Source organism: Jaculus jaculus, chromosome 4, assembly GCF_020740685.1.
Source record: "Jaculus jaculus isolate mJacJac1 chromosome 4, mJacJac1.mat.Y.cur, whole genome shotgun sequence".
Taxonomy (NCBI): domain Eukaryota; kingdom Metazoa; phylum Chordata; class Mammalia; order Rodentia; family Dipodidae; genus Jaculus; species Jaculus jaculus.
The window spans coordinates 117,589,355-117,733,091 of NC_059105.1; the positions used below are offsets into that span (position 1 = coordinate 117,589,355).

The following is a 143,737-nucleotide window of genomic DNA, read 5'->3' on the forward strand; positions in this document are numbered from 1 at the left end:
CAGCTCTGCCAACCACAGCGGAGGTGGCGGCGGTGGCGGCGCACCAGAAAGTGGCCAGACTCGGCTCCAGCCGCAGGAAAAGCCAGGTGCAGGAGCTTCCGCGCTCTCTGCAACTCAGGAAACGTGAAGGGAGAGCAGCAGTGAGCAACGGAGGAGCAGACCATGAGGTAGAAGAACATGTGGAACAGTGAGAGAACTAGAGCAGCTGCGGCTCCCTCCCCTCCCCCACCGCCTGAGCCAAGCTCCAACGAACAGAGTAGTGGTCCAGGGACCCAGCCATACCAACTTGAGCCAACAGCGGGACCCAAGGAGGAGCAGAGTTTGGCAGCAACATCAGCGGCTCCGGCACCGGTAACAGCGGCCCCAACAGCAGCAGATCCAGTAGTGGCAGCAGCGGCAGACCCAGCAGCAGCAGCTTCAGCAGCAACAGTGGCTCCAGAAGTGGCAGCTACAGCAGCAGCAGCAGCAGCAGTGGGCCCAGCAGCAGCAGCTTCACCTGCTGACAGACCCAGCAGAGGCAGCTTTAGCAGCAGCAGTTCCAGCACTGGGGGTGCTGATTTGCAGGGCCACAGTTGCCAGGTTAGGTTTGCCCCACAGGAAAAGCCAGTGCCCAGCTCCAGAATCAGAACAGCAGCCCGACGACCAGGCAGCAACTTGACTGAGACCAAAATCATCCAAGGTAACTGGGATTGCACCAGGGAAGGGTCTCACTTGGGCACAAGCTGACTGAAATCTTAACAGAGAGAAATCTTAACCTCTATGTTAATAGAGGATCTGGTTGTTATAATAGCTACTCTGGCATACATACTTGTGGCTGTTTTTGATTGAATGGGTACAGTGTTTAGTTAACTTTTAGAATCTACCTGTATTTTATTTCACTCAGCTTACTTGAGTACTCCCACAGCAGGGAAACTCAACCCCTAGGAGCACCTTTGTAGATACTCTGAGAGTCTTAAGAGCCACACCTAACACCTTAAGCGCCTACCCTGAAAATATATAACATCAAATCAATTGATACAGCTAAGAATACCCAGCTAGCTAGAAAATCCAAGCATTAACTTAATCCAAGATGCAAAAATATATACATTATAACACAAAAAACACTAAACAGCAAGGCGATATAAATACACCTAAGAGTATTAATGCATCAGAAATGACCTCCAGTGAGAACGAGTTAGAGGAAATGCCTGAGAAAGATTTCAAAAGAATGATTGTAAATATGTTCAAAGAAGTCAGAGAACAAATCAAAGGAGTCAAAGAGGAACTTAAAGAGGAAATCAAATGGGGAGGGAGGGAATTACCATGGGATATATTTTATAATCATGGAAAATGTTAATAAAAATTAAAAAAAAAGAGGAAATCAAAGGAATCAAAGAAGATGCAGGACACCAATTTAATGAAATAAAGAAGGCAATACAAGGCATAAACAAGGAAATAGAAATAATAAAGAAAAACCAGTCAGAATTACTAGCAATGAAGAACACAGTTAATGAAATAAAAAACTCTGTAGAAAATCTCACCAGTAGAATGGATAAAGGAGAGGACAGAATATCTAAGCTAGAAGACCAAGTGGCAGATCTAATACAGGCCAACAAAGAGAAAGACAAACTTATAGAAAAGTATGAGTGGGAATTTCAAGATATTTGGGACACTATGAAAAGATCAAATATAAGAATTCAGGGCATAGTAGAAGGAGAAGAATTCCACTCCAAAGGCATAGTAGGTGTCTTCAACAAATCATTGAAGAAAATTTCCCCCAAATTGGGAAAGAGGTGCCAATGCAGATACAGGAAGCCTTTAGAACCCCAGCCAAACAAAATCTGGAAAGAACCTCTCCTCGCCATATTATAATCAAACTTCCAAACACACACACCAAAGAAAAAATATTGAAAGCAGTTAGAGAGAAAAATCAAGTTACCTACCAAAGCAAGCCATCAGTATTACAGCAGATTATTCAACAAACTTAAAGCCTGAAGGGCTTGGAGTGATATATTCCAAGTTCTGAAAGATAACAACTGTCAACCAAGGTTACTTTATCCTGCAAAATTATCCATTCAAATAGATGGAGAAATAAGGACATTCCATGACAAAAGCAGGTTAAAGGAGTATTTGAAGACAAAACCAGCTCTACAGAAAATACTTGATAGAATCCTCCATGCTGAAGAAAAGGAAAAGCACACATATAAGGAACCTAGAAAAAACAAGCAATGCCGGGCGTGGTGGCTCACGCCTTTAATCCCAGCACTCGGTAGGCAGAGGTAGGAGGATCGCCAAGTTCGAGGCCACCCTGAGACTACATAGTGAATTCCAGGTCAGCCTGAGCCAGAGTAAGACCCTACCTCGAAAAACCAAAAAAAAAAAAAGAAAAAAGAAAAAACAAGCAATACTCAAATACTAGTTAACACAAGAGAGCACAGGTAGAACCAGAACCACAAAAAAAAAAAAAAAAATGGCAAACATAAATACACACCTTTCAATATCTCTTAATATCAACAGCCTCAATGCCCCAACAAAAAGACATAGGTTTGCAAACTGGGTTAAAAAGCAGGATCCTACAATTTGTTGTCTCCAAGAAACTCACCTTTCTACAAAGAATAGACATTATCTTAGGGTGAAAGGTTGGAAGATGGTGTTTCAAGCAAATGGGCCTATAAAACAAGCAGGGGTTGCTTTCCTAATATCTGACAAGGTAGACTTTAGTCCAACGTTAGTCAACAAAGATAAGGAAAGTCACTTTATATTGATTAAGGGCACACTCCAACAGGAGGACATTACAATCATAAACATATATGCACCTAACATGGGGGCTCCCAAATTCATCAAAACAAACACTATTAGAACTAAGGTCACAGATAACACCAAACACAGTGGTGGTAGGTAACTTTAACACCCCACTCTCACCAATTGACAGGTCATCCCGGGAAAAAATAAATAGAGAGGCATCTGGACTAAATGAGGTCATAGAAGGAATGGACCTAACAGATATATACAGGACATTTCATCCAAAGGCTGCAGAATATACATTCTTTTCAGCAGCACATGGAACATTCTCTAAAATAGACCATATATTAGGACACAAAGCAAATCTTAACAAATTCAGGAAAATTGAAATAATTCCTTGCATTCTATCTGACCACAGTAGAATTAAACTACAAATCAGTAGCAAGAAAGGCTATAGAGCATACACAAAATCATGGAAACTAAACAATACACTACTAAATGATGAATGGGTCAAGGAAGAAATCAAAAAGGAAATCAAAAAATTTATAGAGTCAAACGATAATGAGAACACAACATATCAAAATCTCTGGGACACAATGAAGGCAGTCCTAAGAGGTAAATTTATAGCCTTAAGTGCCTATATTAAGAAATTAGAAAGGTCTCAAGTAAACGACCTAATGCTTTGCCTTAAAGCCTTGGCAAAAGAAGAACAAGGCAAACCAAAAATCAGTAGGCAGGAAGAAATAATAAGGATTAGGGCAGAAATTAATGAAATAGAAAAAAAAATCCAAAGAATTAATGAAACAAAGAGTTGGTTCTTTGAAAGGATAAACAAGATTGATAAACCCTTAGCAAATCTGACCAAAAGAAGGAGAGAAGAGACACAAATTAATAAAATCAGAGATGAACAAGGTAACATCACAACAGATTCCAGAGAAATTCAAAAAATCATAGGGACATACTATAAAAGCATATACTCCACAAAGTATGAAAATCTGAAAGAAATGGATGATTTCCTTGATTTACATGACCTACCTAAATTAAATCAAAATGAGATTAATCACTTAAACAGACCTATAACAAACATGGAGATCCGAACAGTTATCAATAATCTCCCAACTAAAAAAAAGCCCAGGTCCAGACCTTTAAGGAAGAGCTAACACCATTGCTTCTTAAGCTTTTCCAGGAAATAGAAAAGGAAGGAATTCTACCAAACTCCTTCTATGAGGCCAGTATCACCCTGATACCCAAACCAGGCAAAGATAGAACAAAAAAAGAAAATTACAGACCAATCTCCCTCATGAACATAGATGCAAAAATTCTCAGCAAAATATTGGCAAACAGAATACAAGAGTATATCAAAAAGATCATTCACCCTGACCAAGTAGGCTTTATCCCAGAGATGCAGGGATGGTTCAATATACGCAAATCTATAAATGTAATACATTATATAAATGGGTTGAAGGACAAAAATCACTTGATCATCTCATTGGACGCAGAGAAAGCATTTGACAAAATCCAACATCCCTTCATGTTAAAAGTCCTACAGAGACTGGGAATAGAAGGAACATATCTCAATATAATAAAAGCTATTTATGACAAGCCTACAGCCAACATATTACTAAATGGGGAAAAACTGGAAGCTTTTCCACTAAAATCAGAAACAAGACAAGGGTGTCCACTGTCCCCACTTTTATTTAATATAGTTTTGGAAGTCTTAGCCATAGCAATAAGTCAAGAGACACACATAAAAGGGATACAAATTGGAAAGGAAGAAATCAAGTTATCATTATTTGCAGATGACATGATTCTATACATAAAGGACCCTAAAAACTCTACTAGCAAACTGTTAGAGCTGATCAAAACCTACAGCCATGTAGCAGGATACAAAATAAATACACAGAAATCAGTAGCCTTACTATATGCTAACAACAAACACACAGAGGATGAAATCAGAGAATCACTCCCATTCACATTGGCATAAAAAAATAAAATACCTTGGAATAAACCTAACCAAGGAAGTAAAGAGTCTCTACAATGAGAACTTTAAAACACTCAAGCGAGAAATTGCATAAGATGCTAGAAAGTGGAGAAACATCCCCTGTTCCTGGTTTGGAAGAATCAATATTGTGAAAATGGCAATCTTACCAAAAGCAATCTACACATTTAATGCAATCCCTATCAAAATTCCAAAATCATTCTTCATGGAAATAGAAAAAAACAATCCAAAAATTCATTTGGAATCACAAAAAACCTTGCCTATCTAAAATAATACTGAGCAACAAAAATAAGGCTGGTGGTATCACCATACCTGATTTTAACCTATACTACAGAGCCATAGTAACAGAAACAGCGTGGTACTGGCACAAAAACAGACATATAGATCAGTGGAACAGAATAGAGGACCCAGATGTAAGCCCAAGTAGCTATAGCCATCTGATATTCGATAAAAATGCCAAAAATACTCATTGGAGAAGAGACAGCTTCTTCAGCAAATGGTGTTGGGAAAACTGGATATATATCTGCAGAAGGATGAAAATAGATTCTTCTCTCTCTCCATGCACAAGAATTAAGTCCAAATGGATTAAAGACCTTAACATCAGACCTGAAACTCTGAAACTGCTAGAGGAAAAAGTAGGGGAAACCCTTCGACATATTGGTCTTGGCAAAGACTTTCTGAATACAACCTCAATTGCTCAGGTAATAAAACCACAGATTAATTAATCACTGGGACCCCATGAAATTAGAAAGATTTTGCTCTGCAAAGGACACAGTGAAAAAAGCAAAGAGGCAACCTACAGAATGGGAAAAAAATCTTTGCCAGCTATATATCTGATAGAGGATTAATATCTAGGATATACGAAGAACTCAAAAAGTTAAATAATATGGAATCAAACAAGCCAATCAAAAAATGGGCTATGGAGCTAAATAGAGCATTCTCAAAGGAAGAAATAGGAATGGCATATAAGCATCTAAAAAAATGTTCTACATCACTAGTCATCAGGGAAATGCAGGTTAAAGCAACATTGAGATTCCATCTCACTCCTGTCAGATTGGCCACCATCATGAAAACAAATGATCATGAATGTTGGTGGGGATGTGGAAAAAGAGGAACCCTTCTACACTGCTGGTGGGAATGCAATCTGGTCCAGCCATTGTGGAAATCAGTGTGGAGGTTTCTAAAACAGCTAAAGATTGATCTACCATATGACCCAGCTATAGCACTCCTAGGCATATATCCTAAGGACTCATCTCATTTCCTTAGAAGTACGTGCTCTACCATGTTTATTGCTGCTCAATTTATAATAGCTGGGAAATGGAACCAGCCTAGATGTCCCTCAACTGATGAGTGGATAATGAAGATGTGGCACATTTCTACAATAAATTAAAAATATATATTAAAATTTTTGGTTTATTTTTATTTATACTCAGCGGTAAAGAAAAATGAAGTTATGAAAGTTGCAGAAAAATGGATAGACCTGGAAAGGATTATACTAAGTGAGGTAACCCAGGCCCAGAAAGCCAAGCGCCACATGTTCTCTCTCATATGTGGATCCTAGCTACAGATGACTGGGCTTCTACGTGAGAATGAAAATTTAGTAGCAGAGGCCAGTAAGTTGAAAAGGAGACATAAAGGGAAGAGAAAGGAAGGGAGGAGGGTACTTAATAGGTTGATATTGTATATATGTAAGTACAATGATTGTGATGGAGAGGTAATATGTTGGAAAATGGAATTTCAAAGGGGAAAGTGGGGGGGGGAGAATGAACATAGGATTTTTTTAATAATAATGGAAAATGGTAATAAAAAAAAATTCCAAATCAGGCATGGTGGCACACACCTTTAATCCCAACACCAGGAAGACTGATGTAGGAGAATCTCCATGAGTTCAAAGCCAGACTGGGCTCTAGAGTGAGTTCCAGACCAGCATGGGCTTCAACCCCCACTCTTGCCAAATTCATTCTGACCATATTATTTATACAATATTCAGCACTAATGCAGAAAAAGCCTTACCTAATGTGCACAATTGGAGCAAACCACCTAGCTCTATCCTCATGCACAGAAGCCTTGACAGCAATAAAGACAGTCATAGTCTCAGCAAAACTGTGCTGGCTTGGAACTTATTCACTAAAAAACTGATTTTGGGGGGCTGAAGAAATAGCTTAGTGGTTAAGGTACTTGCCTGCAAAGCCTAACAACTTGAGTTAGATTCCCCAGCATCCACTTAAAACCAGATGCACAAAGTGGCCCATGTGTCTGGAATTTGTTTGTAGTGGCTGGAGGCTCTGGTGCAATTATTCTCTCCATCTGTTTCTCTTCTATCTCTCTCTGTTTGCAAATAAATAATTTTTTTAAAAAAAGCTGATATGGGGATGGGAGAATTGTTTAGTGGTTAAGGTGTTTGCCTACAAAGCCTAAAGACCTGAGTCCAATTCCCCAGTTCCCATGTAAAGCTGGATGCATAAAATGGCACATGCATCTGGAGTTCATTTGCAGTGGCTGGAGGCCCTGACGTGTCTATTCACACTTTCTCTCCTACCTACCTCTCTCTCTCTCTCTGTGTGCCTGAAAATAAATAAATAAATAAATAAATAAATAAATAAATAAATAAATAAATAAATAAATTTTGGGGCTGGAGAGATGGCTTAGTGATTAAGATGCTTGTCTGCAAAGCCAAAAGACTCAGATTCAATTCCCCAAGATCCACATAAGCCAGATGCACAAGGTGGCACATGTGTCTGGAGTTTGTTTGTAGTAGCAAGAGGCCCTGGTATACAAATTCTTGTTCTTCCCTCTCAATATTTTGTAAACAAATAATTGAAAAAAAAATGTAAAACCTGATTTTGCCAGGCATGTTGCTTCATGCCTTTAATCCCAGCACTCAAGAGACAAAGACAGGAGGATCACTGTGAGTTTGAGACCACCCTGAGATTATGCATTGAATTCCATGTCAGCCTGGGCTAGGAGACACTACCTTAAAAAACAAAACAAGGCTGGAGAGATGGCTTAGCGGGTAAGGCGCTTGCCTGAAAAGCCAAAGGATCCAGGTTTGATTCCCCAGAACCTACATAAGCCAGATGCACAAGGGGTGCACACATCTGGAGTTCTGTTGCAGTGGCTGGAGCCCTGGTGCACCCATTCTCTCTCTCTCCTCCTATTTCTGTGTGTCTCTCTCAAGTAAATAAATTAAAAATATATATTAAATTTTTTTGTTTATTTTTATTTATTTATTTGAGAGCCACAGACAGAGAGAGAAAGAGGCAGATAGAGAGAGAGCATGAGCACGCCAGGGCCTCCAGCCACTGCAGACGAACTCCAGATGTGTGCACCCCTTGTGCATCTGGCTAATGTGGGTCCTGGGGAAATAAGCCTCAAACCGGGGTCCTTAGGCTTCACAGGCAAGCACTTAACCACTAAGCCATCTCTCCAGTCCCAAAATTTATTTATTTATTTATTTTTTAAAAAGCTGATTTATCTTCATTAAAGAGAAAACCAAATCTAGACTTAGGTTTCCTTTAACAAAAAGGATGCCCAATAGCTTCTCAGATTTTGCCAAGTATAAAAAAGGAGGCACAAGGATGAGCCTAGTGAGTTCAAGTTCAGTCTGATCTAGACGGAGACCCTGTCTCAACAAAATGAACAACAACAGAAGGAGGCCTAAGGGGCTAAGTCTGGAACCAGTAGCACACACTTGAATCCCAACACTCAGGAGGCAGAGACAGGAAGATGAGAAGTTCAAAAACAGTCTCAGCTATATATAGTGAGTTCAAGACCAGCCTAGGCTATATGAGACACCCTTTCAAACAAAGCAAAACAAAAAATCAGGAAGCCTGAATGTGTTGTTTCCTCATTAGGAGGAACTTCCCCTGAGACCTTACTAATTGCCTGTAGGTTTTTATGGCCTCACTTCTTATATTACCTCATTGAAACATATGACTATACCAGTAATTCATCACAGGCAACTTGCTTGTGTGAAGAAAAAGACATAACTCTCAAAAGGACAACATTAGAGCTTGGCATGGTGGTACATGCCTTAATCCCAGCGCTTGAAAGGTAGAGGTAGGAGGAAAAAATATAGTTTTAGGGAAGAAGAAAGGAAATGTCAAAGCAGGTATGTTGTTTTGTTTGTGCAGGCCTGGTCACCTCAAGCCATCCCTACACCACTACTTCTTCTTCCTTCTTCTGGACATTCCTCTCTGGAATCAAGAACCATCCATCTCTGTGACATGACCTGTTGCTAAGCTCCATTCCCTTGGGAATCCTGGAGAAACTCTGGTCTAAGGAGCTCCAAGAAGGAAGCAGTTGTGCTACAGAGGGAAGGAGGAGAGGAAATAGATATACAACATGCTGCGACTTGTGGTGGAATCAGCCAAAATTAACCCGCCACTCAGCCCTCCACCCAAACCCTGCCTGACTGTCTCCTTCAGAGGTGAGAACCAGGCCCCAAAGGCAAAGAAGGGCCCCAAGGGTGAAAAAAATCAGATTTATGCACATCTTACTATGTATAGGTTCTCTGTGTGACATAGTGAGGAAGTACACATTGGTTGTTTCAAAACTTTATCATCTAGGTTTAAGAGTGTAGCTGAATGGTAAAGCACTTACATAACCTGTGAGGTGCCCTGAGTTTGCTCCTCAGCACAGTTAAACACCCAAGCATGGGGACAGAGAGATGGCTTAGCAGTTAAGGCACTTTCCTACAAAGCCAAAGGACCCCAGTTCGATTCTCCAGGACCCATGTAAGCCAGAAGCACATGGTGGTGCATGCGTCTGGAGTTCGTTTGCAGTGTGGCTGGAAGCCCTGGTGCACCATTCTCTCTCTTGCTCTCTCTCTCTTTCTCTCTCCCCCTCCCTCCTCCTTTCTCTCTGTCTCAAATAAATAACTAAAATATATTAAAAACCCAAACAAGCTTGGCATGGTGGTACATGCCTTTAATCCTGGCACTTGGGAAGCAGAGGTGAGAGGATTGCCATGAGTTCAAGTCCACTCTGAGACTCCCTAGTGAATTCCAGGTCAGTCTGGGCTAGAGTGAGACTCTACCTTGAAAAAAAATCAAAACAAAGCAAATCAAAAACTATCATTTTTATTGTTGTAATTTCCCCCAGGAAATGGTTAGTAGTAGGGAAGGAGGAATAAACACTTGTCCTTTTTACATTTCAAAAAAAAAATTTAATTAATTAATTAATTTATTTAAGAGGGAGAGAGAAGAGAATGGGTGCTCCAGGGCCTCTAGCCTCTGCAAATAAACTTCAGAAGCATGTACCACCTTGTTCATCTGGCTTATGTGGGCACTGAGAAATCGAACCTGGGTCCTTTAAAAAAAATACACACACACACACACACACACACACACACACACACACACACAGGGTCCAGGCATGGTGGCTCATGCCTTTAATTCCAGCACTTGGGAGGCAGAGGATTGCTGTGAGTTTGAGGCCAGCCTGGGACTACATAGTGAATTCCAGGTCAGCCTGGACTAGAGGAAAACCCTACTCTGAAAAACTTAAAAAAAAAAACAAAAACAAAAAAACCCCACTATTTATTTTATTTGCAAGAAGAGAGGCACACAGACAGAAGACAGAGCAAGATAGAGAATGGGTACACAAAGGCCTCTAACCGCCGCAAATGAACTCCAGATAAATGCACCACTTTGTGCATTTGGCTTTATGTGGGTACTGGGGAATTGAACCTGAGTCATTAGGCTTCGTAGGCAAGCACCTTAACCACTATGCCATCTCTCCAGCCTCCTCAGCCTTCTTCTACCAGCTAATGCTGTGCCATAAACTGAAGTTATAGAAAGTAGTGGTCCCCAGCTGGTGGCAATTTGGGAGGTGGAGACTGGCTGAAAGGGGTGTGTTGCTAGAGGTGGGCTTAGGAGTGTTAAAGCCCAGTTCCCTTCACCAGTAGATCAGCTCACTTTCTTGCCACTTCCTGCCAGCTGCTATGGCAAGAAATGTTGCCCAACCTCTTGTTCTGCCATCCTTTCCCTGCCATGATGAAGCTTCCCCTTCAGACTATAATCCAAAATAAAATTCTTTCCTTCCATCAAAAAAAGGAAGAAAGGACTAGATAGATAGCTTACCAGTTAAGTGCTTGCCTGTGAAGCCTAAGGACCCTGGTTCAAGGCTCAGTTCCCCAGGACCCACATTAGCCAGATGCACAAGGGGGCGCATGTGTCTGGAGTTGGTTTGCAGTGGCTGGAAGCTCTGGCGCGCCCATTCTCTCCCTCCCCCCCTCTCTCTCTGTCTCTTTCTCTCTCTCTCTCTCTCTTTCTTCCTCTTTCTCTGTCACTCTCAAATAAATAAGAATGAACAACAACAAAAAAATTAAAAAAAAAAAACTGAGTGTGGATACCCACTCTCTTTAAAAAAGAAAGAAGGAAGGAAGGAAAGAAAGAAAGAAAGAAAGAAAGAAAGAAAGAAAGAAAGAAAGAAAGAAAAAGTATGGTGCCACTTACCTATAATCCTAGCACTTGGAAGGCCAACAGAAGGGGGTCAGAAATTCTAGGCCAGCCAGCCTGCTTGATGTAGCGAAATCCTGTATCAAAGCAAACCAAACAAACCATGTATGGTGGCACATACCTTTAAGCCCAGCACTTGGGAAGTAGAGGTAGGAAGATTGCCATCAGTTTGAGGCTTCCCTGAGACTACATAGTGAATTCCAGGTTAGCCTGGGCTGGAGTGAAACCCTACCTCAAAAAAAAAAAAAAAAAAAAAAAAAAAGCGCTTGCCTGCAAAGCCTCAGGAGCTGGGTTCGATTTCCCAGTGCCTGTGTAAAGCCAGGTGCACAAGATGTATGCATTTGGAGTTCATTTGCAGTGGCTAGAGGCCCTGATGCACCCATTCTCCCTCTCTCTCCCTCTCCCTCCCTCTCCCTCTCTCTCTCTCTCTCTCTCTCTCTCTCTCCTCTCTTTCTCTCTGCCTCTTTTTCTCTCTCAAATAAGTAAAACATGTTTTTTTTAAAAAGATGCACACAAGTCACCAGCCCTTAGTACTAACCCTGCTATTACTGGCTTGATAATGTTAACTACATTTGAATGAGCGTTACCATTGACAAAGCCTTTTCATAAATTAAAAATGTTTGCTCTTCACAGCAATTCTATGAGGTAGAAGACTGGAGTTTATTAGCTTCATTTTAAGGGAAAAGACATCCCACAAGTTTGGGGAAGAGAAAGGAGTGAAAGGAGTTGTGAGAGGGATTAAGCGTGGTTAGACATCAAAGAGCTTAGAGCTATAAAAAGCAGGTAGTAGGGCTGGAGTGTGGCTCAGCAGTAGAGCTCTTGCCTAGAATGTTCCAGTCCCAGGGTTAGATCCCTGGCACTCTCTCACCCATGAGGGTTTACAAAGCCCTCAGAGCATAAGAAAATACTGTCTCTACCTCTCTTGACCCCACTCTAACCTAGACTTTGGAATACTTTCTGCCACCAATGCCAACCCCTTGTGTCTTTGCAGATATACAGAAGAGAACTCATGTGGCAGAAGGGAATGATCCCACATGGAACGAGGTAGACATTGCAGAGCAAGCCTGGCGTGAACATCCCCAGTAGCAAGGGTGCAGGCATGGGCTCCAGGCAAGGTGCTCAGAGGTCTAGGGAGCAGAAAAGCTGAGGCATCTTGCTATTGGATTAGCCTCTGATCTGACAAGGCTGAGAAAGCCACAGCTGCCTACAGCTATTCCTAGTTTTTCTCCCCTACCTTTGGGAATGGTTCACAATATGCCCATCCACTAACACACCCAGACCACCCTAACGTATTTAGAACCCTCTTCATTTTTACTGTCCTGCTCCCAAGTCCCCCAACTCTTAAAGTGCCCATGCAATTCACACACAGGATTGCTCACACTTTGGACAAGGTATAAAATGCCATCTCCTTAGGACATTAGACATGAGAGAAGCTCCTGAGTTTCAGACCATAGCCTAGACTTGCTCAAGTTTTCTAGAAAGGTAGGATGAGGAGTGAAGAGGAAAGATGTTGCTGGGCATGGTGTTACATGCTTCTTGTAATCCTAGCATTTGTTCTAAGCCAAGGATACCTGTGGGACCCTGTCTCAAAACACAATAAATAAAAATAAATCAATTTTAAAAATAAAATAAAGATGTTGACTTTTCCTTGCCCTTCTCTCCCTAAGACTCTAATCTGGCACCTCTGGAACCGCCCCTTGGAAAAGGACGCCTTCCTACAAGTCATCCTTGAGGATATGGGCTCAAAAAAGAAAGAAAGGTGAGGCATAGAGAGAAGGGAAGCCTAGCTCCCTGACCAAAGCAGCAGAACATGGTGCACGGGTCTCATGATTCACCCAGATTCATGACTAGAGCCAGGCACTAAAGAAAAAAATAAAAGAGGGGCAGGTCCCAAGTATGGGAGAGCAAGTTGACTTGGATACAAACTTGGGGTCTCAGCAACAGTTCTCACTTGTAGCCTCAGATCTTAAGTCTCTGTGAGTCCTGGTTTCCCATCATAGACCCATCCTATTCCTGGCCAAAACTAAAATGTCACTTGAGTGAAGCCATGGCACACCAGAAGCAGTTACTAGGATAGAGAATCTGATTGGCCCAGGTTTCATCAGATGTTCACCCTTGGTCCAGTGAACTACTACTTTTTCTTCTTCTTCTTCTTTTTTTTTTTTAGTTTTTTTTAGTTTATAGTTTATTTTTATTTATGTATGAGAGAGAGAGAGAGAATGGGCATGCCAGGGCCTCCAGCCACTGCAAATGAACTCCACATGAATGTGCCTCCTTGTATGTCTGGTTTATTTGGGTTCTGGGGAATTGTGCCTAGGTCCTTAGGCTTTTCAGGCAAGCACCTTAACCACTAAACCATCTCTCCAGCCCTTATTTTTATTATTATTGTTGTTGTTGTTGTTGTTTCAGATTGGTTTTTCCAGGCAGGGTCTCACTGTAGCCCAGGCTGACCTGGAATTCACTGTGTAGTCCCAGGCTGGCCTCCAACTCATGGAGATCCTCCTACCTCTTCCTCCAGAGTGCTGGGATTAAAAGCGTGCATCACCACACCCGGCTTAGTTTTTATTTTTATTAATTAGAGACTTTGTTGTATAGACAAATAATGTACTCGTCCCATTTCCCTCCTCCCGCCCCATTCCACAGAGGGCTCTCCTAGTTAAGGAATTTCCCATGGAATGGAGGGCCCTGCGCCCCCTGGTGGATGCTCTTCCTCCCTAGCCTCTTAGTCCTCTGCCCTAGCTGGGCTTTCTCATCTTTTTATCTGCTCCTGTTCACAGGTTCATTGGCTTGGCCACTGTACTGCTCAAGAAGTTGGTGAAAAAACCGAAAAAGGTGCTTTTAGTAAAGGACCTGGCCCTGCTCAACCATTCCATGATGCGCACAGACGTGAGTCGGGCCCCAGATGGCCCAGGCCAGGCAACTGCAAGATTGTGGGCTATGCATATAGCTGAGCCAGTGCCCCAGCAAGGGAGTGCTTCCAGCCCTGAAGGACCCCATCACACTGTTGTCATGCCTAGACTCCCCTGTCTTGCCATCCATCTCCTATCCACCCTTCAGTCTGCCTACTGAGAAGGATTAGTTGACCTTCCCCTTCAATCAGCTGCTGTAGAAGGCACTGGAATGCTACACTGGGTGTGGGCAAGCAGAAAGTAGGAACATTTTATAGTGGGGAAAGGAGAGGCTTCAGAGTGCCCTGATTGGAAGCTGCTACATTGGGGGAGCCAAAGGCAGGCCAACTGGAAGCCCACAGGACTGTCAATTTGGCACTCTCTGGTTGATCCTATCTTGGAAGTGGGGGACAAAATTACAAAAGTTAGGTCATCTGTCAGCTTGTTCTTTATCAAATCCTGGCCACTTGGAGCTAATGTTTTTATTTGACTTCGTGGGTTGTTATTAGAGCAAGCAGTCTGAGTCCCACAAGTCTGACTTAGTAAGCTCCTGGGCTGCTTTCTGTACATAAAGTATTGATGGTCTGGGCTGGTTGCTGCAGATCATGGGGAAGGTCTCATATATATATATAGTATTGATTTATTAGGAGAAAAAGAAAGAGATGGGGACAGAGTGGGTGTACCAGGGCTCTAGCCCCTGTAAACTCTAGACACATGTACCACCTTATATATCAGCTTTACATGATTACTGGGGACTTGGACCTGGGTCCTTTGGCTTTGCTGGCAAGCACCTTAACCATTAAGCAATCTCTCCAGCCAGGAAGGTCTGTTTTTTTTGTTTGTTTGGTTGGTTGGTTGGTTGGTGGTTGGTTGGTTTGGTTTGGTTTTGGGTTTTCGAGGTAGGGTCTCACTTTAGCCCAGGCTGACTTGGAATTCACTATCTAGTCTCAGGGTGGCCTCGAACTCATGGCGATCCTCCTACCGCTGCCTCCTGAGTGCTGGGGTTAAAGGCATGCGCCACCACGCCCGGCTGGGAAGGTTTGTATAGGTAGGTGGTGTAGCCATTGTCCATGTGCATATTCAGTCTCTTAGGAATTTGCTCTAGAGAGGAATGAGCCCCAGGCAAGGGTACAAAGAGCATAGATGGGGGCAGGTTTGGGGACAGCAGGCTGCCTGCACCACTGGCAAGTGGTGGGAGCAAAGGAAAAGGCAGGATTGCTGAGGTTGAGTGGGCAACCAGAGGTAAAGAGTCTCAAGGTCTGTACTACTGACCAGTTAGGGCACATAGGGGCTGTTCCAGGACAAGCCTCATAATGGGCTGGAGGTTAGTGGGTGGGATGTGTTTGGAGGCAGGAGTTTCCACAGGAGATAGGGAGACATTGAACTAGGAGGAGAGATGTTAGTGCCATGTCTCTGTATAGATCCAAAGTCACATTTTCCTGTCCTCACTAGCCTCTTGGGTCTTCTGTCATCACCATCACTATGTGGCTCCTTTATCCTCTAAATTCCCTCCATTGTAAGTCATTGCCTTCTCTTTACCAGTTTATTACTGCACCCACACCCAGACTGCACAGATGTCCATTTGTGGTGCACCATGGCTAGGCTCAGAACCCCCAGGAAGACTGGGCATGGAGCCCAACAGGCTTGGAAATGTCCAGGAACTATAACCTAGCCAAAGATTAAAGGTCTGGCTTACAGCTTCTGTCTTTTCTTTTCAGTGTACTGTCACCCTACAGGTGGCCTATATAAGCCGCCAAGACATCAAGAAGACAGGTGTGTCCTCCCTGGGGTTTCAGGCATAGTTGAATGGGCTCTTTGAGGTTCAACTCTTGAAACCTACTTAAGGATTATGACCAAGTTAAGGTCCCTGGGAAGCTATTTGGGTCTAGAGGCCATATCTCCAGACATCTGGCTAAGGCCATACATCTTTCCAATTACTCCATTAATCATCTCTGAACATAAGGGTCAGCTTCAAATGAGTCCATAAGAACATGAGGATGTCCATTTCCAAGAACCCCTATGTGTGAAGAGAGAGGTTCAAGAATCCATAGTTCCTGAGGGTGAGAAGGCCCCTCGGCATATTCAGAGAACAGCATATGCCCTCATCAGGGCTGTGTTTTAGTTAGTTTAGGCCATTGAGAGCAGAATGATGAAATGAAGAAAATGCCTGAAAGCCGCCTGAGCTTCAGCCTCTGAGTCCACCCTGGACTGTTTCCTCAGGCACTGAAGACTTCTTGGGCATCACTACAAAACAGGTTCCTCTGCAGAAGCTGGTCGTCCCCGAGCCCACCATGCCCAGGGCTCTGTCCTCTAAGCCTCAGCACTTTCAGGTGAGAAACCTGAAAGACCATGAGACCTGCCTGACACCCTTGCTCTGTCAACACAAGGTTATGGCACATGCATTAGATGTAGTGTTGAGGCCTCAGACCCTCACTGCATCCCTTGCTCCTCCAGTGCCACTTTGGGGAACTTCCACCACTCATGGCTAAAATTAGAGACAGCTCTTGTGAGGGCAGAAAGGGCTCACTGAGCTCCAGGAGGCCCTGTTAAATAGATAATGGGGACAGAGATAAGAAGGCACAGGCTCTGTCCTTCTAGACCCCTCAGAGTGTTGGCAAGCAAGCAAAAAATAAAGAAAGAAAGAAAGAAAGGAAGAAAAGGAAGGAAGAAAAAGAAAGAAAGAGAGAGAGACATATGCAAAGTCAAAGAAGTGACCATGTGGGAGAAACTGAGGACAAATGAGGGGCCCAGTGGGAAGGTTCATGGCTTCTGGATGAATTCAGGAAGTCCATTCATGCATTACCAACTTCCCTCTGACCCCTAGTATATGACCTAGCCCATTCCCTGATCCATCACTTGCCAGGAGGCAGGAGTTAGCCTCGATTGCACTTTTTCCTACACCCATTCAATGACCAAGTCCTGTCACTTGACTGTCCCCACATCTCCAGTGTCATGTACATTCCCTGCCCCAAGCCTCCACTGTCACTTCCCTGGGCCACATAGAGATAGCCTTCTCCTGAACCCCCTCAACAGCCTTCTCCTATTCTTTAGTCAAAACAGTCTTTCAAAGATGTCTGTCCATCATGCTACACACCTGCCTAAACAGGCCCAGCATCAGCCAGGGGTGATGCTGAACCCTTATAATACCAGCTGCTTGAGGGGTTGAGGCAAAAAGACTGGGAATTTAAGGCCAAAATGGACTACATAGGAAGACACTGATTAAAAAAAAATTGTAGGCTGGAGGGATGGTTTAATTGTCAAGGCATTTGCCTGCAAAGCCAAAGGATCCAGGTTCAATTCCCCAGGACCCACATTAGCCAGATGCACAAGGGGGAGTTCATTTGCATTGGCTAGAGTCCCTGGCGTGCCCATTCTCTCCCCTTTCTCTCTTTCTGTCTGTCAAATAAATAAATAAAAAATAAAATATGTTTTTAAAATTGCCACAAAACTCTGGGAGAAAGCTTGGGTCCTCACAGTGTCTGTCCAGGCTCTTCATAACCCAAGTCTGCTACTTTTTGTGATGCTGCTTCCTCCAGACTTCTCCTCAAGGGTTCTTTCTATCCACAGTACCTATAATGTTCCTTCTCAGAACAGTTCTGGCTGGTTTTTTTTTGTTTTGTTTTTTTTTTGTCTGTTTTTGAGACAGGGTCTCATGTATCCCAGAATGGCCTCAAACCTACTATGATCTTGAACTCCTGCCTCCCGGTACTGGAATGACATGCTTGTGCTCCACTACACCATGCCCATTTTATGTGGTGCTAGGAATCAAACCCAGAACCTCAAACCTGCTAGCCAAGCACTCAAGTGACCCACACATCCCCAGCCCAATTTTGAGAAAAGAGTTTCTATTGGAAACTCTCCACCATCAGACCTCTGCTGTGCTCCCTCTAGGTTCGGCTGAAGGTGTTTGAAGCTCGACAGCTCATGGGCAACAACATCAAGCCAGTGGTAAAGGTGACCATTGCAGGCCAGCACTACTGTACACGAATCAAGATGGGAAACAACCCTTTCTTCAATGAGGTGAATTGAACAGGACACATCTGGCAAGTGGGCCAGCCAGGAGCTAGGCATTTCCTGGAAGTAGCTGGCAAGACATCTGACTTAGGTGTCTCCAAGTGTTTGTTCTACAACATTTATTGAGCAGCTACTAAGGACCAGGCACTATGCTCAGTGCTGGGCATATATAATGGTAATTCTGAGCCCTGAGTTTGAGGAGCTAGTTGTCAGATGAGGCCACAACCTATGGACCTAAAAACAAGCATGGCAGGCAAGAGGTTAGGGAGCTCTGCTAGCAAGGCCACAAAATGCAGGCCCAGACCATGTACACCTTGGCACTGCTGGAGCCCCAGCTATAGCATTGTGTTTGATATATAGAGGTGCTGGTAAATACTTGTGAAATTAATTGGTCACTAGACAAAGTAAAGATGGAAGTTAGGTGGCATAAGTGAGAAATATAGCTGGAGCAGTGGAGAGCACTTAGAAAAGACTCCATCCAGAGAAAGATGTACAGAATAGAGAAAGATGATTCAGGAAAAAGGAATCATGTCTTCAAAAACCTGGAAGCAAGAAGCAGCTTTAGTTGTCGGCAGAACTTTAGATAAGGGTGTGGCTAAAAGGGAACCCATAGTATGGATTGAGATCCATCAATGCCGGCACTTAGGAGCCATGGAGACTTAGGTAGGAGAGTGACTCTCAGTGGGACTCTCAGTGATGATGGAAGTAACATTGTCACCCTACCCCAATTTCCTCTGCCCCAGATCTTCTTCCAGAATTTCTATGAAGTTCCTGCAAAGTTCTTCGAGGAGACCATTTCAATCCAGGTGAGGAGCCAAATTGGTTTCTGGCGAAAGGGATCCATTTTCTTGTCCCACCTCAATAATGGAAACCATTTTAGCTGTCTCCATCTTTGGAGCCAAGTCACTTCAGATTGTCTCTCTGACTTTAAGGTAGCATCTCCAACACTTTCTTCATCCCTTGGTTATCCAGATACTGTATTCATTCATTCATTCATCCATTCATTCATGTGTTGAGACTGCCATTTGGCAAGCCCTGAATGAAGTGCTGGCATACACAAAGCAGCCCCCTTCTTGTGTGCCCAGATTCTCAAGTCACCAAAGTCCCCCCAGAATAGAATACTTCACTCCCAAATCAGAGGGAACTGGTGACAAACAGTGAGCATGTGTAAGTGCCTACTATGTGTGCAACATGGGGCTAAGGAGAACAAGGAGTTGTCCCCTGAGAGCACTTACATGTTCTGGGCACAAGGCACAGAGGAGACAACCAGGACAGTATGTACCAGAGAGAGCTGATTGCAATGTCTTGCTTTGTGTTGACTTGGGACAAATAGGTTGTTCTTTCTGATCAATTTCCTCATCAATGAGATGTAAAAAAAAAAAAAAAAAAAATGAACTTTGTAGCCAGGCGTGGTGGCACACACCTTTAATCCCAGCACCCAGGAGGCAGAGGTAGGAGGATTGCCATGAGTTCGAGACCACCCTGAGACTCCATAGTGAATTCCAGGTCAGCCTGGGCTAGAGTGAGACCCTACCTTGAAAAAACAAAACAAAAAAATTTTGAACCTCACATGGTTCCTCTGAGAAGTATATGAGAAAAGTTATGTGTAAGCATTGGCCTTAGCAATCATTCAGTCAGCTGCGTACGGTGTTGCATACCCATAATTGCATCACTTGGGAGGTAGAGAAAGGAAGATGAGTTCAAGGTCATCATCAGCTATATAGTGAGTTCAAGCTCAGCCTGGGTTACAGAAGACCCTGTCTCAAAACAAAACAAACAAAAAAGGAAGCATTCAACACACCATGAAATAGAATATCAGACAGGCCATAGATATTGACTCCAGAGAGGATGGTAGGAATCATGCTTGTGAATAACAAGATATTTCTGGGAACTCTTGTAGGTGGTGAACTCCTCGCTGGCGAGAAACAAAGCAGAGATCGGGAGATTCCAAGTGAGTCCTGTATGAAGGAGGAGGCTGGTAAAACAGTTGTAAGACACATGCTGAGCTCCATGCTCCAGCCTAGGGGAACAGAATTGGATTTTCATACAGAAAGATCCACACTTGGAACTATTTACCATCCTGGGTTGGGGTATACAAGTTACTTTGGGCCTCTGCTTTCTCATCTGTAAAATGGGGATAATGATGTATTCAACCTGCAGAGATACAGGAATTGAAGTATGTAATGTTTAGGGAAATCCTGGATACCATGTTAAATGACCCAGACCATTAACTATGAACACCAGTCAAATCTCTGCTTCCAGAAATGGCAGCAGAGGACCCAAAAAGCCAACGTAAGTATTGGAGAACCCTGAGAGAAATTGTTGCCTTTAAGGACAGAGTGACAAATGCAATTTGGAAAGACACAGGCTAAGAGGTAAACAGAATTTACATAGACTTAAAGGGCTTAACCACTATTCTCCAGATCCAGAAAGATGAGAGAAAGGATGGTTGCTGGATTAAATCCATAATGCCTGATTATTTTTCAACCTTTTATTTGTTTGTTCGAAGTAGGATCTGGCTCTAGTCCAGGCTATCCTGGAATTCATTATGTAGTCTCAGGGTGGCCTCGAACTCACAGCAATCCTTCCTACCTCTGCTTCCCAAATGCTGGGTTTAAAGGCATGTGCCAACACTCCTGGCTACCTTTCCTTTCCTTTCCTTTCCTTTCCTTTCCTTTCCTTTCCTTTCCTTTCCTTTCCTTTCCTTTCCTTTCCTTTCCTTTCCTTTCCTTTCCTTTCCTTTCCTTTCCTTTCCTCTCCTCCTCTCCTCCTCTCTCCTCTCCTCCTCTCTCCTCTCCTCTCCTCTCCCCTCCCCTCCCTTCCCCTCCTCTCCCCTCCCCTCTTCTCCCTTCCCTTCCCTTCTCTCCTCTCCTCTAACTCTTTTCTTTCTCTGTCTCTCTCTTTTGAGGTAGGGTCTCGCTCTACTTCAGGCTGACCTGAAATTCACTATGTAGTCTCACTATGTGGTCTCAAACTTAGGACAATCCTCCTACCTCTGCCTCCCAAGTACTGGGATTAAATGTCATCATTTTTTCCTCTTACTATAGTGCTTTTATGTAGATAGTACCAGACACTGTGAGGTCATGGATATCCAGGCCATTTTGTGTCTGGAAGAGTACATTATAAGCAGTCCTACCCTTCCTTTGGCTCTTACATTCTTTCTGCCACCTCTTATGCAATGGACCCTGAGCCTTGGAAGGTGTGATAGAGATGTCTCAGTGCTGAGCACTCCTCTGTCACTCCTCAGCACTATGGTGCCTTCTGAGTCATTGTCATACAGAAAGAGAAGCTTCTCTAACAAAAAGTGAGAGTAGGCTGGAGAGATGGCTTAGTGGTTAAGGCATTTGCCTGCAAAGCCAAAGCATCCCAGTTCACTTCTCCAGGACCCACGTAAGCCAGATGCACAAGGGAGCGCATGCAGTGGCTGGAGGCCCTGGCACGCCTATTCTCTCCCTATTTCTTTCTCTCTCTCTGCCTCTTTCTATCTTTCAAATAAATAAATAAAATATATTTTTAAAAATTCAAGATAACTTTTTTTTTAAAGTGAGAGTAGCATTAATATATGGGTGTAAGTGTTAAGAAAAGTGCTTACTGGACAGTTTGGTGAGCATAATATATACATTTAGCCAGACCAGCAGGCATTATACCCCTAGGGTTCATGCTTTTCCCCATGATAGGTTTTCAGTATCAGGCATATAATTCCCTCCTGTGGAGCAGGCCTCCAGTCCAATTAGTGAGTGGTTGGTTTCCCCTATAACAGACATGCCACTCTTGCACCCATTGGCTCATTTGGCCTTGCTGGCCCATCTTAAGGCTTACAGTGTCCATGGTTTATCTCCACTGGTGACTTCTCTCTCTCCCATGGAGCTGCATGCAGCATAGTTGTTTTTTCTTTCCAGCTTTCTGTCAGCTGGTCTACAGGGAGGAGGTTTTCAGCTTAGCTCCAACAGGATTTCTCAGTGATTTTGCTGCCCAAGCATGTGGAGTCTTCAGAAATAGGGCCTTATCATCTATGCCTGGTGGGAAACCAAGAGCCTTGGCAATGACCTCTAATGTTTTGGGAGCATTAGGGACCTCTCTGGCCAACAACTCACTAGAAGGTATCTCATTCCTGGCACTAGAAATTTTCCAGTAACAATCTATGGCTTCTGTGTACTTGGCTCTTATATTCTTTCCACCACCTCTTCTGCAATGGTCCCTGAGCCGTGGAGGGCATGATAGAGATGTTTCAGTGTTGAACATACCACTGACCTTTCTTCTCAGCACTAGGTGAATTTTGAGTCATGCTAGTGGTTATCATTTGTAAAGAGAAGCTTCTCTAACCAAAAGTGAGAGTATTATTAATATATGAGCATAAATATAAGTATTTAGAGGGCAGTTGATGGACATAATATACTGATTTAGCCAGGTGACAGGAATAGCACCCCTCCCAGGGCTTGTGACTTCCCAAGCCATAGGCTTTTCATTAGATTTTTCAGTACTAGGCAAGAATTCCCTCCCATGGAGCAGGCCTTAATAACAGACATGCCACTATTTCACCAGTTGGCACATTTGGAGAGAAAAAAAGAGATGTGGACACACTAGGGCCTCCTGCCACTGCATCCATGTGCCACTTTGTGTATTTTTCTTTACATGAATGCTGGGAAATCAAGTCCAGGCCATTAGGCTTTTTAAGAAAGTACCTTTAGCCAGGTGTAATGGTGCACACCTTTAATCCCAGCACTGGGGAGATAGAGGTAGGAGGATTGCCATGAGTTCAAGTCTTCCCTGAGATTATATGGTGAGTTTCAGGTCAGCCTGGGCTACAGCAAAACCATAACTCAAAAAAAATAAAATAAAATAAAATAAAAAAAGAAAGTGTCTTTAACCACTGAGCCATATTCCTAGCCACTCCTCTTTCTCCCTTTCTTTCTCTCTTTCTCTCTTCTTTCTTTCTTTCTTTCTTTCTTTCTTTCTTTCTTTCTTTCTTTCTTTCTTTCTTTCTTTCTTTCTCTCTCTCTCTCTCTCTCTCTCTCTCTCTCTCTCTCTCTCTCTCTCTCTCTGTCTTCCTTTTTTTGGTTTTGTTTTGGTTTTTCAAGGTAGGGTCTCACTCTAGACCAGGCTGACCTGGAATTCACTATGTAGTCTGAGGCTGGCTGGCCTCAATCTGACAAGGATCCTCCTATCTCTGCCTCCCAGGTGCTGGGATTAAAGGTGTGTACCACCATACCTGGCTCTCTCTTTTTTTGGGGGGGAGAGAGAGTGATAGGATGGACTCATCAGGACTTCTTGCCACGTAAATCCACTCCAGATGCATGTGCTACTTTGTGCATGTGGCTTCCCATGTGTACTGGGCCAGCAGGCTTTGCATGCAAGTGTTTCTAACCGCTGAGCAATCTCCCCAGCCCTATATAGCTTTTTTCATTTAGCATAACTATTATGAACTTCATCCATGATACAGAATGTATCAGTAGCTCATCCTTCTAAAAAAATATTTTTGGGCCAGAGAGATGGCTTAGTGGTTAAAACCCATGACTACAAAGCCTACGGACCCAGGTTCTATTCCCCACATAAGCCAGATACAGGTGGTGCCACATGCATCTGAAGTTTGTTTGCAGTGGCTAGAGGCCCTGATATATGCTCTCTCTCGCTCTCTCTCTCTCTCTCTCTCTCTCTCTCTCTCGCTCTGTGTAATAATAGATAAATAAAAGTTTGTGTTGGAGTGATGGGTTAGAGGTTAAGGTGCTTGCTTACAAAGCCAAAGGACCCAGTTTGATTCTCCAGGACCCACATAAGCCAGATGTACAAGGTAGTGCATGTGTCTGGAGTCCGTTTGCAGTGGCTAAGGGCCCTGACATGCCCACTCTCTCTCTTTTAAATTTTTTTAATTGGCATGCCATTTTTTCTATATTTTATTTTTATTTATTAATTTGAGAGAGAGAGAGAATAGGCACTCCAGAGCCTCTAGTCATTGCAAATGAACCCCAGATGCATGTGCCCCCTTTTGCATCTGGCTTACTGTGGTCCTGGGGAGTTGAACCTGGGTCCTTTGGCTTTGCAGGCAAACGCCTTAACTGCTAAGCCATCTCTCCAGCCCAGTTTTTGTTTTTTAAGATAGGGTCTTACACTAGCCCAGGATGACCTGGAATTCACTCTGTATTCTCAGGGTGACCTCAAATTTCTGGCAATCTTCCTACCTCTACCTCCCGAGTGTTGGAATTAAAGGCATGTGCCACCATGCCTGGCTCATTCTCTCTCTTTATGTGCCTCTCTCACAATCAAACAAACAAATAAATAAAAACATTTTTAATAATCTGTTCAGAGTGGTCTCATCCTGAGACCACATAGTGAATTGCAAATCATCCTGGGCTAGAGTGAGACTCTACCTTGAAAAAAATAAAGAAAATTTTAAAAAATATTTATGTTTATCTGAGACAGAGAAAGAGGGAGAGAGAAAGTGAGAGAATGGGTGCAACAGGGCCTCCAGCCACTGCAAACAAACTCCAGGCACATGTGCCATCTTGTGCATCTGGCTTACGTGGATCCTGGGCAATTGAACCTGGGTCCTTTGGCTTCACAGACAGGCATCTTAACCACTAAGCCATCTCTCCAGCTCCAAAAAGAAATTTTTAAAAAATTTATTTGCAAGCGGGGGTGGGGGAGAAAGAGAGAGCGAGAAGATAAGAGAGAAGGAATGAGCATGCCAGGGCCGCTTGCCACTGCAACAAACTCCAGATGTATGTGCCGCCTGTGGGTACTAGGGAATTGAACCTGGTTGCAAGCAGCATGCTCCGTTAACTACTAAGCCATCTCTTAAGCCCTGGTTCATTCCTTTCAATTGCTGAGTAATACTCCATTGAATAGAATAGCAGTTTGTTTAACCACTTATCAGACAATGGACATTTAGATAGTTTCCAGTTTGGGGCTATTACAGTAAACTTCTGTAAACATTTCTGAACTAATCCGAGTATGGGTTCAATCCCCAGCACTAGGGAGAGGAAAGGAAAATTACATCCTAGGCTGAGCATGGTAGCACACGCCTTTAATCCCAGCACTTGGGAGGCAGAGGTAGGAGGCCCGCCATGAGTTTGAGGCCACCCTGAGACTACATAGTAAATTCTAGTCAGTCTGAGCTAGAGCAAGAGCCTACTTTGAAAAATCAAAAAAAAAAAAATCACTCTAGTGGAGTTTAACTTGTTTTGTTGTGTATGTGTGTAGGGTATGAGTGGTGTGGTGTACCATGTGTGTAGTATCTATATGTGCAGATGTGTGTACCCTATGCCTGTGCAGGCAGAAGTCAAAGGAGAATGGCTGGTGTCCTCCCCTTTTCATTCATCTGCCTGTTTCCTTGAGATGGAGTCTCTCACTCAACCCAGGGCTGCCATATACCCTGACTGTTCAGTCAGTGAGCCCCAGTGATTCTCCAGTCTCTAGCTCCTCCCACAACCCTGTCATAGGACTGGAGTTACAGCCATTTGTTGTTGTTGTTGCTGCTGTTTTTCAAGGTAGGGTCTCACTCTGGTCCAGGCTGATGTGGAATTCACTATGTATTCTCAGGGTGGCCTTGAACTCATGGCAATCCTCCTACCTCTGCCTCCCAGGTGCTGGGATTAAAGGCGTGTGCCACCATGCCTGGCTAGTTACAGAAAATTTTGGCCATGCCCAGTTGTTCATGCAGGAACTGGGGAATTCAACTTGGATAGTCTCAGGCACTCATGCTTACAAGGGCTCTGAACTGCTGAACCTCTCCCCAGCCCAAGTTTTTCTTTTATAAAAGGTGCCTCTCTCTGTGTGTGTGTGTGCTGCTAGGGATCTTGCACATACTAGGCAAGGGCTGTACCTCTGAGGCCCTGTTGCTTTGGGCCTGTGGCAGCATATTGCAGGGAAGCAAATAGCTCATTCATGGACAAGAGGTAAAGGAGAGGAGGAAGGGATGGGTTACCAAAATCCTCTTTGAAGGCAAGGTGTCTAAAGACCTCTCACTAGGCCAAACCATTGATTCATGGGCCCGTGGGGAAACATTTAAACTCCAAGGTCATAACTAATCTTCATTCTACTCCTCTTTTCAGACAGACATTGGGTTTATCTACCATTCTCCAGGTAGGTAACAGTCATTACAAATATGCGTGTCTCTTGAGAAAAACAGACCAGGGGTTAAAATATCTCAGAATATGAGTTACTTTATGTACTTGACATTTACTGTACTTTATAGGACTTTTTTGTTTGTTTGTTTTTCGAGGTGTCATTGTAGCCTAGGCTGACCTGGAATTCACTATGTAGTCTCAAGGTGGCCTCAAACTCACAATCATCCTCTTTACTCTGCCCCCCAAGTGCTGGGGTTAAAGGTATGTTCTACCATGTTTGGCCCTTATTTGTTAATTTTTTGGGACAGGGTCTCACATAGCTCAGACTGGCCTTAAACTTCTATCTACCTGAAGCTGGCTTTGAATTCTTTTTTTTTAATTTAAATTTATTTTATTTTATTTTTTATCTTTTCACAATTTTTATTAACATTTTCCATGATTATAAAAAATATGCCGGGCGTGGTGGCGCACGCCTTTAATCCCAGCACTTGGGAGGCAGAGGCAGGAGGATCGCTGTGAGTTCGAGGCCACCCTGAGACACCATAGTGAATTCCAGGTCAGCCTGGGCTAGGCTGAGACCCTACCTCGAAAAAAAGCAAAAAAAAAAAAAAAAAAAAAAAAAAAAAAAAATCCCATGGTCATGCCCTCCCCTCCCCCACATTTTTTCCCTTTGAAATTCCTTTCTGGCTTTGAATTCTTAATCATTCTGCCTTCAATTCCCGAGTGTTAGGCTTATAGGCATGTACCACCATACCTGGAAAGCTTTTGTAATTGTCAATAAATAATCACATATATTTATGGGATTCAGTCTGATATTTCAGTACATGTACACAATGTGAAATGATTACTTCAGGTTAGTTGCCACATCCACAGCCTCAAACATTCATCATTTCTTTGCATCAGGAACATTCGATATCCTTTCTCTCTCCTAAGTATTTTGTTAGACAATATTGTCAACCATCGTTACTTTGCTGGGCTGTAGGACAGGAGAGATTTTACTCTTTCTATCCAGCTGCACGCCATACTCAATAATAATCCTTGCTCCAACTCCCCTTCTTCCCTCCCATCCCAGCCTCTAGTAACCACTGGGAGACTGAAGTGTAAGTAGAGGACTCTACCCTGACACATATACTAGTTTGAGACTGGATCTGAGGATGGAGAACTACTTGCCTATCTGCCTCGCTCCAGGCCAGGCCAGTTACCACAGCATGCTGCTAACGTGGAAAGGGGCATCCCTCTTTCCCAGAGCAATAGCTGGTACCCTCGAGAATGCCTAGTATGAGGGTCTCCTATTCACCTCTGCCATAGATGGTTACCAAGATGTATACTTCCTGTCCCTTCTCACTTTGAAATGAAGACTAATTTTATGAGAAAGTGATGAAGACTGGTCTCCCATGACTCTTCTTCTTCTCCAGGTCACACTCTCCTAAGGACTTGGTTGGGCCTCTGCCAGCCAGATAAACCCAGCAATGGTGTGAGAGGCTACCTGAAAGTCACCATCTGTGCCCTCAGTGTGGGAGACCAGGCCCTGGTGAGGCTGTCCCCCAACCCAGCCCCAGTAATATTTCTTTTCTTTCTTCCTTCCTTCCTTCCTTCCTTCCTTCCTTCCTTCCTTCCTTCCTTCCTTCCTTCCTTCCTTCTTCTTTCTTTCTTCCTTTCTTTATTTCTTCTTTCTTTCTCTCTTTGTTCCTTTCTTTCTTTTTCTTGTTTATTTCTCAAGGTAGGGTCTCGCCCTAGCTCAGGCTGACCTGGAATTCATATGTAGTCTCAGGGTGACCTCAAACTCACTGTGATCCTCCTTCCTCTGCCTCCCGAGTGCTGAGATTAAAGGTGTGCGCCACCACACGTGGCCCTAGTAATATGTCTTATCCTGCCTGCTTCTTTGGGCACCCTTGAGCCCTCAAAGTGGCCATTGGCCTGCATACCCTCCTTTGTCCAGTACATCATAGAGGGCTGCCCACTCTCCCTGTGTCGAGTGGGAGGCTGGAGAGACTGGGTAGGTGGATTTGGCTGGGTCCCCCTCTCCCCTGACCCTGCTCTCTGGTCTCTCAGGTAGATCAAAAGCTGCTCTATGGGGCTGACACTGATATCCAGATCTTAAAGTCAACAGCAGTCCCCGTCACCATGGCTTATTTACAGTTCTTCATCTACTGTGCAGAAGACCTTCATTTCAGTTGAGTCAGGGGGCAAAGGAGGGAACAATCTTAAAGCTCCCTGCCCAGGGCCCCTAAGTGCTTATAGATTTCCCCCTTATCTCTTCATTATTCTGATTTCTTTTGAAACTGACATAAGATTTGGACAGGGTAACACTGAAATTCACCAAGACTTCTTCTATGAAGTTCCCATGAATACCTTTTCAGATAGGTGCCATGTCCTTGATCTGGCTTGGATCTGATGTCCAGGCACAGACTCAAGTTTCTCTAAGACCATCCCATGTACACACACACTCGCACATACCAGTGCCCTGAGGTGTATCTGAAGACAGTTTTACCCAGGGGACACCAGCTAACTTATGGGTAAGGGTTGTTCACCTCCTCATTTTCTCTTCATGATTCAAAAAAAAGAGTAAAAAGAAAAAAAGATGCTGCTGTCTCAGAGTGTTAACATCTTGTCCTAGGGCAACATCAGCCAGTGAATCCTGCGTTGGAAGTGGAACTAATTGGGGAAAAGGTAAATTCACAAAGGGTCTGAGACCTAGGTAAAGTGACATATCAGAAGAGAGGGAATGAAGAGCAGCCCCCAGAGATGGTACCCATCCCATTTGCTACTGGAAAATGTGACCCATTGACCCAGAGTTCTGTGGAAATGAGGGCATGTCCTGCCACACACAGAAAGACAAGAATCTAAACAAGCCGAGCGTGGTGGCGCACACCTTTAATCCCAACACTCAGGAGGCAGAGGTAGGAGGATCGTCAGGAATTCGAGGCCACCCTGAGAATACATAGTGAATTCCAGGTCAGCCTGGATTAGGGTGAAACCCTACCTTGAAAAAACAAAAAAATAAAAATAAAATAAAAGTGTATGCTGGAGCTAGAGAGATGGCTTAATGGTTAAGGTGCTTGCCTGCAAAGCCAAAGGACCAGGGTTCAATTTTCCAGTACCCATGTAAAGCTAGGTGCACAAGGTAGCACATGCATCTGGACTTCATTTGCAATGGCTATAGGCCCTGATCTGGAGTTCCTTTTCAATGGCTATAGGCCCTGGTGTGCCCATTCTCTCTCTTTCTCTCTCTCTCTCCTTTTCTCTTTCCTCTCAAATAAATAAATAATTTTTTTAAATGGTGTTGGAGAGATGGCTTTGCAGTTAAGATGCTTGCTTGCAAAGTCTAAGGACCCAGGTTCAATTTCCCCAGAACCCAGATGCACATGGTGGCACATGAGTCTGGAGGTCATTTGCAGAGCTAGAGGCTCTGGCATGCCCATTCTTTCTCTCTCCCTCCTTCCCTCTCTCTCTCTTTCTCTCTCTCTCTCTCTCTCAAATAAATAAGCAACAAACAAACATTTGAAGGGATCAAGGCGTAGCTCCGTGATCAGGGGTACAGTGCTTGCCTAGCAAGCATGGGTTCAATCGTAAGTACTGAAAAAAAAAATGATAGAGGCAAGCACTTTGAGGTAAGTAGCCAAGAGACCAAAGTTACCTTGGATAAGAAATTATTGTCCAAGAACAACTTCAGGCCAGGAACTAGGGACTGGCCTGATCATCTGAGTGCTTCAGAAAGTGTCCATGTGTGGGCTAAATAGTGGATAGGCAAATCCACTGGCAGAAGGAGGGGATAGGCTGTTAATGACTCAGTTTTGGGATCTTCTCAGCTCAGGACACAAGTACAGAACCAAACCGAAAACCCAATATGGAACCAGATCCTGACCTTCCAGATCCAGGTATGGCTGCTCCATCACACTGCCCTTTCCCAGCATGTGGAACTGAAGTTTTGGTGTTAGGAATGGATGGAGGTTGGGGCCGCGATGCCCATCCAGGGAATCTCTTCCTGGTAGCTTGAGGAAGCACAGGATAAAACCTAACTTTCTCTATCCAGTAGTAAGCAGTGAGGGGATCATGCAGATGAACTCTAGAATTTAAATATAGGGCTGGGGAGATAGCTCAGACAAAAAAAAATGGTGAACAGCATTCCTGAGGGTGGCACCCAAAGTTATCATCTGGCCCCCACATGTATACACACATGTGCATACACATCTGCACCCACACAAACACAAATACACACAAAAAAAGAAAATTTAAATGTGGGGCTGGAGTGATGGCTCAGCAGTTAAAGTGCTTGCTTGCAAAGCCTGCCAGCTCAGGTTCAATTCCCCAGCACCGTGTAAAGCCAGACACACAAAATGGCACAAGTGTTTGGCATTTGTCTACAGTGGCAGAGGCTCTGGTGCATCCATACTCTTCCTCTCCCCCTGAAAATAAATAAATAAATAAATAATTTTTAAAGGGCAGGAGAGATGGCTTAGCAATTAAGGCAGTCACCTGCAAAGCATAAGGATCCAGGTTTGGTTCCCCAATACCCACAAAAGCCAGATGCAAAAGGTGGTGCATGCATCTGGAGTGTATTTGCAGTGGCTAGAGGCCCAGGCATGCCCATTCTTTCTCTCTCTGTCTATCTCTTTCTTTCTCTATCTCTCTCTCTCATAAATAAATAGTTTTAAAAATTGTTTTTTTAGAGAGAGAGAGAATGGACATGCCAGGGCCTCAGCCACTATAATGGCACTCTAGATGCTTGTGTCACATAGTGGACATGTGTGACCTTGCGCTTGCCTCACTTTTGTGTACCTGGCTTATGTAGGATCTGGAAATTTGAACATGGGTCCTTAGGCTTCACAGGCAAGCACCTTAACCGCTAAGCCATCTCTCCAGTCCCCCCCTTGTTTTTTTTGAGGTAGGGTCTCACTCTAGCTCAGGCTGACCTAGAATTCACTATGTAGTTTCAGGGTGACCTCGGACTTGGACTCATGGTGATCCTACTACCTCTGCCTCCTGAATGCTGGGATTAAAGGCATGCACCACCAGGCCTGGCTCCAAAATATTGTTTGGAAAAGAAAATTGCCAGGTGTGGAGGCACATGTCTTTAATCCTAGCACCCAGAAGGCAGAGGTAGAAGGATCACCGTGAGTTCAAGACCACCCTGAGACTACCTGAATTCCAGGTCAGCATGGGCTAGAGTGAGACCCTACCTTGAACCCCCCCCCAATAAAAGGTTAGAGAGAAGGCTTAGTGGTTAAGGCACTTGCCTGCAAAGCCCAAGGACTCAGGTTTGATTCCCAAGAACCCATGTAAGCCAGATGCACATGGTGACGCATGCATTTGGAGTTCATTTGTAGTGGCTAGAGGCCCTGGTGTGCCCATTCTTTACCTCTTCTTTTCTCATAAAAAGAAAAAGATTCATTAAAACACACACACACACAAAGAACAAACAGAATGGTCCATGTGGCCCAGGCCTTTAATGCCAGAATTCTGAGGTTGAAGCAAGAGGATTATGAGTTTGAGGCCAGCCTGGACTATAGTAAGACATGTGGTGGTTTGATTCAGGTGTTCCCTATAAACTTAGGTGTTCTGAATGCTAGGTTCCCAGCTGATGGGGTATTGTTGGGGGCGGGCTTATGGGTATTATAGCCAGCTTCCCCTTGCCAGTGTTTGGCATACTTTTCTGTTGCTATTGTCCACCATATGTTGGCCAGGGGGTGATGTCCACTCTCTGCTCATGCCATCATTTTCCCTTGCCATCACAGAGATTCTCCTAGAGTTTGTAAGCCAAAATCCTTTTTTTTTTTTTTTTTTTTTGTTCCCAAGAGCTGCTCTTGGTTGGGTGATTTCTGCCAGCAACATGAACCTGACTGTAATAATAATGTTGGTGCCAAGAGTGGGTGTCATTTTACTGCTAGACACCTGACTGTGTGGCTTTGGCCTTTTGGAGCTGATTTTCAAGAGGATGTAAGATTTGAAACCTTGGCTTGAGAGATGACTTGCAGTGCTGTAAGTACAGCTTGATGGACTATTCTGATCAGAGTTGCAAGACCTGAATGCAGTAAGAACTATGGACTATGAGGCTTGGTTTATGAGAGTGAGAAAGAGCTTTGCTTGGACTGGGCTAGAAGCAGTTTGCATGAGAGGCTTGCTGTTATGCCTGTGTCCTGAGAAGTTGTACAGGGTTGCAGCGTGTAGAAATGGACTGGTGTGAGCAGAGGGATATGGCACAGAAAAAAATGAAATATTTGGGCCTAAGCTGCTGCCCATTCACCTGCAATTGTTTGAGAGATTGCAACCATTGAGATTGGGCCAGCTGACCTGCACTGGGGCAACAGGAAGAATGTGGACTCTTTTGAAGGAGCCTGAATACTGAAGGAATGTCCTGTTCTTCAAAGTCTGCTTTATTCTCCCCTGGATTAACAAATTGGCACCCCCACCTGGTATTATGGAATATAAGAAATTCAGGAAAGAGAGGATCATTGAGTTTGCAATGTGGTCTTATGTTTTGGAAATGGCCATGGGCAGTGTGAAGCAAGTTTTCTGGATGCCTGTATGGAGCAGTAAGGATGAACCATGGGTTGCAGTGGGGACCCAGTGGAGATGGCGGGACCACCAGATGGCTGCCAATGAGAGCTGCTGGCCCTGGATGAAGTTTTCCAGGACTGTGAGTAGCCTAGCTAGAGGGGCAGAATTGGAACTTCAGAGACTTGTTGCTGGTTAGAATTACTGGACTTAGAGACTTGTCACTGGCTACAGTTGTCAATCTGGGTGCTACAGAGTTTGATGTTTGCCCTAGTTGTTTTAAATCTTGTGTTGGTTGAATATTTCTTTGCTATGCCCAATGCCATATTTTTCAGAATGAATGTTTATTATGTGCCATTATGGCTTTGGGGGGATTATTTTGGTATTATGGCTAGTTAAAAGCCCTTGGATTATGGGGATGTTTGAACATCATTAGGATTGATAAAAAATGTGGGGACTTTGAAAGTTGGACTGGATGCATTACATTTTGCATCATGGGTGATTAACAGTTTATGGGGGCCAGGGGCATAATGTGGTGGTTTGATTCCACATAAACTTAGGTGTTTCCAGCTGATGGAGATTTGGGATTAACACCTCTAGAAGCAGTGTATTGTTGGGGGCAAGCTTATGGGCATTATAGCCAGTTTCTCCTTGCCAGTATTTGGCATACTCTCCTGTTCCTGTTGTCCATCTGATGTTGGCTAGGAGGTGGTGTTCTCCCTCCTCTCATGCCATCATTTTCCCCTGCCATCACAGAGCTTCCCTGTTGAGCTGCTCTTGGTTGGGTGATTTCTACCAGCAATGCAAACCTGACTGTAACAATCACTAAAGGAAAAACAAAAATCAAATTAGTTTAAATACTTATTCTAGGGCTGGAGAGATGACTTAGTGGTTAAGGCACTTGCCTGTGAAGCCTAAGGACCCAGGTTCAATTTCCCAACACCCACATAAGCCAGATGCACAAGGTGGCACATGTGTCTGGAATTCGTTTGCAGTGGCTAGAGGCCCTGACATGCTCATTCTCTCTTTATCTGCCTCTCTTTCTCTCTATCTCTGTCTCAAAATAAAATGAATAAATAAAAACTTATCTAAATTGTATTATAGATTTCTTACCTTTGCTTGTACTAGGGACTGAGGTGAACACTCTACCTCTGCTGGGATTAAAGGTGTGTGACCCCATACCCAGATTCTTTTTAAATATTTTTTATTTATTTTCAAGGAGAGAGAGAAAGAGAATGGTGTGCCAGGACCTCTAACCACTGTAAATGAACTTCAGGTGCATACACCACTCTGTGATCTGGATTTACATAAGTAGTTGGGAATCAAACCCAGGGCAACAGGCTTTGTAAGCAAGCATCTTAACTGCTGAGCCATTTCTCCAGCCCCAACAGCATTCTTTTTTTCAATAGTTTTTATTTATTTAATTTATTTATTTTAGTTATTAGAAAGAGGCAGATCAATAGAGAGAGAGAGAGAATGGGTGCACCAGGGGCCTCCAGTTGCTACAGTCGAACTCCAGAGGCATGCACCACCTTGTGTGCGTCTATCTGGCTTATGTGGGTCTTGGGGAATTGAATCTGAGTCATTTGGCTTTGTAGGCAAGCACCTTAACCACTAAACCATCTCTTCAGCCTCCAACAGCATTCTTACATCCTTTGTGAAGCCTTAATGATCTTTTGACTAAATACCAGGTGATTCAGGTGTCCCCCATAAACTTAGGTGTTCTGAATGCTAGGTTTCCAGCTGATGGATATTTGGGAATTAATGCCTCCTGGAGGGAGTGTATTGTTGGGGGTGGGCTTATGGGCGTTATAGCCAGTTTCCCCATGGCAGTGTTTGGCGCACTCTCCTGTTGCTATGGTCCACCTTATGTTGGCCAGGGGTGATGTCCACCCTCTGCTCATGCCATTGTTTTTCCTTGCTATCGTGGAGCTTCCCCTCAAGCCTGTAAGCCAAAATAAACCTCTTTTTCCCAGAAGCTGCTCTTGGTTGGGTGATTTCTACCAGCAATGCAAACTGGACTGGAACACCAGGTTTCAAATTAGTTGTATGTAAAATAAGCACAAGCTCTTCTGTAGCAAGGTGTGATGGTGCACACCTTTATGCCCAGCACTCAGGAGGCAGAGGTAGGAGAACCACTGTGAGTTCAAGGCCAGCCTGGAACTACAGAGTGAGTTCCAGGTCAGCCTGGGCTAGAGTGAAACCCTACCTCAATGCCCTCCCTGTGTGTGTGTGTGGGGGGGGGAGCGGGAGAATAAACCACTCTGGGCTGGAGGCATGGCTCAGCAGTTAAAGCCATTTTCTTGCAAGGCCTGGTGGCCTGGGTTTAATACTCCAGTATTCACATTAGGCCAGATGCACAAGGTGGCACAAATGTCTGGAGTTTGTTGGCAGTGGCAGGAGGTCCTGGAGCACCCATTCTATTTCATTCTCAAATCAATAAATAAAATACTTTTTAAGAAAATAAACAATTCTGAGAGAAAACTTTGATGTATATTTGCCCAACCAAAGAATGTAGCTTTCTTATACCTTATGTAATATACTCCCTTTCTTTTTCTTCTGAACTCCCTCTTTGCTTCTAAAAGCTTCCCCATTCAATCTCCAGACTCCTGGTGAGTCATTATTTTCAACCAGTCCTTAAACTCCCCAGTGTTTTGTTTTTTTTTTTTTCTGTTTGTTTGTCTTAGTTTTATTTATTTATTTGAGAGAGTCAGAGAGCGGGGAGGGGAACAGACAAGCAGACTGAGAGAATGGGTGTGCCAGGGCCTCCAGCCATTGTGAACCAACTCCAGATGCATGTGCCACCTTGTGCATCTGGCTTACGTGGGTCCTGAGGACTTGAACACCAGGCTTCAAATTAGTTGTATGTAAAATAAGCACATCTTTAAGAACCTGGGTTCTTTGGCTTTGAAAGCAAACACCTTAACTATTCTAGCTTTTCGTTGATGTTGTTGTTATTGTTGTTTTTAAAATATTTTATTTATTTATTCATTTATTTATTTGAGAGAGGAAGAGGCAGATAGAGAGAATGGGTGTCCCAGGGCCTCCAGCCACTGCAAACTGGGGAATCAAACCTGGGTCCTTAGGCGAAGCAGGCAAGAGCCTTACCCACTAAATCATCTCTCCAGCCCCTTGTTGTTGTTGGTTTGTGTTTGGTTTTTCAAGGTAAAGTTTCATTCTAGCCCAGGCTGGCCTGGAATTCACAGTGTAGTCTCAGGATGACCTCAAACTCATGATGATCCTCCTACCTCTGCCTCCCAAGTGCTGGGATTTAGTGGCATGCACCACTAAACCAAACTGTTTTTTCTTATTCTAAGGAGTGAGAGGGGAGGAAAGAGAGAGAAAGAGAGAACTGGCATGCCAGGGCCTCAGCCACTGCAATGGAATTCTAGATGCTTACACCACCTAGTGGGCATGTGCAACCTTGCACTTGCCTCGCCTTTGTGGGTCTGGCTTTTGTGGGATCTGGAGAGTCTCACATGGGTCCTTAGGCTTTGCAGGTTAGTGGCTTAACCACTAAGCCATCTCTCCAGCCTTGTTTTTTGAGACAAGGTTTTACTATGTAGCCAAGGCTGTCCTTGAATTCATGATCTCCCTGCTTCAGCCTCCCAAGAGTAGAGATTATATGTGTGTACTACCATACCTGGATTATAGATTTTTTTTTTTTGAGGTAGGGCTTCACTCTAGTCCAGGCTGACCTGGAACTCACTATGTAGTCTCAGGGTGGCCTTGAACTCATGGCAATGCTCCTACCTCTGCCTCCCAAGTGCTGGGATTAAAGGTGTGCGACACCAGACCTGGTTGGATTATAGATTCTTATCTTCACCTTTCCCTAGCTGTGTTGAGGCTCATGACCCATGTCCTCATGTGCTGTGTGGATGCTCATAGCCTTAGCAAGGTTTCCTTGCTTTCATAATCTTTCAAGTTGAGAACCAACTCTCTCTTTCCTAAGTGGGATCTTCCAAACTGTTGTGAAGTTGACTAAAACATCCCCAGGAACTCACTGATTTCCCCTAGAGCATAGTCTCTAGGCTGGAGCCACTATAATGTGGGCCCAGCTGTCAGCAGCCTTTTGAAATGAAAATGCAGGTGTGTGTGCACACAGATGGTGGCATCTAGAGCCAGCTGTGGTGGTGAGCAGAGCTACAACACTGCTGTTGGTGGCCAGGTGGAGAATCCCAGAACAGAAGTCAAGACAGCACACTTGAATCAAGATGAAATGAGATGGTAGAAGAGAATTCTTAACAGGATGCATAAAAAGATGTATTTGACCACAATTTTGGATTTGGAGGGCTTGGAAGGCCTGGATGTCTTATGGTGCCCATCTCTCTCCTTCAAATGTCTTTCCTTAATCTAGGCAATTTCCTCCTTTCTTATTAGCCAGGAGCTCACCTGAAAGATCCCTTCCTCACTTTCCTTGGTCTCCAGCACTGGGGAAGGGGAGAATGGATGGGGAGGATTATGAACTGGGAGATTCATAGTCATGCCCCAAGAACTGTGATGAGGCAAGAAGTCCTAACTAAGGGGATTTGTGGCCTCGTGTACATCTCAATGACACCTGTATTTTAAAAATATTTTATCTTTATTTATTTATTTGAGAGAGAGAGAATGGGTGTGCCAGGGCCTCTAGCCATTGCAAATGAATTCCAGATGCATGTGCCACCATGTGCATCTGTCTTACGTGTGTCCTGGGGGATCAAACCTGGGTCCTTAGGCTTTCCAGGCATGTGCCTTAACTGCTGAGTCATCTCTCTAGCCCAACACTTGTATTTCTTTTAATTTTTTAAAAAATTATTTATTTGAGAGCGACAGACAGAGAGAGAAAGAGGCAAAGAGAGAGAGAGAATGGGTAGGCCATGGCTTCCAGCCAGTACAAATGAACTCCAGATGTGTGCACCCCCTTGTGCACCCAGCTAACATGGGTCCTGGGGAATCAAGCCTCAAACCAGGGTCCTTAGTCTTCACAGGCAAGAGCTTAACCACTGAGCCATCTCGCTAGCCCCCAACACTTATATTTTGCACATGGATTTCCTTCTTTATTTTCCCTTTAATAATTTGAGGGAGCCATATGGCAGAGTGCAGATAAGGCTCAGAATTTTGGGTTCCAGGGCTGGTGAGATGACTCAGTTGGTAGAGTACTTGCCTAGTATGCATAAAGTCCCAGGTTCAATATCCCAGCACCACATAGAACCAGATATGGTGGCATATGCCTGTAATCCCAGCACTTAGAAAGTTTTTGCAAAGTCCCTGCAAGAACCAACCATGACAGTATATCCTGTTGCTCTTTCTACCTTCCCTTGCAGTTGCCCTGCCTTTCCAGCTACATCAAGTTCAGAGTCTTGAACTGGTGAGCCAGTGGGCTAGAGGTGGAGGTGTGCACTGGGGCGGAGGAATTAAAGCTGGGCTAGAGGCTCAGCCTAGCTCAGCCTGAAGTGTGTTTCTCAGCTCCAGACCTGACTGCAGGGATGAGATTGGAACTGTCAGCCTGTGCCTCAACCAGATCTCATCCACTGGTGAAGAAATCGAAGGCAAGCGAAGTCTGTGACCCCTACCTTGTCTCTTTTCTCACCTGGTCACTGACCATCTCTCTTTCTCTTTCCAGGGATATACTCAGGCTTCCTGCCCTGCTTTGGGCCCAGCTTCCTGACTCTGCATGGGGGTAAAAAGGCCCCTTTCAGGATCCAAGAAGAAAGCACTGTAAATTTATGTCACCTTTCTGGGACAGTGGTGTGAAAATGAACTGTCTGGGAAGCACGCAGGGAGGACTCAGGCCCGGCTTCTTGTCTGCCAGTAGAAGTGAACATATGTATATAAATAGCCATGCATGCATGGGATGTGAGCCCTGGCACCAGAAAAGGACAAATGGGGTGCTCTAGATAGTCACTGAGGAAGGGGTACTAAGATGAGACCTCGGTAAGATTTTGTCACAGATGGAAAGACACAGCAGGGTTGAGGAGATGAATCCGTGGTTAAACCCTACCAGCCTGGGTTCAGTTCTCTAGCCACTCACATAAAGCTGGATGGGCATCATTTTCAGGATGGATGGGCAAGAGATCCTGGCACATGTGCACGCGCACACACACACACACACACACACACACACACTGAGTAAATATTTTTTTTTTTAATTTTTTGAGGTTGGGTCTCACTCTAGCTCAGGTTGACCTGGAATTCACTCTGTAGTCTCAGGGTGGCAAATAAATATTTTAAAAAATATTTTCACAAAAAGAAAAAAACAGCATAGGGTATATTGGAAAAGCACAGGGTTTGTTCAAGATTGGTGATAAGAAATGGAAACCCAACTTAAACTGGCTTAGTCTAGAAGGTATTGAAAACTGGGCATGGTAGCATACAACTTTAATCCCAGCACTCAGGAAGCAGAGGTAGGAGGATCACTGTGAGTTTAAAGCCAGCCTGGGACTAGAGAGTGAATTCCAGGTCAGCCTGAGCTAAAGTGAGACCCTTCCTGAAACAGAAAAAAAGAAGGTAATGAGAGCTGAGTGTGGCAGCGCAGTTTGGGAGGCTGAGGCAGGATGAGACTGTGAGTTTGAGGCCAGCCTAGGCTACATAGTAATTCCTTGGCTAAAAACACAAACAAAAGAAGGTAGAGCTGGATGGTGGCACACGCCTTTAATCCCAGCACTGGGGAGGCAGAGGTAGGAGGATCACTGTGAGTTGGAGGCCACCCTGAGACTACACAGTGAATTTCAGGTCAGCCTGGGCTAGAGTGAGACCCTACCTTGAAAAACAAAAAACTAAAAACGAAAAAAAAAGAAAGAAAGAAAAGAAAAAAGATGAAAAGAGCCGTGTGTGGTGGCGCATGCCTTTAATCCTAGCACTCAGGAGGCAGAGGTAGGATCGCCGTGAGTTTGAGCCACCCTGAGACTACATAGTTAATTCCAGGTCAGCCTGGACCAGCATGAGACCCTACCTTGAAAAAAAAAAAGATGAAAAGAAGGTGGCAGGACAGTGAGGCTTGGAGGGAGTCTGAGTGAGAAGTGGACCAGGCCCACCTGTAGAAATCTCACTCCCTCTCAGCCTATCACTTGTCCCTGGGCCTCTGTCTCCTCTGCTCCTGCTACAATCTACTCAGGCAGCTCCACCTAGGAACCTGCGCCAGGAAAGCACTCTATTTGGCTTTCTTTGGGCTTGGGTGCTGTCTTTGGGTTAATGGCTGCTGACAGGGAGGAAGGGCGTGCCCTGGTAGATCGGGCTGAGACCACTCCTTGGATGATCACAGTCCCCTAGTATTTGTATGGTACAAGAGCCTTCATGTTGGGGGCAGGTGGCATGCATGATCAGAATTAGTGGGTGGGAAGGGTGCAGAAGAGGAGGAGCCAGAGCCTAGGAGTGTCTGTGTGACCTGAGATTCTTAGCTGCAGTGGTGTTGCAGCCATTGCCAGGCTCTGAGCAACCTTACCTTTGCTGTAGGGTTCCCAGGAGACTTTCTTGGTCTTTTTTTGTTTGTTTTTATTTGAGAGCAACAGACAGAGAGAGAAAGAGGCAGATAGATAGATAGATAGATAGAGAATGGGTGCACCAGGGCCTCCAGCCACTGCAAATAACTCCAGATGCATGTTCCACCTTGTGCATCTGGCTTACCTGGGTCCTGGGGAATCCATGTCTCAAACTCAGGTCCTTATGCTTCACAGGCAAGTGCTTAATGGCTAAGTCGTCTCTCCAGCCCTTTTTTGGTCTTTTTCTCTCACCTCTCTTTCTTTGCGGCTCTAGTGTATTCTCGATGCTGTTAAGGATGGTTTAGCTTATCGAGGCCGAGTCTTCTTGGAGCTAATCACCAAAATCAAATCCTATCAGGACACTATGATAAAGGACCTCTCCCATGAAGTGATCAAAATAGAGGTAACCACAGGAAACAGGTAATGAGAAAAAACAGTGTCTGCCCACACCCAGCCCCAATCTATCAAGGGACCCACTTTATGAAGAATTTTTAAGAGGCCCTGGCCAGTAGCAAGTTGTTGGGTATGTAAGAATGTTCAGCTAACCCACCTGAGCACTTCCCAAGTCCTTGCTGGCATCTTCATGCTGGGCCAAATCTCCAGTGATCAGCAACCCAGTAAAGACAGGACTTCATCTTAAGAAGAAAGGTTTGTTCATTCCCTAGTTTTTCAGGGCTTTCTAAAAGAATCTAAGGGATGAAGGCCTGTGAAGCAAGAGATGGGATAGGGCAGTATGAACAATGGACTGGAAGGCAAGTAAATTAGGATGAGTCAAAGAAATGGAGGAGCCTGTCATGGTGGCATATACCTTTAATCCCAGCACTCTGGAGACAGGGGTAAGAGGATTGCTGTGAGTTTGAGGCCAGCCTGAGACTACAGAGTGAATTCTGGGCCAACCTGGGCTAGAGTGAGACCCTACCTCAAAAAAAGAAAGAAAGAAAAGAAATGGGGATACAGTCTCTATGAAGGAGTGGATGCAGGTTCCTGAGACTCCTTGAAAACATGACATAATAAGAGAGTCTGTCTTCCTTAAGCTCATACCCATCTTTTGCCCTGAGGGACAAGGTAGTCAGGGGTGGCAGTCACCAAAGTGGGCTCCTTAAAGGAGAAGCAGGGATAGGGGTGGGGCTAGTGAGACCATCTCTGGAGTGTGTTTGTGAGAAATTTACATATCCCACCTCCCACAGGCTGTTCATAACATGGATGAAACTGTGGTCCTGAAAGATATGGCCCAGGGAGAGAAGGAGGAACAAAGGGAGACGAGGGTTGAGGATGACGCCTAACACAACAGGGTCAGACAGAGAGAAAAGAAGTGTTCAGAGATCCTAGATGAGCTAGGGAGGGAGAGAGGAAGCGAGAGGTTTAGAGAGACAGATACCAACAGCTGCGGGTCAGGATAGGTGCTGGGCTGCCACAGGAAGAGGAAGAACTTAGAGACAGTGTGAGGAGGCTTCTAAGAAACTCAGTTGAAAAGTAGAAAATGAGATTAAGTGGTAGCTAAATAAGGACTCATATGGGAGAAAGGGGGCTGGTATGTTTTGGGGGCATGTGTATGCAGGTGGGTACACATGTGTGACCATCAGAGGTTGATGTCAGGGATCGTCTTGATCACGCTCCTCTTTATTCTACTGAGGCAGGGTCTCTCACTTGAGCTCACAATTCACTGATTAAGCTAGTCTAGTTCAAAACTTGCCCTGGGGATTCCCTGTCATCTCCCTCTTCCTGGGATTACAGGCAGCCACCATGCCCACCTGGCAGTTTTATGAGTACTGGAGATCAAAACTCTATGGAGCTCCAAAAGGGCTGTGTTTTAAAATATTTAATTTAATTTATTTATTTGAGAGAGAAATAGGGAGAGAGAGAGAGAGAGAGAGAGAGAGAGAGAGAGAGAGAGAGAATGGGAGTGCTAGAGCCTCCAGCCACACTGCAAATAAACTCCAGACACATGTGCCCCCTTGTGTATCTGGCTTGCATGGGTCCTGGGAAATCAAACCTGGGTCCTTTGGCTTTGCAGGCAAGTGCCTTAACTGCTAAGCCATCTCTCCAGTGAGCTAGTGAGCTAGTGAGCAGATAGGAAATGCAAAAATATGGCAGAGGGCCCAGCAGTTTGGCTCATGGCAGTAATTCCATCATTCAGGAGGCCAAGGCAGAACTATTGCTCTAGTTTGAGGCTAGCCTGGCCTAAATAGTGAGATCTTAGCTCCTAAAATGAAGGAAGGAAAGGAGGTGAGGGTTTAGCACCAGAAATAAGAGGGCCTGATGTGGTGGACAGAGGGCCCGGGAGAGTGGGAATAGACATAATTGGCAGACATTGAGCAGCTGATGCAGGAAGTAGAAAGGTACAGCAGCCTTTCTGGGAAGAGGAAGGAGTCGTAAAAAGGTCCATGAAGGCTGGAGAATTGGCTCAGCAGTTAGAGCACTAGCCTGCAAAGCCAGGGGTCCCAGGCCCGATTCACAGGACCCACGTAAGCCAGATGTACAAGATGGCATGTGCTTCTGGAGTTCGTTTGCAGTGGAAGGCCCTGGTGAGCCCATTCTCTCTCTCTCTCTTAAATAGATAAAATAAATAAAAAAGATCCATGAAGATCAAGTGTGTGTGTGTGTGTGTGATCAACTGCGCACCCTGCCCACACTATCTCTTATGAGAAGGCGCTTTAAACAGAAAGGAAGAGGCAGCTCTATTTGGAGCAGGGAAGGAGTAGCCAACTCCACCATGCTTAACCAACGGGCAGATGCTCCCCTCGAGAGAGGGAAGGACCCAGGGATAGTGAAGTGGGCCAGGTGATGGAGGTCCTGGGGAGGAGTGTCCCTTCATCAGCCAGGGCAACAGGCCCCTGTGACTGAGCACAGCTGGCACTGGCAAGAAATAGGGTACCATGTCCTCATCAACCTTCCTGTCGGGATAGCCTTATTTATCCCTTGACTTAAGTACCAGGGATGTGCTGGTTTATTGTTTTAGAAACAGCAGAACCGCCAAAAGTACGGGCTGTGCGTCATCTTCCTCTCCTGTACCATGATGCCCAACTTTAAGGACCTGATCCAATTCGAGGTCAGCATGGGCCACTATGGAAACAAGATGGACCTGAATTACAAGCCTCTCGTCTCAACTACACAGTACAGCCCAGTGATATATGACGGTAATAGAATATTCAAACAAAGCAGAGCAGCCACTGTGGGCCACTCTTTCAAGGGAACGTTAATGGACATTACCTACTTTTTAAATTTATTTTTATTTATTTATTTATTGGGTTTTTGAGGTAGGGTTTCACTCTAGCCCAGGCTGACCCAGAATTTACTATGTAGTCTCAGGGTGGCCTCGAACTTTCATTTAAAAAAAATTTTTTATTAGCATTTTCCATGATTATAAAAAAATATCCCATGGTAATTCCCTCCCCCCCTACTTTCCCCTTTGAAATTCCATTCTCCATCATATTACCTCCCCATCTCATTACATATATACAATATCAACCTATTAAGTACCCTCCTCCCTTCCTTTCTCTTCCCTTTATGAACTTTCATTATTTTATTTTATTTATTTATTTATTTATTTTTGAGGTAGGGTCTCACTCTAGCTCAGGCTGACCTGGAATTCACTATGTAGTCTCAGGATGGCCTTGAACTCACTGTGATCCTCCTACCTCTGCCTCCCAAGTGCTGGGATTAAAGGCATGTGCCACCACACTTGGCCCGGCTTGTTTTATTTTTAAAATATTTTTTATGGGGGCTGGAGAGATGGCTTAGCGGTTAAGGTGCATGCCTGTGAAACTTAAGGACCCAGGTTCGATTCTCCAGGTCCCATGTAAGCCAGGTGCACATGGTGGCACACGCATGTGGAGTTCGTTTGCAGTGGCTGGAGGCCCTAGTATACCTCTTATCCCCCTTTCTCTGTCCCTAATAAATAAACCTTTAAAATATTTTTATTAGCCAGGTGTGGTGGCACACTCCTTTAATCCCAGCACTCAGGAGGCAGAGGTAGGAGGATTGCCTTGAGTTTAAGGCCACCCTGAGACTACATAGTGAATTCCAGGTCAGCCTGAGCTAGAGTGAGACCCTACCTCAAATCATGGGAAAAAAAAAAAGAGGGGGAGCTGAAGAGATGGCTTAGTGGTTAAGTGCTTGCCTGTGAAGCCTAAGAACCCTGGTTCAAGACTTGACACCCCAGGACCCAGGTAAACCAGATGCACAAGGTGTTGCATGCATCTGGAGTTCATTTGCAGTGGCTGGAGGCCCTGGCGTGCCCATTCTGTCTCTCTACCTACCTCTTTCTCTGTCTGTTGCTCTCAAAAAACAAAAAACAAGCAAATAAACAAAAAACTGTGTGTGTTCATGTGTGCAAATGCAGGCCTGTGGGAGGAGGTCGGAAGACAGCATTTTCTGAGTGTCAGTCCTCACTTTCCTCCTTGTTTGAGGCACAATCTTTCACACTCACTGAGTTCACTGTAGATCATCTTTGTGCTTGACAGAGTAGCTGGTCCACAAGCTTCCAGGAAATTCTGTCTGCAGTCTCATCTTGCCTTCAGCTTTCTGGGATTACAGAAACCCTCCACAGCCTCTGCCTTTTACACGGGTGCTGAGGATATGAAATGGGTATTTGGGCTTGAGTGGCAAGTGTCTTATCCACTGAGCCATCTCCCTAGCCCCATAGAAAGGCAGATTCTGGACCCCACTTCAGACCTATAAAATCAGAAAATCTGTGAGTAGAGCCTTCCTTCCATGCTGGGTTTTGACCTGCAGGTGATGGGGGTCCTGTTAAAATATGAGGCCCATAAACACAGAGCAATGCTCTCTCCCTCTCGTTCCCATGAGCTTCACCATCTCATCACCCTCTCTCTACCTGTTCTTTTGAAGACAAGCTTTGTTGAGTTATAATTCATATAACATGCAATTTGCCCACTTGAAGCATTCAATCCCATGGATTTTAGGATTTTCAGAGTTGTGCAACCATCATTACAATCCATTTTAGAATATTGTCCTCACTCCAAGTAATCACTCTCCCCTCCCTAGCCCCAGACAACCACTAATCTCCTTTCTCTCTTTACAGATTTTTCTAGTCTCATTTAATATACATGGACTTATACATGGCCCATTGTGACTGGCTTCCTCCATTTAATATAATATTCTGCTTGTTTTTATGTTATTAAATAGGTATGCAAGGGCTGGAGAGATGGTTTAGTGGTTAAGCGCTTGCCTGTGAAGCCTAAGGACCCCGGTTCAAGGCTCGGTTCCCCAGGTCCCACGATAGCCAGATGCACAAGGGGGAGCACGTGTCTGGAGTTCGTTTGCAGTGGCTGGAAGCCCTGGCGCGCCCATTCTCTCTCTCCTCCTCTATCTGTCTTTCTCTCTGTGTCTGTCGCTCTCAAATACATAAATAAAAAAAAATTTAAATAGGTATGCAAAGCAATATAAAATATATGTGCAGTTTAATTTTTAAAATTTTTATTTTATTTATTTGAGAAAGAGAAAGAGAGAAGGAAGAGAGAGAGAGAAAATGGGTGCACCAGGGCCTTCTGCTGCTACAAACAAACTCCAGAAACTCAAGATATATGTGCCACTTGTGCATCTGGCTTACGTAGGTCCTGGGGAATCAAACCTGGGTCATTTGGCTTTGCAGGCAGGCGCCTTAACTGCTAAGCCATCTCTCCAGCCCATCACCCAGCTAAAATACAGAAAGTTGTCAGTGCCTTAAAAAGTCTCTTCACAAGCCCAGCATGGTGGCCCATGCCTTTAATCCCAGCACTTGTGAGGTGGAGGTAGGAGAATCACCATGAGTTCAAGGCCACCCTGAGACTACATAGTTAATTCCAGGTCAGCCTGGGCCAGAGTTAAAGCCTACCTCAAAAAAACAAACAAACAAACAAAAAAGTCTCTTCACCAAAGAAATCATAATGATCCTGTCTCTTGGGTTCTACAACCTTAGATTTTCTTTTCTGCTTGTATTGTGAACCTGAAACAACAGTTTTTCCACCATATGTAAGCAGACTGTTTCAGTGTGTGCTCATCTGCCTTACATCTTTTACTCAACTTTACATTTGTATATGAGTCTATGTGTAGCTACAGTTCATTTCTGTATACATTCCACTGTGTAATTAGACCACAAATTATGTAGTGTATATGGGCATTTTGGCTGCATCTTTTTTGTTAGTATAATAACTTTGTTGTAAACATTCTTGTACATGTCTCCTGGTCACAAGCACAAGGCTTCCTCTAAATTATATACCTTGGAGTGGAACAGAATCTCAAAGCAAAAGTGATTATACTAAATTACACTCTCATCAGCATGGTATGAGAATTCTTATTATGCTATGTTCTCACCGTACTTGATGTTAAACCCAGCCTTTTAATTTTTGTCAATCTAGTGGAGGTGGAACAGTATTTCACATGATTTTAATTTTTTTTCCTCATTGTGGATGAGGACTACTTATCTGTATATAGACATTGTTTTTTCTTTCTGTAAAAAACTTACTCATCTTAAAAAATAAACTTACTCATCTTTTTCTCCATTATCCTCTTTGGCAGTATCTTTCATATTGATTTGTGTACTGAATCGCTTGCCAGATCTGTGTATCATGATCTCATCACCCAGCTTAAAATATAGAAGAGTGGCATTCACATCTTTTTTTAGTTCCAGTTTTTTGCCTTTCTTTCCTTTTGTTTTTTTATATGGAATTGTTGATTTTTAAAAAAAATTTTATTTTACTTGAGAGAGAAAGAGGTAGATAGAGAATGGGCATGCCAGGGTCTTCAGCCCCTGCAAATGAACTTCAGATGCATGCACCACCATGTGTATCTGGCTTACATGGACACTGGGGAATTAAACTTGGGTCCTTTGGCTTTGCAGGTTAGCACCTTAACCACTAAGCCACCCCAATAACATTCTTTTTTATGTTGGACACAAGTCCTTTCTAAAATATATTTTGCGAGTATTTTTTTAGTGTGTAGCTTGACTTTCAGTTTTCAAAAGTGTCTTGTTTTGTGAGACAAGGTCTCACTGTGTAGCCCACATTGGCCTTGAACATGTTCCATAGAGAGGCTAGCCTCAAACTCTCAATCCTTTTGCCTCATTCTCTGAGTGATGGGATTCCAAGCACAAACCATCACACTTGGCTCAAACACTGTCTTTGAAGGATCATTTCTTTCTTTGTTTGTTTGGTTGGTTTGGTTTGGTATCTTTAGGGGGTAGTGTGGCTTGAATTTAAGATCTTCATGCCTGCCATAGCCAAGGGCTGAAATTATAGATGTGTGCCACCATGCCAGTAGAAGTTTCTAACTTTAGGGCAGGAGAGATGGCTTAGTAGTTAAGGCATTTGCCTGCGAAGCCTAAGGACCCAGATTCTATTCCCTAGTACCCATGTAAGCCAGATGCACAAAGTGGCACATGTGTCTGAAGTCCATTTGCAGTGACTGGAGGCCCTGGCATGCCCATTCTCTCTCTTCTCTCTCTCTCTGCCTCCCTCTCTCTCCTTCTCTCTCTCAAATAAATAAATAAAATATAAGAAGTTTCTAATTTTGATGAAGTTCAATGTGTAGATTGTCTTTTTTTTTTTTTAAGGTAGGGTCTCACTCTAGCCCAGGCTGACCTGGAATTCACTATGTAGTCTCAGGGTGGTCTTGAACTCATGGTGATCCTCCTACCCCTGCCTCCTGAGTGCTGGGATTAAAGGTGTGCACCACCACACCCAGACTATCTTTTCTTTTATTAGTATATTATGTGGTCTGAGGAATATTTGTCTTAGATTGTAACCCAAGATCCTGAAGACACTCTACTGTTTCATGCTACAAACTTTGTAGTTTCAGCTCCTTTGTTTAGGTCGATGATCTAGTTGACTTAATTATTTTTCTCCCATGATTTTTTTCTTTTTAAAAACTATTTATTGACAACTTCCATAAGTATAGACAATATACTATGATCATAACCCCCTCTTCCCACCCTCCTTTCCCCCTCTGAATCCCTTCTCCACTGAATCTTTTCTTTCCAACTAGTTTTTCTTCTATTTTGATGCTATCATTTTTTTCCCCTCGTATTTTGCAGGTCTTGTGTAGATAATGTCAGCCACTGTGAGGTCATGAATATGAAAACCACTTTGTGTCTGGATGGCTCTTACATTCTTTCCACCACCTCTTCCATAATGGAACCTGAGCCTTGGAGGGTGGGATAGAGATGTCTCAGTGCTGCACACTCTACTGGAGTTGACTTAATTTTGAATATGATGTGAGGAAGGGATTAAGAATATTTTCTTATATTGTTATCCAATTCAACACTAGTTGCTGAAAAACACTTTATTTCCACATTTGACTTACTTTGGCACCTGTGATGGTTTGATTCAGGTGTGCCCCCATAAACTCATGTGTTCTGAATGCTGGTGACAATTTGGAAATTTGGGCCTCCTGGAGGCAGTGTAGTGTTGGGGGCAGGCTTATGGGTGTCATAGCCACACTGGAGCAACAGTGAACTCCACTGAGGTGATATCTCTGGAGTCTCCATGCTCAGGAAGTCAGTCCTCACCCTGAGGCAGAGAGAGGAGCATTCACAGGGGTAATCCATATAGTGAGCCCCACTGGAGGACTGCTCTGTGGTCTCACACCCCTGGACAGGGATAGGGATCTTCTAGAAGCAGCCACAGGGAAGTTGTCATTCAGGGTGGAATGAGACTTCTCTGTGTTGCTTTAGGGTCCTGATGCTCTGTAAGTAAGTCCTCATCCCGAGACTGAGGAAGGAGCACCCAAGGAATAATTTTGAAACAGTAATCTCCATCAAAGTGGCTGCTTTGGGGGACCCACATTCCTAAAAGTAACCCTTCTCTATGCTCTGTAGATGACCCACCCCCAATAAATTCATTGGTTCACCGAACTGGTATTGGTATAATCATACTTTGGTCTGCCATCTGAGCCCTATTTGGGGTGAAGACATGTTTGCTTTTCCCCAGGGTAAAAGTTTCCAACAATACATAGTTTACTTTAAAAAGTTTTTTGTTTATTTAATTTATTTATTTAGTTGAGAGCAACAGAGAGGGGGTAGAGAGAGAGAGAATGGGCATGCCAGGGCTTCCAGCCACTGCAAATGAACTCCAGATGCATGCTCCCTCTTATGCATCTGGCTAACATGGGTCCTGGGGAATCGAGCCTCAAACGGGGGTCCTTAGGCTTCACAGGCAAACGCTTAACTGCTAAGCCATCTCTCCAGCCCTAGTTTACTTTTATTTATTGACAACTTCCATAATTGTAAACAATAGCCCGTGGTAATTCCCTCCCTCACCCTACTTTTCCCTTTGAAACTCCACTCTCCATCACATTCCCTCCCCCTCTCAATCAGTCTCTCTTTTATTTTGATGTCATCATCTTTTCCTCCTGTTATGATGGTCTTGTGTAGGTAGTGTCAGGCACTGCTAGGTAATGGATATCCAGGCCATTTTGTGTCTGGAAGAATGCATTGTGAAATAGTCCTACCCTTCCTTTGGCTCTTACATTCTTTCTGCCAACTCTTCCACAATGGACCATGAGCCTTGGAAGGTGTGATAGATATTTCAGTGCTGAACACTCCTCTGTCACTTCTCAGCACCATGGTGCTTTCTGAGTCATCCCAATGTCACTGCCTTCTGAAAAGAGAAGCTTCTCTTCTGGGAATAAAGGTGTGTGCCACCACACCTTGTGAGTTTACTTTTATTTTTTTTAATTTGTTTTGTTTTTTGATGTAGGGTCTCACTCTAGCTCAGGCTGACCTGGAATTCACTATGTTGTCTCAGGGTGTTCTCGAACTCATGGTGATCCTCCTACCTCTGCCTCCCAAGTACTGGGATTAAAGTCATGCACCACCATGCCCAGCCATTTTTTGTTTTTCTTTTTTCTTTTTCTTTTTTTTTTGGTTTTTTGAGGTAGGGTCTCACTCTGGCTCAGGCTGACCTGGAATTCACTATGGAGTCTCAGGGTGGCCTCGAACTCACGGCGATCCTCCTACCTCTGCCTCCCGAGTGCTGGGATTAAAGGCGTGCGCCACCACACCCGGCTTGTTTTTTGTTTCTCAAGGTAGGGTCTCACTCTAGCTCATGGTGATCCTCCTACCTCTGCTTCTGGGTGTTGGGATTGAAAGGCGTGCGCCCCCACACCTTGCATGCTGCTCCTGGTTTTCTTTTCTAAAAAAAAAAAAAAAATTTCACTGGACATAGTGGCTCATGTCTTTAATCCCAGCACTCAGCAGAGGTAGGAGGATCACTGTGAGTTAAAGGCCATCCTGGGACTACACTGAGTTCAACTCAGCCTAAGACCTCAAAAAAAAAAAAAAATTACTAAAGATACAGAAAGAGTATGGGCATACCAGGACCTCTTGCCACTGCAAACGGAATACACATGCACCACCTGTGCATCTGGCTTTACGTGGGTGCTGGGATCTGAACTCAAATCACCAGGCTTGCGTGGAAAGCACTTTTCTGAGCCATCTCTCCAGCTCCTCTTCTAAACATTTTATAGGTTTGTTTAGTTCTGACATTTAGCTCTGTGATTCAACTTGAATTAACTGGCATGTGGATACTTGATTGTTGAAGCACCATTTGTTAAAACCCTCTTTTTTTTTCCTGTGTGAACGTTCATAAATTATATGCTACAATACTTACTGTGCCCCAGTGTTTTCTTTCCTACTGCAGGGGCCCCATTGATGCATTTAATGATTCTCTGTGGCTTTCTGTATCTGTCATTTTCTCCCTGATCCATTTTCATCTGTTTATATTTCCTTTGGTAACTTTTCTTACCCCTATGCTCATTTTTATGTCCCTCACTGAATTGCCTGGAGGTCCCAAAAGCTCCCTGAGACTTCTTAGGTTACCTTTCCGCTAGTGGTTTTGTTTTCTCTTCAACCTGTTCTGTAGTTCGGTAGGCTTACATTCCTCCTCGGTCCTGCATTCCTTGGGAAGTGGGTTTTTGCTGGCACTCTCCACTGTTAGCTTCCATCAAGCTGTGCTTCCTGCTGTGGGTCTCAGAATCCACTTCCCCTAGGTGACTTCTGCTGCCTGCACTCCTCCGCGCTTCCGTGGAGACCCAGAGTAGTTGCTTTTGGCAATCCTTATGTGTAATTTGAGTCTGCAGATTATATATGTCTTCTTGTTTGCTGGAAATGGAGTTATTTTCCTTCTTCTTGTTGCTTTTGTAAACCCTCCAAGAAAGACGAGGAAACTTGCCATTTTGTATCCCATGCTCCCGCTGCGAGCCCAGCCATCACCTCTGCTTACTGCTTATCATTCTGCCTGTTCTCTCAGTATCAGAGTCAGAAACGGCATCTTCTAATAATTCTGACTGCTATCTTCCAACAACTCTGCAAAATTCTAAGATGGTTTTGCTTTCTGAAACTCACTCTATCCTATGCAGACCTTCATATTCTGTTCTCCATCTTTTATTTATTATTATTGAAACTTCATTTCTTAACAGTCCTCAGTAAAACAGTGATGATTCCAATGTAGGTGATACTGGCTCAGCCCAAGTACATGTCAAAGAATATGGAACGCTTCACGAATTTGCATGTCATCCTTGCACAGGAACCATGCTAATCTTCTCTGTATTGTTTGAATTTTAGTGTATGTGTTGCCAAAGCAAGTACTGCCCTCCATATTTTTAAATCTCTCATCCATATTTCTCATCTTGTGATCTCTCTGCTACAGTTGGAATCTTCTAGAGCTCAGAAGGGCTTTTAGGTAACCACCCTATTTCATATGGTTTCTTCCTTCCCTACTTTATTCTTCTCCATGGCATTTTTCACCATTCCACACACTGTATTATACATATTGATTTTGTCTTTGTCATGTTACAAATGATAACTTATACTTATGTTGTAAATAAGTATCAACTTAAGTTCAAAGCCAAATCATGGTCCTTAGGACTAAGAAACAGCTGGGTGAATTCCCAGCTCATCAGGACCCTCACTGTTCCTTCCTTCCTTCTTTCTTTCTTTTCTTCCTTCCTTCCTTCCTTCTTCCCTCCCTCCCTCCCGCTTTCTTTCTTTCCTTCTTTCTTTCCTTCTTTCTTTCTTTCTTTCTTTCTTTCTTTCTTCCTTCCTTCCTTCCTTCCTTCCTTCCTTCCTTCCTTTCTTTCTTTCTTTCTTTCTTTCTTTCTTTCTTTTTTTCTTTCTTTCTTTCTCAAGGTAGGGTCTCACTCTGGCCCAGGCAAGCCTAGAACTTAGTCTGTAGTCCCAGACTGGCCTCAAACTCACAGCAATCTTCTGACATCTGGTGGGATTAATGCTGCATACCACGATACTCAGCTCCTCACTGATTTTTCAAATTTGTCCCCTTACTCCCTCCTCTTCTTTTGTTTTTGGTTTTTCAAGGTAGGGTCTCACTCTAGCCCAGGCTGACCTGGAATTCACTCTGTAGGCTGGCCTGGAACTCACAGTGATCCTGCTACCTCAGCCTCCAGAGTTCTGGAATTAAAGGTGTGCACCACCATGCCTGGCTCAACTTCTTACATAAATGTTTGATAATATACCTCTGGAAAACTACAGAAACTAAAGTGTTCAGTATGTAATCTTTTTTTTAAAATTTTTATTAACATTTTCCATGATTACAAAATATATCCCATGGTAATTCTCTCCCTCCCCACTTTCCCCTTTGAAATTCCATTCTCCATCATATTACCTCCCCATCTCAATCATTGTACTTACATATATACAATATCAACCTATTCAGTATCCTCCTCCCTTCCTTTCTCTTCCCTTTATGTCTCCTTTTCAACTTACTGGCCTCTGCTACTAAGTATTTTCACTCTCACACAGAAGCCCAATCCAGTATGTAATCTTGAAGCAAACAAACCCAGGTTATGAAGTAGAATACCAACACACCTGGGACTTCTGTGCCTCTACTCCACCTTCACCAAGGGCTCTTTTTTTTTTTTTTTTTTTACTTTCTAAAGAAAAAAATCATATACATTCTTTTTTCCCTTTCTATATGTCTGTCTGTTTGTCTATCTATCTACCATCTTTCTTTCTTTCTTTTTGTATTTTTCATCTTGCTCTAGCCAAACTGACCTGGAATTTACTATGTCATCTCAGGCTGGCCTCAAACTCAGAGTGGTCCTCCTACCTCCTAAGTTCTGGGATTAAAGGCATGTGCCACGTTTTTGCTCATCAGTTTATTTTTCCATCATCTAGAGATGCTTTAATAGAGCTGGTATGGGTATGTTCTATGTAAATGGTGTGCGTTTTATGTAAGGAGTTGGGGATCTGTGATGTTAGTATCCACAGGTTATCTGTCCTTGACACTCCCTGAGGAGACTGAAAGATGACTCATTACCATCATTTGTTTATCCTTTTAACAGTGGAGAGTTATTCTGACTGTTTCCAACTTTTGGCTGTTCTAATTTGAGTTGACATGAGTGTACTTTGATAATGCTGGCCTGATTTTCTCAGTGTGCAAACAAGGGATGTAGAAAAGCTATGTGATCCTCTGAGCAAAGTGGATACTCCATTGGGGCTGGCTAAGTTCACTTTAGGTTGTGATGTAGGCTCATGCTGGGGAGTGGGGAGGGCAGTTAGCATTGCTAGAGGAATAATATGGTTCAGGGGAGATCTTCCAGGGTCTCTCAGACACTCTCCATTCTGTCTTTGTATATCAGGAAACATCTATCATTATGTACCCTGGTACAACATAAAGCCCGTGGTGACTGTGACTTCTAACTGGGAGGACATAAGCTTCCGCATGAATTGCCTCAACCTTCTTCATGTCACTCGGGACCGCCTGGTGCGTATCAGAATTGAGTGGAACAGGAAGGGTGTGGTACATGAGAGGCCGGGGCACCTAGGAGACCATTGCAACATGCACTTGGACCTTTGAGGTATGCATGCCAGATGCAGTGCTAGACATTTCAAACACAACAACGATTAATAAACATAGACTGATCAGTAGTTGGGGAAGTCAGATATGCACCTAGTTCCTGTGTATATGTGTAACTAGGGCCATGGAGATATGGGTGCTAAGAGATTTAGGATCAGAGAGATGAGCAGGGGAAGGAATAAAGAGAGCAGTTAGCAAGTATTCACAAAGGAGGTAATGTCATCAGGTCTTGAAGAATTCATGGGAGGTGAGGTGGAAAGACAAAGGGAATGAAATGCAAAGTCATGATGATGTGTCAGCTTTTGAAGTAACAAGTTGAGTGGGGGCATGTGGAAGTCAGAGAGGCTAGGAGGGGTCGCATCACAAAAAGACTTAGGTACTTACCATGGGGGTAAGTCTGAGGAGAGCTATGTCTTGTACCTCCACTTAAGACAGGACTTTCTCACACTTCGATGGAAACTCAGGGGTTGGGAATCTACACCATTTTCTTATCTCTTCGCCACCCATTTCTTCTGTTGTATAATAAGAAGTAGGTAAGAGGGTCACACAGGCTAGGGCATATGACAGCTTTGAACCCCTTTAATGAGCCCCTCAAAGGTGCTCAGTTCCTGGTTGAAACCCTCCTGGGCCCATCAGCCCTTTAGCCTGTCCCAGAAGAGTACCATGCTAAGGCCAGCATTCTCTTTCCTAATGGGCAGAAAGCCAACCTGGACACCCTGAAGTCCATGCGGAATCCGAGGGACCCAGCTGTACTCCAGCAGTGGGAGAAGCTGCTGAGGGAGTTGGTGGAGGACTGCAAGTAGGATTGGGGTTCCCTGGCTGGGGCTGGGTTAGGCTGAAAGAAAAGGCTAGAGGCTCCAAGTAGCCGCAAGGGGAACACACCTCACCCCGGGAAGTGTGAGCTCTGCTCTCATCCTCCCCAGCTTGAACCCAACATAGAGCCATCTCCCCCTCCTATGTAGTCTCCTCTAGAAAATGGCCCTGATCTGACAAGCACACACCCTACCATCCCATCCCCCCAACCTGACGATCCCAGAACACCACCACCTTCCCTTCCATCTATATAAGCCCACACTGCCCCAGCTCCACGGGTCTCCCCATTGCCCCGCCCACCCAAGGTGGCTTCCTCAGGTCTCTGCTTTTTCCAGGGGACTCGTGGGAAAACTTCTTCCTGCTCCCTACCAGGGTTTGGTTGGTCCCTGCCCCTGGCACACACCCCTTCTCATTAGAGGTGCTTGGCCCAGGCCTGGCACATTACAGGGTTGGGATGGAAGGAAAGGCTGAATGAAAGCTCTGGGCAAGACCCACAGTGGGTCAGCTTCCTAAGGGACCAAGCCAGTGATGATGGGTGGGGCGGGGCTCCAGGCCAGGAAGGGCACACTGGCCACAACGGTAGGGGGATGGGAGTCAGAGCAGTCCAGCCTCCTATTACTGTGTCCTGGCCACAGGCGCCCTCTGCCTTGCATGACCAGTCATCCGGAAGCCACCAACTTGGACAGGAAGAAGTGGCAGCTTCGCAGCCTCCTCCTGCAGGAGCTAGCAGAAGGAGCCAAGGAAGCCAAGCCCAGGAACATGGTGGCCACAGTGGAGGCCTGGCTGCGCCGCCTCAATGCTGTACTCCCCGAGGTGAGTGCTGGATGCGCGGGCCCGGTGGCGAGGCTGGGAGCTGGCAGCAGAAGGGCTAATGCTGATGCCCTCGCACTTTGAAAGCCCCAGATGAACTTCCCCGATGTGATGATTTGGCTGATGGCCAAGGAGCAGCGAGTGGCCTTTGCTCGGGTGCCTGCCCACACTATCCTCTACTCCCCGGCTGGGGCCCTGCACTCTGGCAAGTTCTGTGGAAAGATTCAGAGCCTCCTCTTGCAGGTGGGGATGCAGAGGGACTTCAGGGGAATATTAGGACCCACCCCCACAATCCCTGGAGAGAAAGAACCCCTGGCTTTGCAGAACTGCCCCGTGGAGCCTCCGCAAGAGCATGGCCCACTTTGCTCTCTCCCTGGCCCCTTTTCGAAGCACAACAGACTAAATATTCACTTCTTTACCACTCACATGATGACCACTTGGTCTAGTGCTTTGTCTTCTCTCCCCTGGACCATGGCTGGGTGACCTCCAGAATATTCAGTGCCTGTAAGGTTTGGGCGCCAGCCCCTTGGTATCAGAAGCATACTAGAAAACAAGACTGACTGAAACCCTGAACACTATGTTGCCCTGATGACAGAATTCTTCCTTGGAGGGGAGGTAAGGTCATCAGAGACCTTCTGTGGCTCTCCACTGCCTCCTAGAAAAGGGGTATCCCTCTGGCCTGCCCTAGCCAACACTCAACAGGTGAACCTCTCTGAAACTCCCTAACCCTAAATGTACCTGCTATTGAACTTTCCAACATCATACAAAGGCCCTCACTCTATTGAAGGCCAGTGGAAGGCCTTCTTCCCCTACAAGAACCACTGTGACTTGAATCTTACTCTGCCCCTCACTGATTGCATGGCCAGGGCCAACTCCTGATTCTGTCCAGGCCTTAGTGTGCTGTTCAGTAGAATGGACCTGCTGGCCACCAGGCCTACCTCATGGTGGGATGTGAAGATTAAAGCAAAATGCTGGCATTTTTAGCAGGCAGTAAATGATGGCTAGTCTCACCCATGGCTTCCTGATTACCTCCCACTATGGAGCCTTCTTTGACTCCCCAGGGAGACTCACCTCCCCTTTTCTGTGCTAGGTCACAGAGTGACCTATTTGCATGTCATCTCCTACTCTAAAAGGCCATTCATTTTTTTGTTTTCCTTTTGGTTTTTTGAGGTAGGGTCTTGCGCTAGCTCAGGCTGATCTGGAAGTTACTATGTAGTCTCAGGGTGGCCTTGAACTCATGGCATTCCTCCTACCTCTGCCTCCTGAATGCTGAGAGTAAAGGTGTGTGCCACCACACCCAGCGCCATTCATTTTTTTGTTGTTGTTGTTTGTTTTGCTTTTCAAGGTAAGATCTCACTTTAGCCCAGGCTGACCTGGAATTCACTATGTAGTCTCAGGGCAGCCTTGAACTCACAACAATCCTGCTACCTCAGCCTCCTGAGTGCTGAGATTAAAGGAGTACACCGCCACACCTGGCCCATTCACTTTTTTTCTCTGTATTTTTTGCCACTCGCTTTTTCTTCCTGGTGCCAAGGATCAGGCCCTTATGCACCCTCAGCACTATTACAGACTTTTTGGCTCCAACACCCAATTCAGGCATAAAGACCTCTGCTCCTAGGACTCCAGGCATGGGGCAAGTGTGGCCCATTCTAGAGTAGGTGCCCCTTCCCTCACCCACACCCCTGTCCTCACGGCACTGTCACTCCCACGGGATTGACTTGCCTCTGGCTCAGTACCCGGAAGGTGAAGGACAGAAGGACACGCTCCCAGCCCACCTTCGGGTCTGCATGTGGTTCGGCAATGTCAAAGACAGCAAGCGTCTGCACCTGCTCCATCAGGGCCACATGGTGGTGTATGCAGAGACGGTGAGCTGAGGCCCAGGCCCATGGAGGGAGGGCCAAGCCAGGGAAGAGTGGGGCACGTGGGAAGAGCTGGTCTGACAGTGGGGCATGTAGTTAGGGCAAGGAGGGTGAAGCCACAGTACCCCAGTACCAGATATGGTGCAAAATGGTCCTGAGAATTATGAGAGGGGTCTGAGAGGCAGCAGAAGCCAGAGCAGTTGCACATACTGCCAGCCCAAGGTCCCTGCTGACAAGATTAGGCATGGGGTAGCAGAAGGGAGCACTCATCCTGGTCACGCTGTCCCTGACAAAGGCTTATTGGAAGCTTGCTGTCCGTTTTCTCAAAGTGTGTGGGATGATCAAATGATTGAGGACCTTGTCAAAAACAGAGAGCAGCTTGGGACCTTTATACCACAGGCCCTGCCTGGACCTTCAGGCCACATTAGGGGTCCTGGGACATGAAGCATCTGCTCATAGAACTATCAACCTAGAGTGTGGCTGAGCAGCCAGGCACATCAAGGCAGAAGGTAGGAGATAACCTTGGTACCCTGGGAGAGCGCCTAGGAGCAGCTCTGACAGCAGAACAGAAATAAAGTTTGTGTCAGGCTGTTGTGAGACCTCCTAGGGTAATGTGAACAAACATCTACTCCCCGCAGATAGTGTTCACTGATAGACTAAAGAAACACCTAAGTCCAATTTGTGAAGCAACGAGTTTAACTGGAGTTACTTAAAGGAACATGAGTGAAGGTTTATTTTCATGATCAGGGCAACTTACAGGCAGCTGTGCCAACAAAGAGGAGTCTTCCCACAGCAATTATTTACTGCTTATATACCCATGTGAAAGGGAAGGGCCTGATGAGCCATCCTGTGAGCTGCTCAGAAGCCCTTTGTGCACCAACCCCCATGAGGGAATAGGTGGCCCAATCTTGTGAGAGTTTTGATTTATTTCAGTATAGCAATGGGCGTGTCTTGCCCGGAGGACAGCATTCCACAATACAGACCTTTAAACTTCCAAAATGAAAATAAAATATTTTTTGTAGCCAGATGGTGCATGCTTGTAATCCCAGTACTTGGGAGACTTAAGCACCAAGATTAGGGCAAATTGGAGGCTAGCAAGACCCTGACTCAAAGACAGAGGAGAGAGATAGAGGACATAGGAGGGAGGTGAAGAAAGGAAAGGAAGAACAGACACATTAAAAATATTGGGGGTGGGCTGGAGAGATGGCTTAGCGGTTAAGCGCTTGCCTGTGAAGCCTAAGAACCCCGGTTCAAGGCTCGATTCCCCAGGACCCACGTTAGCCAGATGCACAAGGGGGTGCACACGTTTGAAGTTCATTGCAGGGCCCTGGCGCGCCCATTTTTCTCTCTCTCTCTCTCTCTCTCTGCCTCTTTCTGTCTGTGTCTGTCACTTTCAAATGAATAAATAAAAATAAACAAAAAAATTTAAAAAAATATTGGGGGCTGGAGAGATGGCTCAGCAGTTAAAGGTGCTTGCTTGCAAAGGCTGACAACCCAGGTTCAATTTCCCAGTACCAAATGTACAAAGTGGTGTATGCATCTGGAGTTCATTTGCAGCCACTGAAGGCTCTCACTTTTTTTTCTCTCTCCATAAATAAAACATTTTAAATTGCATATATGGATAAATATATCATGATATACTTGGCCTTCCATGCCTGCAGTTTTTACATTCACAGGTTCAACCAACTGTGAATTAAAAATGTACTTGTGCCTATGATGGCTGCATCTGTACTGAACATGTGCACATCCTTTTTCCTTGGCATTATGACCTTAACAGTACACCAGAACAGCTGTTTATTTACATGTACAAGATATTGTGTCATCTATAGATTATTCAAAATATGCAAATGGTAGGCCGGGTTTTGTTTGTTTATTTGTTTTTTGTTTTGTTTTGTCAAGGTAGGGTCTCCCTCTACCTCAGGCTGATCTGGAATTCACTATGTAGTCTCAGGTGGCCTCGAACTCTCAGTGATCCTCCTATCGCTGCCTTCCAAGTGCTGGAATTAAAGGCGTGCGTCACCATGCCTGGCTTAGGCCATTTTATATAAGGGACCAGAGCATGAAGTTTGGTATCCCAGGGGAGCCCTGGAACCAGTTTCTTGAGGATACTGAGGTATAATTCTGTCTAAGTAGTCCTGTGTAGAGCTTGGAGAAGCAGAGGTGGAGAAAAGATGTAAGAAGATTGTGGGAGAAAAGGCTAAGAGTAGCACAGAGTGGAGGGGGAGCTGGAGAGATGGCTCAGCAGTTAACGGTTAAGGAGCTTGCCTGCAAAGCCAAAGGATCCGGGTTCAATTCCCCAGTACCCACGTAAACCAGATGCATATGCATCTGGAGTTCGTTTGCAGTGGAAGCCTTGGTGTGCCCATTCTCTCTGTGTCTGTTCTCTCTCTCTCCTTGCAAATAAGTAAATTAATAAAATTTAAAAATTATAAATAAAAGAGTAGTACAGGGGGTCAAGGGTGGAGCAGGACTGGATTGCCCCAGATGAGCAGTGACCAGGGAATAGGCTGGTTGCATTGATTAAAGGTACTGGACTTAACATGTGCACCGCCCTTCTTCTAGCTGAGCAACATGGGAAACTATTAACCCCTGAACCTCAACCTCCTACGTGAAATGGGGGTGTGGCTCTATTTTGCACTTTTACCAGATTTCTAGGATGGGGAGGCAGGGGCCCCAATATTCCCAGCACCATGTGCTAAAGAGGGTGCAGCTACTAACTGGTCCTTCTCTCCCCCAGTATGAGAATCAGGCCAAGTATAAAGACCAGTGGGGGCAACAGGGATTGTATCGCTGCCCTAACTTCTCAGATGTCATGGGACACAAGACCCTTCCCAAGACAGATTTCAAGGTACCTTCCGGATGGCATTGGCAGGACAAGTGGAAAGTGGAACCTCAGAGGAGGTAAGATGAGGCGTGCAGGCCCTGAGCCTGTGTATCCCTGGCGTGTTCTTGGAAAGTCCTTGCATGATTTTCTGTTGTTCCCTGGGTGGACTAGTCAGTAGTGGTCCAAAGAGGAGGGGCCAAAGCCACTGAGCCTGAGAGTACCCCAGATTGGCAGCCTTGCTTGCTACCCTGCCTGGATGCCAGGCTCTCTCTTGCCCTAAGGAGGTGGGATGCCATCTTAGGGGAGCATATGGCCTGCAGATGAGTTCAATAAGTTCAGAAAGGTGTGGTAATTTGGGATCCCCCTGCTCCTAGACTCCTGCTGGACATAGATATCAATAAGAGCCAGGTGCTGGAGGAGGTATATGAGAACCAGGATCGTGATGCCACAGGAGCCTGGGTGCCCGCAGCCATCCCCAATACGGATGTGGTGAGTAGCACCATCCTGCCTCACGTGGGGAGTAAGCAAGATAACCAGATGGGAGACCTTAGAAGCGAGGGTGGGGACTGCTGTGGGATGCTGGATGAGGACTTCAGCTTTTGGTACCGATGAGGGGCTCATATCCTTGGATAGAAGGATGGAGATCCTTTAAATAAGATGTCAGAGACAAAGTAGGGTCTGCCTATAATCCTAGCTGCTTGAAAGGCTGAGGTAGGAGGATCACTTCAATCTAGCAAGTTGAGACTCTGTATCAAAAACATTAGATTGGGGCTGGAGAGATGGCTTAGCAGTTAAGGTGCTTGCCTGCAAAGCCAAAGGATCCCGGTTCAATTCTCCAGGACCCACATAAGCCAGATGCACAAGGGGAAGCATGCATCTGGAGTTTGTTTGGCATGCCCATTCTTTCTCTCTCTCTCAAATAAATAAATAAAGTAAAATAAAAACATTAGATTGTGCTGGAGGGATGGCTTAGTGGTTAAGGTGTTTGCCTACAAAGCCAAAGGACCCTGGATTGATTCCCCAGGACCCCAGGACGTTAGACAGATGCACAAGGGGGCGCAGGCCACTGGAGTTTGTTTGCAGTGGCTGGAGGCCCTGGTGTACCCATTCTCTCCCTCTCTCTCCCTCTTTCTCTGTCAAATAAATAAATAAATAAAATATTTTTAAAAATTAGCCTGGGTGTGGTGGCACACGCCTTTAATCTTAGCACTTGGGAGGCAGAGGTAGGAGGATTGCTTTGAGTTTGAGATCACCCTGAGAGAACACTGTGAGTTCCAGGTCAGCCTGGGCTAAAGGGTTGGAGAAATGACTTACCAGTTAAGGCACTTGCCTATAAAACCAAAGGACCGAGGTTCGATTCCCCAAGACCCATGTTAACCAAATGTACATGACAAACCAATGCAAATGACACATATGTCTGGTTGTTTGTAACAGCTTAATAGTCCCTGGAGTGCCTATTCTCTTCTCTCTCAAATAAATAAAAATAAATTTTAAAAAAAGCCAGACATTAATCCCAGAACTCAGGAGGCAGAGGTAGGAGGAACACATGAGTTCAAGGCCACCCTGAGACTATATAGTGAATTCCAGGTCAGCCTGGGCTAGAGTAAGACCCTACCTCAAAAAACTAAAAAAAAAAAAAAAAGCACACATTAGAAGCTGGGCGTGGTAATGCATGCCTTTAACACTTGGGAGGCAAAGGTAGGTGGACTGCCATGAGTTCGAGGCCACCCTGAGACTACATTAGAAGCAACAAAGGAGACAGCAGTGTCTTTCTAGACCTCTTTTTTTTTTTAAGTGTAGGGAGATTTTATAGATTAAGAGAAGGAATGAGGAGGAAGTACAGAGAGCTCCTGCCATGAGGGAAAGAGGGAGTAAAGCTCCTTTTTTCTTTTTTTTTTTAAGAAAGCCCTTTATCTTCATTTATTTATTTATTTGAGAAAGAGAATGGACATGCCAGAGCCTCTTGTTGCTGCAAACTCCAGACACATGTTCCACTTTGTGCATTTGGCTTCACTTGGGTACTGCAGAATTGAACAAGGGCCAGCAGGCTTTGCAAACAAGTACTTTTAACCACTGAGCCATCTCTCCATCTCTTTAGGGCCCTTTCAAAGGCAGTGTTTACCTTAACAAGGGCAATCTGTTTGGGGCTAATTAGCCTAGCGCTGTCCAATAGAATGTTGTATGAAGATGGAAATGTTCTGTTCTATTGTGTGACTCTTGAGCACTAGAAATGTGGTGCTGAGACTGAGGAACTGGATTTTGAATTGGGTGTCATTTAAAAAAATTTTTTTTAGGGCTGGAGAGATGGCTTAGCGGTTAAGCGCTTGCCTGTAAAGCCTAAGGGCCCTGGTTTGAGGCTCGATTCCTCAGGACCCATGTTAGTCAGATGCACAAGGGGGCGCATGGAGTTCGTTTGCAGTGGCTGGAGGCCCTGGTGCGCCCATTCTCTCTCTTTTTCTCCCTATCTGCCTCTTTCTCTCTCTGTCTGTCACTTTCAAATAAATAAAATAAAAAATATTTTTAAAAATGTTAAACTTTATTTGCAAGCAGAGAGAGAAAGAGAGGTGTCGGGGATTGGGGGTGGGGGAGAATGGTTGCACCAGGGCCTCCAGCCACTGCAAACGAACTTCAGATGCATGCATCAACTTATGCTTCTGGCTTATGTGAGTCTTGGGGAATGGAACTTGAATCCTTGTGCTTTGCAGGCCAGTGCTTTAACCACTGAGCCATCTCTCCAGCCCAGTTTCTTAATTGAGGCAGCTGAGAGGCTTCTGACCACCTTAAAGGACAACACAAGTCTGACTTATCCTGAACATGTGCTAGCACAGTTATCCCTTTGCAACAAAGACAGAGCAGTTCATAGTCCCCAAGAGACAGGTCACCAAAACATATCGAGTGACTATTTGAGTGGCAGCAGAAGTAGCAAGCACTCTGCGGCTCAGGGGTAGGGGACTGGAGGGTGAAGAGACTGCAGGCAAGATCTGTTCAGCTCACATGTCCACCCCTTGCTCTCCATGGTCCCCACAGAATGGACAGCCCATGGAGGCCATGGAGAATGTGAAGTGCCCCCAAGGCTGGCACTTCAAGAAGAATTGGATTGTGGAACTCAATCATGCAGTAGACAATGAGGGTCAGTCTTTGGTCAGGGCTGAGGGAGGACAGGAGGGTCATCAAAGCCATTTTAGGCAGGCTGGGGTATCTGGTTCTTCTGGAAGCCTCTGAGCAGCCATTTCAGGCAGTGCGATGAGTCTGAATTCCTGGAGATCCTCCAGCCTCTAGGGAACACTCTCCACCCATTCCATCAACATGGACCCTAGTGTTGGGACTATAGGTGCCTCCCGAGGCCTGGCACCAGACCAAGCCTTACAGATGGATGCCTGTGAGTACAGCTTTGGTTGTGGGGCCTGAATTCACCCAAGGCAGCTCCGGGGAAGGAGCAGTAGGATAGGAGTCTGGCTTGCTGCCCAGGCTGTGTGGCTTGTGTCAGTCGCCTCCACTTCTAGGACAGGGCCTGAGGAGAGCACTTGCCGGTAGCCTGTCCCTCTAGAGCTCTTCCTTCCCTCAGACCCGTCACAGCCTCTCAGGCTGTAGACACCCAGGAACCCAGAGGCCATGGTGCTGCCTCTACAGGCTGGGAGTACGGAGTGGGGATCCCACCTTCAGGCCTGCCCCAGACCTGGAATCCGGTGGAGAAGACCTACCACTCGTGCCGCCGCCGGCGCTGGGTGCGCGTGCGCTTCCGCACCCACGGGGAGCCGGGCCGCGAGCAGGAGACCCTCTCCTTCCTGCAGGCGGTGAGGCTCTGGGGACAGGGACCCCGGAGGGGACGTAGTCCTGGGCCCCCGAGGTGGGCGCGGGGCCACGACTCTGCTTTCTCCCCGAGGCAGGGCCTGGCCAAGGAGGGAGAGGAAGGCTGGGAGTACAGCACCTTGGGCTCCAAGTTCTACCTGGACCCTCAGCCCCAGAGCCGCTTCCGCCGCCGCTGCTGGCACCGAAGGCTAGCGCCCAATAAGGACAAGGGTGTTGCACCCATATTTCTCCTGGAGGGATCCTTGGTAAAGCCTCCGCAGGCTGGGTGACATCTGCTTGCTCCACTACCTCCTGGATGATCAATGACCCCTGCTGGCTGCGCCCCCATTCTTCGAGCGGGCGGGTGGCACCTGTTGGGGGCGGAGAGGGGCTGGGCATGGCAGGCGGAGGCGGAAGCACTAGAGCCCCCAGGCAGGCCTTTCTGAACCAGGCAGTGCAGCTGAAAGAGCACGCCGAGAAGGAGAAGGAAGAGGACAAGATTCCGCCATGGAATCCGTTCAAGGAGTGGAAAGCTGCTCTGGAGGACACCCGGCCCCCCACCATGCCCTTCATCTACTGCACCCTCAACAGTGAGCACTGGGCCGGGCGTCTGCTTAAGTGGTCTGAGGGCAGAAAGTGGGGAGGGGCGAGGGTGGGGGGTCCATAGGGCAGCCTGTGGGGGGCGGAGGAGGTCCTGGGGTCAAATGAAAATTGGATTCCTTTTTACCCAGAGCCCCACTACTACCAGCTCTTCTGCTACATCTACCAAGTCCGGAACCTGATGTCCAACCAGATCTTGACATTCCGGGGTAGGAATGTCCCTTGTCATTCAGCCCTTGTCCCGCAGCCCCCTGGGGCCTAGCAACGTGGCCATGCAGTTATATACAGAATATGTGGGTGACAGGTGTGCAGATCTCTTCCAAACAGCTCATGGTTGTGATTTGGGAAAAACACTCCAGAATAAAGACTTCCCATCAGGTGTGACCTCACTGCTGTGAGACTAGAAGAGGGAGTTGAGAAGCTTCACCCCCATGGGGACCACCTAGAGAGAGGGAGTTTATATGAGGACTGAAAGAGAGGGCCCAACGTGAAAGACAGCGACACGCTGCGGAAGCACACATATCACGTAGCAAGACAGAAGAAGAGGGTCGGGGAGGAGTCCCTGTGTGGAGAGAATATCACTGGTCCTGTGAGGACCACCATGGAAGGGTTGAAGAGGTGAGCTGAGTGTGTGTCCCCCCACCCCCTCCACTGTCCTCTTGATAGCATTGTTTGTAGGAGCCTGGCAGTGGTAGAATTGCTTTAGGAATGTCTGTGGAGAACTGTATTCCTTGAACATCACCACCCACGTGGAAGGACCATTCACTTTCACTGTGGACAATCAGCCACGGGGACCCTCATCCCCACAACACCTCCAAAAGAGCCCCCCACCTTACATCTCTGTGAAAATCAGGCCCCAACCATGGTGGACAGGGTGTTCACATTAATGGAGGCAAAAGTGCCTCTGGCCTGCCCATTTGCTCTTGAAGCTTCTGCTGAGACAGCCTCTGAAGGGCTAACAGTAGCCAGGCTGCTCAGTTTGGCTCTCCCTGGGACCTGGTATAAAGGCTTAGCCACACAAAAGAGGACAGCCTCACTGCCCTCTCTCTCCACTCCAGGGCCCTTTGTTCGGGTGATCTTCTTGAACCACAGTCTGTGTACCCAGACCCTGAGAAACTCTACAGCTCCAACGTGGGCCCAGACCCTCATCTTCCAGCACCTCCTGCTGTTTGAAAACCCCCAGGACACCAAAAAGAGCCCCCCGCTTGTGGTGTTGGAACTGTGGCAGCATGACTCCCAGGTATGGCAGGCTGCGCTAGAAGCTAGGAAGTGGACTGCCTCATGGGCTTGCTTGAGGTCAAGAGCTTAGAACAGAGCATTCAGAAGTGACCCAATGAGGCTGATAGGCAGAGAGGCCATGTAAATAAAAACATTAACCATTTCTCCTCATTAGAAGCCTGGGCCAGGGGCTGGACCCTGCCAGCCTGGCCTCCACATCCTGTGACTTTCTCTCCCCTCCAGGGAAAGGAGATCTTATGGGGAAGGAGCATGTGGCCCCCAGTGGTCTGGCTGGACGTTCAAAACTGGATTCTGCCCCCACTCAGGTGGCACCCCCTTGTAAAAGGCATGGGGGAGGAAGAGGGTGAGATCTTGGCCTCCTGCGACCTCATCCTTGAGACTAAGGTACAGGGCCTGACTGGGATGGGAAGAAAAGGGGTTGGTTCCTCACCCTGGCTGACCCTCAGCCTGCCCCAAATTACCATAACCAGAAGGGCATACTGCCTCCCTCCCAACCCCTCCGCTATGAAAGGCCCGAGGCCCAGGAAGTAGAAAATTTGGTCCAGTGGTTCTTGCCTGCCATACATTTCCCCTGACTCACCTGTGCTCTGACTCGTGGGGTTTGGGGGCCTCCTCAGCTGAGTCCTTCAAAGGACATGCTTGGATGGGGAATGGAGGCCCAGCCCCCAGGGCCTCATGCTCCGTGCTCTCCCTCCTGTCTTCCAGAACCTGAGAGAGAATCACCTGCCAATCCTTGGTGTTCCCTGGAAGAATGGGATCTACACACTGCCCAAGAGTATCCAGCCCACACTAAAGAAGATGGTCATTGAGGTACGTGTAACTAGGGAGAGGTCACCCAGAGTGGCCTGGAGTGCTTAGAAAGGCTTTCCTGATTACCTAGCCCAAAGCTTGGACTCCTAAATACATCCTGGGGTGGGAAGGGGGAGTGGAGGCAAACAGAAATTACAGCAGAGGCTCAGATATATAGCCTGGGAAATAATTTCATTGCAAGTCTCTTCAGGAGTAGTGGTAGTAGACCTGGGACTATAGCATTTGCTGTGGCACTGAAGACTTGTGCTAGCTCCTATGCAAGAAAATTGCAGCTGTGTGACAACGTTCTGCAGGCACAATGAGTAGGGTTGAGTGATAGGCACAATTCAGACTTAGCCCTGCTTGAGGCGTGATGGGAGGTGACTCCCCTGAGATAAACTGATCTGGCTGGTCCCCACTATGGGCCCAAAGAGACGGTCATGAAGAAGGGCATGGACTTTTTTGAGGTATGGGTTATCAGGTGAGAAAGAAGTCACAGGGTGACTGACTGGTCATGGAGCTCTCATAAACAGAGGTCAGCAATGAGCTGTGGGGACCCTTGGAAAATCTGGGGACCACCAGCTTCTGTGGGCCCTTAGAGGAAGCCAGCCTCAGGAACTCAATGCCCGAAAAAGGACCCGACCAGAAAACCAGCAGTGAGGAAGTACAGCAACTACCTGCCTGGAGGTCAGTGGGTTAAGTGGAAGAGGAGGCAGCCAGGTCTTGAGAACCAGTGGGATCCCTCACCAGGCAGGGAAACTTTAGACTAGGAGCCTCCGATGCTGGCTTCTTGTGCAGTCTTATTCCTAACCCTAACAGGGCATGAGGCCCTGGCTTGCTCCTGGATCCTCATCATTCACATGCCAGTCCATTCCCCTCTGACCATGAGGTGCTGCCTACCCTTTGCCCTGCCCTCCTTGGTTCCAGCAGATTCTGGCCTGGGGGCTTCGGAATATGAAGGTACGCTATCCACAGCTTTTGGTGGAATGTGGGGAGGAGTCCCTGAGGACAGAACCCATCAGTGACTTCCAGACCAACCCCAACTTCCCAGAGTCTGACCTTTTCCTCACAGCGGTAAGAGGCCCTGGGTAGGGGCTGAACAGTCTTCTTCTTTTGAGGGGGGCCTCACATTCTCCACTTCATTGGACTTTAGTTCATACCAATGGAGGAGGCCTATGCGATGCCCCTTGTGGTGAAAGTGGTAGATGACCAAGACTATGGCCAGCAGACTGTGGTGGGTCAAGCCAGCATTGACTTCCTCCAGCCCTATTTCTGTGACCCTTGGGCTCAGGACTACATGCCCCCGCGGCTTCCAAGTAAGACCCTTTCAGTGGGCCTGCCCCCACCTGCTCTAGCCTCACCAAGGAGCCCCACTGGGAGTGGAGTAGACCCTGGCTCTCCTGTGGGTTGGTGTCTTTCCTTGGTGTCCCCCTCCTGAGGTCCATGATTGTGCTCTCTCCACACAGCGCTGTCTGTGAAGAAGCCTCAGAGCGTGAGTAAGGCCCAGGGCCACCTTCTTCCTCCCTGTTTACGTGAACGACCCTCCCCCTGTGGAGGGGTGACCATTAAACTGTCCTGGTGTCTCAGCCCCGGGGAAGGGGTGCAAATTTATAGAAGGCTAAAGGTGGCGGCTCTTAGGTCTGTTTTTTTTGTGTTTTTTTTTTTTTTAATGTAACTGTCTTATGTAGCTCGGTAGTGTCAAACTTGCTATATAGCCAAGGATGAACTTGAACTCCTGATCCTCCTGCCTTCCATTCCCAAGTGCTGGGAATACAGGAATTTGCCCAGTTCACCTGCATTTTTTAATTCCCAAGACCAAGGCCACCGAGAGATCCCACCAGAGTGTCACAGCAGATATCCCAGCACTAGGGAGGCTGAGGCAGGAGGATCATAGCCTAAGACTATCCTAGTTCACATAGTGAGACTCTGGAAGTGGGGAAAGGATTCTGACTCCAGAGGTTGAAGTGGAGTTCTGCACTTCTGAGCGCCTTTGAGTCCAGTCTGTATCTGTGGGCCATGAACATAAGCAGCATGCTTCTCTCTGTGTTCCCAATTCCCAATCTGAATTGGACTTTGTCTGAATTCCTTGAGAAGTGCAAGAGGTCAGGGGAACCAGAAAAATACCCCACCACACACCTCCATCCCTTCTCTTCTCCTCTTTTACTTTCTCACCTTTCAGTTTTTAGGGCACATCTACGAAAAGTTCTGGTTCAAGGCCAGCCAAGCTGAGGTAGGCTTAGACCAAGGACTTAAGAAACAACCCCCCGGGGGTGGGGGTGCCCTTGGCCAAAGGCCAGCATGAGCCTCTTCCCTGCCAGGATGAATATGAGCACGAGGTGGACTGGTGGAGCAAGCTATTCTGGGCTACAGGCAATGATGACAAGTCCTTGAACTACAAATACAAAAGCTACCACACCCTACAGGTTTGGAGGGTCCTAGGAAAGAGGTGGGATAAACTCTCCCTCTGGAAAGGGCTATAAATCTAACTTTGGTTCCTTTGGGAACCAAGTGAAGGTTTTTATGTTGTTGTTTTATTGAGGTAGGGTCGCATTGTAGCTCAGGCTGACCTGGAATTCACTAATGTAGTCTCAGGATGGCCTTATCATGACCATCCTACCTCTGCCTCTTGGGTGCTGAGAATAAAGACGTGAATCACCATGCCCTGCTAGGTTTTTTTCCCCCCTTCTTTTTTCGAGGTAGGGTCTTGCTTTAGCCCAGGCTGACCTGGAATTCACTATTTAATCTCAGGTGGCCTCGAACTCATGGAGATTCTCCTACCTCTGCCTCCTGAGTATTAAAGGGGATTAAAGGCATGCACTCCCAAGCCTGGCTGTGCTGGTGTGTTTTTTTGTGACAGGGTTTCATGAAGCCCGGGCTGGCCTCAAACTTGGTATGTAGCTGATTGTCATGCCTCCACCTCACATGACAGGCATGTGTCATCATACCCAAGCTTATAGGGTGCTAGGAATGAAACCCAGAGCCTCGTGCATACTAGGCAAACACTGTCAACTGAGGTCCATCTCCAGCCCAAGTGTGGGAAGATTTGGCACTGTCACCTTAGACTCCTAGAGATCCTACCATCAGCCTCTTCATCTGAAGCAGGCAATGGGGTCAACAACCAGGCAGACACTTTGGAAAAGGTCTCTGGGAGCTGGTGGTCTTTCTACCTCCTGATCCCCAAAATGGTCCACCAGCCCAGGTTCTACACATACCCCTGCAGGTGTATGACTGTGAGCTGGAGGCTGTTCCGGCCTTCCAAGGCCTGCAAGATTTCTGTCAGACCTTCAAACTCTACCAGGAGCAGCCCCAAGTGGACAGCCCTGTGGTAGGGGAGTTCAAGGTATGTGTCTACCTACCCCAGCTTGGCTGCCCATCTGTCCCCAAAAGACTAAGGAAAGGCCTAGTTCTCTGTGTTCATGACAAGGATGAGGTAGGGAAGGCTTAAAAGGCAATTTGGGGAATGGAGGAGTAGAGATTAGTTTATGCAAGGATTCCGGGAGGCAGAGCCTTTACACTCCCAGTTCTGGCCTGTTAGCCCTTCTAGATGGCTGACTCAGCAGGCACTTCAGAGCAACTGGGCATATACCACAGGCCTGAGGCACCTTTGCCTCCATTTATGTGAACACCCTGTCCACCATGATTGAAGCCTGACTTTCACAGAGATATAGGGTGGGGGCTCTTCTGGAGGTATTCTGGGGATGAGGGTCCCTGTAGCTGATTGTCCACAGCTCTGGGGATGAGGGTCCCTGTGGCTGATTGTCCATAGCAGAAGTGAATGGTTCTTCCATGTGGATGGTGATATTCAAAGAACAGTTCTCCACAGACATTCCTAAAGCAATTCTACCCCTGCTGGGCTCCTATAAACAGTGCTATCAACAGGATAGTGGTGGTGGTGTTGGGGAGGGGGGACAACACTCAGCTCACCTCTTCAACCCTTCCATGAGAGTTGGCATCAGTAGACTCTGGAAAGACCAAATGGCTTCAGGAGCTTTGCCCAATACCCCCTCCAAGCATGGTGGTCCCTGGTGAATACCTCTATTACATCTGTCTCTACCACCCTCAACCAAACCCTGTCCCTGCTGAACTCAGCCAGAAGCACTTCCTGGGGTGCTTTTAAAAACCTAGCCAGAGAGCTGGAGAGATGGCTTAGTGGTTAAGGCATTTGCCTGCAAAGCCAAAGGATCCCAGTTCAACTCCTGAGGATCCACGTAAGCCAGATGCACAAGGGGGCGCATGCATGTGGAGTTCGTTGGCAGTGGCTAGAGGCCCTGGTGTGCCTCTCTCCCTACCTGCCTATTTCTGTATCTCTCAAATAGATCAATAAAAATTAAAAAAAAAAAAAAAAAAACAGCCAGAGCGGGGTGTGGTGGCGCATGCCTTTAATCCCAGTACTCGGGAGGCAGAGGTAGGATGATCGCCATGAGTTTGAGGCCATCCTGACAATACATAAATGTATTCCAGGTCAGCCTGAGCTAGAGTGAGACCCTACCTCAAAAAACAACAAAAAACACAATAAAACCTTGCCAGCACTTCCAGACTGGGACACCAATACCTTCCCAATTCCCAGGGTAACTTCCGCATCTACCCTGTTCCTGAGGACCCAGAGCTCCCCAGGCCCCCACGCCAGTTTTTGGTTTCTTCTGAATATGAGGACTTCCCTCAGTTGTGCTTGGTACGGGTGTACATAGTGAGAGCCATCAACCTGCAGCCACAGGACTACAATGGCCTGGTAAAAAGTAGCCCCTGCCCACCTTCCCTGAGTGCCAACTCCCTATAGCTCCACACAGGACATTTCTACCCATTCCCTCCCTCCCTGACCAACCTGAATTGACTTCTACTTCCTACCCTTCCCCTCCTAGTGTGACCCTTACGTGATCCTGAAGCTGGGGCAGACAAAGCTTGGCAGTCGGGACTCGTACCACCCCAACACTCTGGATCCCATCTTTGGCATGTGAGTTGCCCCCATTTGCCCACCTCCACCTCCACCTCCCTGGCCTTGGCCTTCATGTCATGCTGGCAGGAGGCTCCAGCAGTGTTTTCCTTCCCAACCTCTGAATCCTCTCTGAGCAGCGTCTCACGTGCTTAGGTGCTCAGCAGGCAGTAGTAGGCACGCCAGCACTGCCCTCTCTCCTCTGAGAAGGGAGCAGAGGCATCTCTGCCAGGCCGAAAGTCATTTTCAGTCATATCTGGGGAATGGCTACTGGCAGACAGGAGCCTACCCCATGCTCTATAAACGAGGAAAGGGGTGGAACAGGGACCCTCAGGCTGTGATGTTGTGGTATGGAGAGTGCCTGACCCATACTCTCCAACACCTTCCTCTCTAGGATGTTTGAGATCACCTGCAATATCCCTCTGGAAAAAGATCTGCAGATCCAGCTATATGACTTTGATCTGCTTTCATCTGATGATGAAATTGGAACTACAGTTATTGACCTTGAAAACCGACTTCTGTCTGGCTTTGGAGCCCGCTGTGGGCTCTCCAGATCCTATTTCCAGTGAGTGGACTTGTCTGGCTAGTGAAGCAGGCAGGGGGAGGTATAAGCCCACAGCTCCCTTGGGAGAGCTGGGAACTCCTGGGCTCAAAACCATGGCTTCATACCTACAACCTGCAGCTCAGAGCGGCATGTTCTCTTACACACCCAACAGGTCGGGGCCCTTTAGGTGGCGGGATCAGATGACTCCAAGCTATCTGCTAGAACGCTATGCCAAGCGGAAAGGACTGCCTCCACCTGTGTTCAACCTTGAGGAAGACTCTGTCCTTTACAATGGGAAGAAATTCAAGCTGCAAGACTTTGGTGAGCTCAGCACACTTCCAGAGGGCCTCTGAAATCAGTGGGGCTCCACAGGATGGAGAAGTTGCAGATCAAGACAAGAGAAGGGAAGACAAGGAGAGGTTCCTGAGCAGAAGACAGGCATATCGTTCCACCTTTCCCTTTTCCTCCTGTAGAAGGCGACCATGGCCACTACCCAGGAGAGACTGAGAAAGGCGACTAGAGAAGGGAATGTTAATGACTTGTAATCTCCCCTCTCCAATTCAGAGACCAAAACCCCTACGGTTCATGGTTTGGGACACAAGAAGGAACGCCTGGCACTGTACATCCTGCATGCCCAGGGGCTGGTACCTGAGCATGTGGAAACCCGCACACTGTACAGTGACAGCCAGCCAGGCATCGACCAGGTATGACATTGGACAGGCTACTCCTGCCTCCTATGGAATGGATTAAGGGTGCCCTTCCATCCAGGACATAGCTCATGATGAGAGGAAAGGACAGGTCAACAACTCAGAAGCTAAGCATGTTCTTCACGTTATAAGCAAGAAGTCCTAGTGCTATAACTTAGAGACCTTCAGAACTACAAAGGCCACCTATAAGGAATGGAGGCCACACATCAGCTGTGGGAAGTGAGGGAGCCCTACCAGCAAATGCCTCCTCTGCCCTGGTGCTTCCAGAGGTGCGAGGAGTGCTAACTTAGGTCAGAGGGCACAGACATTACAACCCTGGTTCTAGCTGTTAACTGCAGGCTGTCTTCTTTATGGCAAGGAACCCAAGAGGCACAAAGATCCCCAAGGGCACCCTAGTTATCTTTCACCCTCCAGTTGCCAGAATGGCTTCCTTATTCCCCAAACCTTTCACTCATGCCACATTCAAGATTAAAAGTCCTCTGCTGAGCAATCTCTAAAATAACCATCTCATTAAACCTGTTTTGTCAAATGTGTCACCTTCAAAAGAATCAAAGTAGGTCAGTTTGACAGACAACATACTCACTTAGTTTCCAGAGTATCACGTGCTTCCATGTCCCTTCTTCCCTCACCATTTTCAACCTTTATCTTCCTTCCCAGGACTCTGTACTTTGTGACCAGTTGGTTATCCTTAGGCAGTGGTCACACAACACAAAAATGACCTTACTATCTATCCAGTTTCCTCTTATTCAAGGCTATCGCATTTAATAAGTAAAGGCCATCAAAGGCCATCTAGCATGACCTCCTGAAAAACCACTATCCACTCCTCACCCCCTGCCCGTTAGAAGTGATATCTTAGCATCCACCTTGGCCTCACAGCCAGCATACCCCACCTTCACTGAACTGTGTTTCCAGCCTAAAGCAGAATGGAAGCTTCCAGGCAGTAATTTGTCACCTCATAGAAATCTCCATGTTCCACCCCTGGGTGGTGAGAATACAGCCTCATCAAACCTCAGAACCCCCAACCAGCAAATCCATTCTGGCTCTAGGGTAAGGTACAAATGTGGGTGGACATCTTCCCCAAGAAGCTGGGACCTCCTGGCCCCCGAGTCAACATCAGCCCCAGAAAACCTAAAAGGTGAGTGTGTGACAATCCAATTTCCAACTGCAGCATTTCAGTTCAGCCCCCAGGGTGCAGGGCCCTGCTGCCCTCAGATACTGCGTGGCAGGAATTCTTAACTGGGAATGGAAGCTTTGTTGGAGCTTTCTACCCAAGTTTCTCCAAATCAGCAAGAACATGGAGGGCAGCCCTGGAGCCTCCTCTCCCTCGCCAAGGCTGTGGTTGGGGAACTACTCCTCAGCAAAGCCTTACAGCACAGTGGCTGCAGGTACGAGCTGCGGTGCATCATCTGGAACACTGCCCAAGTGGACCTGGTACATGAGACTTTAAGTAGAGAGAAGACAAGTGACATCTACATCAAAGGGTGAGGATGGAAAGCGCTCCAAAAGTGCCCTCAGTCCCCCCGATCAGTCAACCTGCTGGGGCCTCCTAATCCTGGGAGGGGGAGAAACTGTTCACATGGAACACCATGTGAAAGGGCTCTGGCCCCAGGTGGCTATTTGGCCTAGAGAAGGACATGCAGAAGACAGATATCCACTATCACTCCCTGACTGGAGAAGCCAACTTCAACTGGAGGTTCATCTTTACCATGGACTACCTGGCAGCAGAGCATATGTGTGTACAGAGCCAGAAGGTAACAGGTGGGGGAGGAGGAAAGCCCCAAGATCCAAAAGATCCCCTTCCCTCCAGAGATCTGCAAGTTGAGAGAGAACATTAGGAATATGTTCTCAGGAGGAAACCCTCCTCCCTGATAGTCCCTCACTGCTGGACAGTGGGTTCCCAAGGTGTCTGAGGGAAATGTCATTAACGTGGTGGTCATCCTCCAGGACTACATATGGAGCCTGGACCCCACGTCGATGAAATTTCCGGCCAGGCTCATTATCCAGATCTGGGACAATGACATTTTCTCCAGTGACGACTTCCTAGGTGAGGTCTTGGCCTAAGGTTTGTGGCACAGGGTGGGGCGCTCTTCCTTGCTGATGACCTTTCTCTGGGCTTAGGGGTCCTGGAGCTTGATTTATCCGACATGCCCCTTCCGGCTCGGTATGCCAGGCAGTGCTCCCTCACAATGATGGACCATGACCCCAAGTGGCCCTACCTCCAAAACAAGCATGTCTCCCTCTTTAAGAAGAAGACCATAACTGGATGGTGGCCTTGCCAGGTCCATGATGGTGACAAGTGGCGTTTGTCGGTAGGAGCTGGGGAAGGTATCTAGTGAACAGAGCTATGCCACCTAACCCAGCTCTACCTGGCTTCTGGGGGCTTCAGCTGACTAAATCTCCTTTTCTGTGGATGTGGGGAAGTGGTCCTGAAATTACTTTGTTCCTACTATCTGACCTCAGTTCCCCCCGCCCACCATGTGGTATCCCCAGGGTAAAGTAAAGATGACTCTGGAGATGCTGTCAGAGAAGGAAGCCTTAATCAAGCCAGCTGGACGAGGCCAGTCAGAACCCAACCAATACCCTACACTTCATCCTCCCCTGTAAGGGCCCTGCAGGGCACAGGCACCAGGCTTGCTTTCTCTCCTCTTTTGCATGGGGTGGTGATGATGGGCTTACCAATGAATGGTCAGGGACAGTTAGTTCACACAGATCAGTTACAGTAAGCAAATAACAGACTTGGGGGTATGAGGTGGAGTCCCCTCCCCACAAAGTTCCTTATTCTGGATCACTTAACCTGAAGATTCCTCCTTTCCTCCATTCTCTGGTTTCTCCTGACATGGACAGGCGTAACAACCCCGCTTTCATGTGGTTGCGATCACCTATTAAAAACTTCTGCTATGTTTTCTGCAAACGCTACCGCTTCAGAATCATATGTACCTTCGTCATATTGGTTATAATGTTTACACTGTTCAGCTTTATCTACTCGGCTCCGGTGAGTGGCAGCCACAGGGAAAGGACAAAGGCACTGGTTGCTCTTGGGAAGGCCCGGGGAGTGTAGTCAGGTTGCTACTTTAGGCTTACTGTAGTGTTGCCTCTTCTCTAGAACTATTTGGCCATGAGCTGGATCAAACCTGAACTTCGACTGCACCCTCCCATTAAAATATTCAACCTCATCAGTTCACTGAATACCAGCAATGCCAACTCTTCCATCCTTGACACCCAGACTTCAGACCTAGAGCCTGTAAGAGACCATGAGCCCATACTCCTCAAGGGATTCAAGAATTACCTCAATGGTGTCTTCCCAGAACTTCCAGCTCAAAACTAAACTGACCTGGCTTTTCTCCTGCCTGCTACTGGCATGTCCCTTGTGCTTCCTACAAGATCCTTCTTTTTGCCTTCTAGGACATCTCCAAGGGCTATTCACATTCTGTTCAGACACCATTTCCAACAAGAGTAGAGCTATGCTTTTCTACTGAAATAAACAAGTTTGATTATACAGAACCACCTTGGAACTTAGGGGTGGGGATGAAGACCATGTGAAAGGCTGAAAAGCACTAGCTCTTCAGACAAGACTCGGGGCAGGGAATAAGTTCATCTTTAAGCACCTCCTCTAGTTCTCAATCTCATCTGTGCTAGGAGGCTATGGCATCAGAGGAAACAGAGGAAGGGTGACTGCAGGAGGGAAGTGGCTCTCTTGGGGCACATGTCAACACCATGGCTCTTAGACCAAGCAAATGTGCCCAAGACACACTATGACCCTAAACTGTTTCTAAAACACACTCTGGAGTTACAATGCCCATTGTTCTTACAACAAGAAGTAAGACTGGGGCAGAAAATACAATACTGGGTAGGTGGGCTTTTTGCACTATATTTCTGTAAGGGTAGAAGCCCAGTCCCTAGGCAGGGTGGGGACTGCACATCCCATCTTGTGACCTTTTTCAAAAAGCCTCAAGGTTATGAACAGAACTCACACAAACATGACTGGTACCATCTCTCACTATTCCCCTATGATCAGAACCCTCCTGTTCCATTGCTTCTCAGTCATTTCCAGAGTCCACCTAGGTCCTCTACTACATAGGCCCATTCAACTTCATGAGCTCAGACAAAACAGCCATTTCAGATCTCCTGGTCCCAAGACTAAACCCCAGGTCAGTTTGTCCCTTGGCTCCCTTGAGCTCTACTACTATGAAGAAGGTATTAGAAGCTTTCTGCACCCACCTTTATCCCACCAGAAGAAGGACAAAGTGGTCTTGTGCTTAATTAGGCACATGGGAAGGATAGAAAACCTGAGAAGATGGATGCCTCCCCACTATCAGGGTGGATCCCCACTCTGGCTTTCTCCTAGCCTAGAGATGGATAATAATAAGATGAGTATAAAGGTTTTCCTAACCACCCAGGAGAGGCAGAGTAAGAGCTGACATGCCTGAGGCTCAGGAAGAAGGCCAAGGCCTCTAGCCAAGACCACCTAGTCCAAGGAGGACACTGAGCTGGCTATGATGGTTCCCGCTTTTAAATCCCAGAACTCAGGAGGCAGAGGTAGGAGGCTCACTGAGAGTTTGAGGCCACCCTGAGCCGACATAATGAGTTCCAGGTCAACCTAGGCTATAGTGAGACCCTACCTTAAAATAAAAAAGGTGGGGGAGGTTGGAGGGATGGCTTACCAGTTAAGGCATTTGCCTACAAAGCCCAAAGACCCAGGTTCGATTCCCCAGGGCTCACGTTAGCCAGATACAAAAGGGGTTCATGTGTCTGGAGTTTGTTTGCAGTGGCTGGAGGCCCTGGCACACCCATTCTCTCTCCCTCTCTCCTTCCCTCTCCCTCTCTCTGTCAAATAAATAAAATAAAATAAAATAAAATGACACCAAATCAGAAACTCAAACTTGGTTTCATAAGCCACTTTAAGAATTTTCTTTAGGTTACATAGGCCCACAAGAGAGCTGTTTCAGGCCCTCTAGGGAGACAATGTCCTGTAACCAATTTAATCACAGGGACAAATAGATGAGCAGCATGTGACACTTGTCAAATAAGGCAGTGGAATAAGGATGACACACACATAGGACAGCACTCAGGCTGTGCTGCTCAATGACCACGAACTCGTCCAGGCACAGAGGATGAAGACCTTTTGCTCTCCACCTTGCAACATGAGATAAGCAATTATGTCTTCTTATTATGATAAAGCTGCTCACTTTCCTCTTGAGGGAGTAGCCAAGCCAAGGTAACCAAGAAAGCTTCCCCATACTTCCAACACCCAAAGCACGATCCCCAAAATCATGTTACCATAAAACACGTGGTAAGGAAGCTCCAGTAGTCAGAAACATCTCCACATGGTCACACCAAATGACTAACGTTGCCTTCTGCCAAACCCGGACCTGGTCAGTTTCACAGTTAATTTTACAGCATCCAAGAAGTCTTACAAGCTTTTGACTTCCACATTGATCTTTAGCCAAACTTGAAGGGATCTGATTAGGAAAGACCCTCCTCTGCTCCCTGCTTCTCCACCACCACAGACCAGAGGTTAGAGCAAAGAGCTAAAGCAGGGAATTGCTAGGCCACCTAATAAGGGTCAGTGAAACCTAAGTCTACCCTCAGCCCCAAGCCCACAGACATTCCAATGCCTCTTTCAGCTCTGGCTGCACATGGTGAACAATGAATGGAGTGAGGCAGAGAGGAAGGTGGGGCAGGGAAAGGTTTCATCTAGATTTCCAAGAAAAGCTCCTCAAGTAGAGGCTTGGGCAACAAGCAAAACCAATAAATGGCTGTCCCAAAGGTTTGAATTCCATTTTTTTTTCCTTTTTTCTGTTTTTGGTTTTTTGAGGTAGGGTCTCACTCTAGACTGACCTGGACTTCACTATGTAGTCTCAGAGTGGCCTCGAACTCATGGCAATCCTCCTACCTCTGCCTCCCAAATGCTGAGATTAAAGGCATGCGCCACCACACCCGGCCCTGAGTTCTGGTTTTCTACCTGTGGATTTAAATGAAGTAGAAAGGCCTGCTGAGTCCAGTTCATGCCTAGGCTGTCCAATTTGGTGACTGTGGCATCACAGTACATATACTCTCTCCATGCCTCTCCACTCCCGGGTAGGACTGCAGGAAAAGGCACATCACAGCAGTGTGGCCCTAGATGAGTGGTGCCCTGGACCAGCTGGATGCCCCAGTGGATGACCATAGGAATGCAGGGTCCCTGCATTCAAAACTCCAGTGACAGAATACAGTCCCTGATCAATGGCTGGAGACCTGAGCACACTTGCCAGGCTGTGTGCTCAGACCAGTGCCTTCTCTTCCCACATCTCACGGGTGATCACAGAGGGAGTGGCGGCTGTAGGGCTCAGTAGAAGCGCTTTCTGCTCTGTTCCTGCCACTTGTTGTAGAGGATGATACCGATGACGATGGCAAACACAGAAAACACCAGAGAGAAAAAGACAATAAGGAAGAGGGCCAAACCACTGAGGGGTGGCAGTGGGGCTGTCACTGTGGAAGCAAGAGAGAAGAAAATCAGAAATGTAGAGTTCACCCCGTAGAGCAACAGGCTCCAGTGCCTAAACTCTGCATCCCCTCCTGGAGAGCCAGAGCCTAGATGGCTCCATTTTGAAATGAAGCAGCCTGCCTACTATTCTTTCAGAACAGGACAAGTGGAAAGGTGGAGTGACAAGACAGAACCCTGAAAACTGTGAGTGCTAGTCACCCCATGCTCCCCTGGCACCACAACCCCCGCATCAAAGATGGCCATTTCCTAGGACTCCATGCTCACTTTCAGGAAGCTTCATATTGTCCACTGAGGGCAGGAACACATCTCGATGTAGCTTCTCCTCTTCTGGGGTCCTCTCCACCGTCAGCTCAAACAACTTCAGGGAAATGACATCATGATTATCTACAGGAGAAGGTATGGAGAATTACCTCAACTATCTCAAGAACAGGGCTTCTTGGTTCAAACTTCTGACCCACTGCTAACTAGAAGAAACCTAGAGAAAAGTAAGTTGCCAGGAGATTTTTTTTTAAATTATTTGTTTATTTGACAGAAAGAGGCTGAAAGCAAGCACATGCATAGGCATGCCAGAGCCTTTTCACTGCAAACAAACTCCAAACACATTTACTATGTGGATCTGGCTTTATGTGGCACTGGGGAATTGAACCCAGATTGACAGGCTTTGTAAGCCTTTAACCACTGAGCTATCTCCACAGACCTCGAGTTTTCATTTGTTAATTATAAGATTTCATTTTAAAAATTCATATTTTCAGGGGTTGGGGATTTAGCTCAATGGATGAGCACTTGCCTAGCAAGCGCAAAGCCCTGGGTTCGGTCCTCAGCACCAAAAAAAAAAAAAAAAAGAAAAGATCCAGATTTTCAGCTTCATTCCAGTTTCACTGAGTTCACCTTTCTTTTTGGAAACAATGGTTGCAGTTGAATAGCCACTGCCCATACCATACACATAACCTGCCTTTCCATTTTGCCACAAGAAAGTTCAAGGGAGGACTGGAGAAATGGCTCAGCAGTTAAGACATTTGCCTGCAAAGCCTAGTAAACCAGATTTGATTCCCTAGTACCCACATAAAGCCAGATGTACAGTGATGCCTTCTTCTGGAGTTTATTTGCAGTGGGGATAAGCCCTGGCATGCCCATTTTCACTCTGCCTGCAAATAAATAAAGAAAAATATTTTTTTAAAAAAAGGCTGAGGGGAGAGATGGTCAGTGATTAAGGTGTTTGCCTGCAAAACCAAAGGACCTCAGTTCAACTCTCCAGGACCCATATAAGCCAGATGTGCAAAGGGGTGCATGCATGTGGAGTTCGTTTGCAGTGGCTGGAGGCCCTGGAGCTCCCATTCTCTCTTTCCCTCTTTTTCTCTCTCTCTCACATAAATAAAGTAAAAAAAAAAAATTTAAAAAAGGCTGCAAGGTCTGCAGGGATGGCTTAGTGGTTAAAGCGTTTGCCTGCAAAGCCAAAGGACCCGGGTTCGATTTCCCAGGACCCATGTAACTAGATGCACAAGGGGGCGCACATGTCTGGAGTTCCTTTGCAGTGACTGGAGGTCCTGATGTGCCCATTTTCTCTCTCCCCCTCCCTTTTTCTCTGTCAGATAAATAAATAAATAAATAAAAATTTAAAAGGCTGCAGGCTGGAGAGATGGCTTAGTAGTTAAGGCTTGTGAGGGTTAAGGACCCAGGTTTGATTCCCCAGGACCCACATAAGCCACATGCACAAGGTGGCATATGCATCTGGAGTTTGTTAGCAGTAACTGGAGGTCCTGGTGTGCCCATTCTCTCTCTCAAATAAAATTTTAAAAAAGAAGGGGCAGGGAGCTAGAGAGATGGCTGAGCAGTTAAGGCACTTGCTTTCAGAGCCTAATGGCCCTGGTTCAATCCCTTAGTACCCGCCTAAAGCCAGATACACAAAGTGACACATGTGTCTGGAGTTCATTTGCAGTGGCTAGAGGCCCTGGTGTGCTCATTCTTTCTCTGCTTGCAAATAAATAAAAAAATTTTTAAGGGTTAGAGCCAGGCATAGTGATGCACGCCTTTACTTTAATCCCAGCACCAAAGAGGCAGAAGTAGGAGGATTGCTGTGAGTTCGAGGCCAGCCTGAGACTACACAGTGAATTCCAGGTCAGCCTGGCCTAGAGCAAAACCCTACCTCAAAAACAAACAAACAAAAAAAGACTTTAAAAATCAAAAATTCCAGGCCTAGAGAAATGGCTTAGCAGTTAAGGCATTTACCTGTGAAGCCTAAGGACCTAGGGTTCAATTCTCCAGAACCCATATATGCCAGATGTACATACAAGGTGGCCCATATATCTAGAGTTCATTTGCAGCGGCTAGCCCATTCTCTCTCTCCCCCTCTTTATTATTTTTTTTGTTTTGTTTATTTTTTGTTTTGTTTTCTCAAGGTAGGGTCTCACTCTGTAGCCCAGGCTGACCTGGAATTCACTATCGAGTCTCAGAGTGGCCTTGCACTCACAGGGATCCACCTACCTCTGTTTCCTGAGTGCTGGGATTAAAGGCATGTACCACCACGCCCAGCTCCTCTCTCTCACTCTCTTTCTCATAAATAAGTAAAAGTTAAAAAAATAACAATGTATATATAAAATACTAAGCTTCATTCATAATAAAGTATATAACCAAAAGAACCAAAAGGTCAATCCCTTATCTCTTCTCAAAAGGCATGACTGGAGTTACAAGCTGGGCATGAAAAAGAAGAGAAGCCTGGGAGAAACAAGGACAAACCAGGCACTGTAGATGACACATAAGTCAAGGAAGGCAAGTGTCAGAATAATGGCTACATAGGCTGAAGGGGCGAGGGGATGTCAAGGAGAGGCAAAGAACAGAGCACCATGCAAGGGAAAAGGAAGGTAATTTTTGTGAGAGCAGTGGCAGTGGTAAGGAAAAGAGACAGGCCAAAGTACAGCTGACAGAAAGTGGATGGCTATGGAACCAAAGTGCCTATATACATGATCCACTCAAAAGTTAGCAAAAAGGAAGACTACGGATTAGTTAGAAGAGAGCTAGCAGAAGCAAGGAATGGCTCTGTGAAGATCAGGGGAGGTGGGTACATTAGTAGATGTGGGTGCAAAGCCTGATAACAGAAACGTGAGGCAGAGGTAGGCTAGCACAGCACTCATGGGCTAATGAGCCACTTAGGCAAAGGCTAACACTGTTGCACATTAGCTCCTGAGCACACTATATCAGGAGAGCCTGGGCAAGAGGCTTCTACAGGATCTGGATACAAGTAGACAGTATTCTCAGGACATCTGCTTCCTAGAGCCCTGTTCATCTGGCTCTCATGTCTGAGGGCCCTCATCAAGGTCTGGGGTACTGAAAAAAAGGCCTCAATGAAGCAAATAGAGTATAAATAGCAATACCAGACAGGTCCCCAGTGATGGAGGAGGTACCAAAGTAATAGCCCCGGGGCAGACGGACTCCAGGCACTTCAATGCAGTCCCTCCACTCATGTTTGCCATCAATATCCATCATTATCTAGAATAAAAAAGTGACATGTATCAGAGACAGGCCACAGAAGCAGGAGAGAGCTCACATTATCCACTGGTCGAGGACAGGGACTCACCGTCAAATGCCTCTTGACATAGCGAATCACAAGGAAGGTGTCATAATGAAGATTGCGCACAATGGCCGTGCAACCCCCTAGTTCAGTGGGCCGCCCATCTCGTTCGTGATCATAGCTGAGGGAACCATTGTTCACCATGGCTGAGATGTAAGGAAATACCCTCTAGGACATGGAGAAGGAAAAGCAGACACAGTGAGGAAGAGCTCTTAGCAGCAACATTATAAGCTAAGCCCTTTCCAGCAGACATGATGCCCACTCTGTCTCATTAGCACCCTCCAAGCACCCGTAGGCACATGGTCACTCAAGGCACATGGGCCCAAGAAGCACTGAACTACATACTTGTCTTTAGTAATTCTTCTTGCTCCAGGTCTGGGTCTGGGGCAGACCTGAAATGGCCCTTGTAAAACTGGGCTTTGACTCAATTTCTCCCAGGGGTCATCATTAGACACATACTAGGAGTTTCTCTTTTTAATAATATATACTGATTTCCTCAGCTGTTTCTTGGAGAAAAAAAAAAAAAAAAAAGATCATTTATTTTGCTTCTTCCCAGATCTCCACTTCAGCCCATCCCTTGGCCCCAGGCAAAGTGTTCTGCACAGAACAGGTATTCTGAAAACACCTGTCAGACTGGGCAGGGAAGCCTTTTCAGTCAGGATCGCTCTTTTTAAACTATAAACCTAGACTAGCATATGACACTAAATAGATTAGGGCTCAGAAAGCACTACAGGAATGGGCTGTTGGATGGTCTTATTCAATTACAATGACTGTTTTTAGCCAAGATTTTCCAGCTCATTCACAGGTAACTACTTCCAATACCAATAAGAGGGCAGCATTCTCCCCCTATAAAGAAAACCAAATTTCCCCATAACTCACTCAGTTTTCCACCTACTTAAGATACCCCCAAGAGAGTTGAAGGAGCAAATTCATCCTTAGAACTTAATAACTAAGCATTCCAGAATGAGCTCAGTGCCAAGGCAAGTGCAAAGAGGAAGGGTGATAAAAGGGGAGGGTAACACAAGGCATGCCACACCTTGGGTGAGCTCTCCATGGTCCTAAACAGTCAACATGCAAGGTGGAGATGCAGTAAAAACCAGAGACTTGAGACAAACAGCCACATGATCTCTCAGCAGCAACAAATGTTGGATGAACACATGAGAATAAGGAATGACCATGGGAGTGTCACAAACTGAGTACCTGGACTCCTGGAGAATAGCGCCTCTTCTGGGCCTGAGAGGGTCCAGCAGATTTATTTTATAAAAAACGAGAGGGCACAGAAGACAGGAGACCAAGTCAGAAAGAGACAGCCATGGAAGAGCTGTGACCCAACTGTGGTGGATGAACCACCCAACTAAATCCCCAAACAGAATTTTAGGATCCATGAGGGGCACTCATGAGTCCTTGAAACCCTCAAAATCTATGCAGAAGTATATGCACAGGTGCCTGTAAATCTTTTTGAGAAGGTCTGTTACTCTCATCAGATTCTCAGTGGAATTACTTGGAAGACTCTCTACCCCACAGAAGGCCTTGAAACTTCAGAAGGAGCTTTATAAAACACAGAGTCTTGCACAGCCCAGATACAATCCACTTATATCTCTGGGAGTCTCACAAACAGCCACAAACAAGTCTGTCTGTACCCAGATTACTGGACTTCTATGTCAAGGGGAGAGACAAGACAGAAAAATAGGGCTAAATTCTTCTAAATGTGAGGTATCTTGTACTATACAGGGTTCCCAGGATATGGTTCTTGCCCAAAAAACAAAAATCCCACTATTTGAGACTATGAAATTAACTCTAATCCAAAGGGATCATTTGCCCACTAATTGAGCCTTATGGACATATATTTCTAAACACCAGATGTCATTTTAACCTACAATACATGGGGAAAGGAGAAGCTCTGTGGGAGTGTCACAGCACAGACATAGAAAATTGTCAAGCTCAAGGACACTTACTTAGCTTTACTCCAAAAGAATCATAGTTCTACACTATTAGCATCAAGAGAAATCTGCACAAGCTCAGCTCAGCCCTGTTCATGGGAGAGTGGGGGAAGGGAGAGATAGCATTCACTTCTCTAATCTTTACCCATTATAAGAACTGGCACTGGGCTGGAGAGATGGCTTAGCGGTTAAGCGCTTGCCTGTGAAGCCTAAGGACCCCAGTTCGAGGCTCGGTTCCCCAGGTCCCACGTTAGCCAGATGCACAAGGGGGCACACGCGTCTGGAGTTCGTTTGCAGAGGCTGGAAGCCCTGCCACGCCCATTCTCTCTCTCTCCCTCTAACTGTCTTTCTCTCTAAAAAAAAAAAAAAAAACAAAAAGAACTGGCACTGCCAGGAGTAGTAGCACACACCTTTAATCCCAGCACTTGGGAGGCAGAGATAGGAGGATCACTGTGAGTTCAAAGTCACCCTGAGACCACAACAGTGAATTCCAGGTCAGCCTGGGCTAGAGTGAGACCCTACCTTGAAAAAACAAAAAGAACAAAAAAAAAAGAAAGAAAGAAAGAAAGAAAGAGAGAGAGAGAAAGAAAATAGGCAATATAATAGAGACTGGTAAGGGACTCTCACTCTGAGGATACAATATCTGAGCTGAGATTCCTATAAGTCCATCACAGGATCCGGCACATAAGAAGCATGAGGTTGACATATTAAGGGTACTTGAAGACTGATGTGTGTATCTGAAACCCAGCTAATGAAGAAGATGCAAAGCAAAAGCTGTGGCATAAGGGCTTCATGGATCATGGTAAAGAGATCGGGGAGCCCCCAGAGCAGCTTCCCAGCTGTCCTTCTATGTTACTGGCAGAACATATACAGGATACATAAACGTATATGGTATGTGGATGTTTAAATTGCCATAAAAATCACTCTTGTGCAACTGTCATTGAGAACAAGGGGACTGCCAGTATGTTATTAAACTGTTCCCAGAAATGAGATTCTGAGCAATTAGGGAGATGGCTCAGTAAGTACTTGCCACACAAGCATGAAGACCTGAGTTCAGATCCCCAGCGCCCACGTAAGATGTTGGGTATGGTAGTGTATGCCTGTTGACTCCAGCACTGCAGAAGCACAGACAGGTGGATCCCTAGGGTTTACTGGTTAGCTAATCTAGCTGAATAGTGAGCTCCAGGTTCTGTAAGAGACGTTATCTCAAAACAAAACAAACAAACAAAAAAAAACATAACAAGGGGAAGGAAGATTCAGTGTCAATCTCTGGCCCTCATATGTGCATACATATGTACACACACACACAGGCACCCACAAATATATGCATTCACACACACATGAACACATACCACATACATACATATGCTCCCCCAATTTTTTTGAGGTGCTCCAAAAGTATTTTTTGAGGCAAGCCCAAAAGACTGCCTTTTTTTTTTCATGTGTGAGAGTAAGAGAGAGAGAGTGTGTGTATGTGTGTGTGAGAGAGAGAGAGAGAGAAAGAATTGGCCCACCAGGGCCTCCAGCCACTGCAATCAATCAAACTCCAGACGCGTGAACCCTCTTGTGAGCATGGGTGCTTGCATCACTGTGCATCTAGCTTACCTGGGACCTAGAGTGTCAAACATGAGTCCTTAGGCTTCACAGGTAAGCACCTTAACCATTAAGCCATCTCTCCAGTCCTCCAAAAGTATATTTCAAAAAATGAGCCACCTTTAATCCCAACACTCAGGAGGCAGTAGAAGGATCATCATGAGTTCAAGGCCAACCTGAGACCACATAGTGGATTTCAGGTCAGCCTGGGCTAGAGTGAAACCCTACCTTAATAAACTGAAGAAAAAATAAAATGAAATAAAAAAATAAATTAGCCATGCACAGTGGTGCATGCCTTTAGTCCCAGCACTCAGGAGGCAGAGGTGTTAGGATTGCTGTGAATCTGAGGCCAGCCTATGACCACAAAGTAAATTACAGGTAAGCCTGGGCTTGAGCAAGACCCTACCTCCAAAATAAATGAATGAATGAATAAATAAAGGCCCTGGAGTGCTCTGATGTTCCAAGGTTTTATTTACTTCCAATCACAAGTTTAACTTTGATAACTTTCGAGTACCTAAAACAGCAATACTTAGTCTAAGGGTGTTTAACTCTTTCCAAGGCTGGTGTGGAATCTAATCATCCAACAACCAGCAGTAAGCCAGACCTCAGGATCACCTAGGAGAGCTTCTCAACTGCATATATATGTTAGAGTCCCAGCCAAAGAATGTCATTGGTAGGGTTAGAATGGGGCACAGAAATACATATTTTATAAAGGCACCAAAGTTAAGAAACACTGCATTAACACACACAGCCCCACAGCTGTTGTTTATCTGCATTAGCAACTTATGATTTGGCCTTCAACTTCTAACCTCACATGAGTAGTAAGTTGCTAAACACCAGCTCGTTTTCTATTCCTAATCAGGAGTTCTTCACATATTTCTTGGATAGCTACTAATTTCACACAGCAGCAGATTTTTCTCCCCTTGGAAAGCAGTCTACAACTGGAACCAAAGTTGAAGAATTATTGGTTTAGGCAAGGTGATAGCTCATTTCAAATTTAAGATGGAAGGGGAAGGGAGAGGAGGGGGAGGAGGGAGGAAGGAAAAGGAGGAGGAAGAGAAGGAAGGGAAGGAATAAAGGAGGCAACATGAAGACAATTTATTCTCAGTTAATCGAGAAAAAAATATACACCTCCATGAACATAGACACACACACACACACACACACACACACACACAGGACAAAAGCCAAGCATAGTGGTACACGGCTATTCGCCCATGTACTCAGGAGGCTGAGTTTGAGAGTAGGCTGGGAAACATCAAGGGGCATATCAGTGAAGAATATTCTAGAATTGTGTCTGAACCCTGTATCAAAATAAAGACTGGGGAAATGGCTTAGTGGTAATGACATTTGCCTGCAAAGCCTAAGAACCCAGTTCAAGTCCCCTGGACCCACATAAACCAGATGCAGAAGGGGGCATATGTGTCAAGTTCATATGCAGTGGCTAGAGGCTCTGGTGTGTCCATTCTCTTTCTATCTTTCTCTTTCCCTCTCATAAATAAATAAATAAAATATTTTTTAAAAATAAAGACTAATCTGAATCTAGTATTAATACTCTTAATTTTTCTATATCTGAAAAAAATTTCAAAATTATAAAATTAGCCAGATGTAATGGCGCACATCTTTAATCCCAGCACTCAGGAGGCAGAAGTAGGAGGATTGCTGTGAGTTTGAGGCCACCCTGAAACTACATAGTGAATTCCAGGTCAGCCTGAGCTACAGTGAGACCCTACCTCGAAAAACAAAACAACAACAAAATATATATATATATAATTCAAAAAACACCACCACCACTATGGGGCTAGTGAGATGGCTCAGTGGCTAAAAGCAAACATGTGGGCCTAAGGAGTCCTGACAGACCACTCATGTTTGATCCCCAGGACCCACATGAACAGCTAGGCACAGCCACACACATCTGTAACCCCAGTCCTATGGGGAGCAGAGACTGGAGAATAGCAGGGGCTCACAAAACCCAGCAAGTTCCAAAATGAGTAAGACTCCAGCTCAAGAAAGAACTGGTGGAAGAGTGATGGAAAGAGACACCTGACATTCCCCTCTGACCATCACAGGCAAGTGCACCTCACCATAGGTGAGCACATCCCACTACAGATGAGCACATGGGGCACAGCATGGGAACATACACATGCATACACCACACCACATCACACCAAACACATTACATACACAAAGTATGTACTATATGTTATCATATTTTTATTTGTAAAAAGATGTTTAGTGGGCTGGGGAGACAGCTCAGTGGACAAAGCCATGCAAGTGTGAATATCCAAGTTTGGGTCCCCCAAAACCATGTAGGCCTCGCATAAAAATTTACGTATTTTCCAACTGAACCACTTTATATTTCCACATTTACATCTGAAACTCCAGCACACATGCAGCAAGATAGGAGGCAGAGGCAGGAGGATACTCTGGGAGCCTGTGGGCCAGTTAGCCTGCTGAACACACAGTTGAGCAATAAGAACTTGTCTCTTGTCTCAAATAAGGTAAGAGACAAAGACTGAAACCCAAGATTGTGCCCTGAACTCCACACACGCACGACATATGACACACAAAAGAACAAAACACATGCATGTACACACACACACACACACACAAGATGTTTGCACAGTTTTGTCTTTTTGACCCTGCTCTGGCTTTTCTGAAATGGCCTTTATAGAACAGTGACGAACAGGACAAATGCTTCTTGTAGCAGATGCTCCTAGAAGTAAAGCACCTTCCCAAGTGCACTTCCCTCAGATCGTGGGTGGAACACTCAATGTCACATCTAGATACATCTGGTACTCTTCAAAACCAGAAGCTACTGGTCCTTCATCTAGCCTTTCATGTAAGAATCCAGGTGAAAAGAGCCAGGACCACTGTGCAATACCCATCCTATTTAAGAGTGTGTGACAAGATCATTAGTTTTTCTCACCATATTACTCCATTAGCCCAAACTACCATTAACCTTTACTATGGATTCTGACCTTGAGTTTCACAGTTATGCAAGGGAAGGATATGGAAAAGTAGGCCACCCAGACCCACTAACGACTTTTATGTACTTGAATATTATTAGCTAAGAAACTGAAAGAACAAACAAACAGCTAAGTTGCACCCAAATTTTAAAACAAGACTTAAGAAATCATAGAGTTCCTTTAATATAAAGATTCCCACCAGGCATGGTGGCATACACCTTTAATCCCAGCAATTGGGAAGCCGAGCCAGGAGGATCACTGTGAGTTGGAGGTCAGCCTGGGCTATGATGAGACCTTATCTTGAAAAATAAAATAGTATTTTTCAAATGAATAAATCAAAAGCAAAATTTGTTTAAAAAAATTCTCTCTTGGGCCAGAGAGATGGCTTAGTAGTTAAGGCACTTGCTTGCGAGGCCAAAGGACCCAGGTTCAATTCTCCAGGTCCCATGCAAGCCAGACACACAAGGTGGCGTACATATCTGGAGTTTGTATAGTACACACACACACACACACACACACACACACACACACACACACACACGCACGCACACCAGCGCCTTTGCCTCTGCAAACAAACACCAGACCCTTGTGCCACTTTCTACAACTGGATTATGTGGGTGGCTTGGGAATTGAATACAGGCCAAAAAGCTTTGCAAACAAGCACCTCTAACTGCTATCCATTTCTCTAGACCCTGGAATGGGTTCTTAAACTGGGTAGATGTTACAGCTAATTTTCTTCCAGTTCAAAAGAAGAAAAACAATCATTACATCAGAATATATATATGGGGAGTGCCTCAAACAAGACTTCCAAGCTGGCTTAATCTGGGAATATCAGAGAACTGTTCATTCCTTTCCCAAATCAGCTATTTCTATCTCCACTGGGTGAGGCTCAAACATGTCACAGACGAAAATGAGGGCCAAGCCTGCCAGGAGTTGCACTACTGAGCTGTTCTTTTCGTTAGCCATTAGACTCTACATGCTATTGAAAGAAGACATCTGCACCCTAAGATTGCTATAGAGCTTGTAGTTTTCACCAACATCAGGGTTTGCATGAGAAACTGATAGATTAGTTGACAGATTCATAGTATAAAAAAAGATAATCATAGCTGGGTGTGGTGGCACACGCCTTTAATCCCAGCACTCAGGAGGCTGAGGTATGAGATGATTGCTGTGAGTTAAAGGCCAGCCTGAGACTACATAGGGAATTCCAGGTCAGCCTCGGCTACAGTGAGATAGTACTTCAAAAAAAAAAAAATATATATATGTATATATATATACATACACACAGGGCTGGGGAGATGGCTTAGCGCTTAAGGCGCTTGTCTGCAAAGCCAAAGGACCCAGGCTCAATTCCCCAGGACCCACATAAGCCAGATGCACAAGGTGGGGCATGCATCTGGAGTTCATTGGCAGTGGCTGGAGACCCTAGTGCACCCATTCTCTCCCCCCCCCCATCTCTCTCTCTCTCTCTCAGCAATAAATAAAAATAAAATAAAGTAAATTAAATGGGCTGCTTGGTTTCCCACTAGGAATAGATGGTAAGACCCTATTGCTGAAGACTCCACATACTTGGGCTGCAAGGTCATTGAGAAACCCTGCCTGAGCTAAAACCTCCTCCATGTAGACCAGCAGACAGAAAGCTGGAAGAAGCCATGCTGCACACAGTTCAATGGAGAGAGAGAAATCACCAGTGGAGATAACCAACAATGGACACTGCAAGCCTTATATTTGGTCAGCCAGGCCAAATGAACCAATGGGTGCAACAGTGGCATGTCTGTTAGGCAGGAAACCAATTGCCCTCTAATTTCACTGGAGGCCCACTCCATGGAGGGAATACATCCCTGATACTGAAAACCTACAACAGGGGTAGTCATGATACCTAGGAGTATAACATCTACTGCAGTCTGGCTAAAAGTATATACTATGCTTATCAAACTGCCCAGAAAACATGTCTCTTAACATTCACACCCATATATTAATGCTACTGTCACTTTTGGCTAGAGAAACTTCTCTTTTCAGATGGCAGTGACCGTGGGATGACTCAAGAGCCATCATGGTGCTGAGAAGAAGTGACAGAGGAGTGCTTAGCACTGAAATATCTCAATCACACCTTCCAAGGCTCAGAGTCCACTGCAGAAGAGGTGGTGGAAAGAATGTAAGAGCCAGCCGGGCGTGGTGGCGCACGCCTTTAATCCCAGCACTCGGGAGGCAGAGGTAGGAGGATCGCAGTGAGTTCAAGGCCACCCTGAGACTCCATAGCGAATTCCAGGTCAGCCTGAACTAGAGTGAGACCCTACCTTGAAAAACCAAAAAAAAAAGGACCCCGGTTCGAGGCTCGATTCTCCAGGACCCACGTTAGCCAGATGCACAAGGGGGCGCACGCATCTGGAGTTTACTTGCAGTGGCTGGAGGCCTCTCTGTCTCTCTCTCCCTCTCTCTCTCTCTCTGTCGCTCTCAAACAAATAAAAAGGAACAAAAAAAAAAATTAAAAAAAAAAAAAGAATATAAGAGCCAAAGAAAGGGCAGACCACCTTACAATGTACTCCTCCAGACACAAAATGACCTGGATATCCATGATCTCACAGTGCCTGACACTACACAAAAGACCATCAATTAGGAAGAAAAGATCATGACACCAAAATAAAAGAGACTGATTGAGAGAGGGAGGGGATATGATGGAGAGTAGAGTTTCAGAGGGGAAAGTCGGGGGAAGGAGGGAATTACCATGGAATATTGTTTATAATTATGGAAGTTGTCAATAAAAAAATATTTGTTAAAAAAGGGGGCTGGAGAATGGCTCAGCAGTTAAGACACTTGACCCTAGGACACTTAACACTTAGTTAAGACACTAAAGCCTAATGAGTGAAGTTTGATTTCCCAGTACCTACATAAAGCCAGATGCACAATGTGACACATGCTTCTGGAGTTTGTTTGCAGTGGCTGGAGGTCCTAGTGTACCCATTCTCTTTTTCTCTCTTTGCTGGGCATGGTGGCACACACCTATAATCTCAGCACTCGGGAGGTGGAGGTAGGAGGATGGCTGTGAGTTCAATGTCAGCCTGGACTACAGAGTTAATTTCAGGTTAGCGTGGGCTAGAATGAGATGCTACCTTGAAAAACCAAAAAAAAAAAAGAAAAGAAAAGAAAAAGATAATCATGTTTCAACCATTTCTAAAACAACAGCAATAGTGAAATATTATATATCTCATCCCAAGTATTTAATTCAGTGGCTTTTGGTGTATGTAAAGTTAAGATGATGATTACCACAGTTAATTTCAAAACAGTTTTATCATACCCTACAGAAACCCTATGACCACTAGTGGTTACTCTCCCCCTGCCTCAAGCCTAAACAACCACTCATATGCTGTATCTCTAGATCTGACTATTCTGAACATTTTTCAGGGATGGGATCATACAATAAGCATGTCTTTTGTCACTGGCTCCTTTCACTTAGCACAAGGTTTTTAAGAGTCATCTATGTTGAAACCTATACCAGTACTTATTTCTGTTTATTGGCGAAAATTTGAGGTGCATCTATTTTCATAAACAATGCTATGAAAAATGTAAAAGCTTCTGTGTAGACATTTTCATTTCTCTATCCATCTATGAGTAGAGTCACTGAAGCATATAAACTCTGTATTTAACCATTTGAAGAAATACCTATTTTCCAACTTAACCATTTTACATCTCCACCAGTAGCATATGAGTTCCAAATGATTTCACATACTTTTCAACACTCTTTTTTTATTTCAGCTATTTAGTAACTGTGAAGTAGTATCTCACTGTGAATTTCATTTGTTTTTCCCTGATGGCTAATGTTGTCAAGCATCTTGAACACTTACCTTCTTTGGAGAAACATTTATTCCGATTCTTTTCCATTTAAAAAAATATTTTATTTATTTATTTACAAGCAGAGAAAGAGAATGAGAGTGGGTGTACCAGGGCCTCCAGCAGCTGCAAATGAACTTGATACATGTACCACCTTGTGCATGGCTTTACATGGATACAGGGGAATTGAACTCAGATCATTAGGCTTTGCTGGCAAGTACCTTAACTGCTGAGCCACCTCTCCAGCCCCTTTTCCCTTTTTTTTTTTTTTTTTTTTTTTTTGTCTTTTCAAGGCAGGGTTTCACTCTAGCCCAGGCTGACCTGGAATTCACTATGTAGTCTCAGGGTGGCCTCAAACTCAGTGTTCCTCCTACCTCTGCCTCCTGGGATTAAAGACATGCATCACCACACCTGGCTCCATTTTTTAACATATATATATTTGTTATTGTTGTTTTGTTTTTCAAGGTAGGGTCTCACTCTAGCCCAGGCTGACCTGGAATTCACTATGTAGTCTCAGGGTGGCCTCAAACTCAGTGTTCCTCCTACCTCTGCCTCCTGGGATTAAAGGCATGCATCACCACACCTGGCTCCATTTTTTAACATATATATATTTGTTATTGTTGTTTTGTTTTTCAAGGTAGGGTCTCACTCTAGCCCAGGCTGACCTGGAATTCACTATGTAGTCTCAGGGTGGCCTCAAACTCAGTGTTCCTCCTACCTCTGCCTCCTGGGATTAAAGGCATGCATCACCACACCTGGCTCCATTTTTTAACATATATATATTTGTTATTGTTGCTTTGTTTTTCAAGGTAGGGTCTCACTCTAGCCCAGGCTGACCTGGAATTCACTATGGAGTCTCAGGGTAGCCTTGAATTCAGGGCAATCCTCCTACGTCTGTCTCTCAAGCGCTTAAAATTTTTTTTTAATGTTTTATTTATTTGAGAGAGAGAGGGAGAAAGAAGCAGACAGAGTTAGAGAGTAGATGTGCCAGGGCATCCCACTACTGTAAATGAACTCCACATATATGCAACACTGTGCATCTGGCTTATGTGGGTCCTGGGAAATTGAACCTGGGTCCTTAGACTTCACAGGCAAGTGCTTTAACCACTAAGCCATCTCTCCTGCCCCTAAATTTTTTAATTTAGTTAATTACAAACAGATATACAGAGAGAGAAAAAGAGAGAGAATGGACATGTCAGGGCCTCTAGCTCTGCAAACAAACTCCAGATGCATGCACTGCTTTGTGCATCTGGCTTACACGGGTAGTGGGGAAGCAAACCTAGGTCGTCAGACTTTACAGGTTAAGTATCTTAAATGCTGACCCATCTTCTCAGCCCCCTTTTCACATTTTTTAATTGGCTTCCTTTTTACTATTCAGTTATAACAGTTCTTAATATATTCTAGAATTAAGTCCCTAGTAACAGTTACATATATTTTCTCCCATTCTATTGGTGATCTTTTCACTATTTTTTTTTGGGGGGGGGGGTCGAGGTAGGATCTCTCTCTAGCCCAGGTTGACATGGAATTCATTATGTTGTCTCAGGCTGGCCTCAAACTCATAGCAATCCTCCTACCTCTGCCTCCTGAGTGCTGGGATTAAAGGCGTGTGCCACCACGCCCAGCCTCTTTTCTTTTTTTAAAAAGTGTGCTAGAGCTGGGGATTGAATCCAAGACATCATTCATGCTAGGCAAGCACTATACCACTAAGTTACTACCCCAGCCCTCTGTTTTTGTTTGTTTGTTTGTTTGTTTGTTTTTTCGAGGTAGGCTCTCACTCTAGCTCAGGCTGACCTGGAATGGAATGTAGTCTCAGGGTGGCCTCAAACTCATAGCAATTCTCCTTCCTCCTCCCAAGCACTGGAATTAAAGGTGTGTGCCACCACACCCTGCTTAACCTCTTTTATTTTCTTGATGATATCCTTTTTTTTTTTCTTTTATTAGTTCTTTTGAGGTAGGGTTTTGCTCTAGTCCCGGCTAACCTGGAATTCACTATGTAGTCTCAGGGTGGCCTCAAACTCACAGCAGTCCTCCTACCTTTGCCTCCCAAGTGCTGGGATTAAGTGTGTAGGCCATCAATTTCTTTCTTTTGTTGTTTTTGCTTTTGTGACTACAGAAACCAAATTAACAGAATTGGACTTTCTGGAGTTCAATCTACTACCTGTGTCCCACAAGCTTTACAAAAACTTTTTTCATCTACTTCAGTTTCTTACCCTTGAAGCAGGGAAAATAATATTTATACCAAAGGGCGGCTGTAAGTAAATAATATATGTAAAAGTACTTAGAAAAATGCCTGGAATTTTTATATATGATATAGAATAAACCATGCTACTTATAAAATACATTTTACACTCCAAGACAGTTCCAAGCTGTTGGGATGTGGAAAGGTCATGTTCTACGTTCTCTAGACTGAATTGAATATAAGCTTTAAGAACTGAAACTGCATCACAGAGCATAAGAAAATACTTAATGTCACCATTCTCAAGCAAGAAATCAACTGAGAAGAAAAAAAAAAGGGGGATGCATGGAGGTATAGCACCATAACTAACAGCAAAGCCTCTAGAATCAGGTGGACAGACGTGTGCTTCATTCACCTCATAATGGCCGTGACCTTGCACAAGCTTCCTAATGTCTAAGTCATACTTAGGATGCTCTGGTGCTAATCCAAGCAGCCAAACCACCAACCACTCAAGCACGCACATAGTGTCAATGGCAGCTGTCACAGCTAAGAGGGAAGAGAATGGATATTAAAGAATACAGTGTGGGGGCTGGAGGTGGCTTAGCGGTTGCCTGTGAAGCCCCATTCCCCAGGACCCATGTAAGCCAGATGCACAAATGGACACATGCGTCTAGAGTTCATCTGTAGTGGTTGGAGGCCCTGGTGCACCCATTCTCTATCTATCTGCCTCTTTCTCTGTCTGTTGCTCTCAAATAAATAAAAACAAACAAAAAAAGAATGCAGTGTGAACAGTGGCTCCTGGAACTGTTCAGCACAGCAAGTCTGTTGGCTATTTGATGTTTCTTATATCCTCACACTCACTATCCTCTCACTTTAGTGCTTTGACATAGGCTTTTCCCTTACATGGAACTCTGGGTACTTATCCTGCAGATCTCAATGTAAATTTTAACTCCTGGAGGAAGCCTTCACAGCTACTACCACCACTGACCCACTCAAAGTCTAAAGTTCTACTGCGTCTGCCCAACATACTCAAGTTCCCACCATTCCCCATGTTAAAGAGATTCACAGGGCCTCGCACCTAGCAAGAGTTTGATGTATCTGAAATGAAGAAAAGCCCAGAAGGAACATGGAAAAAAAATCTCTGGGGCTGGAGAAATGGCTTAGCAGTTAAGGCACTTGCCTGCAAAGCCAAAGGACCCAGGTTCAATTCCCCAGGACCCACGTAAGCAAGATGCACAAGGTGGCACATAAGTCTGGAGTGCATTTTCAGCAGCTGGAGGCCCTAACATGCCTATTCTCTCTGTGTGTCTCTGTGTCTCTCTCTGTGTCTCTGTGTGTGTCTCTCTCTCTGCCTCCTCCTCTCTCTCAAGTAAGTAAAAACAGCACTAAAGGGATGGCTTAGTGGTTAAGGCACTTGCCTGCAAAGCCAAAGGACCCTGGTTCTATTCCCCAGGACACAAGTAAGCCAGATGCACAAGGTGATGCATGCGTCTGGAGTTCATTTGCAGTGGCTGGAGGCCCTGGCACATCCATTCTCTCTCACTCTCAAATAAAAATTTAAAAATTTAAAATAATAATAATATATATATGTACATATATATTTTTTTAATAAACAAAAACAGAAACTCTGACCCACAACAAAAGGTCATTCACATAACTCAGGTCTCACTTTCCACCTCCTCTAAGATTAGTAGTACCATGAGAGACAGTGACTGTTAAATCTGAGTGTTGCATATATCATAGTCATGGTACACATTCTAGATTTCTCACAATAAACTTTTGGGGGAAAATTAAAGTGATCACTGTTTCCATTCCTACCCTGCCTTCTATAGGATACTAAGTAACAACCTGCCATCATAATTTTCACACTCTGACGGCAGTGCCACAGGATACAGTACACTCCTGTTGCCAGTATCAGAAAGCACTAAAGAATCCTTAGGGACACCTAATAAAAATAAAAAACTCTGGCTGGAGAGACGGCTTAAGATGGTTTAAGGTATTTGCCTGTGAAGTCTAAGGACCCAGATTGGATTCCCCAGATCACATGTAAGCCACGTGCATATGGTGGTGCATACATCTGGAGTTTGTTTGCAGTGACTAGAGGCCCTGGTGCAGCCATCTCCTCTCCCACCCTCTATCTCTCAAATAAATAAATAAATAAACAAATTTAATGTTTTAAAAAATAAGAAACTCAGCCAGGTATGGTGGTGCACGCCTATAATCCCAGCACTCAGGAGGCAGAGGTAGGAGGATCACCATGAGTTTGAAGCCACCATGAGACTACATAGTTAATTCCAGGTCAGCCTGGGCCAGACTGAGACCCTACCTCAAAAAACCAAAATAAATACATAAATAAAAGAAAATAAAGAAACTCTTCAAATGGCTACAGTCTGGGTTCTATCAAGATGCAAGGATATGAGGCAGGCATGGTAGGGTATGTTTGTAATCTCAGTATCCAGGAGGCTGAGGTATGAGGATTGTGAGTTCAAGGCCAGCCTGGGCCACACAGTGAGACCCTATAATAAACAAATAAGCAAACAAATGCTAGGAACTCATCATGTTCCTTGTATTCTTATGTTCTTTCCTATTGTTCATGAGAATCTCTGTTCAAGTCTGAGAAGAAAAGGATGCTGGACAAGGTGAGTAAGTAGCAGAAGAGAGCAGAGCAGTGACGGATTAAAAGTTGGAGGGACTGTATCACACAAATTTAGCTCGCTCTGGTGCTCGCCTAGCAGCCAAGGCACCAACCAGCCGAGTGTGCTCAATTTCAGTGATGTAAGTAAGAAAGAATACTGTTAACACTACAGGAAAAGCACTCATTATGACAGCTATTCCCAAAGGGTCACAAACAGTTCTCTCCAGGAAAAAATACTGACAAGGACATTAGCTTTGAAGGTCAACAGATGAAGAGCTCCTCGCTGTCTCTTCCCTGTTCCCTTCTGCATACTGCTCCTAAGGGAAAGAACTGGGACGTCAGTGCAGCTGACCTAAGCTCTGGACACTTGCCATTACCTCTTGCTGCTTCTCCTCATTGGGGTAGGTGTCTACAAATACTCCCAGCCCCACAAATTTGTCCATGTTTCCAAACACAGGCCCTAGAGAGAGAGAACAGATGATGAACAATGAAATAAAGCCAAGAGTTGACAAAGGAATACTATCTCATTATGATGGAGGAAAAGGTGAACTTCAAATGACTCCTAGCCCTTTCTCAAGACGAGAACACACACATAAAAGGCCAAGTGCATGCCTGGTAAAAGGGTCCAGTAAGCATCTATAGTTGTTTATAGCTGAAGACAGGGAAAGAGAGAAGGCCACTGCAACCCTGTTTGGCAACACAGCAGCTCCCTGATCCAAACTGGTTGCTAAGGCACCCCTACCTATAGCAATCTGCTTCACAAACACTTGGTAAAGATTATGCTCCCAAGAGAGAACTGAATTCCCAAGTTCTACTTCTGTTGCAAAAGAGATCAGGTCAAATCAGGTTGAGCCTGCCATCTACTTGGAGTGATGGCTCTAGCACAACAAGGAAAAATCATTCTTCTTTTGACTCAGAAGTGCTGAGATTGTTCACTGTACATGCCCAGAAGAAACTGGCTCACCAGCCATCAGTGTTAGGAGAGCCAGAGGGCCAAACTTCACAGGGAAACTCAGAAGCAACTAACAAGCAAGAAATCATGCCAGAATGTTTATTAGGATTCAGACTCCATTCTAGACTATACAGACCTCAGTCACAGACATCAACGGAGAGGGAAAATTGGAGGGAAGAACCCTTCTCAAAAAGAAGGCACAGGAAAAAACAGGTCTGCCACACCCATACAGGAGCAACCCAGGGTCCCCAATACCTGGCTGCATTCGATCCTTTGTGTACCAGATTGCCAAGCCATCCCCATGCAGATTCTTCTTCCCTTGTCCATGGATCTTGAAGTGCACCTGCAGCTCCCAGTCTCTCAGGAAACATGGCTAAATTGAACGAGACATTGGAATAAGTGAGGAGCAGGAAGCAAAATCCATTGAACCCTCAGCAGTGGTCTACAGACTTGGAAACAGACTTGGTAACAAGACTAAGGATTAAAACTAAAATCTAAAACATGTGATGTGTTCGTGTCATAAACACTGAGTTATTCAAACTGTTTCAGACACTTAATATGAAAAGTGAATAAACCACCTGGTTATCTTCACATCTCCCAACAGAAACAGGTTAGTATATGCAAGATGAAAAAGCCAGGTTAGTCTACCATGATCCTACATCACCCCAGCAAAGTATCAGCTTACTGAGAAAAGATGCTTAACTTAAAACTCATTTGTAACTTAAGATCATTCCTCTAATAGAAAGACTCTAAAGAGCTAGGATTTAAAATATAAAAAGGGTCAAAACCTCATTCATTATAAAAGAATAAGAAAAGCTAAGTCATCACACAAAGGTTTTCACGAATAATTAGCACGTTATAAACAACTCTAATTAGTTAAAGCTGGCTTTCTGCCAAGTTGAGGGCTGAGTGTGAGTTTCCAGGAGACGGGTAAGCTATAGTCCCCTAAACCTTTATGCCCATGTCCAAGAAACATACATGTGACAGAGGTGAACACCATCCCCTCCTCTGAGAAAGCTTCTGGGGGGAGGGGTAAACATTAAGGAGGTGGGTGCCACTTTCAATCCTTTTTTGGAATCTTATAGAGACAGAGAAGGAGGTAAGCGGCTAGTCAAGTGCTCTAAATAGTTGAACAGTGTCGAGGAGAAACCACAGTGGGTACAGTATTCAGTTTAGAAAACACTGAGTTAAAATCTGTTAAGAAGAAAAGAAATACGCAGACCAGTTGGGTACAGCCAAGGCTTTCCAAGTAGACTGTCCCTAAGCCTCAAGCAACATACTGCTTGATCATTTTCAGTTTTAATTTCTGTAGTACCTTCCCAAAGCGTATTAAGAGTACAAAGTCAAAATGAAAGGTGGCTAGATATATCTGTATTCAGGAGGAAGCCCTGAAATCTTCAAGTTTGCCATACTCTGATAAGACTAGTCTCTTGTCTTATCATTTTGTCTTATCTCTACTGTTTCACTTAGATTTTAGGTCAAGAGAGAGATGTCAGTGGCAGAAAGCTGACCCATCACCATTAGATACTATGGCCCTAAAAAGGTAGAGTCAGAGAAACCCACCAAAAAGTAAGAGATATCTGCCACTAGTTCTTGGTCTTAGATAGTACAATGTCATAGTTTTGCTCAGGGCAATGTTTAACAATAGTTCTAAAATGTTGTTATATGTTGGTTTCCCTTATGAAGCTTTTTTTGTTTTTGTTTTTCGAGGTAGGGTCTCTAGCCCAGGCTGACCTAGAATTCACTATGGAGTCTCAGGCTGGCCTCGAACTCATGGCAATCCTCCTACCTCTGCCTCCCGAGTGCTGAGATTAAAGGCGTGTGCCACCATGCCCAGCCCTTATGAGGCTTTTGAAAATCCCAAAGGTCAAGCTGTACCCTATTCCAATTTGACTGGAATCTCTGGGAGTGGAATCCAGACATCAACAACTTACAGCCAAATTTGAAAACCACTGCTCAAACTAATGTATACTACTCAAATAACTCAGAAGTAATGTTTCAGCTCATTCTGATGACAATATAGGTTACAGAGAATCTGAAAAAGGGACAAAAGAAGTAGATTCTAAATTAGTGCTGCTAGAGTTACATAGATACAGAATGCAAGGATGACAGTAGAAAAGTATTAATCCCTGAATATAATCATTTAAAAATCCACATGAAGGCCAGCTGTATGGCATATGCCTTTAATCCCAGCAATTGGGAGACAGAAGTAGGAGGATTTCTATGAGTTCAAGACCAGCTCAAAACTACATAGTGAATTCCAAGTCAACCTGGGCTACAGTGAGACCCTGTCCCAAAACAAAACAAAACCACAATGAAAAGAAAGAAAGAAAGAAAGCCCACATAGGCACCACCAATAAAATTTAGAGCAGGTGTAACAGCAGCATCAGCCAGATGCTCAAGGGGGCACATGTGTCTGGAGACCATCTGCAGTGGCCAGACGGCCTGGTGCACCCATTCTCTCAACCTACCTGCCTATTTCTCTCTCACACACAAATAAATAAAAATGTTTTAAATATTTATTTATTTATTTGCAAGGAGAGAGAATGGCTGGCCTCAAACTCACTATGTAGCTAAAGATGACTCTGAACTACTGATTCTCCTGCCCTACCTCTGAAATGCTTAGAGTACATGCTGGGGTTAAGGGGGAGGGCATGGCGCCATGTCCCATTTTATGAGTACCAGAGACTGAACGCAGGGCTTTGTGCATGCATTCTGCCAACTGAGCTATATCCCCAACTCAACTTTCCAAAGTCGTTTCATGTCTATTATCTTCTGGTATTCTCACAATCACCAAGTGGCCAGGTCTAACAGGTTTTAGGAAGCTCTCATTTGACAAGTAAAGAAACAGAAAATTGAGAGGTTAAACAACCTGCCCAAAACTCAGGGTGGGTATGTGACTAATCTGCATCTAAAATCCAAGTTGTCAACTGCTTTCACATTTTCTACCATGCTTGGAACTCTGTAACCAAAAATGAGCTCAGGTCTACCATCTAGGTTATGGGGCCAGCTTGTGCAGACAGCTCACAGAGAAAGTTCTCTTCCTTCCCTCTGTTCTCCTCCACAATTATTGGTTATAGAAAAGGAATAGGGAACAGAAATAGTCCTCTTTTACAAGGTTCACTTATCTATAATTAACCCCCCCACACCCAAACAATGTGGGCTATATAGTGAGACTCTATGTCAAAAAAAATAAAAAAAAATACCACCATCAAAATAGAAGAGTAGTCTTCTGCTTTACAAAACAAAGCAATTAAATAAGAGTTATTAAACCCCAAGTGGCACTGTTAAGCCAATCAAGAATTAAAGATACTTCTAAAAACAAGTGAAAATGAATTATTTGCTATAAGTATGACAATAGAGAATGTTTCCTTAAATATCTGTGATTGATTTCTTTATTATCAAGTTCATCATAACCTCTGATATTAGAACCCCAGATACCTACAAGAGATAGAATACTGGAAAAGGATAGTAAAATGAAGTAAAATCATTGTGACTTTGGAGCTTTTAAAAACATTTAGGGGCATAACATAGGAAGAAGATTCTTACCACACGATTCCACAAGGCACCCTGTTTACTCTGCATATCTGGAGTAAGGCGGATATACTGGGTCATCACCATGGCATTGCCCATCAGATTCCATAGTGAAGAGCTGCCTGTGCCCACACCTATGGGGAGGAAATACATCAGCTCACATTCATCAACTGAATCAAAAGACCACCATAGAGCTTCCAAAAGCTGAAGCTATTGCTCTTTTTCTCTTTCATACCATCTACCACCCTCTAATAAATACTTTTTTCTTTTTTATGAGATGGGGGGGTGTCTATGTTGCTCAGGTTGGTCTTGAACTCCTATGCTCTGCTCTAATAAGCCATCTGTCTCAGCCTCCTGAGTCACTGAAGTACTTGCCACAACACCAAGGTTCTCATAAATCTTAAATACCATTTTTACAGCTTTCTTTCCCTAAGGGCAAGACCCCAAAGAACATCAGAGCTATCTCTTTATGCATGCACAGTAACAACAGCTCAGATCTATTCTTTCCATTCGACATCTAAGTGAATTTGAGACCATGAAATAACAAAAATTTGGGGGTTGGAGAGATGGCTTAGCTGCTAAGGCATTTGCCCGCAAATCCAAAGGACCCAAGTTTGATTCCCCAGTACCCATGTAAAGTCAGATGCATGCATATGGAGTTTGTTGCAGTGGCTAGAAACCCTAGTGTGCCCATTCTCTCTCTGCCTCTTTCTCACTCTCTCTCCCTCAAATAAATAGCTAGATAAAATATAAAACAAATTAAAAACTAACAAAGAGGGATGGAGAGATGGCTTAGCAGTTAAGGCATTTGCCTGCAAAGGTAAAGGATCCTGGTTCGAATCTCCAGGACCCATGTAAGCAAGATGCACAAAGTGGCACATGCATCTGGAAATCATTTACAGTGGCTGGAGGCTCTGGTGCACCCATTCTCTCTCTCTCTCTCTGCCTCTTTCTCTCTCTTAAGTAAATAAAATAAAAATAACAAAGATTTCCTCAGTTATAACAAAAGAGATTGACTTTCTAGCCTGTAATCTTAATGAGCTTAATCACACTTTTCTAAAAAATCCTTCAAATATGAAACTAAATTTCCTCAGAGGACTGGAAATATAGCTCAGTTGGCAATGTGTCTGCATAGCATACATGAATCCCTGGGCTCAATTCCCAGTACTGCATAAACCAGGCACGGTGACACACACCTGTAATCCCAGCACTTGTGAGATGGAAGCAGGAGGATCAGAACCATTCAAGGTCATCCACAGTTGGCTGTGTACCCAGTCAGAGGCCAGCTAGAGACTGACTCAAAAAACAAAACAAAAAAAAACCCTCCAGAGTAAAAACTTGTCTCTATGACTCACAGTATTAGCAGAGATCAACACTGAGTACTCAGTGCACCTGCTAAATGAATGCTCTCTTAGTAATATCAGTAATAATGTATACTCTTTTGCATCTTTTTATTTCTTTTTCGAGGTGCTAACTGTAGCACAGGCTGACCTGGATCTCACTCTGTAGTCTGTAGGCCTCCAACTCATGGCAATCCTCCTGCCTGTGCCTTCCTGGAATTAAACTCATCAGCATTTTTAATTTCATCGTTGCTGTTTCCTGTAGCAAACGTGCATGAATCTGTCTGCCCTAACTTCTTCCTAGATACCTGTTACCAATTTTCTGGTCACAGCTGCACCTAGGGGCCTAGGACAGAGCAAAGCTAAACTTAGCTTTCATCACTAGGGTTCCTGGCCTAGAAAAGAAGTATTCTAATCAGAAAGACTTTTATCTTCTTTCTCACTCTGACCAAGTTCGACCCCAGTTCTTCCTCCTACGTTCTATCCAGCACATCCACTCTCCATTCCAATACTGGCTCATTGCTAGTGGCCCACTCATCCCTCCCTATGCTCAGTCCTTCCTCACACTCTTCTTCCTAGAGACCTGACACGAGGGGTATGCAGAGATTCCTGCCTAGACCTACTGGAAACTTCCAGCGCTCGGAAAGGAGAGGGAGGCGGAGCTCAGCCCTTGAGACTTGCGGCTCCCAGGCGGCGGCGGGGACCTGCGCGGACACCCGCCCGCCCGTCGTCCTCGGGGCCTGCGGCCCTGACCACCCCACCTGTGCCCGAGAGCTCGGGACCCGACGCCCTCCCCTACCCGCCTCGCTCCGGGCGCCTCACCCTGGTAGGGCTTCGACAGCGAGTGCTCCCGTTTCAAGTACTCGAACGCTTGGCCCGACCCGACTGGTCGTGGCCCGGGCCCAGACGCCAACAAAAGGAGAACTAGCAACATCCTGGACCCATCCCCAGCCGACCACCAGGAGGGTCTCAGAGCCGCCGCCATCTTTCCCACCGCCGTCCCTGAATCAAAAGCCCGCCCCGCTGCCCAACCCATTGGCCCGTAGAACCATCTGCCCCGCGACTCATTGGCTGCTGCTGAGTCCCCGCCCCTCGCAGGTGAGCATCCCACCGATTGGCTGGCCAAGGTATCAGTTGCCTTGCCAACCCAGGAAAAGGGGCGTTGCCGAATGCCCACACTTATTTATTTGCATTCTTTGTAGGCTTCGGTAGGTCTGCTGAGTTAGTAGTGTTTTCCATTTTCTGTCTGCGTTCTGTAGTAAATTTAAAGAGATAATACATTTCTACCAGTCCCAAGCAAATGTTCGATCATCTCTGCCATAGTACCTTCCGGACTGAGGATCTGTCAGGAGGACATAGAAATAAAAGACATAGATAAATGCATAACTAAAGTAGCGGGTAGGGGGCTGAGAATGTCATTCAGTGGTAGAGAACTTGCCTAGAATGCATGAGGTCCTAGGTTCAAACCAGTACCTGAGTGGGTGTGATGCATACTGAGAATTCTACTACTCTGTAAACCAAGGCAGAAAGCTCAAGAGTTCAAAGGTCAACACAGAGACTCTGTCTCATAAATAAATAAATATTTTTATTATTTATTTTCAAATACAAAAGAGAGACAAAGAGAAATGGGCGCACCAGGGCCTCCAGCTGCTGCAAACGAACTCCAGATGGATATGCCACTTTGTGCAACTGGCTTTACATTGGTATGGGGAATTGAACAGGGGTCAATAGGCTTTGCAGGCAAGTGCCTTAAATACTGAGCCATCTCTCCAGCCCCAATAAAAGTTAAAAAACTAACTAACTAAGGGATGGGGAGATTTCCCAGTGGCTAGAGGCACTTGCTTGTAGGGCCAGCTGGCTTGGGTTCAATTCCCCAGTATTTATGTAAAGCTAAATGCACAAAATGGTGCATGTGCCTGGATTTTATTTGCAGAGGCCAAATGCTCTAGTGCACCCATACTCGTGTGTGTGTGTGTGTGTCAAATAAATAGATACAGGGTTGGAGAGATGGTTTAGCAGTTAAGGCACTTGCCTACAAAGCCTAACAACCCAAGTTTGATTCCCCAATATCCACATAAAGCCAGATGCACAAAGTGACGCATGTATCTGTAGTTCTGTCTGTCTCTCCTCTCTCTATCTCTGTCTCTCTGCTTGCAAATAAATAAATAAAAATATTTTTAGAGCTAGGCATGGTGGCATACTCCTTTAATCCCAGCACTTGGGAAGCAGATGTAGGAGGATTACTGGGAGTTTGAGGCCAGCCTGAAATGACATAGTGAATTCCAGGTCAGCCTGGGCTATACATAGAGTTGGGTGTGTTAGTGTGCACCTTGATCCCAGCCCTCTGGAGACATTGGTAGGAGGATCACCATGAGTTTGAGGCTATCCTGAGACTACATAGTGAATTTCAGGTCAGCCTGAGCTAGAGTAAGATCCTACCTTGAAAACAACAACAACAACAAAAATATACAGATATTTTTAAAACTAAAGGATCTGGACATTATCAGATTTATAAAAAGACTTTAACAGCACTATCAGCAACCATCTTAACTGAATAACATTCATACAAATAAAATGCTTTCCAAAATATAAAAGAATTAGTCACACAATTCATTTTTTTCTTCAACTCTTTTAATGTTAGCTCCATAATTCTAAACACATAATTCATTCTGTACCTAGCATGATTTTATCATCACTGTTATAATCAAGCCCTTGATGATTTGCCATCATATTTAGGGAGGATTTAAGTCTCTCAGCTTGGCACATAAAGCTCTGTGCCTTCTGGCCCTGATCCACCTCTGGCCTTACTGCCCATAGCCTCTTTCTTTCATGCACATATTTCAGCTTCCTCACCTACTTCTTCACTTCCCTCCTTTTCTCAACACCCTGCTTCCTCTTACCTACTTCCTCCTGGCTATCTCCTCATTCTTTGAGGCCTATGGATGTGCCTAACTCCCAGCTCTGAATGAGATACAAGTTCATCTCCTACAGTTTCTAGATCTATGTCTATGTCTTCCTAACAAGCTTGGACAAAGTTAAGTCCTCCTGAAGCATAAGCTTGAGCATATTTAATAAAAGAAATAACACATTAGCTGGTTTTAGAGGAGATCAACTTTTTAAAGTTGCCAAAGCTGTTGATCTTTACACACTTCACATAAAACAGATGCATGGTCACAGTACATTAGGGATTGCAGTCTGACTACTCATGTCATATACATAAAACCATTCATGACCCCTAATTGGGAAAGGATGAGATCCAATTTCCCTAGTGCAGCATTCAAAGCCCTTTACAACCTGACTCAAATCAGCCTATACACATGTCTATTATTAATATGCATCACTGAAATTGTATAGGTCAATTAACAGATTATGCATTTGTCTCCCCAGCAAGGCTGGAAACTCCTAGATCACAGGAAATAGATATTACTGATTTCCTATACCAGGCCCCACCTATTTCCCCACTCCCTAACTTAGTCATTACCAATACAGAGTAAGGGTTCTGATTATTATTTTCACTATATATCTCTGTCAACTGGTTTGTTTTTTTAAGATTTTTGTTTATATATTATTTAAGAGAGACAGAGAGGCAGATAGAGAAAGAGAGAGAGGGAGAGAGAGAATGGCTGGGTGTGGCGGCTATGCCCTTAGTCCCAGCACTTGGGAGGCAGAGATAAAAGGATTGCCATGACTTCAAGGTCAGCCTGAGACTACATGGTGAATTCTAGGTAAACCTGTGCTAGAGTAAGACCCTACATTGAAAAATTAAAACAAAAAGCAGCAGAAGCAACAACAAAAATAAACAATGAGAAAAAGAGTATGGGCACACAAGGGCCACTGCAAACAAACTCCGGATGCATGTGTCACCTTTTACATCTGGCTTTACATGGATACTGGGGAATTGAACCTGGGTCCTTAGGCTTCACAGGCAAGTGCCCAACCACTAAGCCATCTCTCCAGCCCTGTTTTGATTTTTTTTTTTTAAATGAAAGCCATTTACTTTCTATGTGCAAGACTTTTCCTTATACATCAGGAAAAATAATTCTAAACATCACATATCTGTTCCCCCCAACTGGGGGTGTATCAGTAGTACAATGCTTACCACATGCAAGGACTTGGGTTCTATTTCTAGCATCAAAATCAAACCAAATCCCAACACTCCTAACCCTATAACCCTGAACCACAGGACGATTCATCAAGGTGCTGCCTGTGGTTAGCTCTGCCTGGACCCTGTGGCCTAAACAACAAGGATGAGCAACACTCCACAGGCCAACATAATTCAGTCAGATTCTTGGACAGACAACCCAGTCAGGCCTTATGTATTTGTACAAGATTTTATTAAATGTCTTTACAGAGCCAATATTCAGCCTCCAGATGTTCCTGCCAATGAGACCCTGTTATGCTGGGGGTACTGGATGAGGCATGGCTCAGGCAGGTAGCAAGGAGGTCATCATGAGGAAGGATGGAGGGAGGGCTTAGAAGAATGTTTTAGGGGGCTGGAGAGATGGCTTAGCAGTTAAGCGCTTGCCTGTGAAGCCTAAGGACCCTGGTTCAAGGCTCGATTCCCCAGGACCCATGTTAGCCAGATACACAAGGGGGCGCACGCATCTGGAGTTAGTTTGCAGTGGTTGGAGGCCCTGGCGTGCCCATTCTCTCTTTCTCTCTGTCTCTCTCTCTGTGTGTCTGTTGCTCTCAAATAAATAAATAAAAAATAAACAAAAAAAATTTTTTTAATTAAAAAAAAAAGAATGATTTAGGAAGAGCTGGGTGTAGTAGCTCCTGCCTGCATTCAACACTTGACAGGTGGGACAGGAGGATTGCCAGAAATTAGAGGCAGCTAAAACCACATAGCAACACTCCTGTCTCAATACCACCACCAGCACCACTAGTAGTAGTACTAGTTGTAATAATAACTAGGCTGGAGGGATGGCTTAGCAGTTAAGGCATTTGCCTGCAAAGCCAAAGGACTCAGGTTCAATTCCCCAGGACCCACATTAGGCAGATGCACAAGAGGGTACACACCTTTGAGTTCGTTTGCAGTGGCTAGAGGCCCTGTCACACCTATTCTCCCTCTCTCTTCCTTGATCTCTCCCTCCTTCTCTGTCAAATAAATAAATACATAAAATAATAATAATAATAATAAATAACTATTACTACTACTTAGGGAGGGTAAAAGTGGGTCTTATTTTGGGATATTCTAGAGAAAGATAATCACTTAAGAAAAAAAAGAAAGAGAGGGATGGAAAAGAAAATCAAGGAATTAAACCAAGTGTGGTTGTACATTGCTATAATCCCAGCAGTGGGATTATATAATCCTAAAGCAGGAGGATTGCTGAGTTTGAGGCCAACCTACAGGGTGAGTTTAAGGTCATCCCTGGGTTACATAGCAACAATTTATCAAAAAAAAAAAAAATGGGCGCTAGATTTAGAATGGCTTAGAGGTTTAATGAACTTGCCTGTGAACCCAGATTTGACCCAGGTAAATTAGATGTATTGAAGTTCACAGTTCACTTGCAATAGCTTGAAGCTCTGGCATGCTCATTCTTCTCTCTCTCTCTCATAAATAAATAAATAAATAATTTTTTTTTAATGGCCAAAGTTGCCGGGCATAGTGGTGCACATCTTTAATCTCAGCACTGGAGATCCCTCTCTATATATCTGTCTCTCTCAAATAAGTAAGTAAATAAATTAAATTTTAAAACAAAGAGGGCGGAGAGATGGTTTAGAGGTTCAGACACTTGCCTGTAAAGCCAAAAGACTCAGGTTCAATTCCCCAGGATCCACATAAGCCAGATGTACAAGGAGGTACATGCATCTGGAATTCATTTGCAGTGGCTACAGGCCCTGGCACACCTCTTCTCTCTCTTTCTGCTCTCTCTCTCTCTCTCTCTCTCCCTGTCTATTTCTCTCTCTCAAATAAATAAATAAATAAATAAAAATAAAATATTTTTTAAAATCTGGGTGTGGTGGCACACGCCTTTAATCCCAGTGTTGGGGAGGCAGAGGTAAGAGATCGCTGCAAGTGAGTTTGAAACCACCCTGAAACTACATAGTGAATTCCAGGTCAGCCTGGGCCAGAGTGAGACCCTATCTCAAAAAACAAAACAAATCTTGGGTTAGAATTTTATTTTATGAAAGATCCAGCTGCATGGAAAGTCCCAGTGATTGCAGTCAACAGCACAGAATGCACTGCTAAGACCTGGGTGGGGAATTCTGTGACAGGGCTGCCCTGTGAGAACACTTCATCTCCATGCCTGGGCACCTCTTCTGATAATGGTTTCTTTGGAGACCATTCAGACAACACATTTTCCCTACAGAGAAATAGCATCTATTTGAATAATCTTTTATGTTTTTGTTAAGTATGGGCATTAGTATTTTCCCTAAGTGCTGGTTGTGAGGATCTACAAGATGACGTGTATAAAGTGTTTAGCAATGGTATTTCCTTTTATTTATTTATTATTTTATTATTAACTTTGTACTCAGTGAATACAGTCAACTTGGTACCATTAAAAAAAAAAAAACAACAAATAAACAACAACAAAATACTGGGGACATGCCTAGCATGTTCAAGGCCCTGGGTCAATCTTCAGCATAGAATAAAATTCTAATAATAATAGTATTAATAATAAAGAAAAAATAAATAAGGGCTGGGGGTGTAGCTCAGTGGTGGAGTTTTTTCCTAGCCTGCTTAAGGCCTTGCATCAATACAGAGAAGACTGGTATTTGCATTTATTACTTAGTTGCATGTTAGTTTAGTTAGGGTTACTTAACTTTTTCCAAATCTGTTTGTTCATTTGTGAACTGATAGAAATCAATGTCCTGAGGACCAGATCTCAGCCCTGTGGTTTCTCCAGGAAGAGAGAGAACTGTCGGGAATTAGGGTCAGCCTCTAGGGATCCAGATGCCTACTTTCCAGAGTCAGAACACAACATTAGCCAAGCATTGCTGAAAGCCACAATGGGAGGGGGAGAACCTTGCCATTTTCGAGTTGGAATGAAACATCGACCTTTTGTGTGGGGGTTGGGGGTGGGATGGGGGGCGTTATGGTCTCGCTGTAGCCCAGGCTTACCCGGAATGGAATTCACTATGTACTCTTAGGCTGGCCTTAAACTCACGACGATCCTCCTACCTCTGCCTCCTGAATGCTGCAATTAAAGGTCTGCACTACCATGCCCAGCTTTTTTTTTTTTTTTTCTCGTAAGGTCTCACTCTAGCCCAGGCTGACCTGGAATTCACTATGGAGTCTCAGGGTGGCCTCGAACTCATGGCGATCCTCCTACCTCTGCCTCTCGGGTGCTGGGATTAAAGGCGTGCGCCACCACGCCCAGCTCCCCAGCTTTTTTTTTTTATGTTTATTTTTTTTGTTAGCATTTTCCATGATCATGCCCAGCTTTAAAAATTTTTTTTTTAATTTATTTGCAAGGAGAGAGAGGGCCTCTAGCCTCTGCAAATGTACTCTTCTACCTTGGAGATGTGTCCAATGTCCCTTAGCTTTAACATTTCTCAAGGTGAAAATAGCACCTTGGAATGTATTATAGACAGGTAGGTTTGACATCATTGCTTGCCTCTGCTGGCCTTGTCTAGTTATATGCTGTGAGCACTTTATTAAACCAGTTTGAGATCTAGTTTTTCTTTTCTTTTTTTAAAATTTTATTTATTTATTTATTTGACAGAGGAAGAGAGAGAAAGAGAGAATAGGTGCACCAGGGCCTCCAGCCACCGCCAATGAACTCCAGACACCTGTGCCTTCTTGTGCATCTGGCTCATGTGGATCCTAGGGAATCAAACCTGGGTCTTTCGGCTTTGCAGGAAAACGCCTTAATGGCTAAGCCATCCCTCCAGCCCTCTTTTCTTCCTTCCTTCCTTTCTTTTTTTTTTTTTTTTCTTTTTCATTTGTTTTTTGAGGTAGGCTCTCACTTTAGCCCAGGCTGACCTGGAATTCACTCGGTAGTCCCAGGCTGGCCTTGAACTCAGAGTGATCCTCTTACCTCTGCCTCCTGAGTGCTGGGATTAAAGGCATGCGCCACCACGCCCGGCAGATCTAGTTTTTCTGTCTTAATATGGAAAGAACACAAATACTCATCTTACAGAATTGCTGTAGAGATGAAAGTGAGGGGAGGAGGAGAAAGTACAGTGCCTGCTTTTCTTTTTTTCCTTTTTTTATTTAAGAGAGATTGAGAATTGGCGCACCAGGGCCTCCAGCCATCGCAGTCCAACTCCAGATGCCTGCAACGCCTTGTGCACATGAGTGCGCATATATATAGACAACTTCTATACTTACAGACAACAAACCATGGTATTTCCCTCCTCTACCTCCCCCACTTTCTCTTTCATAACTCTGCTGTCATATCCCCTCCCTCTCTCCATTAGTCTCTCTTTTAATTTGATGTCATCTTTATCTCCTAGTATGAGGGTCTTGTGTGGGCATTGCTAGGCACTGTGAGATCTTGGATATCAAGGCCAAATTCTGTCCAGACAGTTGTATGTAAGGAGTAGTACCCTTCCTTTGGCTCTTACATTCTTTCCACCACCTCTTCCGCAATGGACCCCGAGCCTTGGAGGGTATGATAGAGATGTTTCTGTGCTGGGCACTCCTCCATCATTTCTTCTCAGCTGTATGTTGCCTTTTGGGTCATGGCAGTGGTCATTGCCATCTGAAAAGAGAAGCTTCTCTAACCAGAAGTGAGAGTAGCATTAATATATGAGTATGAACATTAAGTGTAGTGGTGAGAGTAATATATCACTCACAGTGATCCTCCTACCTTTGCCTCTAAGTACTGGGAATAAAGGCATGTGCCACCATGCCTGGCCTTATTATTATTATTATTTTAATCATTATTTGTCTCCTTACATCTGGATTCTTTTTTTTTTTTGGTGCTGCGGACCAAACCCAGGGCCTTTATATCACTTCCCCACTAAGGACTTTTCTATTTTCCCTAGTTGGATTAAAGTCAAAATACCTTGTAAAGCAATGTCAGTACTTTGGCTGTGACTTTAAATGAAACTCTAAAAGGTTTTTATCAGAGCAAATGGGACACCTGACTTCCATTTTCAAAGGGTTACTCTAGCTGCTGACTTAAAAATAGACTGTGGCGGGCTGGAGAGATGGCTTAGCGGTTAAGCACTTGCCTGTGAAGCCTAAGGACCCCGGTTCGAGGCTCGGTTCCCCAGGTCCCACGTTAGCCAGATGCACAAGGGGGTGCACGCGTCTGGAGTTCGTTTGCAGAGGCTGGAAGCCCTGGCGCGCCCATTCTCTCTCTCTCCCTCTATCTGTCTTTCTCTCTGTGTCTGTCGCTCTCAAATAAATAAATAAATAATAATAAAAAAACATTTAAAAAAATAGACTGTGGCACACGCCTTTGATCCCAGGAAGAGGTAGGAGGATCACTGTGAGTTCAAGGCCACCCTGAGAATACGTAGTGAATTCCAGGTCAGCCTGGGCTAGAGTGAGACTCTACCTCAAAAAAACAAAAAATAAAAATAAAAATAGACTGTAGAGGGATAGGGTAGAAGCAGGGAGACCAGATAGGAGACATGATGAGTAATCACAGTGAGGAAGGAAAGTGAATGGTAGCCCAGAAATAAGTTTATTTATCTAATAGAGTTTAATTAGTTAATTTATTTGTCATAGTGCTGGGGCTTAAACTTGGGGATCCATGCATACTAAGCAAATGTTCCGAGCTATACTGTCAGCCAGCTCTCTGGATTTTAGATGGATAGACCAGCCTTGGTATCCACAGATTCTACATTTGTGGACTGAATATATTTAATCTTTTGTTGTTGTTGTTGTTTTGAGGTAGCCCAAGCTGACCTGGAATTCACTATGCAGTCCCACGCTGGCCACTATACCCATCTTACAAATAAGTTTTAAAGATTATTTAAAGTATCTGGAACACCTTTAATTCCAGCACTTGAGTAGGCTGAGGTAGGAGGACTGCTGTGACTTAGAGGTCCACCTGAGAATCCCAGGTCAGATTGGGATAGAGTGAGACCCTACCTTGAAAGACAATAATAATAATAATAAATAATAATAAATAATAATAATAAATTATATACAATGGGTTCTGAGGAAATGGCTCAATGAATAAAGTTTTTGCCGCTCAAGCATGAGCACCCAAGTTTGGATCCTCAGACTCTACATAAAAGCTGGCAGTCTGGTGGGCTTCTTTAATCCTAGCATGCTGACAGCAACATGGGAGGCAGAGATAGAAGAATTTCCTGGAAGCTCATGGATCAGCTCGCTGGTCAGTAGTGAGCACAGCAGTGAACAACAATGAGAAAGAGAGAAAAAGAGATCCTGCCTACAACTCCGGAACCGATGCTCAGAAATTGTCCTGTGACCTCCACACGTGCACTGTGGGATGCACATGTCCATACTTACACACATGTCAATCACACACATTGGTGGTCTGATTCAGGTGTCCCCCATAAACTTAGGTGTTCCGAATGCTAAGTTCCCAGCTGACGGAGATTTGGGAATTAATGCCTCCTGGAGGCAGTGTATTGTTGGGGGCGGGCTTATGGGTATTACAGCCAGTTCCCCTTGCCAGTGTTTGGCACACTCTCCTGCTGATGTTGTCTACCTTGTGCTGGCCAGGAGGTGATATTCACTCTCTGCTGGTGCTGTTGTTTTCTCTGCCATCGTGGAACTTCTTCCCCCTTGAGTCTGTAAGCCAACTTGAGCCTGTTTTCCCACAAGCTGCTCTTGGTTGGGTGATTTCTGCCAGCAGTGTGAACCTGACTGCAACATATATAAAAAATAGTAAGGAACCGCCGGGCATGGTGGTGCACGCCTTTAATCCCAGCACTAGGGAGGCAGAGGTAGGAGGAGCACTGTGAGTTCGAGGCCACCCTGAGACTCCATAGTGAATTCCAGGTGAGCCTGGGCTAGAGTGAGACCCTACCTTGAAAAACCAAAAAAGTAAGGAAAAATTACCCTAGATCTGTTGTTCCATAAACAACCTAAGTCCCTCCCTAAGAAAGAATTTCCCTTTCCTAGAACTAAGATTCCTGGAAGGTGGGCTGGAGAGATGGCTAGTGATTAAAGGTGCTTGCTTGCAAAACCCAGGTTCAATTCCCCAGTGCCCACATAAAGCCAGATGCACAAAGTGGCACAATGCATCTGGAGTGTGTTTGCAGTGGTAGGAGGTCCTGGTGTGCCCATTCTATCATTCTCTCTATCCAAAAATAAATAAGTAAAGATATTTTGAAAATTCAAAAAAAGATTTCTGGGGCTGGAGAGATGGCTTAGCAGTTAAGCGCTTGCCTGTGAAGCCTAAGGACCCCGGTTCGAGGCTCGGTTCCCCAGGTCCCACGTTAGCCAGATGCACAAGGGGGCGCATGCGTCTGGAGTTCGTTTGCAGAGGCTGGAAGCTCTGGCGCGCCCATTCTCTCTCTCTTCCTCTATCTGTCTTTCTCTCTGTGTCTGTCGCTCTCAAATAAAATAAAATAAAATAGAAAAAGATTTCTGGATTCCTGGAAGGATTAAACCTGAATCTGCATTGTGGTTAGTTAGCTCAGCCTCAAAACTTGGTGTCATAGCTGGTTAGCTCAGCCCCCATACAGAACCTATAAATGACTCAAATTTGGATCTCTAGATGGACTTCCTGTCTTCTCATGGGCAGGAGCTCTTCATACTCACTCCTCTTTCCTTCTCTTAATCTAATAAAGTCTCACTAAACTAAAAAAAAAAAAAATTAAACTATATGGATTGGGGATTGGGAATATTGCTAAATGGTAGAATACTTCTCCAGCATGCATGAGGCCCTGGATTTAATCTTCAGTGTTGCAGAAAAGAAAAAGAAAAACAGATGGCTTAGCAGTTAAGGTGCTTGCATGAAAGCCTAACAACCCAGGTTTGATTCCCCAGTACCCACATAGAGCCATATGCACAAAGTGGTGCATGCACCTGGAGTTTGTTTGCAGCAGCTGGAGGCCCTGGTGTGCCCATTCTCTCTGTGAGTCTCTCTATATCTCTCTGCTTGCAAATAAATTAAATTAAATTTAAGAAAAAAAGAAAGAGGGCTGGAGAGATACCTTAGTGGTTAAGGCACTTGCTTGTTTCCCCAGTCCCCACATAAGCCAGATACACAAGGTAATACATTCATCTGGAGTTTGTTTGCAGTGGCTGGAGGTCCTAGCACACCCGTTCTCTCTATCTGCCCTCTTGCTCTGTCATAAATAAATAAGGTATTAGAAAAAAGGAAGGAAGAAAGGAAGGAAGAGAGGGATGGGTGGAGGGAGAGAGGGAGAGAAAGAGGGAAGGAAGGGCAGGCTGGCAAGATGGCTTAGTGGTTAAGGCACTTGCCTCAGAAACCTAAGAGCCCAGGTTCGATTCTCCAGGTCTCATGTAAGCCAGATGCACATGTGTTTGGAGTTCTTTTGCAGTGGCTAAGAGGCCCTGGCATGCCTATTCTCTGCCTCTGTGTCAAATAAAATAAATAACAGAATTTTTTTTTTAAAGAGTTAATTGCTGGCATGGTGGTGCATGCCTTTAATCCCAGCACTTGGGAAACAGAAGTAGGAGGATTGCCTGGAGTTCAAGGCAACCCTGAGACTACATAGTGAATTCCAGGTAAGCCTGAGCTAGAGTGAGACCCTACCTCAAAAAAAAGAGAGAGAGAGATTATTTTAAATGATAATAATAATAATAAAAAGAAAGAAAGAGGCCAGGTGTGGTGGTACACACCTTTAATATGCCTTCAGGAGGTACAGGTAGGAGGAGCACCATGAGTTTGAGGCCAGCCTGAGACTATATAGTGAATTCCAGGTCAGCCTGGGCTAAACTGAGACCCTGCCTTGAAAAACCAAGAGAGCACATGCTTATGGGAGGGTATATATAGGGTAAATGCAAAATGACATAATTTTATAGAAGAGATTTAAGCACACATGCATTTTTTATGTTTCTTTGAGAGAGAGAGAGAAACAGACAGAATGGGCAGGCCAGGGCCTCTGGCACTGCAAATGAACTCCAGCCATCTCTCCAGCCTTGCACCCATGGATTTTGATATCCTCCAGTGGTCCTGGAATGACCAGGATGACTGTGTTTTCAGTGAATGGCCAACAGGATTTGCTGATGGAATAGGCAGATGTGTAATAGAGAGGAGTGAACTATCACTCCATATTTAGCCATAGCAATGAGAAAAATGGAATTGTCATATAGAAGGAAAACTATGGGAAAAGCCTTTGTGAAGGTACATGCTTGTAATCTCAGCACATGGGAGGCTAAGGCAGGAGGATTGTGAGTTTGTGGCCAGCTTGGGCTACACAAGGAGTTCAAGGCTAGCTTGGGCAACTTAGTGAGACATTGCCTTGAAATAAAAAGTGAGGGCTGGACAGGAAGCACTCCTTTTAATGTTGATACCCTTATATTAATGCTACTGTCACATTTTCATTAGAGAACTTTCTCTTTTCAGGTGGCAGTGACCTTGGGATGACTCAGAAGATATCATGGTGCTGGAAAGAAGTGACTGGAGTGCTTAATACTGCAATATCTCTATGACACCTTCCAAGGCTCAAGGTCTATTGTGGAAGAGGTGGTGGAAAGAATGTAAGAGCCAAAAGAGCCTTACAATGTGATCTCCCCAGACACAAAATGGCCTGGATATCCATGACCTCACAGTGCCTGACACTACCTACACAAGACCCTCATAATAGGATGAAAAGATCATGACATCAAAATAAAAGAGAGACTGATTGAGATGGGGAGGGGATATGATGGAGAATGGAGTTTCAAAGGGGAAAGTGAGTGGGGAGGGCATTACTATGGGATATTTTTATAATCATGGAAGTTGTTAATAAAAAATTTTTTGAAAAAAAAAGTGAGGGCTGAAGAGATGGCTTAGAGGTTATGGTGCTTGCCTGCAAAGCCAAGACTCAGGTTCAATTCCCCAGGACCCATGTAAGACAGATGAACAGAACAAGGTGGTGCATGCATCTGGAGTTCCTTTGCAGTGACTAGAGGCATTGAAGCATCCATTCTCTCTCTCTGTCAAATAAATAAAAATAAAGTATTTTAGCTGGACATGGTGGCTCACGCCTTTAATCTCAGCATTCGGGAGGCAGAGGTAGGTGGATCACTGTGAGTTCAAGGCCACCCTGAGAGTACATAATTAATTCCAGGTCAGCCTGGGCCATAGTGAGATCCTACCTTGGAAAACCAAAATAAATAAATAAATAAAATAAATAAAAATATATATATATTATATTATATATTTAATAATAGATATATTTAATAATATTATTAAATATATATTATATATTTTATATATAAAGTGAAAAGAGGGGCTGGAGAAATAGCTTCATGGTTAAAGGCACTTGTTTGAAAAGCCTGGCAACCTAGGTTTGATCCCCAGTACCCACATAAAGGCAGATGTACAAAATGGTGCATGTGTCTGGAGTTTGTTTGCAGTGGCAAAAGATCCTGGTGCACCCATATATACACTCTCTTTCTCTCTCTGCTTGCACATAAATAAATAACACATTAAAAATATTTTATTTATTTATTTGACAAAGAGAAAGGGGGGGAGAGAGAAACAGATATAGAGAATGGGCACACCAGGGCCTCCAGCCAGTGCAAACAAACTCCAGACACATGTGTACCTCGTGCATCTGGCTTATGTGGGTAGTGGGGAATCAAACCTGGGTACTTAGGCTTACAGGCAAACTTCTTAACTGCTAAGCCATCTCTCTAGTCCATAAAACATTTGTGTGTGTGTGTGAGGCAAGCCCAACAGACTGACCTTTTTTTATTGTATGTGAGAAAGTGAGAGAGAGAGAGAGAGAATCCATGCATCAGGGCCTCCAGCCACTGCAATCCAACTCCAGATGTGTGCACCCCCTCATGTGACTTTGTGTGCTTGCATCACCCATGCGTCTGGCTAACATGGGACCTGAAGAGTTGAACATGGGTCCTTAGGCTTTGCAGCCAAGTGCCTTAACCACTAAACCATCTCCCTAGCCCCCATAAAACATTTTTTAAAGTGAAAAGAGGACTGAGGGTGAAGCACGGTGGTGGAGCACTTGTCTAGCATACATGAGGCCCTGGACTCGGTGAAAAAAAAAAAGGAAAGATTATCAGAGATTCATGCTTTTGAGAAAAGATCAGCAATCACTTTAGTAAGGCACAATTTCTAGTCTTTAAGAGAAGCCACAGGCTGGAAAGATGGCTTGGCGGTTAAGGTGCTTGTCTGCGAAGCCTAAAGATCCAGGTTCAATTTCCCAGTACCCACGTAAGCCAGATACACAGGATGGCACGTGTATCTGGAATTTGCTTGCAGTGGCTGAAGGCCCTGGTATGTGCATTCTGTCTCTCTCAAATAAATACATAAAAAATAAAATATCAGGGCTGGAGAGATGGCTTAGCAGTTAAGCGCTTGCCTGTGAAGCCTAAGGACCCCGGTTCGAGGCTCGATTCCCCAGGACCCACGTTAGCCAGATGCACAAGGGGGCGCACGCATCTGGAGTTTGTTTGCAGTGGCTGGAGGTCCTGGCACGCTCATTCTCTATCTGCATCTTTCTCTGTCTGTCGCTCTCAAATAAATAAATAAAAATAAACAAAAAAGAAAAATAATAAAATAAAAAAAGAGAAGGCATTGGGGTCAGGGGCTCGGCAGTGCTGGGGAGGAGAGGGTTTGTTTGCAGTGGCGAAGCACTCTGGTACACTCATTCTCTTTCTCCCACTTTCTTCTCTCTCTCAAATAAATAAATACATAAATAAATTTAAAGAAAAAGAAACTTCTGGGACCAGGGGTTGGGCTGTGCTGGGGAGTAGGTGGAGGGAGATGGGGATTTTTCTTTTCTTTTTTTCTTTTTTTTTATTAACAATTTCCATGATTGTAAACAATATCCCACTTTCCCCGTTGAAACTCCATTCTCCATCATATACCCTCCCTTTCTCAGTCCAATTACAGAGCAGTTGGTTTCCTCCATGACAGACGAGATGGGGTATTTCTGTTGGTCAGTGTGCAGTGTACGGCATGGCTATGACAGAGTACCTGAGGCTAACTTAAGGAAGAATTTATTTGGGCCTATGGCTTCAATGTCAATTTTTTTTTTTAATGTTTTTATTTTTTATTTTAGAAAGAGAGAAAATGGGTAAGCCAGAGTCTCAAGCCGCTGAAAACAAACTCCAGATGCATGACGTGGGTACTAGGGATTGAACCAGAGTCCTTAGGCTTCACAGGCAAGTACTTTAACCACTAAGCTATCACTCCAGCCCGGCTCATGGCTTCAGCAGCTCTCAGTCCATCATGGTGGGGAAGGCTTATCAGCAGGAGGTGTGGTGGTGACTGTTCACATGGTACAGTCAGGAAGAAGAGCACTCAGGCTGGAACTAGAAGCAGGTGTAACTTTGAAAGCCCTCCCCAGTGATCTGCTTTTGTCAGCCAGGCCTGGCCTCCTAAGCGCGCCGAAGCCTAGTTCCAGCTGGCGACTAAGTGTTCAAAACATGAGCCTGTGGGGGACATTTCAGATTCAGATTATTACATGCAATAAAGAAGTTTCCTTAGTCGGGCATGGTGGCACATGCCTTTAATCCCAGAGGTAGGAGGATCACAGTGAGTTTGAGGCCAGTCTGGACCTACGTAGTAAATTCCACGTCAGCCTGAGCTACAGCAAGACCCTGCCTTGAAAAACAAAACAAAACAAAAAACGTTTCCTTATATCTATTTGTATTCTATGTGGTTCTTCCATACAGAATATCAGGTTTAATCCATGTGACCAGTAATACAGGAATTGAATGGAAAAATGCAGTGGTATGTCACTTTTGAAGTTAGGTCACAAAACGCATCTTGGTCTCCCACCAACCCTTCTCAGATAACTAACTATGGGGAAAGCCAACTACTGTGTTGTGGACTGCCCTCAGGGTGACAAACTGAAGGGTCATGGAGCTGAACTTGGAAGTGGACCTTCCAGCCCCAAACAAGCATTCAGATGATTGTAACCCAGTCAACACTAACTATAACTTGCGGAAGACACTCAGCTAGAACCACCCAGACAAACTACTTCCTAATTCTTGACTTGCAGAAATCATGACATAATAATGTTTACTTTTTGAGCCATTCTGTTTTGGAGATAATTTGCTATGCAAAAACAGATAACTATCATACCTCTCATCGTCAAGTGAAGGGAGGAATCCAAGAAAAATTGGAGGGCACCAACAAGAAGAGAGACTGACACTCCACGCCACCATCAGGCCCCTACTGAGGCAGTGGACTTGTTCTACCCCTAGACCTCCTACAGTAGAGCGATGAGAAATGGAGGAAGACCCAGAGCAGAGAGGGAAGTTGACAGTGGAGTGATCTGAAAGCACAAGGTAGATTCATTCAAGAGAGATGTCTGCAAGCTAAGTGTAACCCCAAAGCAAGAACCTGCAGATGGCATGCAACAGGGGCTGAGCTGAACTTGCCACTACATGAATCAACAATCTGTTGGGTGTGATGGCACACACCTTCAATACCAGTACTCAGGACACAAGAGGATTGCCCCAAGTTTGAAGCCCACCTGCACTGCTGAGCAGGACCCTGTCTCAAGACAAACAATCTGAAAAATCTGGGCACAAGTGAAACAGTGATAACCAAAAGAGGAGTGGGTTTATTTTTATTATTTTTTAATATATATTTTTTTATTTATTTGAGAGAGACAAAGAGGCAGAGAGAAAGAGAGAGAATGGGCATGCAAGGGCCTCCAGCCACTGCAAATGAACTCCACATGCATGCACTCCCTTGTGCATCTGGCTTGCATGGGTCTTGGAGAGTCAAACCAGGATCCTTTGGATTTGCAGGCAAATGCCTTAAACACTAAGCCAACTCTCCAGCCCCAGGAGAGGGTTTAAATTGTGGAGGATTAAGTAAAAAATAAACCACCCTTCTTCCCTTCTAGTTCCAAATAAACCCAGAACTGGAGAAGTTTGGTGTTGAAAAGAGGTATTGTAGACCCAGTCCATGTCCCCTTTATACCAGACACATGCATATATACCACAGCCTGTCCCTCCCTGCAAATAGCTTCAGCAAGTGGAGGAATGAGAAATCAACAAAAGATTATACCCACCATCTCCAAGTTCCCACAGCAAAAACTCGTCTGTGAGCTGGAGGTGTATTTCAGTGGTAGAGTGCTTACCTAGAGTGGTGGTTTGATTCAGGTGTCCCCCATAAACTTAGGTGTTGTGAATGCTAGCTCCCCAGCTGATGGATATTTGGGAATCAATGCCTCCTGGAGGGAGTGTATTGTTGGGAGCGGGCTTAAGGGCTTTATAGCCAGTTTCCCTTGCCAGTGTTTGGCACACCCTCCTGTTGCTGTGGTCCACCTTCTGTTGGCCAGGGGGTGATGTCCACCCACTCCTCATGCCATTGTTTTCCCCTGCCATCGTGGAGCTTCCCCTCGAGCTTGTAAGCCAAAATAAACCTCTTTTTCCCAGAAGCTGCTTTTGGTTGGGTGATTTCTACCAGCAATGCGAACCCGGACCACAACAGTAAAGTGGTACCAAGGAGTGGGATTGCTGCTAGACACCTGACTGTGTGGCTTTGGCCTTTTGGAGCTGACTTCAAGAGGAATGTGGGAGGAGTTGAAACCTTGGCCTAAGAGATGCCTTGTAGTGCTGTAAGTACAGCTCAATGGACTATTATGGTCAGAGCTACAAGACCTGAATGCAGTAAGAACTATGGACTGTGAGGCTTGGCTTATGAGGGTGAGAAAGAGCTTTGCCTGGACTGGGTTAGCAGTTTATGTGAGAAGCTTGCTCTTGTGCCCATGTCCTGAGAAGTTGTGCAGGGTTGCTTTGCATAGAAATGAACTGGTGTGAGCAGAGGGATATGGCACAGAAAAAAAAAAAAATCTTTGGGTGAACTGTTGCTCGTTCAGCTGCAACTGAGAGATGATAACCTATGAGACTGGGCTAGCAGACCTGCACTGGGGCAACAAGAAGAATGTAAAATCTTTTAAAGGGGCCTGAGTACTCAAGGAGTGTCCTGTTCTTCAAAGTCTGCTTTATTCCCTGCACCCTGGATTAACAAATTGGCACCCTACCTGTTATTGTGGAGTATAAGAAATGCTGGAAAGAGGGTCATTGAGTTTGCAACACGGTCTTGCGTTTTGGAAATGGCCATGGGCACAGTGAAGCGGGTTTGCTGGTTGCCTGCATAGAGACGCCATGGGGCCATGAGGATGAACTGTGGCTTGCAGTGGAGACCCAGTGGAGATGCTAGGACCATGAGATGGCTGCCAAGGAGCTGCTGGCCCCGATGAAGTTTTCCAGAACTGTGATTAGCCTAGCTGGAGGGGTGGAATTGGAATGCCAGAGACTTGTTGCTGGTTAGAATTATCGGACTCTTGGAGATTTGTCACTGGCTAGAGTTGCTGGACTTGAAGCTACAGAGTTTGATGTTTGCCCTGGTTGTTTTAAATCTTGTATTGGTTGAATATTTCTTTGCTATGCCCAATGCCATCTTTTGCAGTGTGAATATTTATTCTGTGCCATTATGGGTTTTTTGAGGTTATTTTTTGGTATTATGGCTCAGTTAAAAGATCTTGGACTATGGGGATGTATGAACATCATTGGAATTGATTAAAAACTATGGGGATTTTAAATTTCAAGACAAATTAATGCTTATGTTTTCCTTTCATTTTACTCTGTTCCCTTCACAAGCTCACCAAAGATTGGGCGTGTCTACTTCATAAAAGAATTCATTGCTGTCAATTAGCAAAAAGGTTTACCGAGTAAAGCCCATAAATATGCAAAAGGATTTCCTGAACTTTGAAAGAAACTGACAACTGGAAGAGATTTGCCGGCCCTATTTTTGTTAAGGGGCAGACCTTCACCAGCAGGTTTGTCACAGTCCAGATTACACTGCTGAGTACTTGAGCCATATCCATGAATGATGCTAAACAAAAATATAACAAATTTCCAGAGTTCTCCTGGAGAAACAGAAGTCAGAAGTTTAGCCTGGCTGGGATTTATTCACTGAAGATACTATACCTGTCCTGCCTTATTATGATCCTGGCAAGTAGGGGCAGGAGGTGTTCTGGACTTCTCGTTGTCACTTTTCAGACAACCTGGAGATGATGAGCTGTAAAGACAGTGAAATACTAGGTAATGTTAAATACAATCTGACCTCTACAGCAATGATGATTTTAAAGTCAAGAATAAAAATAAGATCAAGTATCTAAGAAAAAAAAAAAAAAAACTATGGGGATTTTTAAAGTCAGAATGAACACATTGTATTTTACATCATGTATGGATATCAGTTTATGGGGGCCAGGGGCGGAATGTGGTGGTTTGATTCAGGTGTCCCCCATAAACTTAGGTGTTGTGAATGCTAGCTCCCCAGCTGATGGATATTTGGGAATTAACGCCTCCTGGAGGGAGTGTATTGTTGGGAGCGGGCTTAAGGGCTTTATAGCCAGTTTCCCTTGCCAGTGTTTGGCACACCCTCCTGTTGCTGTGGTCCACCTTCTGTTGGCCAGGGGTGATGTCCACCCTCTGCTCATGCCATCGTTTTCCCCTGCCATCGTGGAGCTTCCCCTCGAGCCTGTAAGCCAAAATAAATCTCTTTTTCCCGGAAGCTACTCTTGGTTGGGTGATTTCTACCAGCAATGTGAACCGGACTGCAACACCTAGAATGTGTGAGGTGTCAAATTTGATCCCCAGAATCACAAAAGCAAAAAAAAAAGACAACAAGAAGAAACAATAAATAAAAAACTGGTCCCTGGAGCCAGAGCTGTAGCCCAGTGGTAGAGCATCTGCCAAGCACAGATGTGTGAAAACCTGGAAATCCCCAAGGCCTCTCTCCAGGCCTGGAGATGATGTAAACTAAAATTGAGCTGGTAGTTTTTTAATAGACCTGACTGGTTTTTTTTAATTTAATTTTTTTTCTTTATTTATTGGAGAGAGAAAGAGAAATAGGCAGGAGAGGGAGAGAAAGAAAGAATGGGCATGCCAGAACCTCCAGCCTCTGCAAGCTCCAGACATGTGCACCCCCTTGTGCATCTGACTTACATGGGTCCTGGGGAATTGAACCTGGGTCCTTTGGCTTTGTAGGCAAGTGCCTTAACTACTAAGCTATTTTTCCAGCCCCTGACTGGTTTTTTGATACTTAAAGTCACATTAAAACTATGGGATCCTGAGATGGGCATGGTGGTGCATGCCTTTAATCCCAGCACTTGGGAGGTAGAGGTAAGAGGATTGCTGTGAGTTTGAGGCCACTCTGCATTCCAGGTCAGCCTGGGCTACAGTGAGACCCTACCTTGACCCCCCCCCCAGAAAAAAAGGGCTGGAGAGATGGCTTAATGATTAAAGCATTTGCCTGAAAAGCCAAAGGACCCAGGTTCGATTCCCTAGGACCCATATAAGCCAGAGACACAAGGGGGTGCACATGCATCTAGAGTTTGTTTGAAGTGGCTAGAGGCTCTGGCATGCCCATTCATTCTCTCTCTCAATCTCTCTCTCCCTCTCTCTGTCTCCCTTTCTCTCTAATAAATAAATTGAAAATTAAAAAAAAAATTGACAGAAATTGCTTTAAAAATTTGCAGGAAGTGATTGGGGAGATGGCTCAGAGGTTAAAGGCCTCTGCCTAAAAAGTCTGCTGGTCTGGGTTTGGTTCCCCAACAACCACATAAAGCCAGACTCAAAAAAGTGGCATCTGGTGTTTGGTGTTTGTTTGCACTGGCAAGAGACCCTGACACACATACATATACATGCACATGTGTAATTTTTAAAACTTGCAGAGAAATAAAGCAATGCCATGTTAAGGCCTTGCTGGGTTGAGATTGTTCAATAATGATAACAATTTTGTTTTTTTATTTTATTTTGGAGAGAGAGAGAGAGAGAAAGAGAGAGAGAGAGGGAGGGAATTGGCACACCACAGCCTCAGCCACTGCAATTGAATTCTAGATACTCATGCCACCTAGTGGGCATGTGTGACCTTGCACTTGCCTCACCTTTGTGCGTCTGGCTTAAGTGGGATCTGGAGATTGGAACATGGGTCCTTAGGCTTTGCAGGCAAGAGATTTAACCACTAAGCAATCTCTCCAGCCCCAGTTTTGTTCCTTTAACCAAAATCTGTAAGATGCTGTACAGGGGTTCTGAAAGGTTAGACTAAAGACAGCCTAAATAGGATCAAATTTTACTTCTGTGCTTCTGTGTGCTCCTGAGCAGCTGCTTTCTTCTCCTCTCCTCTCCTCTTCTCTTTTCCTTCCTTCCTTCCTAAAAAATATTTATCTATTTATTTATTTATTTATTTATGAGAGAGAGATCAAGAGAGGATGGGTGAGCCAGGGCCTCTAGTCACTGAAAATGAACTCCAGATGCATATGCTACCTTGTGCATCTGATTTTACCAGGCTACTGGGGAACTGAACCCAGGTCCTTAGTCTTTGCAGGAAAGCACCTTAACTGCTGAGACATCTCTCTAGCTCCCCTTCCTTCCTTCTTTCTTTCCTTCCTTCCTTCTTTCTTCTTTCTCTCTTTCTTTCTTTCTTTTTAGGAGTCTCATTCTAGCCCAGGATAATCTGAAACTCACTCTAGGTCAGGCTGGTCTCCAAGTCATGGCAATTCTCCTACCTAAGCCTCCCAACCACTTGGATTAAAGGTATGTACCACTACACCTGGCCTCTTTATTACTGTTGTTGTTGTTGTTGTTATTATTATTTGAGAGAGAGAGGCAGAAATAGAATAGGCTCACCAGGGCCTTCAGCCACTGCAAATGAACTCTAGAAACTCCATTGTGCTCCATTGTGTGCATGTAAGACATTGTGTAGTTGCATCACTATGTCTGGCTCATGTGGGACCTGGAGATTTGAACAGGAGTTCTTAGGCTTCACAGGCAAACACCTTAACCACTAAGCCATCTCTCCAGCCATTCTTTCTTTTTAATTTTTATTTATTTTTTTCTCAATTTTTATTAACATTTTCCATGATTATAAAAAATATCCCATGGTAATACCCTCCCCCCCCCAACACTTTCCCCTTTGAAATTCCATTCTCCATCATATCCCCTTCCCATCTCAATCAGTCTCTATTTTAGTTTGATATCATGATTTTTTTCCTCCTGTTATGATTGTCTTGTGTAGGTAGTGTCAGGCACTGTGAGGTCATGGATATGCAGGCCATTTTGTGTCTGGAGGAGTATGTTGTAAGGAGTCCTACCCTTCCTTTGGCTTTTACATTCTTTCTGCCACCTCTTCCACATTAGACCCTGAGCCTTAGAAGGTGTGATGAAGATGTTACTCAGTACTCCAGTCACTTCTTTCCAGCACTATGATACCTGCTGAGTCATTCCAAGGTCACTGCCATCTGAAAAGAGAAGATTCTCTACCAGAAGTGAGAATAGCATTAATATAAGGGTATAAATATTAAGAGAAGTGCTTACTGGGCAGTTTGGTAAGCATAGTATATACACTTATCCAGACATCAGCAGATGTTATACCCCTAGGGCTCATGACTACCCCTGTTTTAAGTTTTCAGTATCAGGGATGTGTTCCCCCCCCCCCGCCCCCCATGGAGCAGGCCTCCAGTCCATTTGGGGGGCAGTTGGTCTCCGCCATGACAGACATGCCACTATTGCACCCGTTGGCTCATTTGGGCTGGCTGACCAATTATAAGGCTTGCAGTGTGCACTGTTGAGTATCTTCACTGGTGGTATCTCTTCCTCCCATTGAACTGCATGCACAATCAGCCATTCTTTTTTTTTTTTTAAAAAAAGCATTTTATTGACAATCTTCATTCATATACTCAATATATCCTGATTATAATCCCCTTCCATCACCCTCTTTTGTTGTTTCTTCCCTATTCCCCTCCATTGAACCCCTGCTTCTTTCTAATAGTCCCATTTCTATTTTGAAGTCATCATTTTTCCCCTCCTATTATACAGGTCTTATGTAGATAGCATCAGCTACTGTAAGATCATGAATGCTACTTAATGTCTAGAAGACAGTATTTCAAAGCACTCCTACCCTTCTTTGGCTCTTACATTCTTTTCACCACCTCTTCTGATATGGTCCTTGAGCCTTGCAAGTTATGACACAGATGTCTCACTTAATGCTGAGCACTCCACTGTCACTTCTCAGCACTTTGATGAGTTCGGAGTCTCCTCAGTGGTCACTGCCATCTGAAAAGAAAAGCTTCTCTAACCAAAAATGAGAAGAATATAAATATATATAAGCATAAACATACATACTTAAAAGGCAATTTGAAAGACATAATATATCCATATAGCCAAACAATAATAGTAGCTTTCTTCCTAGGACTTATGACTTCCTTGGCCATAGACTTAAAAAATTTAAATTTTTTATTATTGACAACTTCCATAATTATATCCAATAAACTATGAAAATCCCCTCTCCCCTCACTTTCCACTTTGCAACTCCACTCTTCATTATATCCCTATCTCAATTAGTTTCTCTTTTATTTGAGGTCATCATCTTTTCCTCCTATTATGAGGTCTTATGTTATTAGTGCCAGGCACTGAGAGGTAATGGATATCCAGACCATTTTGTGCCTGGAAGAGTGCAATTTAAGCAATGCTACCCTTCCTTTGGCTCTTGCATTCTTTCCGCCACCTCTGCAATGGACCCTGAGCCTCAGAAGGTGTGATAGAGATGTTTCAGTGCTGGACACTCCTCCATCATTTCTTCTCAGCACTATGTTGCCTTTTGGGTCATCCCAGTTGTCACCACCATCTGAAAAGAGAAGCTTTTCTAACCAGAAGTGGATACTCTCAGTTTTGGTTAGAGAAGCTTCTCTTTTCAGATGGTGCTGATCTCTGAGATGACTCAGAAGGCACCACAGTGCTGAGAAGAAGTGACAGAGGAATGTAGCTTCTCTAACCAAAGGTGGCTATTCTCAGTTTCGGTCAGAGAAACTTCTTTTTTCAGATGGTGGTGATCTCTGGGATGACTCAGAAGGCACACAATGCTGAGAAGAAGTGACACAGGAGTGTTCAGCACTGAAACATCTCTATCACACCTTCTGAGGCTCAGGGTCCATTGCAGAAGAGGTGGCGGAAAGAATGCAAGAGCCAAAGGAAGGGTATGGCTCCTTACAATGCAACTGTCCAGACAGATATTGGCCTCGATATCCAAGACCTTGCAGTGCCTAAATAATACCTTCACAAGACCCTCAGAATCAGAACACAATGATGACATCAAAATAAAAGAGAGACTAATGGAGAGAGGGAGAGAATATGATGGAGAGTGGAGTTGTGAAGGGGAAAGAAAAGTAGGGGAGGGAATTATCATGGTTTATTGTCTATAACTATAGCAGTTGCCAATATGGCATGTCTGTCATGGTGGAAAACAACTGCCCTCTAATTGGACTGGAGGCCAACTCCATGGGAGGGAATATATCTCTGATACTGAAAACCTAAAACAGAGGTAGTCATGAACCCTAGGGGTGTAACATCTGCTGCTATCTGGCTAAATGTATATACTATACTTATCAAACTGCCCAGTAAGCACTTCTCTTAATGTTCATACCCATATATTAATGCTACTCTCACTTCTGGTAGAGAATCTTCTCTTTTCAGATGGAAGTGACCTCAGGATGACTCAGAAGGCATCATGGTGCTGGAAAGAAGTGACAGGAGTGCTCAGCACTGCAATATCTCTATCACACCATCCAAGGCTCAGGGTCCATTGTGGAAGACGTGATGGAAAGAATATAAGAGCCAAAGGAAGGGTAGGACTCCTTACAATATGCTCCCCCCAGACACAAAATGGCATGGATATCTATGACCTCACAGTGCCTGACACTACCTACACAAGATGATCATAATAGGAGGAAAAGATCATGACATCAAAATAAGAGACTGATTGAGATGGGGAGGGGATATGATGGAGAATGGAGTTTCAAAGGGGAAAGTGGGGGGAGGGAAAGCATTACCATGGGATATTGTTTACAATTATGGATGTTGTTAATAAAAAAAATTGAAAAGAAAAAAAACCTTGGCAATAAAAAATTACATTAAAAGGCTGTGTGTGGTGGTGCACACCTTTAATCCCAGCCCTTGGGATGCAGAGGTAGGAGAATCGCTGTGAGTTCAAGGCCACCCTGAGACTATATAGTGAATTCCAGGTCAGTCTGAGCTAGAGTGAGACCCTACCTCAAAAAAAAATTATATTAAAAAGTGAGAATAGCATTAACACATGGGTATGAGCATTAAGAGAAGTGCTTACTGGGCAGTTTGGTGAGCATACATTTAGCCAGACACCAGCAGATGTTACATTTCTAGGGCTCATGATTTCCCCCATAGTAGGTTTTCTTTCTTTCTTTCTTTTTTTTTTTTTTTTTTTTAGCTTTTTTGAGGTAGGGTTTCACTATAGCCCAGGCTAACCTGGAATTCACTTGATAGTCTCAGGGTGACCTTGAAATCTCAGCAATCCTCCTACCTCTGCCTCCCAAGTGTGGGATTAAAGGCATGTGCCACCACGCCCAGCTGTCCTAGGTTTTCAGTATCAGGCATGCATTCCCTCCCGTGGTGCAGGCCTCCAGTTCAATTAGAGAACAGTTGGTCTCCCCCATAACAGATACGCCACTATTGCACCTGTTGGCTCATTTGACCTGGCTGGCCAAATTTAAGGCTTGCAGTGTCCACTGTTGTTTATCTCCACTGGTGATTTCTCTACCCCTCATGCCTTGATATTATTTGATATTATTTCTTTTCCTCCCTCCCCTTCACTCTTTCCTTTTGAGAGAAGCCCAGGCTACCCTTAAACACACAGCAATCCTTCTGTCTTAGCCTCTCAAGTGCTGGATTTATAGGTATGAGCCAACAAAACTGGTTCTATTTCTTTCTTTCTTCCTTTTAAAATTATTTATTTATTCTAACATTCATTTATTTGGTTTTTCAAGGTAGGGTCTTGCTCTAGCCCAGGCTGACCTGGGATTCATTATGTAGTCTCAGGATGGCCTTGAACTCACAGTGATTCTCCTACCAATGCTTCCCAAGTGCTGGGATTAAAGGTGTGCACCACCACACCCAGATCTGTCCTATTGCATAAAAGAAATATAGTAGTCTAATCTTTTTTAAAACATCATTTTATTTTATTTTATTTTACTTTATTTATTAGAGAGAGACAGAGAGAGAGAGAATGGGCATGCGAGAGCCTTCAGCACCGCAAACAAATTCCACGTGCATGCACCACCTTGTGCATCTGGCTTACATGGGTCCTGGGGAATTGAACCTGGGTTTTTTGGCTTTACAGGCAAGCACTTTAACCTCTAAGCCATTTCTCCAGTCCAGTAGTCTAATCTTGACCAATAAAATTTAGTTCTTCAATGTTCAATAACTAGAAGAATACTGATCTAATATATTCTGTAAGCAGCCATGTGTTTTTATTTTTTATTAGACTTCTAAAATTATAAAACATATTTCCACTGCAATAAATTCAGATATCATAGAGTATTTAAAGAGGACTATGTATGTCTTCCATCTCAATGGCCAAGAATCTTTTTTCTGCTCTTTCTCCAGCATCTGCCGTCTTCATTATCTTCTCCACTTTGGGCTGGTGACCATGTTCCACTGGGTTAAAAGACTCTCAAGGACATGGGCTGGAGAAATGGCTTAGCGGTTAAGTGCTTGCCTGTGAAGAATAAGGACCCTGGTTTGAAGCTCAGTTCCCCAGGACCCACTTTAGCCAGATGCACAAGGGGGCACAAGCATCTGGAGTTTGTTTGCAGTGGCTAGAGGCCCTGGCATGCCCATTCTCTCTCTCTCTGCCTTTCTCTGTCTGTAGTTCTCAAATTAAAAAAAAAAAGTTTAAAAAAAAAAGAATCTCAAGGACAAAACCATGTCACAGTAGTCATTCTACTCTGTGTAAATGGAGTGAGCATCCTGTTGGAATTGTCCTTGGAGATCAGATTGAGGTGCTCTCTGCATCATTGGTACCCACACTCAAAGTGCCTGGCACAACCCACAGGTAGCAATAAGGCACCACAGGCACAATGAGACAAGTTCATATCTACCCAATCTGATTGTGTCCCAGCCCCACCTATGAAGACAGGAGCTCTTCATTCCCACATGCCCAGATTTCCTTAGGTTTGTCTAAACAACTGCCACCACACCAGTTCCTCAGTCTTTAACATGGAGCTCATCTTGCTGAGCCTCAGGACCTTGTAAATAAAAGAACTGGTTCAAATGCAGGTTCTGTCCTAATTTAAATTCTTGGCTGTGTGTATTTCCTGGAGCTATGGTTTGGGTGTGTCCCCTGGAATTTGAGTGTTGGAAATAGAGCCTTTGGGAGGTAATTAGAATTAGATAAGGTCATCAGAATGATGGCATAAGGACTTTATAAGAAGAGGAAGAGAGATCTAAGTGGATAAGCTTGTCTCTTCATGAGGGTCCTTCTGTCAAGTTGAAAGGCAATACAAAAGCCCTCACCAGATGCTGAGCAGATGCCATCCTCATGCTATTTGAACTTCCCAGCCTCCACAGTCATGAGTCCAATGAACCTCTATTATTTCATTTATTTATTTATTTATTTTTAGTTATTTGAGAGCAACAGACAGAGAGAGAGAGAGAGAAGAAGGTAAAGAATGAAAAATGGAATGTGAAAGGAATGGGATGAGTCCTCTGTGCAATGCAGGTCTTTACTGTCATCTAAAGAATGGGGTGATCCTCTGTATCTCTTTGTTTCTAAATATCTTTGTGATTACATAGCATAGCATGTTTCTTGCCTCAATTCCACCTATGTGACCTATGTAACCTTGTGACTTCTTATAATATTCCCCCCCACCCTTGTTTAACAGTATGTAATTTTGTGGCTTAACTCCAAATCCTGTCTTGTTTTTTTTTTTCAAGGTAGGGTCTCATTGTAGCCCAGGCTGACCTGGAATTCACTATGAAATCTTAGGGTGGCCTTGAACTCACGCAATCCTCCTACCTCTGCTGGGATTAAAGGCATGTGCCACCACACCCAGCTCCAATCTTGTTTTTACTATAAACATTATGTGGTTATTTCCAATAAAAGCTGACAGTCCAAACAGTTCAGGGCTGCATCTTGAGATCCCAAATGCTGGGATGCAGACCTGATGCACCAGCTTTCTTCTTTTTCTTTCTTTTTACCCAATAAAACTGTCTCATATTCTGTGAGCCAATGGTCTTACTTGTGAGACACTGGACCCCATACCAAGAGAGAGAATGAGTGCATCAGGACCTCCAGTCACTGCATATGAACTCCAGATGCATATGCCACCTTGTGCATCTGGCTTACACTGGGTACTGAGGAATCAAGCCTCAAACCAGGGCCCTTAGGCTTCACAGGCAAGTGCTTAACCGCTAAGCCATCTCTCCAGCCCTATTTAATTTTGGGTTTTCAAGGTAGGGTCTTGCTCTAGCCCAGGTTAACCTGGAATTCACTATGTATTCTCAGGGTAGCCTCGAACTTATGGTGATCCTACTCTGCCTCCCGAGTACTAGGATTAAAGACATGTGCCACAACACTTGGCTTTCTATTCTTTAAAAAAATATTTCTTCATTTATTTGTAAGGAGAGAGAGAGGGAATGGGTGTACCAGGGTCTCTTGCCTTTGCAAATACACCCCAGATACATGTACCACTTTGTACATCTGGCTTGACATGGGTACTGGGGAATTGAACCCAGGCCAGCAGGCTTTACCAGCAAGCACCTTTAGCTGCTGAGCCAGCCTGAACTTCTATTCTTTATAAATTAACTAGCCTAGAAATTTTTTGTTATAGGAACAAAAGGGATCTCAGTATTAGTCAACCAAAGAAAAAAGTACAACTATCTCCTCTAAGGAAATGGCAAGATTAGGGCTGGAGAGATGGCTCACTGGTTAAAGTGCTTGCTTGCAGAGCTGAATAACCCAAATTCAATTCCCCAGTACCCACAGAAAGCCAGATGCACAAAGTGGCATATATATCTGGAGTTCATTTATAGTAACTGGAGGCTCTGGCATGCCCATTCTCTCTCTATCTCTCTCTCTCACTGCAAATAAATAAATAAATAATGAAAATATTTTTAAAAACTCATCAATCAAGCCAGGTGTAGTAGCACATGCCTTTAACCCCAGCACTTGGGAGGCAAAGGTAGGAGGATTGCCATGAGTTCGAGGCCACCCTGAGACTACATAGTGAATTTCAGGTCATCCTGGGTTACAGTGAAACCCTACCTTGAAAACAAAAAAGAAATCAAGATGAAAGCTTTTTTTTTTCTTTTTTTTTCCGGTTTTTCAAGGTAGGGTCTTGCTCTAGCCCAGTCTGACCTGGAATTCACTATGCAGTCTCAGGGTGGCCTCAAATTCATGGTGATCCTCTTACCTCTGCCTCCCAAGTGCTGGGATTAAAGGCGTGCACCACCATGCCCAGTTTAAGATGAAAGCTTTTATTCGGGAGAAATATGAGCTGCCAGGGCTGGCTCACAAAAGAGTAGCATAGCCAACCAGAGTTTCCAGATAGTGGGCTTTATAGGGCTGTTCAGTTGATGAAAGGCGAGGAAGGGAAAAGTTGAATTATAAAGGGTTCTTTAGATCTAAGACAACCAGGGTGTGACACCAGAACAGTGATTTACAAGATAAGGGGGCAGGAAAACATGACCCGGGGTCAGTGTTAGGCTAGGAAGGGATAATGATTGGGTGGTTTCTTGAGGAATGTGGATAATTCACTTCTTTATGTCTGTTGCCATCCTGCTGTCCTTGGTGACTCCATTTTGGGAGCCTGTCCCAACCTAACATTCCAGCCTTTTGTTAATGATAAGAGAAGAAGGTTAATTTTTTCATGCTGACCAGAGGGGCGATGAGTTCTCATGGGAGAGGCTGGATAACGCAATCAATGGATCTCTCTTCAAGGCAGGTGATGAGGAGGCAGTTTCATGGTAGCTAGAGGTGGCAGAGTGCTGAGATCGATAGTCAGTGCCAGTGTATCATGATGTTATGACTTGGTCCTGAACAAAATAGAGACTCCTCCTGTATCATTACTGTATTGAGCTGGCTTCAGGGTAGTTGTTGGTGACATCTATTATAGGAAACATGAGGGAGATGGGCTCTGCATACCCCATGAAAAGACAGAAGGAAGAATTAAGGAGTTTGTTATCATTGTCAATAGTTATGACACAAAACACCAGGCGCAAGGAGAGGATGAACACTCAGAGGCAAGGGATAGAGGGTTTGGGGCAAGAAAGAGGAAGCAGAGGACATCAGTGTATTCAAGAGGAGCATTTTGGGATCAGGGAAAGAGTAGGAACACGAGAGAGTTTAAGTTTGAAAGTGCCCCTTGAGGTGGCAGTGTACTTATCCCTGGATGAGGTAGAGTCAGGGCTAAAGAAGGAGGGGGCCTAAGGACTAGTTCTGATTCTGGCTAAGGCAAGTAGGATGAGCTGGGGCCAGGGTAGGTAAAATCCAGAAGTAATCAGGGACAGGCAGAGGCAGAAGGCATGAGTTAATGATAGAGTTTAGTATTATAAGCCAGCATCAGACAGGGGAGCCTATTAGTCTGAATTTTTGTTTATATTGTAGTTACAGTTTTCTTATTGGGTGATTAAGACCATGTAGGCTGCCAGACTTAACTGTATATTTTGGAGGTCAATAATGGTGCTGTAGAAGAGACTTTTAGGGACCTGTGAGGAGTTCTATGACTCTCAGCATTGTCATCTGCTAGGGTAAGTCAAGGCCATGCTGACCAAGTGGCCCTCCCTCTTTTGGGAAGCCTGGAGGACTGATTTTCCTCTGATGTGACTCTTCTGTTGCAGATACACTGAATGGAATTCATCTCAGGGTCTCTATATCCTCTCTGATCAAGAAGACAGGTAACTTACCAGAGGCTAGAGGTTAGCAAGTGTCCTATCATCTCCTGTGGCCTTCTGACCTGGGAGCAGGAACCAAAATATTGGTTATCTTCTTAACTCCAATGTTTCCAATTGATTTTGGCTTCTACATATGGTTATTAATCACTTAGAGAGACTGTGCATATCTGATTAGCAAAACAGATTAATTAAAAGGGTACAGAATGTATCTGGTTAGCAAAGCAGATCTGGTTAGAGAATGACATAATCGTTTAAAATCATTCTGATTAATATTTAAGTTTAGCTGTTAGGTGACAATGTAAGCTATATCTGGAACATAGAAAGCATATACATTCTATCTTTTAAGTATCTATCAGTTATAAGTATAGGCAGAACATTTTAGTAGCCCTGAAAACATTTTACCAATTATTTTCTCAATAACTTTAAGGCAATTGATTTAATCTAGAAATTGTATGTCAGGAAAAAGACAAAACAGTATACAAATTTGGCATCTGTGTTTGAAAACAACTCTGGCTAGTCTGTATACCAATGTAAGTACCAATTACCTCTCAAACTGGAAGCAGAACAGCAATTTAAGATTATTTTTCTAGGGCAGGAAACATGTCTTAAGTATCAATATCTCTATAAGCAACGAACTTAAGATATCAGAAATGAGACAGTTAATTAAGTGATACCTTGACTGAGACTGATTATACATAGCTCAAAAATAAAATAAAACTTGGTCATTGTTGAGTTAACCCCGATTTTAACATACATTACAAACAATATGACAGACACAAAGTAATTTCTTAAATAAGTATCTTTTACCATTGAACAATTTTAAGCCTTAACTAAATAAATATGACTGTTATATGAAGCTTAGATAAACTATATTAATATTGTTTGTATACAGTGAATTTCCCTAAGACATGGGGAGCTTCTTCAGTTTTCCAAAGAACAAAATCACAATCAGTCACTTTTTATGAGACTTATATTATAACTTCAGTGATAGTCATTCAGCAAAACAGCACGAATAAGACAACAACCATCTTAAAATTTCAGAGTTTTATCCAGGCATGGTGATATAAACTTATTGATAGCCAAACATCAGGGACTTTGTATGAACCAAATTACAATATTCTGATATCTGGAAAAGTCTCATATTAAGAAAAAGTACAGAGCTGGAGGGATGGCTTAGCAGTTAAGGCATTTGCCTGCAAAGCCAAAGGACCCAGGTTTGATTTCCCAGGACCAATGTTAGCCAGATGCATGAGGGGGCGCACACGTCTGGAGTTTGTTTGCAGTGGCTGGAGACCCTGGTGCGCCCATTCTCTCTCTCTTCACCTCTTTCTCTGTCAAATAAATAAATAAATACATAAGAATAATATTAAAAAAGAAAAAGTACAATTCATATATTTAAGGCACATGAGACTACAGAGAGTAAGGTATGAACAAGAGGTCTGCTAACAGAATTGAAAATAAACAAGAAATCTATATTATGTAGTACCTTTTTGGCTTAAATATGAAGACATGAAAATTTTTACAGTTTTTAAAGTTTATCAGAATTAGGATACATATATATATATATATATATATATATATATATATATATATATATATGGAGAGAGAGAGGGGGGAGATTTAGCACTTTTAAAACCTAAATAAGATGTCCACCCAATTTAGAATCAGTTTCTGAAATTCATTCAGCTATATGAAACATACACAAAGAATAGAGGAACTGGATTAAACTGTCATGATCTAATGAATAAAGGAGACAAGTCTCATGGAAAAGAGAAGAAATGGGCATGCCAGGGCCAATTGCCACTGTAAACAGTCTCCAAATGCATGCTCCACTATGTGTATCTGTCTTTGCAAATAAGCACGTTTAACTGCTGAACCAGAAGGAAATATTTTTAATCTCCTTCAAATTAATTTTATAGAACTATATTGAATTTCAAACATACACAAAATTTTATGACACAATCTATAACTATTTGAACCTTAATCAACTCTATAATTCTGCTTGTGGTACTTTGGTAAGCTTGTTTAGTAATGACATTAGTTAAATTTAAAGTATTAAGACTGATTGTTGGTGAAATTTAAGAATTACATCTTAAATCACAATATAACTTTGTTTAGAATTTTTAAAAAGTATATTTTTAAAATTTATTTATTTGAGAGAGAGAGAGAAAGAGGCAGAGAGAGAAGTAGAGAATGGGTATGCCAGGCCTCCAGCCACTGCAAATGAACTCCAGATGCATGTGCCACCTTGTGCATCTGGCTATGTGGGTCCTGGAAAATCAAACAGGGATCCTTTGGTTTTGCACGCAAATGCCTTAACCACTAAGCAATCTCTCCAGCCCTATTTAGAATTTTTAAAGAATGTTTTGAGGCAAGGTTTTAGATATAATAACCATAGGAGAGAATTAAATATTAATGAGTCAATTTTAACCTTAAGATTTAGTTAAAAGGCTGACAAACAGAGGAATGTAGCTAACTTGGTTGGGTATTCTAAATTCAGTCTTTCATAACCATTATCATGACCAGATTAACATCAGTAAATCAAGTGTTAAGTTTACAGCCTGAATACCATAGTAACCTGTTACCAGCCAGGGCCTTCCTTTGTTAGTCTGATATAAATCCTAGGCTAACAGTCATTTTATATCCCAAGAGGTTCATAATCTGATCAAGTGCTTTGTCTTTAACCTTCCATTTAAATTTACTCATACCTTCATCTCCATACTTTCACTTTACAATCTGTGTAACCACTCTGAAACAACCTTTTTCATCAAACATTTCCAATATTTAAAGTTTTCTCTCCAGTTTATCCTTTAGTAAATTCATTTTATAACTACCAACAAAAATTTTCATTGTCCTTACCATAAGACTTTTTTTTTTTTTTTAATTTTTTTATTTATTTATTTTGAGAACGACAGACACAGAGAGAAAGACAGGTAGAGGGAGAGAGAGAGAATGGGCGCGCCAGGGCTTCCAGCCTCTGCAAACGAACTCCAGGCGCGTGCGCCCCCTTGTGCATCTGGCTAACGTGGGACCTGGGGAACCGAGCCTCGAACCGGGGTCCTTAGGCTTCACAGGCAAGCACTTAACCGCTAAGCCATCTCTCCAGCCCACCATAAGACTTTTAATAGAAGACCTTTTGAAATAACTTTCTTATAAAAGAGTAGATCAGATTTGACTTAAACTATCTAACCAAAATAAACATAAATTTTATCATTTGTTGATTTTGGAACTTTGTTTCTTATAACTTTCCTGAAACATATTTTCCTTTTAAAAAATATGAAAGCAGCTGGGTGTGGTGGCACACGCCTTTAATCCCAGCACTTGGGAGGCAGAGGTAGGAGGATCGCCGTGAGTTCGAGGCCACCCTGAGACACCATAGTGAATTCCAGGTCAGCCTGGGCTAGAGTGAGACCCTACCCTGAAAAACCAAAAAGAAAAACACACACACACACACACATATATATATATATATATGAAAGCAGAGCTGGGTGTGGTCACACATGCCTTTAACCCCAGTACTTGGGAGGCAGAAGTAGGAGAATCGCTGTGAGTTCGAGGCCACCCTGAGACTACAGAGTGAATTCCAGGTCAGCCTGGGATATATATATATATTTGAACATTATTAGAAATTTGTTTTACAAACTCAGTATTGAGTACTTCTAAATTTAAACATAAATTTTGAGGCTGTTGTTTGTCAGTAGTTTCATAGAAGCATAGAAAGATAAAGTAAATGTAAAACAGTCACAAATTTCTTCTAAGAAGTTCCTATCTGTTTATATAGTGACTTGGCATTCACCCATTGTCTTGCTGGGCCAGGATCTCTCTGTGCATGCAGCCCCCTGGTTCTGAAAGGCAGGGAACCTAAGAAAGAGCCTTCCCCCCCACCACTTAAATTCCAGGGAGAGATTTGAATTTCCCTCAGGGCTATAAGGCAGCTTTCTAATCTTGCCCCTTAACAATTTATTTGACAGAGAGAAGGAGGCACAGAGAGAGAGAGAGAGAAAGGGAATGGTATGCCAGGGCCTCCAGCCATTGCAAACAAACTGCAGATGCATGCACCACCTTGTGCATATGGCTTATGTGTGTCCTGAGGAATTGAATCGGGGTCCTTAGACTTTGCAGGCGAGTGCCTTAACAGCTAAGCCATCTCTCCAGCCAATAAATAATTTTTAAAAGGTGGACGTTGTCTGTGGAATGACACCAAAGTTTGTCCTTTGGCCTTCACATGCATGCATATCCACACACAAATGTGCACACACATGCACAAACACAATTACTATTTGTTGCGATCAGGTTCGTATTGCTGGTAGAAATCACCTGACCAAGAACAGCTTTTAGGAAAAAAATATATTTTGGCTTATAGACTCAAGGAGAAGCTCTATGATGGCAGGAGGAAACAATGGCATGAGCAGAGGGTGGACATCATCCCCTGGCCAACATAAGGTGAACAATAGCAACAGGAGAGTGTGCCAAACACTGGCCAGGGGAAACTGGCTATAGTACCCATAAGCCTGCCCCCAACAATACATTGCCTCCAGCAGGTGTTAATTTCCAAATCCCCATCAGCTGGGAACCTAGCATTCAGAACACCTAAGTTTATGGGGAACACTTGAATCAGACCACTACATTCCGCCCCTGACCCCTATAAACTGATAACCATACATGATAGAAAATGCAATGCATTCAGTCCAACTATAAAAGTCCCCATATTTTTTGTCAATCCTAGTGATGTTCAAACATTCCCATAATCCAAGGTCTTTTAACTGAGCCATAATACCAAAAAAAAAAAATAAAAAAATCCCCCCAAGCCCACAAATGGCACCGAATAAACATTCACACTACAAAATGGCATTGGGCATAGCAAAGAAATATTCAAGCAACACAAGGGTTTTTTTTGGCTTTTTGAGGTAGGGTCTCACTCTAGTCCAGGCTGACCTGGAATTCGCTATGGAGTCTCAGGGTGGCCTTGAACTCATGGCAGTCCTCCTACCTCTGCCTCCCAAGTGCTGGGATTAAAGGTGTGTGCTACCACGCCCGGTGCAACACAAGATTTTAATAGGTCAAACATCAAACTCTGTAGTTCCAAGTCCAACAATCCTAGTCAGTAACAAATCTCCAACTCTGATCATTTTAACCAGCAATGTCTCTGGAGTTCCAATTATGCACCTCCAGCTAGACTATTCATAGTCCTGGAAAACTTCATCGGGGCCAGCAGCCTTCCTTAGCAGCCATCTCATGGTCCTGGCATCTTCACTGGGTCTCCACTACAACCTACAGTCGATCTTCACAGCTCCATGGGGTCTCCATGCAAGCATCCAGCAATCCTGCTTCACACTACCCACGCCATTTCCAAAACACAAGATCACATTGCAAACTCAATGCCTCTTTCTTTCCTGCATTTCTTATACTCCACAATACCAGGTAGGGTACTAATTTGTTAATCCAGGGGGGAATAAAGCAGACTTTGAAGAACAGGACACTCCTTGAGCACTCAGTCCCCTTCAAAAGAGTCTACATTCTTCCTGTTGTCCCAGGGCAAGTCAGCTGACCCAATCTCAAGGGTTGTAATCTCTCAATTGCAGCTGAATGGGCAGCAGTTCACCCAAAGATTTCATTTTTTTCTGTGCCATATCCCTCTGCTCAAACCAGTCTTTTTCTACACAAAGCAACCCCACACAACTTCTCAAGGCACAGGCATAACAGCAAGACTCACACAAACTACTTCTAGCCCAGTCTAGACAAAGCCCCTTTTCACTCTCATAAGCCAAACCTCACAATCCATAGTTCTTACTGCATTCAGGTCTTTCAACTCTGATCAGAATAGTCTATCAAGCTGTCCCTTCAGCACTGCAAGGCATCTCTTGGGCCAAGATTGCAAATCCTTCCACATTACTTTTGAAAATCAGCTCCAAAAAGCCAAAGCCACACAGTCAGGTGTCTAGCAGTAAAATGACACCCCACTCTTGATACCAACTTTATTGTTGCAGTCAGGTTCACATTGCTGGCAGAAATCACCCAACCAAGAGCAGCTTTTGGGGAAAAAAAAAGAACTTATTTTGGCTTACAGACTCGAGGGGAAGATCCATGATGGCAGGGGAAAATGATGCCTGGGAACCTAGCATTCAGAAGACCTAAGTTTATGGGGGACACCTGAATCAAATCACCATACTATTATCAATTTCCTCCCTTCTCCCCTCCCTCCTTTCATTCTTTCTAAAACAAATGGAGCTTTCATTTCATTTTCAAAAAGACTTGGAAATCTTGGGAAATGAACCCAGAGAAAATGGATGGATTCTGAAAAGCTCAAAAGCTCAAACAAGGTGTGTTCTCTCTCATAAGTGGATTCTAGCTTCAAATTTTTATAGTTGTGGCCATGCATGGTGGCATATGGCTTTAATCCTAGCACTTGGGATGCAGAAGTAGGAGGATTTCCATGAGTTCAAGGCCACTCTAGGACTAGATAGTAAATTCCAGGTCAGCCTTGGCTACAGCAAGACCCAGCCTTGAAAAACCAAAAAGCAACAAAAAAAATTTTTTTTTTAGACTTGTTATGTGAATTGGAGTAAAAGTTAGTACTGGAAGCCAGGAAACTAGAAAGAAGCTATGAGGGAGGGAGGGGAGAGGGGAGGGCTTAAGGGAAGGAGATATCGGATATGTAAGTAGAGGGGCAGAATACTGGGATTGGAACAGATTAAGTAGAGTCAGGGAAGGAGGATGGAGGCATGGGAAGAGGATTAATCAAAATTAAAGAAGTTATGAATAAGCCATATGGAAATCCACTTCCTCACTAGTTAAAAAGTATACTTGTTAGCCAGGTGTGATTGCGTACACTTTTAATCCCAGAACTCAGAAGGCAAAGTAGGAAAACGACCGAGTTTGAGGCCAGTCTGAGACTACAAAGTAAATTCCAGGTTAGTCTAAGCTAAAATGAGACTCTATATCTATATCATCTATATATCTATATCTATATCTATATCTATATCTATATCTATATCTATATCTATATCTATATCTATATATCTATATATATCTATATCTATGCCTATACCTATACCTATACCTATATCTATCTATATCTAAATCTATATATCTATATCTATATCTATGATTTGTGTGTTTGTATGTGTGTATGTAATTTGTTTAAAAAAAGAAAGAGTTTGGGTAGAAATACCTTGTAAGGGTGAATAGTGCTGTGCCCAGAAGCCATAGACTGTTACAAAGAAATTTCAGTGACAGCGGTGGGATGCTGTTCAGGAAGTTGTTGATCAGGGAGGCCTTTGATGGCCCCCAAACAATATAGGCTATTGCCAAGACTCTGGTTTCCCACCAAAACTAGATGCCAAGACCCTATTCCTGAAGACTCCACATGTTTGGGCTGCAGGACACTGGGAAATCAAACTGGAGCTCAGCTGAAAATCTCCCTGTTGACTAGCTTTCATGGTGTTGGAAAGTGCTATTGGGGGAGAAAGGCCATAAATGCTCACTGCAAACTACATGGCTGGCCAACCAAGGCAAATGTACCAACTAGAACAATGGTGGTGTTGCAGTCAGGTTTGCATTGCTGGCAGAAAACACCTGGCCAAGAGTAGCTTGTGGGACAAAAGGGTTTATTTTGGCTTACAGACTCAAGGAAAAGCTCCATGATGGCAGGGGAAAATAATGACATGAGCAGAGGGTAGACAACATCAGATAGACAACAGCATCAATAGGATTGCCATGAGTTTGAGGTTACCCTGAGACTTCATAGTGCATTCCAAGTTAGCCTGAGCTAGTGGAAACCCTACCTCAGAAACAAAAAATAAAACAAACAAAAAGATTAGGGCAGAAATTAATGAAATAGAAACAACAATAACAGAAAACAATTCAAAGAATCAATGAACAAAGAGTTGGCTTTTTAAAAGGATAAACAAGATTGACAAGCCCTTAGCAAATATGACCAAAAGAAAAAGAGACACAAATTAATACAATTAGAGATGAAAAAGGCACCATTATGATACCAAAGAAATTCAGAAAATCATAGGGACATATACGCCACTAAATTTGAAAATATAAAAGAAATGAATGATTTCCTTGATTTATATGACCTACCAAAATTAAATCAGGATGAGATTAACCATTTAAATAGACCTATAATAAATACAGAGATCCAAGCAGTTATATATATTAA

General features: G+C 44.5%; 2 protein-coding genes and 1 non-coding gene across 7 annotated transcripts; 1 reads left to right on the top strand and 2 right to left on the bottom strand.

The window, feature by feature from the left end:
* The first annotated feature begins 9,064 nt into the window (after positions 1-9,064).
* On the top strand, positions 9,065-76,135 carry Fer1l5 (fer-1 like family member 5). The gene is made up of 53 exons (XM_045147676.1): positions 9,065-9,149; positions 12,173-12,225; positions 12,849-12,940; positions 13,959-14,067; positions 15,788-15,842; positions 16,290-16,399; positions 17,961-18,089; positions 18,827-18,889; positions 19,984-20,034; positions 26,132-26,162; positions 27,562-27,677; positions 28,199-28,319; positions 28,764-28,816; positions 29,956-30,024; positions 37,945-37,988; positions 38,087-38,169; positions 38,244-38,338; positions 40,373-40,501; positions 43,058-43,235; positions 53,689-53,813; positions 54,605-54,705; positions 55,355-55,532; positions 55,617-55,772; positions 57,263-57,394; positions 60,126-60,289; positions 60,587-60,701; positions 63,240-63,342; positions 63,843-64,006; positions 64,100-64,267; positions 64,453-64,591; positions 64,733-64,810; positions 65,660-65,841; positions 66,063-66,224; positions 66,546-66,650; positions 67,560-67,703; positions 67,783-67,945; positions 68,096-68,121; positions 68,809-68,859; positions 68,948-69,052; positions 69,850-69,969; positions 71,197-71,358; positions 71,489-71,580; positions 71,954-72,124; positions 72,276-72,424; positions 72,668-72,807; positions 73,857-73,945; positions 74,196-74,291; positions 74,420-74,561; positions 74,755-74,854; positions 74,929-75,119; positions 75,301-75,410; positions 75,655-75,802; positions 75,914-76,135. Exons 1-53 carry the CDS (start codon positions 9,065-9,067, stop codon positions 76,133-76,135), a joined length of 6,159 nt encoding a protein of 2,052 aa, XP_045003611.1.
* Positions 51,573-51,679, bottom strand: LOC123460404. The gene has a single exon (XR_006636969.1). It is a non-coding gene; the product is annotated as a U6 spliceosomal RNA (small nuclear RNA).
* Positions 76,136-77,690: 1,555 nt separating the features above from the next.
* Lman2l (lectin, mannose binding 2 like) lies at positions 77,691-104,823 on the bottom strand. Of its 5 annotated transcripts, none has more exons than XM_045148434.1 (9): positions 104,649-104,823; positions 102,502-102,620; positions 99,208-99,325; positions 98,378-98,460; positions 84,060-84,092; positions 82,866-83,027; positions 82,693-82,777; positions 79,559-79,678; positions 77,691-79,278 (listed from the first exon to the last, which is right to left on the bottom strand). In XM_045148434.1, the coding sequence occupies exons 1-9, from the start codon at positions 104,809-104,811 to the stop codon at positions 79,136-79,138; spliced, it is 1,026 nt and encodes a 341-aa protein (XP_045004369.1). In that variant the 5' UTR covers positions 104,812-104,823; the 3' UTR covers positions 77,691-79,135. The 5 variants fall into 5 exon arrangements, with proteins under 5 accessions (XP_045004369.1, XP_004669866.1, XP_004669867.1 ...); XM_004669809.2 differs by having other exon boundaries at positions 82,663-82,777; XM_004669810.2 differs by lacking the exon at positions 84,060-84,092 and having other exon boundaries at positions 82,663-82,777.
* Positions 104,824-143,737: the final 38,914 nt, after the last annotated feature.

What these genes read in the sequence shown, in the direction of transcription:
- Lman2l (XM_004669809.2), bottom strand. Translation starts at nt 104,811, where the DNA reads ATGGCGGCGGCTCTGAGACCCTCCTGGTGGTCGGCTGGGGATGGGTCC. An exon ending in ATGAGGAGAAGCAGCAAGAG is followed by an intron (nt 84,093 to 98,377) that starts GTAATGGCAAGT and finishes GGACCCTCTCAG; the next exon opens with GCCCAGAAGAGGCGCTATTC. An exon ending in GCTATTCTCCAGGAGTCCAG is followed by an intron (nt 83,028 to 84,059) that starts GTACTCAGTTTG and finishes TCCATGTCCTAG; the next exon opens with AGGGTATTTCCTTACATCTC.
- Fer1l5 (XM_045147676.1), top strand. Translation starts at nt 9,065, where the DNA reads ATGCTGCGACTTGTGGTGGAATCAGCCAAAATTAACCCGCCACTCAGC. An exon ending in CTGACCTTTTCCTCACAGCG is followed by an intron (nt 67,704 to 67,782) that starts GTAAGAGGCCCT and finishes ATTGGACTTTAG; the next exon opens with TTCATACCAATGGAGGAGGC. An exon ending in AGCCCCAGAAAACCTAAAAG is followed by an intron (nt 73,946 to 74,195) that starts GTGAGTGTGTGA and finishes CAGTGGCTGCAG; the next exon opens with GTACGAGCTGCGGTGCATCA.